A 137,602-nucleotide genomic window follows, 5' to 3' on the forward strand; every position below is an offset into this window, starting at 1 on the left:
ACTGGTAAAACTTTGGCCCCAGGCCTCCAGAATTGTTCCACCAAAATTCCTTCTTCCTGTTTGAGAGGCAAGATGCCAGTAGGGGCGTGAAGACAGGGATCTGCCCCCTCCCTTTTAGGCTAGGTGCAAAGCAGGCAAGTGACAGGACACCCTCTTCAGACTTCCAAAGGGAAAAAGGCGAGCTTAGGTGACGAGGACTATTTATTTTCTCTGGTCCCCTTCCTCCATGGCAAGGCCAGCAACACCGGGCCAAGGTTTCACATCCTTGTGGGTGCAAAAGGTTCCCTATGGGAAACTGTTAAAATGCATATTCCTGGACCAGGCCGCTGAAATTCTGCTTCACAAAGTTTAGGGAGATCCCACATATTTAAATTTTTTTGAATTTAAAATACTGGAGTGATTGTTATGCTGATGGCCTTGAACCATGCTAGGGAGCTCGAAGACCTTGAAGGAAATAATCTTTTGCCCCTTCCCACTAATCTGCCTTCACTTTTGGGGTGAAAAGGGACGGCACAGACTACTGTGGTTGGGTTGCCTCCCCTCAATATATAATGGGGATGCGGTTATGTGGGCTGTGATAAGCCTTAGTCACAGTCTGGAATGGCAGCGGTGAAAAGGACTGGCAAGAGTCTGGGGTCAGCGGAAGGCTGTCGGCGAGGGACCAACGAGGGACCTGGAGGGGATACATTTAGGTGGAGGGGAAGGGGAGGGCTCAGAGACGCCGGCCCCGGAAATCGATCCCTCTAGGACCCAGAGGTGCCAGTTCCCCAGCGGCGGTGGCGAGAAGGGCAGCCGCTCGGTCTTGGGCAGCCGCCGCTCGGGCAGAGCCAGAGAAAGACGGAGGCTCGGGGCACGGGGGGAGGGAGGGAGGGAGGGTGGAGCGGCGGCGGGACAGCCGAGCAACCATGGGCACCGGGGTGCCGGGCCCCCCGAGAGCCAAGGTCTCTGGCCGGGGTGGGGGGCGCCCGGGCTGCCAGCCCTGCTGACACCGCCTTGGACGATGTGAGCCGGCGCCTTCGCCGCTGCTTCGCGGGCAGGGCGCGCGGTTCCACCGGCCCCGCCGCTGCTTTTCTAATTTGGTTGGGGGCGATTGCACCAGGCCGCTGGGGCTTTGGAAGAGGGGCTGTCTGTCTTTGGCAGCTTGACTGGGGGAGGCGACCCACACAGGGCGCTCAGAGATTCCCCCCCCCTTTTTTTTTAAGCGGCCTTAACTGTTTTTGGCAGCTTGCTTTTGGGGGTGCCTATAAAAGGCCTTTCGGGGTTTCTTTTTTCGGGGGGAGGGGGCGGTGGTTCCGACTTGGCCAGCCGCCTGTTGGAGGGGGGGAGCGGGAAGCAGGGGCATGCAAACCCGGCTCCCCCCACCATGATGAAGACGGAGCCGCGGGGGCCCGGGGGTCCCCTCCGGAGTGCCTCGCCACACCGCAGCGCCTATGAAGCGGGCATCCAGGCGCTGAAACCGCCCGACGCGCCCGGGCCCGACGATGCATCCAAGGCAACCCACCACAAGAAATATGGCTCCAACGTCCACCGCATCAAAAGTATGTTCCTGCAGATGGGCACCACGGCGGGGCCGCCGGGCGAAGCGGGCGGTGGCGCGGGCCCCACAGAGGCCCCGCGGGCGTCGGAGCGCGGCGTGCGCCTGTCGCTACCCAGGGCCAGCAGTCTGAACGAGAACGTGGACCACAGCGCCCTGCTCAAGCTGGGCACAAGCGTGTCCGAGCGTGTGAGCCGCTTCGACTCCAAGCCCGCGCCCTCCGCGCAGCCCGCGCCGCCGCCGCACCCGCCGTCCCGGCTGCAGGAGACGCGGAAGCTCTTCGAACGGAGTGTCCCGGCGGCCGCGGGCGGCGACAAGGAGGTGGTGGCGCGGCGGCTGCTGAGGCAGGAGCGCGCGGGCCTGCAGGACCGGAAGCTGGACGTCGTGGTGCGCTTTAACGGCAGCACCGAGGCTCTGGACAAGCTGGACGCCGACGCCGTGTCGCCAACAGTGAGCCAACTCAGCGCCGTCTTTGAGAAGGCCGACTCGAGACCGGGTATCCATCGCGGACCCGGGCTCCCCAGGGCCGTGGCCGCCGGGGCTCCTCAGGTCAACTCGAAGCTGGTCACTAAGCGGTCCCGGGTGTTCCAGCCGCCGCCTCCACCGCCCGCCCCGTCGGGGGATGCCTCAGCCGAGAAAGAGCGCGGCCCCGGAGGGCAGCAGCCCCCCCAGCACCGTGTGGCTCCCACCCGGCCGCCCCCCAAGCCCCGGGAGGTGCGCAAGATTAAGCCGGTGGAGGTGGAGGAGAGCGGGGAGTCGGAGGCCGAGGCGGCGCCCGGGGAGGTGATCCAGGCGGAGGTGACAGTCCACGCGGCCCTGGAGAATGGCAGCACCTTGGCAACCACAGCCAGCTCCGAACCCGAAGAGCAGAAGGCCCAAGCAGCCCCTGAGAAAGAGGCGGCGAGCGTGGTGGCGCCTGAGAGAGGGGTGGGCAATGGCCGGGCCCCGGATGTGGCCCCGGAGGAGGCAGATGAGTCCAAGAGGGAGGACTTCTCAGAGGCAGACTTGGTGGACGTGAGCGCCTACAGTGGACTAGGGGAGGACTCTGGGGGCAGTGCCCTGGAGGAGGATGATGACGACGACGAGGAGGATGGGGAGCCTCCCTATGAGCCCGAGTCGGGGTGCATGGAGATCCCGGGACTGTCGGAGGAAGAGGACCCGGCCCCAAGCCGGAAGATCCATTTCAGCACAGCGCCGATCCAAGTAAGTGAAACCCCCTCCCCGCCCCCGCGCCACCCCTACCAAGCGCACGCTGTCACCCCCCACCTCGCCAGTGCCGGCGGGGTTTGGCAGGCTGAGTCAGCCCTGCCACTCAGCCCCTTTCCCAGAAGTCACCACCCTGAGGGGGCGTGGGGGAGTTCCAGCTGTTTGTCAGAAGGGAATAATTTTCAGGGCTGAGTGGGGGGTGGCCTGCCCCGACCTGCCCTCAGGTTCCTCTGCCTGCTGCCCCGCCCAGCGCTCACACAGCACAAGCCCTGCCCCCCAAGGGTCCTGAGGCACCTGCTTTCCCTTTCCCAGACATTCTTCCTCCAGAGGTGCCAGAGGCAAAGGCTTGGGTGGTGGGAAGGTGGGTGTGTGTGCGTGCGCACACGCGTGCGTGTCCTCAGGAGAGCCTCCCCACATTGGTCTACCCCACTCTGGGCAGGAGGGCTCCCAATCACTCCCTGCGCTTCCCTACAGAGGAGTTGTATGTAGGATGCTGGAGGGAGGAGCCAGGTACACCTCCCAAAGCTAGGGTACAGAGGACCTTAGCCCTTCCTCCATCCTGTCGGTAGCCTCCACCTCAACTTTGCAGAAGTGAAAAAGGGAAGCAGTTCTTTGAGGATGAGCTGGCCTGGGGCCATGTGATTGGGGGGTGGGGAGAAGGCCAGACCCCTGTTTCTTGGGGTCTGTGTGGGCCAGGGGGAAGTGTTCGGTTCTTCAGAGAGTTAGGTGCTTTGTGTGGCCCTGGGGGGTGGGGATGCTAAGCCTTCGGTGGCCAGTCAGGGAGGAGAGGGTGGGACTGGGAAACCCCCAGGGGACCTGGCAGCAGCCTGCATGCCTTTGCTCTTGACTGCTCAGCAGGACAGACTCCCAATGCCCTGGCAGGCTCCAAGTGCTCTTCTCACATTCTCTGGAAGAGGGATGGAGGCCCCTTTTTTGGGGTCTCAGTTCGCCCCCTCCCATCCCCGCCACCACTCTTGGTTTGTGGATCATGCCGGTGCCCTGAGTTCCTCAGAACAGTGCTGGTGGGGGCAGGAGAGTGGAGGAGGCATCCCCTGGGAAGACCCAGGCCGCACCCCCACTTCCTTCCACCCTCCACTTTTGACTGGCACATTCAGCTTGTATGGCCCTTTCTCACACCCCTGGTTCAGTGGCCAGGTCTGCTGTGTGGGAGTGCCAGGCCCCCGGACTTTCCTTGGCCTGAATCCTGCCTCTACCCCTCCCTTAGTGAAACCCTCATCTGTTTGTGCTCAGAGTTGCCATAACTACTACTGGACACTGAAGCTGCCCCAGCTTCCTCTCGCCAGCCTGTCCCTCCCACCAAGAGTCCCAAAAGGCACTACTCCCACCAGGCCAGCCCCTTCCCCAATACAGCCTTACAAGTCCTTTCCCAACCCCTCTCTCCTGAAGCAGAGGGGTCCCAGAGAGAACTGAGGATTGAGGTGTCTCTTGCGATGCTAAGCAAGGGGGTAGGGATCACTGAAGAAGTCAGGACCCCACCACCAGCTCTCTGAGCCGCCTGCTCCCCTCAGAGGTGGAATTTGGTCTTTCAGTCCTGGGCCTCTGACTGTCTATATTTGACACCTTACCCTGATTTTTGGGTAAAAAATAGCGCATGATTTGGAGCAGTGCTCCTGACTCCCTGGTGACGGCTGCTGGCCTGAGTGTGGGAGCCAGTGGCATGTGGTGCTGCCTTGTTGTGTCTGACTTCTGACCTTGCTGGGGATTTCTTCCTCTCCACCCTAGGCAGCAGTCCCCATTTGTCCCTCTCCCTGTCCCAACCCTGCATTGATACTAAGTCCAGGGCCTTGTGTCCCTCTGATGACCCAGTTATTGCCTTTATGGAGCCTTCTGCTGAGGACAGCAAGCCCAATTCCAGATTGTTACCTGGGGCAGGGGACTGGGTCCAAGGCCCTCTGATAGGCTGGGCACATCATGGTAGGCAATGTGAAGGGCAGTCTGGAGCCTCTAAGCCTGAGGCCTGGGTTTCCTGCAGAGGGGCAGGATATAAGAGAATGAGAAAAGAGGGTGAGGGCAAAACCCAGGACAGGCTGTGAGGGTGTTTTAGAGGTCACTCTGTGTGTGTGTGTTAGTGTGTGCACGTGTGCATGGCGGGAGGGGTTTGGTGACCCAGGCCACCACAAAGACTGAGGGATGAAGGGACTCTGACTCAGATGCAAAAGTGGTTCAAAGCCAGTTTGCTGGGTCCAGGCTCACACCAGCTCCTGTCCTAGGGCCTGGGGCATGTGTGCAGTGGGGACAAAGTCACAGTGACCCATCCCCCAGGGCCCAGCTAGGCACAGTCTCATCCTGCCTACCACTGGGTAACACAGGACAGTGGCCCTAGCATTTTGCACCACGTGCGGACCAGCTGGCCCTCCCTCCGGGGCACTTGCAGGCTGCTGACCAGGTGTCATGAGGGCAGTGCACAGCCAATGATGAGCTGTAAGGGCCTGAGTGTGAGTTTCTCTGATGCTGTGAAATTGAGTACAGTGAATTAAGTGACCGTGTAACCCGCGCCCCCTCCCGTGCTTCTGGTCCAATGAACCCCACCCTGGGAGTGAGCCTCTGGGGTGGGGGGAGAGGACACAGAGGAGTCCTCACTGAAGCTGGGACACAGGAGTACTGCTGCCTGCCAGGTGCCTCAGGGAAGACAGTGCCCACTCCAGCTCCTCAGGCCTCAGGTCCAGCCACCTGACAGAGCTGCTCCCACTCTTCCTCGCCCCCACTTAGCCAGCCTGTCGCTATAGGCAGTGAAGCATGAACAAGTCATGGTACCCCAAATGCTGCTCATTAACCTCCCGCTGGGGGCTCCCCTGCTTGGGCCCAGAGTCAGGCACTCTCACAGAGCCCCTGCCCTATCTTCTCAATTCTTTGGAGGAGGGTTGGGCTGGGGCATCCCCTTTTTGCTGAGAGACATGTGAAGTGGGCAACAGCGGAGGGGCATGGAGAACAAGGCAGAGCTGGCCTTGGGGCCACCACAAAGGCTGCGTTCACTGTGGACAGTGTCAGAGAGGCTGCCACCTCCCCCATATCCTTGCCTCCCAGGGCCGAGTGCACTGGGGATAGGGGCCAATCTCAGGGAGCCACGGTCCTAGAGGAAGGCTGAGGCCTGGCCATGCAGACAAGACCATGGGGTTCTCTCCTGCTCATGCCACCTGAGGGGTCCCTCAAGTGCAAGGCCTGCTGCTCTTCCCCGTGAGGGTAGAGGTGGTCCTTCAGCTGCCTTCTTCCCCCACCCCGGCCTCAACTTCAGGTTCATGTCAGCTGGGTCCTGGGTGCCCCTCTGCTTCTCCATCCCTGTCTCCTGCTCCCCACCCCCTCCCTGTCTCACACCCGCTCCCTCCTCTCTCCCCATCTGGCATCCTCAGCATCTCCATTCTTTCTGCCCTCCTCCTCTCTCCCTCTTCTCCTGCTCAGCCTGCTCCTTCCACTATTCTGCCGTCTGTGTCCGTCTATGTCTTTGTCCACCCTCGCCTCGGTCTGGCTCTCCCTCATCTCTCACTTTCTATTCGCGCCTGTCTGTCCGTCTTTCTCTGACCTGGGGACCTGGCTGGGCTCCTGAGTGACAATTTCTCCAGCACTGCCCTTCCTTTCCTTTTACAGCGGGCCATGCTTACACTGCGTGGGTTGCAGAAGAGAACAACTGTGGATCAGACAAGGCTGCATCCCTTTCTCTCATGCCCCATGGTCGCCAGAACTAGAAGGATCTTCCCTCCAAGCTGGGGTTATCGTGGGGCTGGGGGAGGCCTTATTGCAACCAGTCTCGGGGTGAAGGAGGCCTGTGGTAGGAGGGGAGCATAGGGGGGGTGGCGCAACCAACTCTCTTGGCCTCCCCTTGGTTCTTCCCTTGCCCTCTGACAAGTGCCCTCCCCCCGCCATAGGTGTTCAGCACCTACTCCAACGAGGACTACGACCGTCGAAACGAAGATGTGGATCCCATGGCAGCCTCTGCGGAGTATGAACTGGAGAAGCGGGTGGAGAGGTTGGAGCTGTTCCCTGTGGAGCTGGAGAAGGGTGAGAGGCCAGGGCCGGGCTGCGCGGGCTTCTCTCTGGTTCCAGCTTCTGCCCAGGGCCCCTGTTAGCACCCCACAGCCACAGGGACTCCAGTCCAATCCTCAGTTCCCACCACCAGTCCTGGGTGCTCCTTAGTTGCCAAGTTCTCGAGGGTACTGTGTACTGGCCAAACATGACAGGAGACCTATGGGGGTGGCAAATGTGGATGGAACAGTCATGTGCAACTCTGCCCTTATGCACTGTAATAAGTGCTGGGAGGTACAGGGCAGGGGCTGAAATAACAGACTCAGGGTGGGGGCTTCCCAAGGAAGCAATGCTTGAGTTGAGCTCTGAAGACCAGGCATGCAGGCGAGTGTGCAGGAAAGAGAGAGGATGGGCCAGGCTGGATTTGGATAGTGAGGGGAAGCAGGAGTGAAGGACACTCTTTTCTAAGATGCACTGGAAGCCTTTGCCAGGTATGGGAAAGGCAGTCTAGAAAGACCACTCCAGGCTCTGATGTGGGGAGGAAGGTTCTAAGCACTGTGGTGTGGACGAGATGATGGCCATGCGGGAAGTGGGTGGACTCGTGAGGTCCTGGAGAGGTAGAATCAGCAGGGTCTAGGGCTTGTTTGGCTTGGGCAAAGGCTGTGACGGGGAGGGAGGGATCCAGGTGACTCCCAGGCCCCATGAGGGAGTGGCAGACAGGAAGAGCCTGTTTGTGGGGGATGACCATGAGTTTGGAGGTCAGAGGCCCATGGGAACCAAGGTCGGAGGCAGCTGTGGAGAGGGACGCGGGCCTCAGGAGAGGAGAGCGGAAGCCTTTGCTCACTGAGGCTGTGAGTATGGTTGAGGCTGCTTAGAGGAGACCGAGCCCATTGCTGCCGCCCCTACTTCACCCCCATCCCTCCACGTCCTCTCACCTGCACACACAGCCATCTCTGGCCCTCCCGTGCCGCTCCCCGACAGCAGGCCCTGCTGCCCATCAGTTCTTTGGGTGGACTAAGGGCAGGGAGTGGCCCAAGAGTGTCCTAGTTGACTTTGGGGGGGATGACAAAACCCCATCCCTTCTTCAGTTGTGGGACACTCCTAAGCATGGGGGACTGTTTCTGAGCTTAGGGCCATGCCCCAGAATGAGGGTTGGGGATGGGGGGGCATGTCTCTCACTCCGTCTCCTGTAAGCCCTGAGCTGGAGTTCTCGTCCCTTCCTTCTCCGTGCCCCCACACTATGTCCTCACTACCCTGTGCTCCACAGACTCTGAGGGCCTGGGCATCAGCATCATCGGCATGGGGGCCGGGGCAGACATGGGCCTGGAGAAGCTGGGCATCTTCGTGAAGACTGTGACTGAGGGCGGCGCAGCCCATCGGGATGGCAGGTACCGCCTCTCCCTTCTGCACCAGCAGTCATCTGTAGGGTAGGCCACTGAGCGGTGATGAGCCACTACCTGTGTGGGGCTTAGGTATTCATGGAGCAGTGCTGTGCCAGGTGCTGGTTGAGGCCTGAGGCCGCAGCAGTGAACAGGACAGGTGGAAGCCCCATTCTTGTGGCTCTTGAATTCTCGGGGGGCTGGTTTTGGGGTGTGTGTTGGGCCATGGTAGGGAGAGCACGAGTGAGGAGGCTATGTGCCTGGTGGAATACATTTGAGCGTTCTTTTCTTCATTTAGCAAACATCCAGTCCCTGACTCTGTACGAGGGCTGGTGCCAGGCCCTGGGGAGTCAGTGATGAGGACCTTGCCCTTGCAGAGTGTGTCGTGTGGTGACAGACATTCAAGTGGACACACAGAAAATGGTGAAACGGAGGAAAAATACAGGATGCCGTGAAGGCATAAAAAGGAGGGCTTGACTTCCCTGGGTATCAGGGAAGGCTTCTTGGAGGAAGTGACCTAGGAGCTGAGACCTGAAGGATGAACAGAAGTTAGCTAGCCTGAAGGAGTATTGTGTGCAGGAGGTTCCAGGCAGGGGACCAAAAGCAGGCAGTTATGGCTGGAGCCTGGAGAGCAAGGGGGTCCAAGTGTCTGGTGTGGCTAGAGAGACTGGTGGGCGTGTGCCCAGTGAGGAAACTACTGCCTGCATGTGTGCATGTGTCCCTGTGTTTTCGCATATGAGGCTGGAGCAGGTGTCTGGGTCATAAGGTTCTGGGAGGGCCTCCTGGAGTCCGGGAAGCCCAGAGGCCCCTCTGTGGTCTGCCCCACTGTTTGTATTGTAGCAGGGAAGTGGGAAGGGCTTTAGGGCACCCTAGGGTTGTAAGTTGGAGGTTGATATCGGGTTGCCTTGTGGTGGTACCTCCAAACACAGACCTCTTCCACGTGACAGCGGTGAGTGGGTATCCCTGAGGGCTGCATGACTTCGGAGTCATGTCGCTAGAGATGGGGTTGCCTCATTCAGGGGAGCTTCTGCCTGCTGCAGCCGAGGTGGCAAGGGGCATGGACAAGGGACAGTGAAAAGGAAAGGTGATAGTCTCTGCTCTTTCACCTACCCCCCTCATTTGGACTTTCCAGAACCTTTCCCATGGTCACCTGGTTGGCGGTTTGGGGCATGAGTGTGCAAGCAGAGAGTGTGTCCATGAACTCATGCTCACATGTGTGGCATGTGGAGGTGAAGTGTTTACAATAGGCCATTTTCCTCCATTTCCGCATGGGAGCCCTGAGAAAAGGCCTGGCACTCTGTGGGAGGTGGGAGTGGAGAAAGGAGGGGATCAAGGGTCCCCTCACTCCTTCATCCCCTTCAGCAGGCCAGGCTGGACCACAACCATCTCTTTCTTGTGTGGAGAACAAGGGCCTCCAGCACCACAGCTGGAATGTATTGGGGGCTGTGCACCTGTATTAGGGTGAGATGACCGTGTGGGACAGAATGTGAACACAAGTGTGTTATGCAGGTCTTAAACAGTTGGGAGGAAATCTTTAGACTCGGGTCTGTGCAGACATGTATGTGTAAGAGAGCTGTGGGCTCTTGCAGGTGTGTGTGCTGGTGGTGACCTCTGACTCACACTGCTCTATCAGGTGTGATGGAGGAGGGGACAAGAGTGTGATTGTCTTGGGAAGGGAGCTTGCCACTACTTCTGGTCCTGGACACTTAAGTGTGCTTTGCTTGCTCAGGTCTCACTGCCCACAGGTGAGTCTGGCTGATACCTGATCCTCAGGCCTCATACATTTTATGCAGGTAGACAAAGTACTAGGTCCCTGTGGGGACTGAGCCTTGAGTTTCTGATGGGGAGGGGGTCCCCTCCACTGAAATTCCCCCCTGACCCCCCCTAACCAGTGTCACCTCCCCTAGGATCCAGGTGAACGATCTCCTGGTGGAGGTGGATGGAACCAGTCTGGTGGGCGTGACCCAGAGCTTTGCAGCTTCTGTGCTTCGGAACACCAAGGGCCGAGTGCGGTGAGGCCCGGGAGGGTGGGGTGGGTGCGGAGTGGGAGCAGGCAGGAGATTCAGCCCTCATTCGATCACTCTGCCCACTTGCCCAACACACACAATTAAGGTACTAGGTGGCCCAATTTACAGAGGAAGGCCCCTGCCTCCCTGCCCAAAGGAATTGCTTTGCCCATGTCCCTTGCCTCAAGCCTGCCTTCCCATCCTGAGCCCTTGACCCCTGCTGGCCACCAGCTCTTGGGCTTATTCTCTCCTCCCTGTCCTGACTCAGTTGTTGCAGAACCCAGATGTACAGGGAGAATGACATGCAAATTGGGGTCCCTCCACAGGGTATTTCGTCCCTTCCTCCTCACCTGCCCTGTGTAATCCTGGGAGCACTTTCCTCCCAGGGCCTGTCAATTAAGGGGGTTGTGTTAGAAGCTCCCTGTGTCCCTCTCTGGCAAAACATTTAGGGACCACTTCCTGCCCCCTCCAAGAGGGGCACTGCCACCAGGAAAGGGTGGTGGAGAGAAACAGGATGTGGGTGGCCACGGAGAGGAGGGGCTGGTGCCTGGAAGTTCCACTATTTCCTCTCCATCCTAATCTCCAGTCACCATCATCCCGCCCCTTCCTGAAGCTCAGAGCCTTGGAGCATATACAAGACACCCCTCCACAGCCCCTGCCCTACCTACTGGGGTAGGTCGGCTTCATCACCCCTGGTCTCGTTTCCTCCCACATGGTGGGGTTACAACCCCTACAATGGCAGCTCCCGAATTCATATCCCCTGCAGCCCAGCCTGAATTTTGGCTGATATCACCCCTCCCCCAAAACTGGCCAGGAGGGCTCATGAGCCTTTGCCTCTCCTGGGAAGGAAACCCAATAAGGGCCCCTAGCTCCCCCATTTATTATTAACATTCTGCAGCCTCTGGACTCAGCCCTCTCATTTCACCTCCCCTGGGAGGGACTGGGTGGGGAGAAAGGAGCACCAGCAGGGAGGATGGTGACTACCCAGCTGAGGACTGAGGCAAAGGAAGGGGGTGACACTGCTGCCCCTGCAGGTTTATGATTGGCCGGGAGCGGCCCGGTGAACAGAGTGAGGTGGCTCAGCTAATACAGCAGACCCTGGAACAGGAGCGATGGCAGCGGGAGATGATGGAGCAGAGATACGCCCAGTACGGGGAGGATGATGAGGAGGTAGGGACTCCCGCCTGGCTGCCAGCCTCAGCGCCCCCTGGAGGCTGGATGGAGGTTTACAGCCATCTGCGTCGACCCCAGAGTGCCATTCCCTATCCTAGGGGGGGCCCCAGTATGAGGTTGGTGGTGCAGACCCTTCCCTCCAGGAACCTCGAATCTGATGGAAGAGTCACGCCTTTTTTCTTCAAAGAGGCTTCCCTCTAAGGGGAAGGAATAGCCCCTAGCCTGAGGGGATATAATCTGAGGAAGGACACTGCTCTGGACCTCAGGGGACCCATAGTGAAGGGGAAAGCACAGACTGTTTCTTTAGTGGTCTCAGTCTTATGAGAAAATTACCCATGCCTTGAGGGAAGACATGAACCGTGTCCCAGTCTGATGGGGGAGGCATGAACCAAAGCCCCTAAGTAGCTCCCAGCCTCACGGGGGCAGACTGTTGCCATCTAAGCCCTGGCTGTCAGGCTGAGGGAGGCTTGGGTGGACAAGGTGCACAGCCTCCTATCTCCTTCACAGACAGGAGAGTATGCCACTGACGAGGACGAGGAGCTGAGCCCCACGTTCCCAGGTGGCGAGATGGCCATCGAGGTGTTTGAGTTGGCAGAGAATGAGGACGCCTTGTCCCCTGTTGACATGGAGCCTGAGAAGCTGGTGCACAAGTTCAAAGAGGTGGGAGGAGGGGTTCCTTGGGGTGGTGGAGGGTAAAGGCAGGCCAGCACCCCCTCCTGCAGCATTGCCTACCCCAGCCAGCGCTGAGCACCTGCCCGTCTCCCCCACAGCTCCAGATCAAGCATGCTGTAACTGAGGCAGAGATCCAGCAGCTGAAAAGAAAGGTGAGGGGGAGTGCAGAGTGGGGAGGAGCAGGGTCTGAGGGCTGGAGGGGTGATCCCCCGCCCTCACACCTGCACACACTGACACCTGTCCACCCCCCACCACCCACGAACACTATGGGGCAAGCCATTCTGAAGCAAGGGAGGGTAGCAACAAGAGCTTGAGCCCTGGACCATCTGCTCCACCACTCACACACTGCTCTGCCTCAGTGTCCCCACCTGTAAAATGGGGTAATCACAGTGCCAACACCATAGGATCATTGTGATGAGTCAGTGAGATAGTACATGGACAGTCAGTGCAGTGTCTTGACACATCACAGGTGCTTGATAAAAGGTTGCGCGATTTGCTACGGTGTTATGCTGAAGCACACTAACTTACACTCTAGATGTCTTCATGTTCTTGTTGCCCCACAGCATACAGGGCCCTCTACATACAGGGCCAGTGATAAATGCAAACTGCTCAGAGATACACACAGACACACACCAGCCTGGACCCAGGCACATAGTACCCACAGAGCCATTCATCCAGGCACCCACTGTATGCAGACAGAGCACGGGCATGCTGGACCCTTGCTTCATCTGACATTACACCCGGGTGCCTTGGCCTGGGTATGTAGACGTGTTGCACTGCTCTGATGTAAGACTCACAGGCATGGCCATCATGCAGGACGATTGTCACAGGATGTGTGCCTTCTCACAGAGATGCTGATGCTCCCAGATGGTGGCACATACAGGACATACACAGTCATGCATATGTCCATACACCCGCACAAGCACATTGGATGCTAACGCTCGCTGGCGTGGAGGTGCACAGACTTCATATTAAAAATCTGTACTGGGCCCCTGCTGGGCCTGGACATTAGGAGACCCAGCTCCTGTGGGGCTTCCAGTGTGGGGAGAGGCAGGGATACACGGAGCCATGTGAACACAGTATCCCCGGGTACACGTATGTGTGCACGCCCACATGTGGGTTTACACCCACTGTGCATGGAGAGAGGAGAATATGAAGCTGAGCCTTGGGGGAAGGGCAGGGTTGAGATGGCTGAGGCAGAGGAAAGGCATCGCTGGCAGGAGACAAGCCCGAGCTTGGAGACTGGCTTTGGGAGGACGCCCGTGGGCTGGAGCAGCCGTTCCCATGGGGAGAGGTAGAAGCAGAACTGGATTGCGAGGGTGGGCTGTAGCTGCAGTGTCCTCACTTCCTCCTGAGGACTCTAGCCTTGGACCTGTGGCCATCTGGAGGCCATAAGGGAGAAGGTCACTGCCTCTGAAGTGAGAGGACACTTGGTGAGAAGGACTTGGAGGCCAGGAAACTTAGAGGCATGTGTGGGCCAGGGCTGTCCAGACTAAGGCAGAGGGTATGGAAGGGAAGGGTGGGTTGGAGCTTCATTTTTGAGGTCAAGATGACAGGCCACGTTCCTGGGTGGATGCAGAGCCTGAAGGGAGGGGGAAGTAAAAAATATGTTCATGTTTTCAATCAGTAAACATCTCTTGGGTGCCTTCTTGGTGCCCAGCACTACTCCAGTCCCTGTGGTGGGCAAACACAGATCCTTGCCCTCGTGCAGCTTAGTCTGCACACCAAGGGCTGTACCATTACAGACTGTTGTGGATGGGGCTTCATAGGAGAGGACAGGGTTACTGAGCTCCTAGAGCAGCAAGCCCTGGTCCGGGGTGGGGGGCAGGGGGCGGGGAACTGTGCTATTGGAGATAGGCACAGGAGACTTCTCTGGCAGGTTACACTCTGAGCAGACAGCCCAAGGGTGAATTAGTGGGAAATGATGAGGCAAGGAGGAGGGGAGATGGGAGCCTCCAGGCAGAGGGAAGAGCACAGGCAAACGCTCTGTGCCAGCAGGGAGCCTGGCAAGCCTGAGGACTTGGAGGAAGGCCTGTGTGGCTGGAGCGAAGAGAGCGAGTGGCAGGCAGGGGCTTGAGGCTGAGTGCTAGGGTGGCAGTGAGATGATGGCACCTCTGAACAGAGGCGGGCCAGCCAGGAAAGGAGGGATAGGTGTTTGTGGGCAGGGTTGGATTTGGGGTATGTTGCCTCCAAGGAGTTCGAAGTGATGTCGTCCTGGAGCTCAGGACTCAGGACTCTGGGTACAGACATGGGGTGTGGGAGGCGAGAGAGAGAACAGAGCCTCCAGGACTGAGCTATTGGGGCTGCACCGGGGTAGCCTAGAAGCCAGGAGAGGAGCCAGGATTATTGACAATACAGAAGCACAGATTGGTCAGGGACAGAGATGTAGAGAGGGGACAGAGGGCAGCTCTTTTCATGCCTCCCATCTCACTGTAGCCCTTGTGAGTGTGGCAAGGCAGGAATCACTGCTATTTTGCAGATTGGAGGACTGAGACATAAAACAGAAGTTGCCTTGCCCCAAGTCACAGAGCTGGTCAGCAACTAACTCAGGCCTCCTGCTTTCTAGGAGTGTGGTACAGTGTCAGGGACTCTGGCTGGGAGCTCTAAGGCTGAGGTCCCACCTCTTCCCTCTCCGGTTTCAGGTCTCAGGCTTGGCCAAGTAACAGTAGTTAGGGAGCAGTGGGCTCCGTATCTGCTGGAATCATACAGAGGTTTTGGTGCCAGCGCAGGATGGGGGTGCACCTCGGCTCCCTCTGGCTCCCATCAACCCAGTGCCACTCCTTCCTCTCTCAGCTGCAGAACCTGGAGCAGGAGAAGGGGCGGTGGCGGGTGGAGAAGGCCCAGCTGGAACAGAGTGTGGAGGAGAACAAGGAACGCATGGAGAAGCTGGAGGGCTACTGGGGCGAAGCCCAGAGCCTGTGCCAGGCTGTGGATGAGCACCTGCGGGAGACCCAGGCCCAGTACCAGGCCCTGGAGCGCAAGTACAGCAAGGCCAAGCGCCTCATCAAGGACTACCAGCAGAAGTATGTGGCCAGGGGGTTGAGGGCTGGGGGTCCTGGACCCAGGGAGGACTGAGGGGCCTTCGGTGGCAGTCCCTCCCCATCCCCAGCTGAGTAGGGAGGTGAAAACACAGAAGTTGGAAAGCCTCATAGTGGTGGTACCTGGGCCCAGAATGACCAGGCACCAGAGCCAGCACAACCAGACCCCAGAGGTGTTGGGGACACCTGGCCACCCCTGACCTGAGAACAGGGAGAGGGCAGAGCTGTCCAGTTGGAGCTGAGAACAGGGTTGAGGATCCTGATACTTCTGGATGGAGGCCAGGTCACACCCTTACCCACCATCTGTCCCCCACTGATCACCAGGGAGATTGAGTTCCTGAAAAAGGAGACGGCACAGCGCCGGGTACTGGAGGAGTCGGAGCTGGCTAGGAAGGAGGAGATGGACAAGCTCCTGGACAAGGTAGGCCCAGGGATGCCCTGAGGGCAGGGCCTCATGGAAGCAGCAGCACCCACTCTGGAAATTGGAGGGTAGAAGGGAAGTCATGCTGCTGGCCGAGAGCTCAAAGCCATATCCCCACCAGCGGGACAGAAGGTGCAAGGCCCATGCCTGCTGCCCAGGCCTGACCTCTTCTCCCCTTTGTTTTCTAGATCTCAGAACTGGAAGGAAACCTGCAAACACTGAGGAATTCCAATTCTACTTAACAGGAATCTTTCCTTGACCAGACAATAATTAATCCCCTCCCACTGTCCTTCCTCCCCTGTCCTCAATATTCCACTCTACCCCCTACCAGCCTGGGGACAGGTGCCCCGACTCCCACACCCCTCTGCCCCACCTCCCCCAGCTTCAGGGACCAGAGGGCCCATATCACAGGCCCCATTATGGTGACCCCAAGCAGACAGGTGGCTGGAAGGATGGCCTCCTTACCCCATGGGGCTGAGGCACAGAGGTCTAGGGTGCTGAGGGCTGGCCTGGGTGGTGGATGGACAGACACAAGGACCTGCAGACCAAACTGCCAGACTTTACAACCTCCAGCCTTTGTCTCTGGACTGGAATGGGGCTGGGGGGGCTCCCAGCATTTCACCACGTGGAGGCTGCTCCCTGCCCACAGGGCTCCTTGATTTGAGATTCTACCTTCCTGGCCCTTCCTGCTCCCCCATCATTGTGCTGTCTCTGTTTCATTCTGATCCTCCTGCTGGGAGGGGTTGCCTCCATACCTCCTCCCATCCCTGTCTCCCCTCCCAGGAGGGATAAGAGTCCACCCCAGAGCCTGGAGGCTGGGCCTGCCCTGCACTGATTTCTCACGTATCCTTCGGGAAAAGGGGAGTAAAAGTAGAAAAAGAGGGACAGCAGCCCTCAATTTCTCTTTGTGCCGCCCCTTGCCCTTCCCTGGTGCCAAATAGCCATAACCTCTTCCTGGAACTGTTCTGTGGCTTCTCTGGGCTCCAGGTTCCTGGCCAAGCCTGGGAATGCCAGGGAGGAGAGGAGGTCAGCTTAGGGGGCCTGGCTTAGGCAAAAGAACATTTCTTACTGAGAGCCAGGGCCTGCCCTGCCCACGGCCACATATGAAAGCCTTGTACTAACACCACAGAGATTCAGCCTCACCCCACCCACAACCACACCCTTCCAATATTTTGACTGGAGGGCAAAATTTTACTACTAAACTTTTTGGAGACCAAGGCTGCCCTGCTGACAGCCTGCTTTCTAAGTGGAATTGACTCGTTTCCTCACTTTAACCCCAAACTGGGGCTTGGACCAAGGGAGGTGAGACCCCCACCCAGGTCCCCTCCCCTTTCAGAATCCATCTCTTAATTTTGCCCCTTCCTGATGCCCCTGCCCCAGCTTGGGTTTTTGTTCTTTTTTTTAAACAGACAACCCCGGTCCCATTCGTTTGGCTTCGCCTCGTCCCCTATAAATAGACCATGCCATCGATCAGTATTTCTTCCCTCCCCCACCCTCTTCCTGTCCCCATCGGTTTCCCTGCTCCCTGAAAGAGCTGGCTGTCTTCAGTGCCCTGGCCTGTGCACTTCTACGTCCCGGCAGATGGAGGGGGCGGGGCCAGGTGGGTGGGGCCGAGGGCGCTTCCGGTTTCTTGGCTGGTTGGCTGTCCCTGTCCCGCCCTCCGCAGGACTGCGTCTCTGTATATAATATATATATGTATGTATTGTTCCTGGTTTTGTACGGACCATGCCCTCTGTCAGGTCGTCCCCATAAAAGCAGCCCCCGGAGCCTCGCTGCCTGGTTTCTTGATTCGCGGGAGGGGGATGGAGGGAGGGACAGGTGCCAGTCTGTGCCCAGTGGTTCCTTTCCACCGCCAGTGATTCCCAAATTTCTGTTCCTGGTTCCCGCACACTTCCTCTGCTACCATTGATTCCATCCCAACTGGGCAAAGCTGGGGTTTCTTGCGTGTTGCTTAGGACCACTGCCTGCCTCTTTACAAGACCTCTGGTGGAATTGCAGAATGGGTGAGCTATGGTAAGGTGAACCCTAAGTCCTTCCCTGGAGAAATCCTTTAACCTGATGGGGGTACCCAGCCCCTACTCTTGTAAGACACCCTGAAGAATCTAAGATTTCTAGGAGGTAGCAACCACGGTGAAAGTCCCAAAGGTGAGAGCATGGGCAAGTGAGCCAAAGGCATATGGCCATTTCCAGCCCGAGCCTCTGCTTTTGGTTGCTGATGGACAAGGCACTTGTATTCAGTGGCTTGGTCCCCAGGGAGATTCTCATGTTCCCCTTTGCCCTAATGAATGGAAGCCCCAACATCAGAACCTTTGAAGGTCACCTTGGTGTCCCTGACAACACCTGAGATGAGGCCTCCATCATAACTCCCAGTGGCAGTCAGCTCCTGAAGCACCCTTGTGGATGGCTCTGTTACACAAATCTCATATCAAGCGAAATTCTGGTGTCCCATAGCTTCCTCTCAAACATCTGAGTTCTACACCTCAGGGCTACATAGCACCCATTCAGTCCTACCACCCACTGGAGGGCCCCTGGAATCCTGAGGTTGATGACCATGCCTCTCAAGCATCTTCTCCAAGTGGATCATCTTTGGAACACTTCTGGGAAGACAGATCCAGGTGACTGAATCCCAAGATGAGAGGCCACCAAATCACAAGGTCACAGGTGTTGGCTCCAAAGATAGAGGTCACTGAGGCCCTGCTCAGGAAACCAAGCCAAGAAGTCCCAGGACCTGAAATGACTGGACCTCCCTTGGTTGGGGGGGGGGGCAGATGCGGGGTTGTGTGAGGCCTTCTCCTGTTGCATTCTAAAAAGTGGGCCAGGTAGGCCTCCCCTCGATATCTAAGCCTAAGTGTGGTGTGGCTGAGGGTGCTGTGTGTGATTGCCAAGTTTCTCAGGCCTGAGATGTGACCTCCTTATGAGATATGTCCATGTTTGGGGCTGTGTGTCATGTGGCTATGGGCACTGTCATCTGCCTGCCCAGTTCCTAGGAGGTAGGGCAGGTTTGTCACAACTCCAGTACTTGCCATAGGGGAGGGAAATCAGATTTTCTTAACTCCCAGAAGCTTAGGCCATTACTAGAAATAAGGGGTCCTCCCAGGTCACATGCCCTGGCAGAACCCCTCCCACAGAACCTGCCCCCACCCCCAGTACTGACATTACATACTTATTATCTCCCCACTCCCCACAGGGGCAGTATAATCAATCTTCCCACTCCAGCCTACCACCCAGATCCGAACAGATGCCTACAAGCCTGATAGGCTGTCATCAGTCACCACCCCATCCCCAGATCTCCACAATCTAACTAGCACCTCATGGCTGCCAGCAGATTCTGAAGACCCCCAGATACACCGCCCTCCCCCCCAGCTCCCAGAGATCTCCTTAGATACCTTCAGCCCCTAAATTTGTTAATTGTGTCCTTATAGTCCCAAGACCCTCCTGGTTCAACATGCTGTCTCTCACAGCCCCTCGGGGACACGAGACTGGCCATTGTGGAACTCTTTTTACAGACCACATCCTTCTCCCAAGCTGTGGACCCCAATCCAACCTCAGCGCTTGCTCTTTAATAAACCACTTTCATTCTTCTAGGTCTCTGTTTTCCCCTCTTCAAATGGGGGTAATAGGAACACCTGTCTCATTTTTAATCTGAGAAGAGTGCTGAGCACAGTGCCCAGCACCTCCCAAGCCATCATAATGTGGTAGTTAGTTGTTGATTTTTACATTATCTCTCCTGGCTGGCCTGCGTCCACCTGCAGCTCACCAGGTCCAAGTCTGATCTCATCCCTCCCCATCCCCTCATCCTTGTCAGCTCCACCTCCAGGGCCAAGCCCTGCAGTCGTCCTAGACCCCTCCTTCTCCCTCAGTGGCCAGCCAGTCCCCAAATGCTGTCACTCTCTTCACTTCTCCATCCTGAATGGCACTGCTATCATCTCTCAGCAGCCTCCTGAGGGATGTGCCTGCCTTCAGGCTGCCCTCTCTGGTCCAGTCTCCGCAGAGTAGCCAAGGGTTCCTTCTAAAATGCAAGTCTGGGTCCCTCCCTCCTCTGTTACTTTTTTCCCTAAGGCTGAGGATAAAGTGCAAGCCCTGTGTCCACCCCTTCACGCCCATCTCTGCACTCTCACTCGCCGTCTCTCCCCGCCTCCCCCGACCCCCCACTAGCACTTCTGCCCTGGCCTGGCCTGCAGGAGTAGCCACCACATCACCTCCTCCAGGAATCCTTCCGGATCACCTCCACCCTCTCCCCCGCCCTCTAGTCAGGCCCAGAGACCTCCTCTACCCCCACCCCACCCAACCCCTGCGCTCTCCCAGAGCTGAGGCATCCTCGGCGAACTAGGCCTCGTTGCGCCGGGGCTTGTGGGGACCTCCCCACTCGTCTTTCCCCGTAACTACGCCGCGAGACCCGATGGCCGGGACCGGCTGCGTTCTGCTCCCCGCTGTCCCCTCGGGCCTCCGCGCAAACGACCACTCGGTGAATGTCTGTTGAGTAGTTGAATCAGGAGCCTTCACGGACCTGGCAGAGGAGGTGAAAGCCCCATGGGTCCTAAGGAGGGGCCGCTCCCCGCCCCCCGCCCAAACTCCCGCAGGCTGAGAAGTAGCGGCAACTCGGAATCCCCTTGCCCGGCCGCGACGCGGGCCGCTTCCGCCCCTCCGCGAGCTCTGCCTCCGCCCCTCCCTCCCCTACCCCCGCCTCCCGCTCTTTGTCTCCCGGGCTCTCGGCCTCCCCGCCACGCGCCCCCCGCATCGCCCCTTCGGGGGGACCCCGGAGGACCGCGGCCGACGCGACGCGACGCGAGGCGTATCGGCCTGCAAGGCGGGGACCCGCGTCCTGGGGGGCCTGGGGGGCGGGGCGGGAAGGTGGCGCGCTCGCTGTCTCTGTCTCTCTCTCACACGCGCACACACACACACGCACACGCACACAACACTCGCGCACACGCACGGAGCATCCTCCCGTCAGGTCTTCTGGTCCAGCCCCGCCCGCGCCTCCGGCTTCCTGCAAACCTTCTCCATCTCTCCCACACGCCCCCCCCTCACCCCGCCTTCCCTCCGGCTCCAGGACCCTCCTCGCCAACCCTCACCCCACTTTCGGGATGGAACGGATCGAGCCAGCCCGGAGCCCCCCGCGGCCGGGGTGAAGGCCCCCGCCCCTCTCCTGCCCGGCCCCCGCCCGGAGCACCATGGGCCCGAGGGTTTCCTTAGGGGCCGGACGCTGAAGATGACTGATGCTGGAGGTGAGGGGCCGGGACCTCAAGGACCTCGAGGTGGACGGGGAAACAACCGGGAGGGGGCTCGGGCTCGCGGTGGGACCCCGAGTAAGGCTGGATACAGTGGAGCGATCAGGGCCTTTCTTCCCCTATCCCTAAGGGGGCTGCGGGGAGCTAGGGTGCGGGCTGTCAGGGGAGGGGGCGGAGACGGGATTTGTGTCCCTAATCCTCTCCCTCCCGCCCGCCGCAGGATAAATTAATTTAAAAAACTGGTGTGGGAGGAGGGGGAGAGGGCTTAACTCTTTCTTGCCCGGCGCGGAGTTGGACTGATGGATTGGAAAGAAACTAGCCAAGAGGCTCTCTGATGGGGGTGGGGTACTCAGGGTCCCTGGGAGTACAGTGGGTGCCTTGCCCGCCACCCCCACGCCAACTCCAGCGGAGCGGGGCAGGGGCGCGGGGTGGGGGAACCGGCGCGTGCCGGAAGCCCCGACTGAGCCTGGGCCTGTGCGAGAGGGGCTCGGCTTTCTCTGGCTGCACAGCTGCGGTCCCCTAGCCCTCGCCTCCTCTCCCCGCCATTCTTTCCCAGCCTTTCCCAGCGGCACTTCTCCTTTTCTGCTCTTTCGGGGCTCCTTGCCTCTAGTCCGCCTCACTGGGGGCCGCCCCTCTCCAGGCAGCAGATTCTCCTCCTCTCTTCGCACCCCTGCCTTGGGCCTCGAGGCTGGTGGCCCTCTCCACTCCTGCTTTCCCTGGCCCCACTCTCTGTCCCGTCTCTTTCGTGCTCTTCCTTCCTTCTCTCTGCGGCTCTGTGAATTGACACCCCCACCCCCACCACCTACCTGTCTGTCTCTGTTTCTACTACCCATTCTCTCTCCAGGGCTGTGCCCCTTTCTCTCTTTCTCCTCCCCCCCCCCCCCCCCCCCCCCCCGGGTTCCAAGAAGCTTTGAGCTCACCTGTCTTCCTTTCTTCCAGAGGAGGGTCAAAGATCATTGGTGCTCCTCCTCTGGAAACTGGAAGGAGTGGCCGGGTAAAATGGGAGCCCAGACTTCCTGCAGAAGGACAGGTTCATTTCCACCCTGTGGCAGTTACCCGGTTGAATGTGTGTGTGTGTGCGTGTGCATGTGCGTGTGTGCAGGACAGTGATGGCTCAGTTTTGGAATGAGGGGATTGGGTGGAAAGGACCTGGTGACCTCCTGGATGTCCTGTTTCCTAGAGTAAGTAAGTGTCCCCCCTGCAGACTCCAGGGAGGTAGTTGTTGAAGGGAGGGAAAGAAAGCAGTTTGTGTTGAATCAGGATGGACTGGGTACAGGTGTGCGCTGGATACCCCAGCCCTCCCCAGAGGGTACCTGAAAGAGGACTCCTTTCACAAGAGGGTCTCCACCCTGCACTGGGAACTTGAATGAAGAACACAGAGGATTTCCATGTCAGATAGTCTAAGAGCAGGCACCATAGCTGCCCTCAGGGAGCCTCCATTCTTATCTTCAGAGAGTCCCCAGGCTGGTGGGGAACACTGCCTCCCCTCCTCAGGGCTGTCCCATCTGATGTGGGGGAGATATAGTCCAGTTAGGGAACTGATGAGGTATGAAAAATTCCTCCTTTCCCAGTGATTGGGGGTGGGTGGATTTAGAAATTATGAAGACAAATGAGGGAGGGAGGGCTATCTAGGACAGCTTTCGGGAGGAGGTGACAATTCTGTCCTGGTCAGATAAAGCTTTATGATTGAATGAGGAAATTTGGTTTATTCTTTTTTTCAAGATTTTATTTATTTATTTTTAGAGAGAGGGGAAAGGGAGGATGACAGAGAGGGAGAGAAACATCAATGTGTGAGAGATACACGGATCAGTTGCCTCTCGCATGTCCCCAACTAGAGACCCAGCCCACAACCCAGGCATGTGCCCTGACTGAGAATTGAACCAGTGACCCTCTGGTTCTCAAGCCAGTGCTCAATCCACTGAGCTACACCAGCCAGGGCGAAATTTGGTTTATTCTTAAGGGCAGTCTCCTTTCCCATCTGGCCCTTCAGGACAGGAAGAGAAATCTTAAAACTTCTTTGCTACTAACACCCAGAGTTCAAAAATGACAGGAGGGTTCTTGAAGGGCCCATGTCCCTGGCCTCTTCTGGTATCTCGTTTTCTATTTTCAACACCAAGCATCCATGGAGTCTGCTTCTCCCAGGTCTAGCCAGTATGAACCAGCTCCCCTCCCCCTGCCTTTCTCCCCTCAGTGTCATTTCCTCATGAGCACCACCCAAAAATGCAGATCATCATCCAGGATAAGGCTGAGGGGCAGGAGACCGGGGTCAAGGTTGAGTTCTGCCAATTATCTCCTGCATCTCAGTTTTCCCTTCTGTAAAGTGGGGATACAAAGAATCCCACGCCTGGCTGGCTCTCAGTGAGATGATGTCTGTGTAATAACAGGGGAGTTGGAAAAGACCTCAGCAGGCACGTGGCCTAGCTTTCCTACCCCTGCTGGCTAAGTGTATGGTCCAGCCCAGTGCCCTGCCCTTCTCATGCAGACCTGAATGTTAGAACTAACTAAGAATCATGTCCCAGCAATGCAGTGGGTCCCTGCCCCTGAGCTTCCTTGCTCTCCCTTCATCGGGTATTCCCCTGCCCCTCTGACACCCAGGCCTTGGTTTTGGCTGCGTAATCCTGTATTTTCTAGGAAGCCTGTCCCAATGGTTGCAGCGGCATATATCCTGCTTCCCCACCTGCCGTCCTTGCTTCCCACCAAAAATACAAAGCCAACCCTCCCACCCATCTACACTTCTTCCCAGAACATACTTGATGCATCATAGAGATTTGGCTGTCCGCTGTTGTGCTGTGAGTATACCTCATACCCCCCAGCATCTGTGAGTTTGACTAGGACTGCGAGTTTGTCAGGAACAGTGGCTCGTTGCTGATGGTGCCAGCTTCCGGAACAGCCTGGTGTTCAGAAAGCAAGTGGTGAGCGCACCCACAGTGGGGGAGGGGGGAGCATGACTGGGTGATGGACCAAAAGATGGATGGATGGATGGTATGAACAAATGGATGCATGGATGGATAATGGATAGATGAATGTGCAATAGATGGAATGTATAAGTAGTGAAGTAGGTGGATGCGTGTAAGAACCTGAGTCCTGGTCCTGATATTGCCATTAACTTGTTATGTGATCTTAGGCCAGTCATTCTCACGTTTCTTTATTTGAAAATTAGAGGATAGGATTTACTAATCTCCAAGATTTCTCCCAGATCTTCTGTGGGACAATTTATGATGATTGAAAGTTTTTTGGGAATAGAAAGGCCCAGGAGAGTGAAGGGGAACAGTTCAGTGACCCATGTGGAGGCACACAGCAAATCAGATGGGACCATGACTTCAGGACTCAGCCTGTGTCTACACCCTGGACCTGCTTCTGCCCCTGCCCCAGCCACCGTGATCTGGGCTACAGTTCACCTAACTTCCCTCCTAGCATCTGGAGGAAAAGTTCTGAGGGAAGGTGAGGGGTCAGAGGTCAGGACCCGCTCCCTGGCCTCCACCAACCTGAACCTCTTACCCACTCTCTTATTCTCTCTCTCTCCCTCCTTGTCCTTCCCAGCTCTTTTGAGTCATGGCTTCTTCAAAGCTCCGAGAACCCGCTGATGAGGTTTTTGGTAAGTTCTGTTTGGCTCTATCTCTAGTCAAGGCTACTAGATACTTGGCAGTGGCTGGGGGGTGGGGAGGCCGGAATCCCTTGGGGACTTCAGTGTGTGTGTTGGGTGGGGTCTTACACTCTGATTCTTTGTCACTACTCTCTGAGTGACACGACAATTACCACAATAGCAATATTTATAAGGATCCCCATTTATCAAGTGCTTGTCTCATGCCAGGTGCTAGGCTAGCACCCCCATCTCACATGCACGATCTCATTGAATGCAGTAATGCTAACAAGTGTGCCCGTTTTACAGACAAGGAGCCTAGGGCACAGAGTGCTGAAGTGACTTGCTTTAAAGATCACATGGCAGGTGAGTGGCAGGGCTGGGACTCCAGACTGCCTAACTCCCTGCTCTCAGTCATTGTGCGGTACACCTGTGTCCCCCAGCACAGGTGACAACTACTTTTAAGTTGCATAAATAAGGGACCTTACTCTGCATGGATGTGCATGGAAACCAAATACATAACACACACTCAGCCTCAATACACACTGAGGTGCAGGCACACACCTGCCTGCACCGTCACTTTACCCCCTGCAGTCTTTGTAGTGTGGGGATTGGAGAAGAACGACGAGGCAGGGCATAGTTCCCAGCATGCAATGGGATAGCAAGGCTGTTCACAACTGGATTTGGTGGAGGAGTCAGTGAGCAAAGGAACATGGAGGAACTTGAAGGAGACAGAAAGAAGCACCTGAAGCCTGTAATGTGTGTATGTGTGCACGTGTAACGTGTGTGCAACATTTGTGTGCATGACTTTGAGGGGCTCCTGGGTGTGGAAAGCCGCAGAGCCTCCTAGCTTCTCCTCCCTTGCCTTCCCCTCATCTCCACCTTTCTTCCCCTTTCATCCTCCCCCTCCGCTGCTCACCTCATTCTCCCCTGGCACTGCCACATGCCCTGGCAATGCCAGGAACTGCTGCCTCCTGCTCCTAGGGATCGCCGCTTTCCAGTTGCCCTCTCTGGGGCCTGTGGAGTGGAGGGTTTGCCTCTGGGACTCCCCAGTCTTGAACTGCTGCTGGGCCTCAGACTCAGCCGCTCCATCTGCACCCAGGCCTGGCCTGGCCTCTGGCCTCACAGAGATGAGCTCCCCTTTCTGGGGCTCTTCGGCCTCCACTCCCCCTCCTCCTACTCCAACCCTTCCTGTTTTCCTTCTCCCTGACCTGCTGAGGTAGCAGCCAGCTCTGCCTGCTTCCTGATGTGAAAGGCAATTAAATATTCAAGATTTCCCACTGCTCTGGGACGGAGGAACTCCCTGTGGGAGTGGGGAGGAGGGGTCTGGAGGGAAGGGTGGAAGTAGGTGAGGGGGGCCTGGTAGACCAAGGGACTGGCCCCACCTTGCTCCCTAAATCCTCCAATGTAAGATGACCAGGGTTCTAATGTGGCCCAGAGTCAGGAGCAAAGGACCCTTCTCCCTGACCCTCCTCTTTCTCCCGATACGTATGCATATATGTGAGTCTGTGTAACACAGACACATAGAAACAATATTTTATTGTGGGAAATTAAAAGTAGGGAGAATAACATCATGTAATTCAGGGTGGCTGGGCACCAGCTGAGTCCTAGCACTGGCTTATGACCTCTGCACCCTGCGTCAAACCTTTCCTCTCCCAGCCTCAGTTTCTCCACCTGTAAAATGAGGATCTGGACTCAGAGGTCCCTCCCCTCTGGGCCTCAGAGGAGGTATAGGGGCTTGGTAGTTGCAAACTGACCCTCTGTAGCCGGGCTGCCTGCAACCCCAGCCTGCTATGCACTAGCCATGTTAAGGCTGCCTGGGAATTCCTGGAGTCTCTTCCTCGTAGTGTTGTGGGAGGTTTAAGTGAGCTAGCAACTGTGAAGCACTTAGACAGGTGCCCAGCACAGTCAGAACTCAGTGACTATTAGCCATGATCTGTCGTCAGTCCTCAGTCCTCACTCCTCGATGCTTCCAGGCAGTGCCTGGAGATTCTGTGTCAGGGGACGGAGGCTCCTTCCCCGGCTCGCCTGGAAACACCAGAAGTGAAGCAGTGGGTTTAAGGGACCAGAGCAGTGGTGTCAAACCTGGAGTCCAAGATAGCAGTTCGTTGACAGAACCTCTCCCCTCTCCATGCCACTACCAGCTGGCCCTGGACAACTGCCTGTCTGGCCACCCTTCCCCTTCAGCCAGGTCAGTCCTCTCTCCTTGCAGGCCACACTGGCCCCTGCTGATCCCCAGACACCTCAAGCCTATGACCACACCATCCCCTCTTGTTCTTTCTACAACCTTGGCTCTTTATTGTCACCTAGACCTCGGCCTGGCTCTCTCATCTAAAATAGTAGGCCCCCCAGTCACTCCCTGTCTTCTTCATCCATTCGACAAAAATTGGAGCTTCTAATGTGTGCCAGGCTCTGTTCTAGGCCCTGGGGAAACAGCACCGAACAAGCCAGGCAAAGCCACTGCCTTCATGGAGCTGGAATTCTAGCACAGGGGCAAGCAGGGGGGCCAATAATAAAGCACACGTGGCTAAACAAGGAAAATGTTAGATGGGAGGAGTGCTGTGCAGAGGACAAAAATGCTAAAATGGGGGACAGGATGGAACATGGGCATGTCCTTGTCGGTGGGTGACCCTCATCAGGCGCTTACATGAATCAGGAGCCCATGTCTAACTAGCTCTGCACAGTCCATGGAAGTGGGATTTGCTTCAAGTTGTCAAACACCTACTGAGCACCTACCCTCTGCCAGACTTCACACCAGGCTCTCAGTGTACATGGTGGACAGTCAGCGGTGTCACCCTCTGCTCTGTAGACTGGCACGGGACACTCATTCCCAACCAGATCATAGCGGCAAGCCTGAGGTGGTGTGGCTGTCCAGAGTCAGGGGAGGTGACGAGGTGACGTGTTGGAGTTGAGGGCCAGATGAGAGGTGGAGCTGATGGAGCAGAGAGCAGCAGAAACACAAGGATGGAGGTGGAAAATGAAGGTAGAGGCCGGTACCCAGGTATCATACTGTTCCCACTCTCACTACCAGCAGCCAGAGCCTACAAGCACTTACCAAGTCATAGGCATTATGGCGAAGCACTTTATATGGATTATCTTATTTAATAATTACAACAACCCCATAGGGAAGATACTGCTATTATGACCCCACTTTACAGATAAGAAAGCTGTTAGCTAAATGTAAGTAACTTGTTCAGGGCCACCCAGCCACTAATTGGCAGAACTGGATTGAGCCTAGGCCATCTGGCTCCAGGGCTTCTGCTCTTAACCCAGGTGTGCATATGAGCACATACTGTGCAGAGGAGGGAATGTGGGCAACACGTGAGAGTGTGGGCAGGGCCCTCAGGACTTGAATGGAGGGCTGAGGGGTATGGACTTGATGTTGGGACGACCATTCCCCACCCCTGACCCCAGACCCTCTGCCCAAGGTTTTAAAAACAAGAGAGTATGGGACACAGTCAGAAATGTGCTTTAGGAAGTTGCTTCTAGCTTGTAGAAAGTGGGTAGGGAGGCAGAACAGAGGCTGGCCCACATTAGGATCAGGAAACTAAGAATGGCCCAATGCTGAGGCCATGCTCTGGGATGATGGGGGTGGGGGTGGGGTGGTGCAGGGTGAGGTGGGAGGTGAGTAACTGGTGAAGGCCTGAGCTAAGGCAATTCAGTCCTATGGGAGAGAAGAGGTCAGCTTCCAGGGATGTGAGGAAGCAAATCTGTTCTTGCATTAAAATAATATTTACTAACCACTATGTACCAGGCACTACTCGATGCCTGTGTTAGAACAGTGAACAAAATAGAAGCATCTGCCCTAGTGGAGCTGACATTCTAAAGGGTGGAGAGAGATGATAAACTAAATAAGTAAAATACATAATATGCTAAGGAATGATAAGTGATATAGGAAAAAATAGGTGTGGAGGTTCTGGGGTATTATAAATTGGGTGGTCAGGGAAGTCCTCAATGAAAGTATTTAAGCCAAGACCTGAAGGAGGTGAGGGAAGAACCATGCTAGTGCCTTGCAGGACAGGAGGAGGAAGTGCAAAGGCCCTGAGGTGTAGGTTAGGCTCTCATGATGAAGAACCAGGAGGCCAGGATGGCTGGAGTGGAGTGGGGTAGAGGAAGAGAAGCAGGAGCTCAGAAGGCAGCCCAGACTCAGTCTGAAAGGCCCCTGGGAGACTTTGGGTCTCACTCTGAGTGAGATGGAGGTCACTGAGGGTTCTGAACATAGGGGAGACATGGACTGACATGTTTTATCAGGATCACTCTGGCGGCTGTGTTGAAAATAGACTGTAAATGGGAAAAGGAGGAGGGAATACCAGCTGGGAGGCAAGAGGCGAGGTGACCTAGACAGGCCGTGGGGAGTTCTTTCTCCCCTCCCTTCCTCTCCTCTCTCCTCCTTGCCTTTCTTCTTCTCTCCTCTCTCCCTTCTCCCCTACTCTTCTATACACTCTCCTCTTTTCTCCCCATACATCTACATGCATGAGTGTGTGTAACACAGACACATACAAACAGTATTATTGTGGACAATCAAAAACGGAGAGAGCACTGTCCCCTCCATCGCACACAGGTACTCGTCACTCAGCCTCAACCATCGTCAGCTCATGGGTAGACTCGTTCCATCTATGCCCCTTGCATGCTCACTCCTCTTCCCCTGGACTATTTTGAACCTAATCCAAAACATCTTGTCGTTTCACCATAAATATTTCAGTGTGTCTAGATATATTTCAGAAGTAGAGCTAACAGGAACTGTGGATGGATCGGTCTGTAGGGTGGGAGGGAGAAAGAGGAGTCAGGGATGACTCTGGGGGTTTGGTCTGAGCAGCTGGAAGGATGAAGCTGCCATTTGCTGAGCTGGGCAGACTGGGAGAGCAGCTTGAGGGTGGGGAGTCCAGTTTTGACACGCATATTGAAGATGCCCATTGGACATTAAGTGGAGACATCAAGTAGGCAGCTGGACACATGAATGACCAACTGGGTCTGGTGCTAAGGGGGCAGGGCAGCTTGGGGCTTTCTGAATGGGGTGACTGGGTGGAGAATGGGGCCTTTCACTGAGCCAGGAACAGAGGGGAAGCCAGTTTGAGGCAAGGTCAAGCGTTTGTTTTGATGGGTTGAGTTTTAGGTACCTGGTGTCTTGATATGACAAGTTCTCTAGCAGGTGCTGAGGTGCCCCAGCTTGGAATTCAGGGGAGGGGTCAATGCTGGAAATAGATATAGGTGGTAGTTAAGCCAGGAGAGCCACTGGGGTGGATTAGGGGGTATCTGCAGACAAGAGGAGAAGCAGGCAGCACAGAATGGGCATGGGTGATGGGATAGGGGTCCCTGGATCATTGGGGATGGAGTGGGGGAGAAAGGTCTTAAACCATCCCGAAATCTGGGAAGAACCTTTTCTGCTTGGGTACCCCCATGCACAGTAAAAGCTTATGAAACTAGGAGCAATAGGGTTTATGCATGATCCATTGGGTTTACCTACTCTTCCTCCATGTCCTCATCCAGGATCTAGCCCTGGGCATGGACCCCAAGACAGGAGAGACAAGCTTCAGGGGATTGGGGATTTTCCTTCCTGCCACTGCCACTGGGAGAGGGAATCCCTCTGCCTCAGTTCAACTGAGAGCCCTCAATAGTGCTGCCTCTGAGTGTGACCCTGAGCATATGAGCATGGCACAGCAAGCCAGTGTCCCCAGAATGGCCAGTCTGTGGAGCCAGACTAGCTAGGCTCAAATCCCAGACCATTGGTAGCTGGCAGCTTCAGTCACGAGACTTAATCTCTCTGAGCCTCAGTTTGCTCAGCTCTAAAATCTGCATAACTGTCCCTAGTCTGCTGGGTTTGAGTAGATGAGGTGATATATATATGTGTGTGTATATATATATGTATATATATGTGTACATATTATATATATATATATATATATATATATATATATATATATTGTCTGACGCATAGTAGGCACTTCTTGAGTGGTAGCCGTTAGTACTGTGATCTCTCCAGCCTCATCCCCCAGCCCTTCCCTCTCCCTCCACAAACCTCCCCTCCAATTGCCCTGGACGTGTCCCCTTTGCCCCTCTTCCCTATTTCCCAGCATTGCATATACCAGTCTTGCTAACCTCCTCTCTCATAAACTCCCACCCAGACCTTAAGACCCAATTTTGGTGTGTCCTCCTCTGACTCATCAAAAGGGGGTGGTCCTGTCCTCTCTGTGCCTGTGAGAGGTCCCGTCACACTGCTGTATCTATGTGCTGACATTTCTGGTTCCCCCAGAGACTGAGGGACCCTGTTTCCCATCTCATCTGCACTCCCAGGGCCTGGCACTCAGAAACATTCATTGAATGTCTGGGGTGTGAGTGCACGCGGCCACTTGAGGCCGGCCTCTGGGCTTGCTGTCTTCATGTGTCTGTCCTCTGCCCCCTTCACCCGGTTCGCAGACCTGGACTTGGCTGTGCCAGAGACTGTTAGACTGGACAGCAGTTTACACAAAGCCCGGGCTCAACTGCTGGCCAAGGGCCGGAGACATCGGCCTTCCCGCTCCAGGCTTCGGGATAGTGCCAGCTCTGCAGAGGATGGCGAAGGTTCCGATGGGCCCGGAGGCAAGGTTGGGGCAACCCACCCAATCACCCATACCCACCCACTCTTCTTGCCCCTGGATAGTCCCTCCAACCGCTCTTCCAGGGAAACTACACCCCCAGGCTTCTGACATGATAATCATCGACTTTAGCTGCGTTGCCTTCTGGCTTATTTCATCCTTTCAAGGAAGGGATTATCACCCCCATTTTACAGATGAGAAAACTGAGCCTTAGAGGTTCCATAAACAAAGCCCACGCTATGTGACTGAAAGCTCCCGTTTCCCACCTTTCACTGCCCAGACGCCCCTCTGCCCAGCATGGGGAAACCCTCCTTTCGGTTCCCAGAAAGCCCCAGGAGTCCTGGCTCCACGCCTCGGAGGCTCCCTTGCAGCTTGTTGGGTGAACCTGGCTCCCAGCCCCATCCGAGAAGCGAGGAAGGGGGATAACAGTGAGTGGCTGCCCCTCCCGCAGGTGACCGACGGCTGCGGGAGCCCCCTGCACCGGCTGCGCTCGCCTTTGCACTCGGGTCCGGGGTCTCCGGCTGTGGGCTCGTTCTGCCTGGAGCCTCCGGGGTTGCGGCGCAGCCTGGATGAAGACGAGCCGCCACCCTCGCCGCTCACCCGCTACCGGCCCCTGCACAACGCCGCCTCGCACGAGGGCCTGGCCGCAGCCTCCAGCTCGCCGCCTCGCTCGGCTCCCTCCTCGGACAGCTCTCCCAGCTTTGTGCGCCGCCACCTGCGCGCAGAGCCACACAGTGAAGGTGAGCGCGGCCCCCGCGGAGCCCCCTGCTGGTGCGTGCGGGAATCGCAGTGGCACCGAACCACAGATCCGGACCAAGTGGGACCGGGTGGCTTGGAGGAAGTTAATACCACACTTCATTCATTCATCTACTGAGCGCCTACGATGTGCCAGACACTGCTGGGCACTCGGCACATAAGCGAGAAAACAGATGCAGTTCTCTTTCTCAGGGGGCTTGTAGTTTCCAGAAGAAACAATAATTCTTTATAAAGTGGGGGGGGGGGGGGGGGAGCAATCAAATCATCCCTTAATTAAATGTATAGTTACAAACTGTAATAAGTGCTATGTGAGATCAATGCACCATGGTGGGAGAGCATATATAAGGGTGAAAGGGCCTGGTTGGGAGCATCCTGGAAAGCTTCTCTGAGGAAGTGACAAGTGATGCAAGATTGGAAGGCTGGTTAGAAGGTGGACAAGATAAAATGCACACTAAATAGTAGTGGTCCCTACCTTTTCCGTGGTTTACGGTTTAAGGCTTTCATCAACATCCCATTAGGTTCCATGAAATAGGCAGGTGTTATTATCCCTGTCTTTGAGATGAATGAAGTTCAGAGAGTTAAAGTGACTTGCCCTAGGTCACACAGCTAGTGAAGGGCACCAGAGCCAGGTCGCATGATTCTAAGTCAAGAGAATTTCTCCCACCTCACACTGGCAGCTGAAGGAGGCAGGCAGGCCACAACACAGGCTATTTCCTTCCCTGTTCCCCAAAAGATGACAGCCGGGATGCCAGCCCACCTGAGCCCGCCAGCCCCACCATTGGCCTGGATAAGAAGACTCGTCGGAAGTTCCTGGACCTGGGGTGAGTGGAGGAGGGGCCAGAACCAAAGGCTTGGAGCTGTCAGGGGTACAGGGTAGCATAGTGGGCAGCACTTCGCACTCCCCCATTTGTCCCCACAGGGTCACCTTACGCCGAGCATCCACTAGCAAGAGCCGGAAGGAGAAGGGCAGCAACCGCCTGTCCATGGGCAGCAGGTAAGAGGTACACACAGTGTCTCAGCCACAGCTTCTGCCCATAAGTCCCCATGGCCCCCGGCCTTCCCCTCAGGGCCCACACCCATGCAGGGTGCTCTCTCCACAGGGAATCGGTGGAGGGGTCCAGCAGGTCAGGGGGCTCCCCATTCCTGCCCTTTTCCTGGTTCACGGACAGTGGCAAGGGCTCGGCATCCTCTGGCAGCACCACCTCCCCTGCCTGCTCACCTAAACATGAGAGCTTCAGCCCTAAGAAGTCAGCTTCTCAGGTAAGTCCATGGCTTTCTTGCCCCCATACTGGCCCTTAGGCTCAGGGGACATGAACTCATACTCCAGCCTGGCTCGGACTGTGATCCAGGCACTCTGAGAGCCCGTAATTCATTCATTTATCCATCTCCGATCCTGTGCATTCACTTGTTCCTTCATCCATATTCTGAGTAGTTAATTTGTTGATTCATTCATTGCTTCATCCATTGAACACATGTCACTGAACACTATGATTCCTCTAGCATATACCAAGCCTGAGGTCTCCTTCATTCGCACTAACTTTTCTGCCTGGCTCAGTTCTAGCCCCGTGTCCTCCCCGAGGCCTCAGATCCCAAAGCCTCACACCAATCACCATGTCATATGTGGCTGCCCAGCTCCTGGCTCACGCACAGGGTGCACTGAGCAACACCTGGTGCCTAATCCAGGACTTCATCTCCGTCCAGATGTGGGTGGGTGGATTGGGGGTACTCCCTTGGGCTGGGGGCAAGCTCTCTCCTCAGCAGCATGTACTCGCTCCTGTCTAGGAATCCACCCTGAGTGATGACTCCACACCCCCCAGCAGCAGCCCCAAGATCCCAAGTGGTCCCCGGCAGGAGGCCAAGTGTTCCTACCCCTACCACACGCTGTCCCAGTCTTCGGATGAGGTGAGCAAGCTCTGGCCTCCGACTGCCAGGTGTGCAGGCCACAGGTCACATCACCCTCCCTCACTGTCTTTGGTCTCCACCCCAGTTCCTGGATGAGCCTTTCCCCGCTATCCACCACTGGACCAGTCAGCAGGTGGGCCAGTGGCTGCACAGCCTCAACCTAGAGCAGTACGCCGCTGAGTTTGCCGCGCGGCAGGTGGACGGGCCGCAGCTACTGCAGCTGGACGGAAGCAAACTGAAGGTGGGTCAGTGTTATAGGGCCCCAGCCCAGCCAGAGCCTGAGGCAACCTTCACAGAATGGGATCCCCTCACTCTGACCTTGTTACTCCTCTGAGGCCACTGCCTCTAACCTCTGACCTCCAGGGAAGGTCCTTGGCCTAATCTTTGTGCTCTAGCATGGGTCTTCAGTCTGACTTGAAACTCAAGCCCAGTTCTTCAGTCTGACCTTCAAGCTCCAGACTTTGACCTCTAGGACTTCCTATCATCTCACTCTTCCTTGACTCTGATGAGTCTTCTGGTATCATGGGAAGCAGGCCTCTCCCCTGATCACCTTATCTGATTCTCAGTCTTGGAGGCAGGTGGCAGTTGGGGGAGATCAGGAGGGGATTCTGCTCTCTGCTGGGAGGGTTTGGGCCAGTTTCCACCCTCCACTGGGTTGCTTGGGGAAGGAGTAGAAAGGAGAGTCCCCCAAGAAGTCTCTGGACTGGGAAGGGGCCTCACCAACTGACCAGCTGTGTGACCTTGGGCAAGTTGCTCCCCATATCTGGGCATAAGGAGGTTGGGCAGGGTATGCCCAACTTGAGATCCTAGCAGAGCAATGGGAGCCAAGGATTATGGGAAGCAGGGGATGGTGGGGTGGGCAGGTAGTAAAGGGCCTGGTACTCTCCACCCTCATCTCTCCCAACTACTCCCATTCCAATTCTTGATCTGAGGCTTCTGACCCATTGGCAAGTCTGGGAGGTAGAGGAAAGACTTCAGAGAAGACAAGTGGAACTCCAGGGAGGGGTACAGCTAGGACCAGGGGTGGCTCTGGGGTGCTTTCCCTCACCCGCAGATTCCTCCCTCAGAGCCTGGGGCTCAGCAGCTCGCATGACCGGGCACTGGTGAAGCGGAAGGTAAAGGAGCTGGCAGCAGCTGCTGAGAAGGAGCGCAAGGCCCAGGAGAAGGCGGCGCGGCAGCGCGAGAAGCTCCGGCGCAGGGAGCAGGAGGCCAAGAAGAGCTAGAGGAGAGTGAGGCGAGCATGGCACCCAGGCACGGGCAGCCGCCGGGCTCGGTGGGCACAGGCCTCCCCAGGGAAGCAGGGCCTGGGCGCCAAGCTTGGGCTGGCCTGGCCCCACGCTCTCAGGGGGTACATGCCCTCTCTCACCTTGTCACTCTGGACCAAGATCCCCCAGAAAGGGAGACTCCAGGGAGAGGGCCCAGTAATAAATAAATTTCAAGGACTCATTTGGCATAGTTCCTGGGGGAGGTAGCAGACTGCGGGAAGAGGGCAGAGAGGCTAGGGCTGAAGCCAGTCTGGGAGCCCAGTGGCACCTGGGTTAGTCTGAGACTCTGTCCTAGGGTCACAGTGGTGCAGGGGCGGACACTGAGCTGGGGTGCCTGCCCGTCTGCCTTCAGAGGCCCTGACATGGGGCCAGGGTACCAGGGCTCAGAAAGGTGGCTGAGCATCCCAGCAGGAGCAGGCAGATGGAGTTCTGCTCTCCAAGGTAGTTGTGTGTCGGGGCAGAGCTCTGTTCTGGAGGCTGGTGGGCACTGCAGCAAGCTGCACTCAGGGTAGACTCCCAGTCTGCCTCCTTAACAGGAGAGCGGAGGAAGCAGCGTGGTTTTCCCACACGGTCTTTGCAGGACTTCAGAAGGGAGGGTGAAATCGTCCTCCTTTTCCCCTTCCCTGTCCTGTGGTCCCAATGGTGAGATAGCATCCCTACAGGTCTGCCCCTCCTGGGGCCCAGTCAGGCCTATGCTTTCACCTGCTCTCTAAGGCAGGCCCTCTTCTCCTGCTGCCCTCAGAAGGTAGCTGAGCCCTCCCTGGGGACAGAACACACCAAGGACACCCCCTACGAATGCACCGATGCCTATGTGGGACTGAACCAGTGAATCCTCGCTCTAGCCGGACAGAGGCAAATGCAGGAAGGTTTTGTCAGCCCTCCCCCACCTGTTCTGGACCCAGCAGGGTCTCAGTGAGCTACAGACTGGAAGACAGTGCAAGCTCTGACTACAAGGAGGGGTGGAGCCAGCCCCGACCCCCGTGGGCATGGAGTGTGTCCCAGCAGCCCATGGGTGGCATCTGTCCTTGTAGGGAGGGAGCATCAGGTAGGGTGCTGGCCAGCAGCTAGCCCAGCTTCTGGAGCACTGCACAGTTACCAATGGGGCCGTGGGGCCTCTGATGAGAAGCCCCCTCCCCCTCCTCCCACCTGCCCAGAGCGGTGGACAGGACCCAGTGCATGCCGACTCCCCTCGTTCCTGCCCAGGGCCTGTGGCTTGAGGGCCACCCCTGTCCCTGAGACCCAGCCCTTTCCTCTTTGGTATCTGGGCTGGGAGAGAGGCTTGAGAGGAAACTGAGATATGGGGGCACTGGCACCCCCTGGGCCTGGTGGGGGGGCTGGTGGAAGGTTGGAAGGCACCCAGGTCCCTGAAACTATCAGGAGCTCTGTGGGTGCCCACGTGCATGTGAAGGGGGGAGGCAGTACTCGGTTTGTTTCAATAAACACTTATGATGTGCCAGTCATCTTTCTGTCTGTCCGAGTTAGGGGGGCCTGGGTCAGGGGGCTGGCTGTGCTGTGAGGTGTTCTGAATGGCTGGCTGTGCCGCCGTTGTACTCACGGGACACTCTGAGTCACGCCCTGAGCTGGTCTGGGTGTCCAGAGCGCGTCAGATGCTGGTCACAGGGACTGCAGTCTGCATACATCTGTCTTTTGTTTGTACCTTGGTACGTGTGGCTGTCCCTCCCCCCAGGAAGGCAGCCAGGCCACATTCTCATTGGGTATCCTCTTTACTGTGGATGTCACTGTCACCATCACAGCCACTAGGAGGAGCACACAGCTTTAACCTGCTGTGTGCTATGGGGAAGGTGGGGGCATTCAGGGCTATAAAACTAGCTATGTACACGAGCATTCTAGGGAGTAAGCTGCCCCACGCACGCGCGTGTCCAGGCACAGTGGCAGCTGGGGTCTGGAGCTCAGGTGGATGGTGTGGACGAGGTGGGCAGGTGTGCGTCTGCACGTTATGACGCTCGCGGAAGGGCCTGGGAGGCCGCAGAAACACTGATGGGGCCACCTGCTGGACTTCGAGCAGCCTGGCTGGGCGTGTACCTCACGGTCCTCCTGGGTTCCTCCACTTTAGGGGTGAGGTCCTTAGTAAGAACTCCCTCTCTCCCAATCCTTCCCTGAAGCCCAGAGTGGAGGGAAAGGCTGCTAGACGCGGTCCCTGCCCTGGGGTCCAAGGCTGCAATGCCTTTCCCCAGCCACTGAGCGCCTTCCTAACACTGACACAGGGCACACTCAGGACGGAAGGCAAGTAGGGGCATCTGTCTGGAAGGCCAGGCTGCGGAGGGCAGTGAGGGTGAGTCAGGGCCCCTGGCAGAAAAGTGGCAGCGCTGGTCTCAGAGAGGGGGACTACCATGGAAACGTATCTCTGGGGTACCCCAGCAGGATGGAGACATCCCCCAGTCCTCAGGGCTTGCTCACAGAGATTGGACACTGTGGAGCCCACCTAAGGATCTCCACAGAGACACAGATTGGCACTTAGGGGCCACCACAGAATGGTCACCGCAGTGATTTCCACAGGAACAGAAGCTGCTCACCAGGTGGGGCAGGGAGGGTAGCTGTGGTGGCTGGTCCCAGAGACAGTGAGCAGTCCCATCCTCTCAGGTGTAGAAGCATGGAGTGACCCCTAACTGACACGGTACGTGGACGTGTTCTTCGGCTCTGTGCTGGGTACACACCAGTCGCCGGCCTCCTGGATCGTCTGGTAGTGGCGCCAGGCTGACTTGTTGTAGACGGGCAGGCGCTCCACCGAGTCCGTGGACAGGGCCTGGGGAGCATCAGGATCAGGATCAGCCTCCCACTGCCCTGTGCTTTGCCCCCTCCTTTGCACACCACCCTGGCCCCATGGTGGGCTGTGGTCACCACTCGCTGTGGCACGTATGTCAGCCAAGTGCCTGCCAGACATTGGCTGTGACAGCCAACCTGGCCCAGGAAGACCCTCAAAAGGGTCTGTCCCTCTGAGTCTTGCTCCTGCCTATTCAAGGAGGCAGCTCACTCAAAGGGTCAGGCGGGGAGAGTGAGGAGGCTGAGCTGTGTGGGCTTGAAGGTCACCATCTCAAGGCCTCCTTCTCTTCCGGAGCTGAGTAACAAATTCTCTACGTTCCCCCCACTTCCTTCTGGGTCCCCAGAACAGGGGTCTTAGTCATGGACCATGGACTCCTTGAAACTGCCTCCAACTTGGGAGTATCTGGGGGTCAGGGAACTATAGCTTTGCTCTGAGTCTCGGTCTGGAACTGGGAAAGGACTGGGGCTTGGAAAAGCAATCTAACAGCAGGCTGATCCGGCCTGATGCCTGACCGGGCGGGCTCCGCAGGCAGGGCCCCTCACCTTGAGATAGATGACAGCGTCGGTCCCAAAGCCCTCCATGGAGAAGAGCTGCAGGTCCCCCTGGAAGTACTTGGCATAGAGGCGGGAAATGGGGAGCCCGTAACCGAAGCCAGCCTGCGAGAGGACAGGAGAGGGGTGTGAGGAGGAGGCTGGCCCTGCAGTGACCGATAGGCTGAATGGAGTGCTGAGCGGAGGTCATGCAGGGGCATTCCCAGAACTGGGGCCAGAGGGGACACAAAAAAGGGAAGGCTCTGAGGCAAGACAGGAGCTGTGGGATGAGGGAGGTCAGTCTGGGGGCGGGAGGAAAGCTGAAGAGGCACAGTGCGGGTGGGGGGAGTTAGCAGGGCAGGGAGAGGAGTGAGGCCCTGACAGCCAGGGTGTCTAGTAGTCAGGGCATCCGGGCAGGTCACGGGCTCCTCTGAGTCTCAATTTCCCAGACCCTCCTCCACTGGGAATGGACAGAGAGATGTTAATGAACGAAGATTAGTAACTTCATGGGGAGGTAGAGGGGAGTGGGAGAAATGAGGAAAGGTCACAGACAGATACCCACAGATAGGTAGGGAGGGGCAGGCTGGGCAGAGAGAGGAGCAGCAGGGAGCCCCAGCCCAGGGGAGGGGACTGATATCACACAGCCTCCTGAGAATGGAGAGACCAGGGAGACAAGGGGGAGATAAGGAGGCAGGAGGGGAGTTGGAATGAAGCCATCTCACCAGTGGGGTTCCGCCGGTGCCAGGCTGGGGGGTGGGTGCTGTGGAGTACATGTAGCTGAAGAGTTGTTCAATCTTCCTCAAGGGGACACCCCCGCCTCGGTCACTCATCTAGGGGAGGTGAGACACATCAGGGGCTCTCCAGACCCGCTTCCCGCATAACCCTACCCACCCCTCAACACCCTTGGTCTTCCCCTGGGTTTCCTTACCCGAAGGGTCTTCCCAAGTACATTTCCTGGCTCAAGAGAAACCCCCTCACCCCCCGTACTGCTCTGTGGCCCCGAAAGTCAAGGGTCACATACTTTGATGGACAGGTCTTCCTCGCCCAAGGCCACCATGACCTTGATAGGTGGGAGAACGAGGCTGGATTCGTGGCTTTCCACAGTTGCTCGCATGGCATTCTGTGGGGGAAAGAGGTAGGAGGTGAGTGAAGCCGCCCTCCCACAAAGAACACCCCCTAAGCTCCCCTCCTACAAAGAACAACCCCGCATTCCCAGCCTCCTCACCTTGAAGAGTTCAAAAAGCATGTGGTAGAGGTGAGAGGGAACATAAACCATGTGAATTGGCTGTTTGGAGTTGGATCCTGCCAGGGAAGTCAAGACCAATGATCAGGAAATTGTCAAGAGGCCACGAGTCAGCATTCACTCACTCGGCACCCAGCACCCAGCACTCAGCCACCCTGTCCATCTGCTCACCCATTCACCCAGCATTCGTCCATCCATTTATCCGTTCATTCAGTCCATTCAACCACCTACCCATATGCTATCCACCCATCATACAATGTCCATCTGTCCATCCATCTGTCTGGCCATCCATCCATCCGTGTCCATTCAACATCCATTAACTCATCTATCTACCCATCCAGTGTCCATTCAGCCATCCAATGGCCCTTCAATCTAAGCATGTGTTCAAACATCTGTCCTCACCATCTATCTATTCATTCACAGAGTACATATCCATCCTTCCATTCACCCACTGCTTATCCATCTAGTCACCATTTATACCTTCAAATGGTATCCATCTATACTGTATCCAGCCTGCTAGCATTCATCTGGACCCTAGAATCCCCTGGAGAGCTTTCTCACCCTGCGGGGAGAGGGCTGGGGTCCTTCCCAGGAGATTCTGACCCCAGCCTCCTGCTTCACAAGAATCACTCCAGCCTGGAGTGTCTTCATGTTAGAGACAAAGTGGTTTTTCCTGGCGTCTGGCACAGAGCTTTGTAGGAAGCAGGAGCTCAATAAATGTGCAATGGATCAATGAATGAAGGAATCTCAAGCCCTGTGCTGGGCAGTGGGGACATAAAGATAAATAAAATTCAGCCCTACCCTCTTAAAAATTCAAGTCTAGACAGAGAAACACACAGCTGACTTTCACATCAGATGTGGTACCCAGAGCTGTGTGCCAAGCCCTGGGCTTGACCCTGGTCGGCAGCCATCCGTCTCGAGAGACGATGGTGTAGCTTCTTAAGAGTCTATCTGCACCGCTTCAGCTAGACCCTGGGGATACTAAAGTAAAGTGGCCTATCTCTGCCCTTCAGTTCTGGCCCCCAAGTAATTCAAACAGTACAATACAAAACTACACCTGGGACAGGTGGGTGTCTGTCTTCTCTGGGAGGTCTGGGAAGGCTTTTGAGAGGAGCTGGACTTGAACTGGGCCTTAAGGGAACATTAGGATATGGGCAGGGTGACTTCCAGGTACAGGACATGAAACACAAGTTTCTGGCACACAGGTGGGACATGACTGAGGAGCAGGTGGGGACTGGGGGTAGAGGTAACTTCCAGGTCCCCGAACCTCCTTTCTCCTGAGACCCCTGGCTCATCAGCCGGCCCAGACACCTCTATCGCCAAGATATCCATCAAATCCACCCCCTTCCGTTCACCTCTGATGCCTTCCCCTCCCCTTGCCTGGATGCCTGCAGTGACCTCCCAGCTGGTCTTCTGGTGGCCTCTCCTGCCTCCTCCAGCCTCTGAATACTTCTTGAGTGTAAGTTGTCTGATCCTGTCATCACCAGAAGTTCAAACCCTCCAATGGCCCCTACTCCGCTCAGAATCCTAGCTCCTGTCCGTGGCCCACGGCTCCGCTCGCCTCAGCCTTTCTCTCCAGCCCACCACCCCTGCAATCCCCCAGCACCTTCACACGGGTCCTTCTGGTCCTTGACTATCCCATCCCAAGTAGGACCCCTATCACTGTCCTCTTGGACCCTTTCTGTCTTTCATAAACAGATACCCCTCCCCCAAAGTTTTACCTGGCACATGGCTGCTCAGCTAGAGACTAAATTCTGCCTGCCTTGCAGGTGGGCTAGCCAGGTGACTTAGAGAAGTGATGTGCTCAACTCCCGGGCCCTGCCTTTCACATCCACTTCCCCTTCTCCCACCTGGAGAGAGGGATTCCTCTCTCATAATGAAGCTGCTGTTACTTGGATTCTGGGAAGGCAGCCAAACTAATAGCCCACCTAACCCACCACACTTCCCCATCACTGTCATGTAATCCCATTGTATTTCCTTCCTGTCACTTCTCATGATATGGAAATACCTTGTTTATTGCTTGGTGTTGGTCAAAGGCCTCATTCCTCAACTTCCCAGCACGAGAATGTAAGCTCCACGAGAATAGGGACCTTGCCTGTTAAGTTTACTGCTTAGTAGATATTTACCAAATAACTAATAAAACAATAATAGCTCTGCTTCTCCCCTATCCAGATTACAGTTCATTTCCTAACTCACCAACTCACCTTGCTCTCCCACGACCCCAGCCCTTAGACACAGACAGACTGAGACACACACACACACATGCACACGCACAGAGCCTTGCTCACTCACCACTGATCTCCTGGATCTCCAGGTCAGGTGAGGCCATGTAATACTTGTCACACAGGAGCTTGGCCATGTCATAGGCATCTAAGAGAAGAGAGAGGCCATTGAGGGAACAGGCTGGCACCAACACCAGGTATCACTAACATTAAATCCATGGGGACGAGGGCCCCACCCACTGAAGAATGGGTCATCTTCTGGCCAGGGAAACTTGGAGGGCTCAGGGGGCACCTCTGGGTATCAGGCACTACCGAGACGGCTTACCTTTCACCACCTCAGAGATGTTGCAGTTGGGGTCAATGCTGCCAATGTGCTTGGGGTGGGCTGGGTTGGTGCTGCCGTCAAAGATCAGGGCTGCGGCGGGAAGGAGGTGCTGCTGGGGGGGTGCGGAGCCTGCCCCACACCTCCTCTTCCCCAGGGCTCTCCACTCTCTGCCTCTATTTCTAATGCCTCTGGCCCTAAAGCTGCACCCCTCCCCCCTCCTCCTCTCTCCTCTGACCCCTCCAATGAGGTGGCATCATTTTGCATTCTGTAAACAGTTAAAACGGTGAATTTCATGACTGCCCGCCCTGCTCACTGTGCTGGTTGATGAGCATGCGGATGGAGATGCGGCTGAGGTAGAAGCGGTCCAGGAAGTACTGGATGTTCTGGTTGGACACAGGGTCGTCGCCATAGGCATCCTTGTACTCAAGCACGCCCTGCGCCATGGTGGGCACCACGTCATTGTGGCGGTTCCGGATGGTGACCAGGGTCTCAGTGAACCTGCAGGGGAGGGGAGATGTTGGCCCCTACACAGGCCCAGCCCTGGAGACACCCCTCAAACTCTCCCCCACTTCTGACCTCCTCTGCACAGTGTCTTCATCCACTGAACCCTCCCCAAGCCGATGATGATCACACAGCACCCACCCCATTCCTCCCGAAGCCCACCCTGACTCTCCCACTGCCTGCCTGACAGCGTGGGGGCTCCCCAGGGGCAAGGCCTGGACCCCCATCAGATTCAGGGCCCACTGAGGACAGGAGTCATCTCTTTCATTGTACTGACACTTGTCCCTGGGACTCAGCTACACCAGCCCTCCCACCCCCAACCAGGGCCCTCACTCACTGGTTCAGGGTATGATGGTCCTCTGGGTCCTTGTCCAGGAACTCCATGATGTCCAGGAGACTCTGGACATACCTGGGGGCAGGGAGAGACATCGCTTCAGCTCTGGGCGGCCCCCCTTCCCACCTGACTCAGCTGCCCTCACTCTGGCTGTGCCCCTCCTGTGGGCACCGCCCACAGCTGCGCCGGCTGACACGCTGCATCACACGTCCTCTCACTCCGTGTCCTCAGTATGTGAGTCTCCCTGACAACACAGCGAGTTCGGCAAGAACACCTCCAGTGCGTTCATCCCCTCAGAGTGCCCTTGCTTTGGAATCCCGGAACAGGCATCTTAGAAGGGCCTTGCAGCCCTCCCCATCCACGCAGTCTCAGGGACCAGGAGACAGGTCCAGACGGGACAGGGGACACTTGGCGGAGGGCTGGCAGTGAGAGAAGGCGAAGGCAAGTCACTCTACCTCCCTGCGCCCCATCATGGAGACAGATCTTACTCTCTGTCCCATACAGGCTGAAGCACGCCATGGGCACAGCTGGCAGAGCGGCCAGCCCGGGGCTCCCCCAGAGCGGAGGTCAGGGAGGAGGAGGACAGCCCATACCCCTGACTCCAGACTGGCTGGGTTTAGGCTGGGCCCCAGGAGCTGTGCAATCTGCCTCCAGCACTGGATTAAATGGTAGGTAGGAAGAACCTGGGGGTGGGGTGGGCAGGCCCGCTCTGACAAGCCTGAGAGCCTGGACCCAGCAGGAACAGGCCTGTCCCCGTGCGCCTCAATCCCTCTATCAGTAGGCCTGGTCCAGAGGCCAGTTTCCCCAGGGTCCAGAAAAGAGCTGGGTCACCAAAGGGAGTGCTGGGAAGCCCTGACTCAGGGACAGCAGGGGGCTAGCTTCTGCAAGGGAGTCAGGCCTACTCATGGCAGCAGGTGGTACCAACCTGGAGCCACTGTCCCCTGCCCCCCCCCACCCCCCGCGAGCCAGAACACCCACAGTTTCCCCGCTAACATGCCCAGCTTGCAGCTTGTTCTACTGGGGAAGGCCAGAGAGCTGTGCCTCTCCTGCGGGCAGAAACAGTTCCAGACAATAGGAAGGAGTGGCTGCCCACAGCCCTGAGAAAGGAAGGCCCCTGGGGCCTACCAGTCTCTCTAGAAAAGGCCCTACCCTCTCTTGCTTAAGACAGGGGAAAAAGTGGTGAGAGAGCCAGTTTTGGAGCTGGCTCTGCTGGATCCCAGTCCTGGCTTTTCCAACTTGAGCTGTGCGGCCCTGGCTAAGTCATGGAACCTCTCTGGGCCTGCATTTCCTCATCAGGAAAAGGGAGGGTTTTATACTTACTGCTATCATTGCTTTTTGATGAGGATTAAATGTTATCATCAGCACAGTGCCTAGTACATAGTGAGTACTCTCTAAATGTTGGTTCTTGTTATGAATGGTGCTTCCAACATTGTCAATAGTCGAGTGCATCCTCTGAGTCTCCAGACAGCACATGACACCCTACTCCTGGATGTACTGGGCACAGGCTCTGAATCACACCATGTTTTACTTTTTAAATATATTCTATTGACTATGCTATTACAGTTACCCCAATTTTTCCCCCTTTGCCCCCCCTCCACCCAGTACCACCCTCCCCTCCAGCAATTCCCCCCTTAGTTCATGTCCATGGGTCGTGCATATAAGTTCTTTGGCTTCTCCATTTCCTTTACTATTCTTAACTTCCCCTGTCTATTTTGTATCTACCAATTATGTTTCTTGATCCCTGCACCTTTTCCCCCTTTTGTCCCCTTCCCCTTCCAGCTGATAACCCCCCAAATAATCTCCATACCTATGATTCTGTTCCTGTCCTGCTTGTTTGCTTAGTTTGTTTTTTTAGATTCAGTTGTTGATAGTTGTGAATTTGTTGCCATTTTAAGGTTCATAGTTTTGATCTTCTTTTACTAAAATAAGTCCCTTTAACATTCATATAATAATGGTTCGGTGATGATGAACTCCTTTAGTTTTACCTTGCCTGGGAAGCACTTTATCTGCCCTTCCATTCTAAATGATAGCTTTGCAGGTTAGAGTAATCTAGATTGTATATTCTTGCTTTTCATCACTTGGAATACTTCTTGCCAGTCCCTTCTTGCCTGCAAAGTTTCTGTTGAGAAATCAGCTGACAGTCTTATGGGAACTCCTTTGTAGGTAACTCTCTGCTTTCTCTTGCTGCTTTTAAGAGTCTCTTTATTTTTAACCTTTGGCATTTTAATTATGATATCTCTTGGTGTGGTCCTCTTTGGGTCCAACTTGTTTGGGACTCTCTGTGCTTCCTGGACTTGTATGTATATTTCCTTCACCAAATTAGGGAAGTTTTCTTTCATTATTTTTTCAACTAAGTTTCCAATTTCTTGCTTTTCTTCTTCTCCTTCTGGTACCTGTATGATCTGGATGTTGGTACATTTGGAGATGTCCCAGAGGGTCTTCATACTATCCTTGTTTTTTTGAATTCTTTTTTCTTCTTGCTGTCTGGTTGATTATTTCTTCCTTATGTTTCAAATCATTGATTTGAATCCTGACTTCCTCCCCTCCACTGCTAGTTCTCTGTAGCTTTTTCTTTATTTCACTCATTGTAACTTTCATTTCTTCCTTTATGTTGTTGCCATACTCAGTGAGTTCTTTGTGCATCCTGATCACTGGTGTTTTGAACTCTGCATCTGATAGGTTGGTTATCTCCATTTGGTTTAGTCCTTTTTCTGGTGTTTTGTCCTGTTCTTTCATCTGGGCCATATTTCTTTGTCTCCACAATTTGGCAGCCTTCCTGTGTTTGTTTGTGTGTATAAGGTAGAGCTGATTTGACTCTGTCTTAGTAGATGGCCTATTATAGGAAAGGCACCTGTAGATTGTGTGGAGTAGAGTCTTAGGTAATCGCCAGGACCAGGCAACCTGCTTCACCACTTTGTGGCTCTGTGTGGGAGGAGGACTTGGAGAAGGGGACAATGCCACTGTTTGGCTTCTGGAGGTTTGCCTGGTACTCGCCCTGTTTCTAGTCACTTCACCCACTTCCCGTATGCGACTGCCACCTTTCCAGCTGTTGCCCTTGTGGTGAATCCCAGAGTGGGTGGGTTTTCACACGTTCTAAGTCTGTGTGGACCCTTTAAGCTGAGTCTCCTGAAAATTCAGCAGTTTCTTCCACTGCCCCAACCTCCACTGGTTTTTACAGCCAGAAGTTACGGGGATTTATCTTCCTGGTGCTGGAACCCTGGGCTGTGCGGTCTGGCCTGGAGCTGGGATCACTCCTGATTGTCATCCACCATGAATGTGGGATTAACTGTCACACCACCACCACCCCTCCATGCCATACCATGTCTCCGTGACTCTGTCCCTCCTACCCATCTGGATGAACGTGCCTTCTTTAAATCCTTGGTTGTCAGACTTCCACATATCTCAATTTTCTGATGATTCTGGGTGTTATTTGTTTCAAGATCTAGTTGTAATCTTTCTATTGTTGTGCAAGGAAGAGAAGTGTGTCCACCTATGCCTCCATCTCGACTGGTGAATCACACCATGTTTTAATCCATCATGCTCCGGATAGCCATCGATGTCAGGAATGGGGCTGTCCCAGTCCTGGTGCTCCCTGCACTTGGCAGCACGGTCACTGATGGGGGAAGCCCAGAGAGCAGACGAGATCAGCTTCCCCTCGGCACCCCTCACCATCCCTGAAGCCCCAGCATAAGAGTGGCATCCCTAGAGCCTCACTTATGTCCCTGGAGAGTAACAGCTGACCTTACATCGTGTCCGTTAGTGACCCCCTGTTCTCAGAACCTACACTGGGTCGCTCATCTCCCAGTAGTCTTGATGAGCATACAGTACAGTAAGTCCTCACTTAACATCGTCATATGTTCTGTGCCTTGATGCAAAACATGTATAGCAAAACCAATTTTACCACAGGCCACTTGGTATCAACAAGAGTTAAATTTCTACCACATCTCATCAATGTTATAATGAAATGCCATAGAATGGAGCAATGGTTTTCGAGGACCTGCAGGATGTCCCCCTTTTTGCAGACAAGGAAACCGGCTCAGAGAGGGCAGGTGATATGCCCCAGGCCACACTATAAGCAGCTGTGCTAGAATTCAAACCCAGGTGTGTCTGATGTCAAGTCTACACATGGCCAACTGTTCACCATCTGCACTGGTCCTAACAGTGATGCTGATGTCGATGGTCCTGGCAGACAGCACTTACTGGGCCCCGGCCTTGCACCAGGGCTCTGCTCCATGCTTAGCTGCTCCCCTACTTCAGCCTCCACCACTGCCCTGTAAGGTGGGTGCTACCGCTAGGCCCATTTTACAGATGAGGAAGTTACTCTGTAAAGTGAGGATTCTCTCTCTCAGGCATGTGTGACTCCTATCCCTGGTTCCCAAATCATGCTCAGGATAAAGCTTGTGAGCACATGATTCTTGGAGGGAGAGGGATTTGGGGAAAGGACCTGCAAGTGTGTGCAATGCTGGGGACAGACAGAGAAAGAAAGGGGAGCTGGAGAGTGGTAGGCCCTGGAACCCCTTCCCAAGACCCAGAGGGCAGGCAGAGAGGGGGTGGTGGGAGCTAGGAGACCCTGACCAGGTTGGTGATGCTAGGCCAGGAGCAGGGAGCAGGGCGGGGTCAGAGTCCTAGCACCTAAGGGTAGGGTAATTGCTCTAGCTGCTAGCACTGCCCCTCCACACCTGCCTAATGAACCCGAGAGTACAGAAATGGGGCCTGGTCACATGGCCAGTGAAGTGTAGCAGTGAAGGGCACCAGGATGGCTTGGCAATGGGCAGTGCCTACCAGTGCAAGTCTGGGGTAGCTGCCAGCCTCAGGCCTCAGTCTCTTGGACTGTGAAACAGGGTTTAGGATCCTTGCCTCCCTCCCTCATGGGGTCATTCCTGCAGGGGAGTAGTTCTGGGTGTACTCTTGGAAGGGGAGGTGGAGGATGAGAAGGATTTTCCCAGGGGGCCCCAGTCCTGGCCTGGCACACCCAAGGTAAGGGCCAGATCTTGGTCCTAAGGGGAGAGACTCTGGGGCTGGAGCCATGCTGACTGGGCTGCATAGCCCACTGAGGAGGCCCGAAAGCAGTGCTGCAATGACATATGAGTCACTTCCGGTTCGCTCAGCCTCAGCAGGCAGAGCAGGCAGTGGGTCCTCACACTGCCGAGGACACAGTGCCTAGGGGAGGCCTGGACTGCCAACCTCAGCAGTGAACAAGGTCTCCCAAGACTCCCGTTGTGAGTCTAGAGCTTCCTCCCACTCCACCTGTAAACCCTGCCTTTTGAGGCTTTCCAGCCAGTCCCACGCCCTGGGTCAGGGGGGCAGGAGGGGTGGAATTCCGGGGAGGAGGAGGAGGAGGAGGAGGGAGCATGGGCGTATGTGTGCGGCGCGTGTGTAGGATTGTTGGAATTGCAGGAGGAGGGGTGCAGAGGCTTGTATAAAAGCAGGAGGGAGTGCTGAGTGGGGGAGTGTGTGTAAATCTGTGTGCCCGTGAAATATATGTGAGTGTGTGTGCACCATGCACTAGTATCCACGGCGACCGGGACAAGAATGTGAGAATGTGGACAAGGCGATGGCCGTGTGAGAAGGGGAGAGGTGACAGATATGTCCTGTATCTGGAAGCCACTCTGTAGAAGGGTGGCAGGTGGACACTCTGAGCCAGGTAGACTCGAGTCCCATGGCTGGTTGTGGCCTAAAGAGGCCACTGAGCCATTCAGGTCCCCATCCGTAAAATGGGGTTCACAGCAGTCAGCACTCAGAGATGATGCACGTTGCTAGTCTCCACTCTAGTTATGTAAGGAGTGGCCAAGGCAGCCAATGGGAGGATTTGGCTAAAGCCCCAGCTCCGTGCCTGGCAGAGCAGGCTCTGGATGCTGGGAGCCTGTGTGGTGACGGTGGTTATTCTTTTTAAGGGCAAGGACCTATTACTGCAGGATGGGGTGGGGGTGCTCCCTAGGTGGGGTGCAGGGTCTGTACACCTTGCTGACAGACAAGGAAGGTTCCCACCCTCTCCCTACAACCCCTGCAAGGACTCATTAGTAACAGGACTGACTCGAGTCGCTGTCATTGGGTTCTACTCTGCAACTCTCCTGTAACCAGCCATTTCTAGAAGCACATCCCCACCAAATCCTCCTGGTTACCCCTTTCATGCTCCAGCAACACTAGCCATCAAACAAAATTCTGTAATGTGAGTCCTACTTTTCCACTGACTTGTGATGTGTAACCTCCAACTCCAGGCCACTGCCTGGCCCTTCAAGAACGCAGCCTCCAGCTCCCACTGGCTGTCCGAGTGATCTCAGATAAGGTTCTTAATCTCGCTGAACCTCGGTTCCTCATCAATAAAACAGGGAGAATAACAAGACCTGCTTCATAAGGCTGTTGCGAAGGTTAACTAGTTAATACGTGGACACACTTAGGACAGTTTCTGATGCACAGGAGGCCCTCCAGGTATGTTTGCTTTTGCCATCATCATCGTTATTATTGCTACACCGTCTAAGAGAATTTCTGCCACAATCCCATCATCTTTGGCCTGGAGGTGCTTCAGCCCAGAAATGATGTGTCCATAGACTTCCTGACGCTCACACCTAGCAGTTGCATTTGGCCCTTGGAAACAGCCTTGGTCCCCATTTTACGGATAAGGAAAGCAAGGCTCAGAGAGGCCACGTCATTTGCCAAGGATTGTGTCCAGCAGACAGCAAAGCCAAGCCTCAAAGTCAAACATGCTGATGCCTCACCCAGGGCTTTCCACCACCTTCCAGTCACCTCTAAAACACGGTCCCCTACACCAGGTTTGTTCAGTTGAAATAACTTAGCAGGTTTATTTGGAACCAGAAATTCACTTGCTTGCAGTGTGGTTCCTGCCTAAGCACCTCTCCCCAGCTGAGCCTCTCCCCATTAGTTATTATCCAATATTGACTATTAACTACTACTACTAGCACTTGTATGGGACTTTCCCATTTTCCACAGGGGAGGTTTTGTTCCTTATTCATGAGACTCTGAGGCTAGCGGCCCTCTTGCCAGATTCCCTAGTAGGTCATCCCCCTTCTCGCATGCAAACTCTGCCCACCTCCACTGCCTCCATCACCCAAGCTGGCAGGGGATTCTCCTGGAGAAGGAGGTCTGCACTCTCTCAAGGCAGCCACCTTGTCCCTGTCAGGAAGTCCTTCCTTCCCTCCAACCTCAGTCTCTCTGGCTACAGCCGATGCTCATTCTGAAAACAATTTCAGCAGGCTATCTCTTCAGTAAGTCAGACACTCCAGCAATCTCTTCGCCTGTTCTCCTCTCAATCTCCCACTGGGAAGTGTTCTCTCTTGTCTAACTTCACTCCCTCCTGCTGCCTGTTGACATTACTAAGAGAGGAATAAGTTAGGCCAAGCTCCCACATGTGTAACATTTCCAGAAAGGGACTTTGTGGGGGCTGGGGAACATCATGGGTAGTTCAGCAGCTCCCTGCCCCACCCTCCCCTGGTTCTGCCAGGAACACAGTGTCCACAGAGGAGCCTGAGAAGCCATGTCCTGGAGTTAGGGACCAGCTGGAGAGGCAGCCATGTCAATCAGCCAGACAAAGCTGGAGGAGGGGTAGGGAGAACAGATGGTACCTTCTGTCTCTTTCCCACGACTTCCACACTGCCCCATGGTGGGAAATGCTGATTAGCAGCAGAGGTCTTGCACCTGTGAGGGACAGGGCTCAGCAAGGGGTGACCTGGTTGGGCCACATGAAAATCATCTCTGTCCCCATACCCTACCCTCACAGCTTTCACTTATAGCACTATATCCACAAAGTAAGTTCTCCGATGCCCTAGCTGGGTGCTTTCCTGCCTTCATACCTTTGCACAAGCAGTTCCCTTGGTCTGGAATACCTTTCCCTTCTTCCTAGGTCTAGGCTCACCAAGGCACCCTGTCAGGCCCAGTGACACATCGCTTCTGCTACGCATTTCAAATCCATTCCAGCTTCCCCACAACTTTCTGCTTCAACTAATGTTCACTGTGCACTGACTGTGTGCCTGGCTTTGTGCACAAAACACTTTCCTATATCTCAGTGAATTAGCATGTCATGCATATACAGATCCATGCATAGAAAAAACGCTGGAAGGGCACCAACAAGACTTTATGAAGCCATAACAGTGTTTGGTTATGGGGTGGAGAGTAGTGGTTGGCATTCACTTCTATCTACTTCACTGTTTTCCAAATGTCGGACTGAACATGTGACACTTCCTCAAGGAGGAGGAAAACCCCAATCAATTTTACTTTTAAATAATACTTTTACCCTTAATTTAAATAACTCTTCAGCAGCTCACTGCTCCTACCACTGTCCACGTAGCACTTAATTCGCCCTCTTATACTCCCCCAGAGTTCGCGGGCTCCCCTAGTTTGACCTTGGGCTCAAAGTTGGTGTGGTGTTCCTGAATTCAAAAGGAAACCACAGCCAGACCACACCCACTACAGCCAGAACTAGGAAAAGATTTCCGCACAGGAGCCACTAAAGACTAACTACGATTACCCACTAATATGCTCAGTTACAGAGTAAAGGTGTTTGTTTTTCATGTGACTCGCACGGGCTAATGTCATCCAGTTACTTAACCCTGGACAGAGTTCTTAAGGGAGCTTTACGAAGAATTTTCCTCTGGTACCACTGCTTTGTGCTACAAACTTTTGACGTTTGCCCTCAGAAACCCTTTGGGTATAGGTCCTGTGTCTATCTGAGTGTTTTTCCAACATCCAAAACAATCTGACTTGTAGCTGGGATTATAACATTTGAAGACTTGCTTCTTCCTCTTTCTCTATTTCCCACAAAGTTGTCTCAGGTAACGATTACCCCTCAGGAGCTGGGTTTTCAAGACCAGTGCTGGGGGCAAATATGCTGACATTAGCCTGGTTTGGGGTTTTGGCTGCGAAGAAGATTTTCTATGTGGATCTAGGATTTCCAGAGAAAGGAGGGTGTGAGTATGGGGCTGTTCCACAGACACAAGGCTAAGAGCCTGGTCATAGTTCCTGCTCTGGCCTAGTGTTTTGCTTGACTTTGAGTAATTCCCCAGCCTCCCAAAGTCCTGGGCCTCCCCTCTCCCTCCCTCCATCAGGGCTGCTGGGAGCACAGAGACTCCGTCTTTGAGCCCAGAGTATCTGACGATGGATTGGAAGGTGTGGGGACCTAGCCAGGGGTCTCACCAGCTCTGTACCAGATGCACCGAGGGTGTGCTCAGCACCCGGTCAGGAAGCAGGTTGATCTCTTTCATGATGTTGGCCAGGCGCACAGGCAGCTCTTGCCGGAGGAAGGTGAATGAGGTTTTCTCACAGGCATTACTGGACCCTGGTGGGGAAGAGAAGGGGTGAGCTGCAAACCATCAAACCAGAGGACATCACAGGGGTCAGGCTGATTAAATCCTTCATTTCCTGAGGGTTCAGAGAAGAAGTGATCCCCGGGGACACAGAGCAGGCAGCTATTGCAATGCCCTGACCTCCCCGTCACCCAGGCTAACCCTTTGGGGAGTTACATGCCCTCCTTACTCCCAGCTGAACCCTGCTTTCCTCCAATCCTAGGGGGCAGGGCCACCCCCAGGCCTAAGTTACCTCACTTCTCCTCTTTGTTTCCCACCTAGCAGACAATCACTCTGGGGGAGTTGATGCAGGTGGGCAGAGCAGCCTGGGAAATCCATGCCTTCCCAGGGCTGGGCCCTGGCTGAAGGGAGCTATTCCCTGGGTCACGGCAGCTGCAGGCTCTCAGCATCATCTCTGGTCCAGCCCATCTTCACTCAGGCTGATCTTGATGACCACTGTGGAGCTGCCCGCCCTGCATTAATACCCACCCACCTGTGAGGCAGGCAGGGCCAAAGGATGGTAATCCATATACCTTGGTCCTTGGCCTGGCTTCAAGATGAAGAGGGTGAAGAATTGAATGAGGCCACAGGCTAGAGTCAGGAGACCTAGGTTCTAGTCCAGGTTCTGCTTCCAACTCTGTCACCCAGGACACGTCACTATCCTTCTAAAGGTCTCAGTTTCCCCCACTGTACTACAAGTGGACCAAGCTCTACTGTGAGCCCCTCCAAGCTGTGACATTTCTGTAACTGGTGTCCATCCAATCTGTACTAATCAGCTGCTGGGGGCTGGGAGTGGGCACAGGAGGCTTTCCTATATGGGGGCAGCTCAAACAGGGCAGAGGGCAGGCGGCCAAGTCCAGGGAAACAGGTGCTCCGTGTCCTGGCTGCCCCCTCCTTACCCCCTCCCATCAATGACGCAGCTGTAACCTGAGCCAGTCCTGGGCACCCCCTCCTAATCCCCAGGTGGCACTATGGAAACACCATGTGGACAGACAGGGCCCACACAGTGTCTGTCTCAGTCACCACACTGGTACAGCCTTGCTCCTGCTCCAGAGCCACCACCAGGATGCTGATTGTGGGTGATCCTGGCCTAGCAACCCAGGGACAGCCAAGGGTGGGTACAAGCTGCCTGACTCCATCTCATGATGCCCTGGGCCCCTGCCCAGTTGAGGACAGGCAGTCAGAACTGAGGGAATTTGATATTCAGATGTCCTTGTCCACTGTGACAGCTGGGGGCTGGCTCCTTCAGTGAGTGGAGGTATCCTGGTCAGAGCCTCTCTTCTGTGGGCATCTTCCCCACTGACCCCTCCGGGCCCAGCCCAGGTCTCCTTCCAGATGGCTGCACCTCCAGGGCTACCTTGCTACTCCCACCAGCATTCCCCCTACTTCCTCTGTCTCCCACTTTTAGAGTCAACAGGACCCTTTATGCCTGGGTACACCCTACTGCCTTCCCGCCCTTAATATCACCACTTCGCTGCCCCTTACTCTCTAAGACCCCTCACAAAGCCCAGGAAGACACCTCGGACTCCCTTCCTGCCCCTCACTTCCCATTAATAGTCCAGTAGAGGCTCTACAGCCGGGGTACCCAAAAACATTTCAGGCCCGGTGGTCCCTGCCTACCCGTTAACCCTTTCCTGCCTGTTCCCCTCCAAGCAACCCTTCTTTGTCACTCAGGGTCGCCCTCCTCCGCGTTCACCCTTCTTGGCTGAGATCCCTACATTCGCCCCACCCACGCCCCTGCGGACCTGGCGGCTAGCCACCCCCTGCCCACTCCGTACCGAAGTCCAGAAACTGCTTTATAGACAGCGGGGACGGGGAGAACTTGCTGAAGTGCTCGACGTACTTGGGCGCCCCTGCCAGGGACGCATTCTTCAACAGCGCGCGGATCCAGCGCATCGCGGCGGAACCGAAGTTCGAGTTCGTGATCGGGTCCCCGCGCAGGTGGCTCTCGCGCAAGGTTCGTCTCGGTCCGGCCTCGCCCGGCCTAGCGGTTTCACCGCGGCCCTGGCCGTCCTCCAAGACCCGGCCAATCGGCTGGAGGCGGCTCCCTGACGCCGCCAATGGCTGATCACAAACAGCTCGGCGACAGCCTATAGCCTCCCGCTCCGGCACGTGGCTTCCCCCTGACCCGCCCCCTTAACCCGGGTTGGCTCGGAGAGGCCTGTTGTTTTCTTGAGGCCTCGCGGAGAGCCCCGCCCCCCTCGGCTCACTGCGCCTCCCGCCCCTCTCCCCTTGGTTCCACCCGGGTTAACCCCTCCCTTGCAGAAGGCTATTATTATTCCTCCTTTTCCACTTCTTCCTTTCCTCGCCCCTCCCCGAGCCTCCATCACTTGCCTTTCCTTAAATTGTCCGGGTAGCTTTCAGAGAATCCCTGTGCTCCCAGAGGGTCCTGTGTCACCTGTCCTGGTCCCTACCTGCTCTCCTTCAGTGGTTTCCCAATTCAGATGACAGTGATTCTGAATGTTCGCAAACTTCGGGTTCAGGATGCAAGCCCATGCACTCTCATATAGACGCTCAGCCCAGTCACTCCACAAGATCCACCCACAAACGGAGGTTTGGAGAGAGCCTCTACCGTCAGTGCTACGAGTGTAGTTTTCAAAACACGTATTATTCTCTAGCTCACTTGATCTGAGAAAACAAGCTTATCCGCACTGGGCTTCCTTGGAGAAAGGAAGGTGATTTGTACTGGAGGACCGGGAGCCCCTTTTCCCCAGCAGCAACTGCTCTCTGGTAGGAACGTAGTGCGCCCTCTTGCGGTCAGACGTGATATGTCTTGTCCTCTGATTCGCTCTTTTGCAGTTTCTGCTATTTCACTGGGTGTGCACTTGCCAAGTGCCTAATACCGTGCTAGGCTTTGTGCTGGGAACAGGAAACGCGGGCAGGATTAAGACACGGTCTTTTCCCTCGATCCTGTCATTTCTCAGTTTTGGAAATACGTAGTTGCATAAGTAAATAATTAGATGAATAGTTACAACAGAATGTAATTATTAGACAACACTGAGCTATGTTCAAGGCTTCACATGGAAGGGACTCTTAACTGAATGAATAATAATCTATTTGCCAGGCACTGGTGCATTTTCTCATTTAATTCTCCAGACAGCTGTATTGTGCTATTAGAATCTCTACTTTATAGATGAGGAAACTGAGGCTCAGTCAACAGCAAATCTAAACTTGTTGACTTCTCTTGCTCACAACATTTCACTCTCTCTCTCTATTGACTCCACTTTTTACTGGGTCCTTTCGCGTTCTCACATCATCTTCTTTGGCTTAACTCTCCAGCCTCATTTCTCCACATTCACCTGCTCAACTCCAAGCTATACTTCTCTACTGCCTTGAGTCAGCCTCCAATCTCCAAGCCATTGCAAAATGCTGTCTCTTCTGCCTGGATCATTCTTTTTTCTCAGCTTCAGCTTCCGATTCTTCAGGTCCTTGACCCTACTGGGCTGGATTATGGGTTTCCTCCAAGGGTTCCTTAGACCTTTTGATCTTAGCACCATTTTAGCTCACATCACACTGAGTTATAATCAGCTGCCTACTCATCTGTCTACCCTACTGGACTTTAAGCTCCAGGAGGGCAAGGTTGTGTCTGTCTTATTCACTGCTCTGTCTCCAGCATCAGGCACAGCACCTATCACATAGAAAGGCAAAGAAGAGGAAAAGAAAAAGTTTCGGTCACCAGGGAGACATGCCACAGAGGTATCAAGAAGGACCACCAAATATCCATCCAGCTAGGAATTAGGTCATTGATGATGTTGATGAGTGTAGTCTTGAAGTTGCCCAGAAGAGTATATATGGGATACTATATATAAAAAGCCTAGCCTTGTGCCTGTCTCATAGTAAACAATCAATAAATGGCAGTTATTACCATTATTGTCAAAATTAAAGTAAAAAGGAAAAGGCAATAGTCTCTGAGGCTAGGTGTAGGAGAGGGAAAGAGATTTCCCATGATCGTCTTAGAGCTGGACTTCCGTGATGTGGGCACTGTGTTTGGATTACAATTCCTTCCATAGAGACTGCTGCATGGTGGTAATGGAAGTGGCATGGTGTAGTGGATCAGTTAGCAAGGTTGGGGGATGCTGAGATACCCAACCCTCCCCAAACCCCAAATTCCTTACTAAATGTACAACATGGGTTGGGACTCAGACTGACAGAAGCTTTATCTCAACACAGGCTTCCACAGCAGCAGAGGCAGAGAAAGCAGAACTGGGAGAGTCTCACCCAGCAATTCACTACCTCAACCTGGAATTGATCCTCTTACCCTCTGCTCATTGGCCACAATCAGTCACATGGTCTTATACAATCGGAAGGGTCCAGGAAGTAAAACCTTGCCATGTGCACAGAGAGGGAGAATCATCTTATGGGTCCTTTTAGTGATGCAAGAGCCAAGACCCTCTTCTGGAATAGCTGGGAGGTGCTGCAGCCCCAAGGAGCTCAAGAAGCCTGGCATTACAGAGGGCCCTTTTGTAGAAAGTGGGCATTGTTGCGTCTCTGCCATTATGTTTTTTGCATAAAAGCATAGCTGCACCAATCCTGAAAATGACTTATTCTCACAAGTGTGTGTGTGTGACAGACTGCGTGTTTTCATCCAAACAGCTGCTTACAGGAGACTTGGGCTGAACCTCTGAAGCTGGCCAGAGGGATACATATAGATCCCTCCTTTTTCTTAAGAGAAGGTGGCTGCAAAGAACTGGACTGAGCTGGCTCAACTGGAGCTGGACTTTGATAACTGACATGTGGTATTATTGCTGACCTAGTGAATAACACAGATTCTGGAAAACAAACTGAGGCCTCCTATGACTGGTTTTGAGAGCTCTGGGTTGGGGCTGAGGTTTTTCTTTCCTAAAGGAGCTGGACATTCCACTGTCAACCAACCCAGGAAGGAGCAAATCCCAGCACAGAGAGGGGAGTGGGGCGCTGGGCCCACGACTCTGTGAGGTGGGCTCTTACAGAGGGGGCAGAGGGCAGGCAGCTACTGCATTGAGGCAGGCTGGGAGATATCCGAGCAGACATCAGGAACAGCTCCCGGGAGGCTGGCCTGGGTCTGTGGGCTCTCAGAGGGGCTTAATTGAAGACCTGCTTCTAGATGTCTCTGGGTAATAAAATCTAGCCTCTGTGAGTCTTGTCAAAGGTCACAGCCTTGGGGGACATTAACAGAAGGACCTGTGCCACAATTTAGGATGAAGTCATGGGAATAGCAGCCTTGCTCCATTCCCTAGGCCTGGAGGGGACAACCTTGGCACAAAGGAGGAAGTGGAGGGCTTGATCCAATGCTGTATGGGGACTATGTCAGCTCAGGACTGAAGCACCCCTGGGGGAGTTTCCACGGAACTAGGGCTCCAGGCACTCCAGGGAGCTGAGGATTGGAACTATGACCTTTCAGTTCTTCCAGCCTTGGGTCACTGGTTCACCTTCTGATTATCTACTCATCATGATACCTATAGGTGGTGGGGGGAAAATTGAGGCAGAAAAGTGGTTCCCACCTGAATTCAGCTACCAGACTGGGACTCTTGGCTCCCTACCCTCACACCCAGTCTTCCTCCACCATTATCCAGGACTACCTGTTTCTACAGCAAGTAGCTTCCTCCCTCTTCCAGACCCTGCATATCACCCTCTCACCTCCTCCTTCCCCAGATCCAGCTCATTGGCTACCAAGAAGCCACTTTTGATTCCATCCAATCTACTCAGGTCGCTTCCTTCATCTTATGTTCTGCATTTCAGTTCCCTGTCTATGATCAGCCCTTGGACTGGGGCATCCCTGAAGGCAGGGGCAGGTATCTCCTCCATAGATCTTCACCCTCCCAACCTCTAAGACCCCTGCGTCAGGCTTTGTTCCCTCCCATTCCCACCTGGCGGTCAGCTAGATGTTATCATCCATCAGAATGAATGAGGTTGGTGAGGGCTGGAGGGGTAGAGACAGATGCAGTGTGTACAAACTGGGAGCTGTTTATTGGTTGATGTGAGAAGCCTATATACAAAGAAGGCACAAGGAGGGGGAGGGAGCTCCCCTGCTACAGTACCGTGGAAGGGGGTAGGAGGCCCGCCAGCAGGCAGCAGGCAGGAGAGGGTTTCTGGAACCAGCTTCAGCTTCTAGAACAGGCCTCAGGACTCTGCCCATTGGGGAGAAGGCAGAGCCAATTGGCGATGAAAGCCAAAGACAGCCAAGAACCCCACTTCTAGGCTCCCAACCCATGGTCGGCGGGCAAAGAGTGGAGTGTGGCCAACAGGGCAGGGACAGGGCTCCCTCCCTGTCCTACATTCAAGTGTCGCTCCCTCTGTGATCTCGTGGGGGTCTCTCCAGGCCCTTCAGAGGCCAGGATGATAGTGGTGGGTGAGAAGTGGTATTTCCTCTGTACCCTTCCAATGTCTCCTGGCCCAGGAGCAGCGCCCTCCTCTGCTGAGAATTCCACTGTGCTCGAAGGGCAGTCCCAGCACAGCGTGTCCAGGCTGTCCGGCGGTTTGTTCGTCTTTGTTCCTTCAGGCTGCATTCCCCACTAGTGCATGTTGTGGCTGAGGAAAGAGGCTTCACAGCGATCATGAAACAAAGCCATCCCGGGGACCTTCTTCCTAGTTCAGCCTGCTCTCGAGTCTGAGCATGCCAGGTCCTGCAAATGCCTCCTTGGACAAACTCAGGCAGACTCCTGCTCTGTTCTCTGGCATTGGTGCCAGAAGCTACAGCTGGAGGCCTGGTGGGCTCTTCCCTGTCAGTAGTTTTAATCTCAAGAGCAAAGTCCACCCAGGGACTATGGCTCAGGATGGGTCCAGTGTAAATGGGGGAGGTGTCACCTCTTTGGAGGCCTTTTCCTCCTGGCTCTGGCAGAAGCCCCTTTGGCTTGATTTTGGCATAGGCAAAGGCTGGGACACACATGTCCGTATACCATCTGTGGTGCACAAGCACAGTCCACAAAGAGCGGGACCCACATTTGTCCACATGTGTCCAGGGCACAGGGCTGCGGTGTGCTCGGCATAGCAAGGTCCAGGGCCCCAGCCCTCCTGCAGGGAGAAGCCCAGGGCCAGATGGCATATGCATGCACTTGAAGAAGTGTGTATGCTGGGACCTACCGGTACCAGCCAAAGGCAGTGGCCCCTGTGGATGTCGGGGCATAACTTATGATAAACAGAAAAAGGGGACACTGGGGACACAGGGGTGGGATCTGGGAGGACATCAGTAGTATAGATCCTGTGACTGCCAGCTGGTCACCCAGTGCTTCTTGGTGGGCAGGGTGCCCCCTGGAGGTGGGTAGCGTTCCTCCTCCCGGATCCGCACCGCGTGGTACTTGGGCATGATCTGGTAATAGCGGGTCCGTTTAAAGAAGTCACACTGGAGTTGGGGGGAGAAGAGGAAAAACATCAGCATTGGGCTCTGGAGCCAGTGGGAAGATGTGCCCAGCCCCTTCCCTTGAGGACTCAGAGGTCCTCAAAGCCAGGACCCCCTGATCCAGACACATGCCTGAGACAGGGAGGATGAGGGTCCGCACTCCAGTCCCCAGAGGAAGGAGGAGTTGAGGAAGGCTGAGAGGGGAGGGAGAGGCAGATGGAGGTAGGGGGCAGCCACCGAGGTTGCTGATGGGATGGCTAGGAAGGGTGGTGATCTACCCTGACCAGTGTGAGGAGGGGTCAGTTTCACCCTGGTGGGGGTTCCCAGGAGGAAAAGGGCTGGTTCCCAGGAGGAAGGACGTTACTAGTCCCCTCCTTCTCTGGAGGTGGGAATGAGGGTGCAGAAGCACTTCGGAAATTTGCCTTCTGAACTACAGAGATGGGGCCTAGCCTTGGTCTTGACCTTTTTCCAATCTCCAGAAAGCATGGGGAGGGTTTTATGGCTACCTCTTAGAGTCCCAAGTCCCTGAGGAGCTCAGTGGGGAGACTGGTGAGAGAAGACACCCCGAGCTCTCTTAGGGCATGGAGGGGGAGCAGGCAGAGTGGCCTGCTCTTTGGGGTGGTACTGGGGACAGAGTGAGGTCCAGAGAAGTACCATAAAGGAGGAGGAGCAGATAGGACAGAGTCAGAGGCCCCAGCCAGCTGGGGGGCTCAGGGAAGAGGGCCCGGAGGCCAAGTTACCCAGGTGGGGTGGGGGCAGGGACTGCCCCCTCAGTAGTCTTCAGTCAGCCTCTCTGTCTCTGACGGCTGGCTCTTCATCTCCGCCTTCTGCCTCTTAGCTTCATACAGGGCGCGAGTGCGGGCTCGCTTGAAGAAGCCGCACTACGGAGGGGAGGAGGTGGGGAGGGGCCATCAGGGAGAGCTGGGGAGGGCGGTCCTTGCCAGCAACACTCATGGATGGGGCTTAGGGCTGGGGAGCCTCGAAGCCTGGGTTCTGGCCCCAGCTGGGTGGTGCGGCCAGGAGCCAGAGTTCCTGGATTCCCCTTTCCAGCTTGCAGGTCCCCCCATCAACCCACGTGGAAGCATCCCAGTGGGTGACGTGAAGATAGATGGGTAGGGGGCGAGGCTGAAAGCTGGGGAGAAGGTGGGAGGACATGGGAGAAGGGTGGCGGTGAGATGGATGTGAGGAATGGGATGAAGGGAGAGTTGCTGAGGGTCTGCTGGCAGGAGGTCCCAGAGTAGGAGTCCAGGTGGGGTCCTGACCTTCCACAGCAGGATGATGATGAACCCCAGCAGCAGCAGACCGGCCCCCACAGACACGAGCACCAGCCATAGCTCGATCTCAGCCGGCAGCTCCTCCACCAGCTCAGAGTCAATGTCCACCGAGAACTGGAGGGGGTGAGAAGGGGCTCAGTCCTGTGTCTGCCCCCTTAGACCCCACGCTCATCCTTCCTGTCCCAGCTTGCTCCCCGACTCTGCTGTCTGACCTCCTGCCAGTAGGGGGTACTCAGGGACTTGAAAAAGACCCTGCCTGCCCACTGACAGCAGCAGATTCATCCATCCTCTCATTTCTCCAAAGGAGCAGCTTGAGATGTGGGATGCATCCTGGAGCCTGGCTTTGTGACCCATACATCCAAGCTTGGGTACCAGCTCCATCCCTGATGAGCTGTGTGACCTTGAACAAGTAATTTCATCTCTCTGAATCTCCATTTCATGGTCTCTGATAAAGGGATCATAACACCCGCTTCATAATATATAGGTGGGTGGCCAAAAGCATGTGTTCTGGAGCCAGACTATCTGGGTTCAAGTCCCAGCTGTGCTATTCACTAGCTGTGTGACCTTGTGTAAGTTGCTTAACCTCTCTGTTCATCTGTAAAATGGGGCTTAGGATAATACCTACCTAATACCTTGCTGGAAGTATTAAATGCATTTAATGAGTAGACTGCTTTGAGCAGTACCTGATACACAGCTAGCAGTCCATAAATATTTACAAAAATATCAAAGAATGCATAGCATATAGTATCACTTTTTCTCTTCCTCTACAATGGAGATATATATGAAATATGTTTATATATTACATACATTATGATATAGTTTACATATAAATAGAAATTTTTTCCTGACTATTCACGATTAATTCTTTAAAAATTATTTTGACTTACCTTTTTTTTTTTACTAATCTTTAAATACAGAAGCTTTAAAGAAAATCAAAGATTCCTAGTAATTGTACTCCTGAGAAATAATTATCCTCAATATTTTAGTGAATCTCTTTCCATATTTTTAATGCATTTGTTAAATATATACTTTTTACTTCCACATAAATGGAATCTATGTGTACCACACACATTCTTCTGCGACCTGCTTCCCTTTTCACTTAATATCATTACTTTTTGATGCCAATTAATAAAAATCAACCTAATCTCTTCTGATAACTGTATAGTTATTGTAGATATGTACCATAATTTATTGAACCAATCCACTGAAAGACACTTAAATTGTTTCCAAGTTTATCCCATTATGAACAGTGCCTTAAAATATCCCCATATACATGCTGGCTGGTGTGGCTCAATGGATTGAGCATTGGTCTGTGAACCAAAAGGTCACCGGTTTGATTCCCGGCCAGGGCACATGCCTGGGGTGCAGGCAGGTCTCTGGTTGGGGGCGTGCAAGAGGCAACCAACTCGCACATTGGTTTCTTTCCTTTTCTTTCTCTCTCCCTTCCCCTCTTTCTGAAAATAAATAAAATCTTTTAAAAAAATAAAAAAGAAAATATCCCCATATTTTTATGTTCACATACTTGTGCTGTTAGCGCCTTAAGATATATTGTCATGTGCTGGTCAAAGGACATGGCATTTGAAATTTTAGTAGCTATTGATAAATTCAACTTCAAAAAGAAACCATCAATTTATACTCCAATCAAAAGCATTTCCTAGACTTCAGGCCAAGATGGAAGCATAAACAGACACACTGCATCTCCCTCCACAACTAAGAAGGAATACAACTACCTCAAAACTAGAAACAACCAGAAGTTCCTGAAAATCAAACTACATGGAAGTCCAGCAAACAAAGATATAAAGAAGAAATACTCATCCAGACAGGTAGGAGGGGCAGAGCCGGGGCAGAGAGGATGCACTGGGGTGGCAGCAGTGGTGGCAGCAGGAAACCAGGAAACCAGGGTTCAAATCAATGATTTGGAACATAAGGAAGAAAAAAACAGTCAACCAGTGTAGAATGAGGAAGCAAGAATTGGAAAAAGTGAGGAAAACTTCCCAAATTTTGTGAAGGAGATGGACATACAGGTCCAGGAAGCACGGAGGGTCCCGGGCGAGCTGGACCCAGAGGGGACCACACCAGAATGCATCATGACTGAGAAGCCAAAGGCGACAAATAAAGACAGAATCCTGGGGGCAGCAAGAGAGAAGCGGAGAGTTGCCTACAGGGGGGTGCCTATAGGACTATCAGCTGATTTCTCCGAGGACACTTTGCAGGCAGGAAGGGACTGGCAAACAGTATTCAATGTGATGAAAGGCAACCTGCAACCAGGATTACTCTATCCAGCAAAGCTATCATTTGGAATGGAAGGGCAGATGAAGTGCTTCCCAGACAAGATGAAGCTAAAGGAGCTCATCATCACCAAGCCATTGTTATATGAAATATCAAAGGGACATACTTAAGAAAAAGAAGATCAAAAGTATGAACACTAAAATGACAACCAACTCACAATCATCAACAACTGAATCTAAAAAATGAAAACAAAATCCAACTAAGCAAACCAGAATAGGAACAGAATCAGAGGTATGGGGATCATTTGGAGGGTTATCAGCTGGGAGAGGGGAGGGAGAGAAATGGGGAAATGGTGCAGGGACTAAGAAGCATAATTGGTTGGTATGAAATAGACAGGGGGATGTTAAGAATAATATAGGGAAGGGTGAAGCCAAAGAACTTATATGCAGGACCCATGGACATGAACTAAGAGGGGTGGGATTGATGGAGGAAAGGGGGTTACTGGGCAGAGGGGAGCAAAGGGGAAAAAAATTGGAACTACTGTAACAACATAATCAATAAAAATATACTTTAAAAAAAAAAAAGCATTTCCTTCTACCTCATCAGCACCAGACAGCATTACTCTTTCTCATATTTTCCAACCTCATAGGATAAAAGTCTTGCTGTTATTTTAATTCCTTTGCTATTGAGTTAAACATTTGTACTTTACAATATGCACAATGCCTGTTTATTTTTATGTTGCCCTTTATGTGTTAAATATATACCAATTATTTGTCACATGTGCTGTAGATTTTTTAGAAAGCAATATATCACTTGCCCTTTTAGTTTCCTTACCACCTCTGTGCTGTATAGGCATACCGTTTGATTGTGCTTCATTTTATTGTACTTTGCAGATACTGCAATTTAAAAAATTGAGGTTTGTGGCAACCCTGCCTCAAGCATGTCTATCAGCACCATTTTTTCCAACAGGCCCAGAAGATGGTTAGCATTTTTAGCAATAAAGTATTTTTTAATTAAATGTGTACATTGTGTTTTTAGGTATAACGCTATTGCACTCTTAAGTGATTATAGTATAGTGTAAACGTAACTTTTATATGTACTGGGAAGCCAAAATATTCATGTGACTTATTTTATTGTGGTATTTGCTTTATTGAGGTGGTCTGGAACCAAACCTGAAATATCTCCAAAGTATGTCTATATATAGCTTTAAATTTTCAAATGGTCTAGTTTTTCAAATTTTTCCTTTAGGACTTCTGGGTTTCATGAAAGAACTCCCTTTCCACATAGTTAAAGAGTATCATTAAACAGTTTTCTGAATTTTCTTCTGGGATATTAGGTTTTATTTCCTATTTTAAATATTTTATCTAACTTAAATGTATTTTTGCTTATGGTGTGAGGCAGGGGTTTGTCTTTACCTTCCAAATGTGTTCTAACACTACTTAATAATCTACCTTTCTCTACTGATTAAAAATGCTATCTGTATAATAAAACACATTTCTATGCTGTTCTACTGATCTTTCTGGCTCTTCCTCCAGTACCTGAATTTATTTTAGGAAATGTATCATAACATATTTAAACAACCTTCCATTCCTCTTCTACATGTATTTCCTACAGATCTACATTTATATCCTTTTCACAATAAATTATGAGCAACTTTGTAATATTTATTTTTCCAGCTGTAACTCAGAATCAAGTTCGGGAACTTTTTTTTCAAGTTGCCTTGGAAATAGACATCTTCGTGAAGATGTTGTGTGGATCAAATAAGCTCAAGCAGAGGTTCTCAACCATGGCTGCCCATTAGAATCGGAGTAAGAGAGGCTTTAAAACAAGCCAATACTGGATCCCACCTCCACAGACTCAGATTTCATTGCTTAGGGTTGTGGTCCACACATCAGGAGTCTTCCAGAGAATTCCAATATGCTTCCAGAATTGGGAACCACATAGCTAAAATGTGTGAAAGGACTCTGAAAAGATGCCCAGTGCTCCCTTGTCCCAACCAGTTAACACACTCACTCACCAGCACGGTCTTGTTCTCCATGTCGATGGTGGGGACACTGGTTCGGAGGAATAGCGTAGCCTGACTGGTTACCCTGACTCGGTCAAAGTCTCTGTAATCCTGGAGGGAAAACGGGTGGGTCAAAAGAAGCAGCTGAATCTCCTCCTGACCAACTGAGCTACTTGGCCAGGGTCCACCTGCTTTTGAAAATGAAGTATTTTGGGCACACAGCCACGCCCAATCATTGGCTCTGGTCTATGGCAGCTTTGTGCTACAATGGCAGAACCGCGCAGTTGCAACAGAAACTGTAATGCCCACAAAGCTGAAAAGATTTATAATCTAGGAGGAGAGATCATTTTCAGCTAGAAAAGACTCACTGGTGGTGAAGCAGGGACCTTTAAAGCCGAATAGGAGTTTACATGTAGAGATAACAGAGAGGAATTTGGCATTCTAGGGGGAAGGAGCAGCATATCAAAGGCATGGTGGTGGGAAAGTCGTGGACACATTCAGAACACATGAGAGAAGGTCATTTTGGCTGGAGACAAACATGTCATGTCCACACACAGGCACATAAACTAACACAGCACGAGTGACAGGTGTACAACCTGTCATGCATAAAACACAATGCTGTCCCTCACACACACACACACACACACACACACACACACACACACACACACTTGCATGAGACCTTGCTGTGACCCTGGCCTCATCCTCTCCACCAAGGTGGAGAGGATGCCTCCAGACCAGGCACTGACCTCAATGAAGGTGCTGTTCCACACTCGAGCCTGCACTGTCACGTTGGTGATGACAGGGGCATCGGGAATGGGGCACTCCAGCCACACACAGCGGGTGTGGACACTGCCACAGCTCTGAGGTAGACAGGGGACACAGGACATGAGACAGGCTGCATCTCTAGATTCTCCATGCTTCGCCACTAACCTTTGGTTGTTCCTCCCCTGGCTCTGTCTTACCCATGGCTGACCCAAAGGAGCCTGACCTCATCCCTTCCACTCAGGCACATGCTGTCACCCCATACTTGTACATTTAAGGCACATTCTTTGGACCAAGTACATATAGATGCCAGGGACATGGATAACATGAAATCTGATCCCTGCTCATGGAAATGGGGCCCAATCTGCAACCTCCCTTCCCAGCTCCCTCCCACACTGAGCCTTTGTTCATGTCAGCTTCCTCCACCTAGGACACCGCCTGACTCCTACCTCTACCTAGATAAGCCTCAACTTACTTCCCTGGCCTCTTCCTCTCTCTCTTTGTCCTGCCCTTCCCCATTCCCTGGCCCTAATGCGCAAGGCTTTGAACAGCTATATCACCCCAACAGGTTGGGGCTCCTGGGAACAGAGCCAGTGTCTCTTCCTTTGGGCCATTGCATTGGCTGCTCCCCAAGGGCAAGGGCAGTGAGGTGTCCTCTGAGGGGAGAATATGAGTCTGCCCACTCTGACTGGGGGCTCCTGAGGGCAGGGGGCACAACATCTCCTCAGATTGGGGTCTTGTAGTGAGTAGCCCCTAACCCCCTTGTTTCATGTGCCCCCTGAGTGTGTGACCACAATCCTCTCAAACCCTGGCCACTCACCAATAGGGTCTCAGACTTGGCTTTTTTGGCAGCAGCCAGAGTAGCAGGTGGGGGGCCCTGGGATCCCCCTGGGTCCAGCTGTCGCCGCCTGCGCTGGGGAGATGGTCGTCTGTCCCCAGGGACCTGAAGAGGGAAGAGGAGCTTTGCTGGGAGGAAGGAATGAGAGCAGAGGTGAGGAGAGAAAGAAAGGGCAGGGGAGAGGCAGGCTCCCTGAGGGTGTGAGGGGAGGGATGGAAGACTCTGGCTTTTCTGCCCTGCAGCATGCAAATGAGATGCCATGCAAATGAGATGCAAATAGAAGATCCCTGTGGTTTCCTTACTGAGAGAGTGAGGTTGAGAGGGTTAATAAGGTCTCCTGGTGGTTGGCAGGGCCAGGACCCATTGCCTTGGATGATGATCTCTGTTGGGTACAGCAGCCACTTGCCATTGGTGACTTCATAGGGCCACTCCAGCCCTAGGACCAGGGTCCCCAGAGATGCCAGCCCTTCTCCCATTGGGCCCACCTGTGGGCACAAGGGGTGTTAAGGCCACTGTCTCATAGAAAACCACCTGCATCTCACCAACCCCCAACCCTCACAACCTGAAACACCAGACCCAGAAAGAATGTCCCATCACCCTTCCCAGGAGTCTCCAACCCAGGGTTCCAGAGGTCCCCTTACCTGGAATTCATACTTGAGAGGGCTTCCCACATCCTCCACAGTTTTCATGCCAGACTCGCCCATCACTGTCCCCCCAAAATAGCTTTGTAGCCGGTGATTCACCCTAACAGTAAAAAAGATGCTGGAGTCATAGAAAACAGGAGGGGCTCTGGCAGAGGGAATGGGCACCAAAGTTAGTGAACTACCTCTGACATCAGGCAGACCTGAGATATATCCCAGCTCTGCCATAGTTGTGTGGCCCCAAGCAAGTTATTTATCCTTTCTGAGCCTCAGTTTCCTCTCTGTAAAATGGAGTTAATAATCATTGCTATATAATGGGTTATTGCAAAAAGTCAATGAGATGAAGTACATAAAATCCTTAGCACAATGAGCTGTCAAGAGAGAGTAGGGCCACACTAACACCTTATTCCCCAGAGTTGCCGATTCCTCCACTGCTGCCAGCTTTGCAGGGGGAACAATAATAACAACAATAATGAGAGTGATTGTTGTTGTTCAGGGGAGGGCTGATCCAGGGGAAGTGGAGGCCTAAGGATACCAGGCCAAGAGAGGTGTGTCAGAGAAGCTTGGGAGACACCTTGAGGTCAGGGAGGCCCTAACTCAGGGACAGGAGACAGGGAGGTGGTACCCACATGCTGAGTGAGGCCTGGAGCGTGTAGTCCACCAGCAGAGTCAGGGTTATGGGCCACAGGTCGTCCTGGTGACTTGACCTGGGAAGGAAGTACAGGCAGTAAGTAAGGCAATGTGTCAGTTGAGGCTGGGGCTGGGGGAGGCCCCAGGATGCCTTAACCCCAACATAGACGGGCTTTGCAAAGTCACTTACGTGGAGAGCTGCAGCTGCGCCTGGAGTTCCCTTGTGTGCAGGGTCACCCCAATAACCTCAAAAGTGATGAGCAGCTCCATCTGCCGTGAGGGACAGTGAGGTCAAGAGGGGTGTTTGGCACCAGGCACGGGTGATGCCATGGAGAGGGGTGACTGAATACTACGCTAGAGAATTGGTTCTCTGGCCTCCAACTCCCCCCATTCTGGGTGAGGGGGCTCCACGTTTTACCTTCCCAGTCTCATCTTTGCTTCCCTTTTCGCCTTCTCTGTCAATAAATCCCTGCTACTTTTGAACTACATGGTCTTAAGCAAGTTATTAAAACTTTCTAAGCCTATGTTTCCTTTCTGAAAAACAGCATCCACCACATGGAAGGTTGTGAGAATTATATCATATAAAAGAAGCAAGGTGGTGGGCTTGGGTTGGGGTGTGGCACATAAGAGGTGCTCAGCAAAATCTGTTTCTTCGCCTACACCTCCTCTCACTTGCTTTGTGGCTCCATTTTTGTCAGTTTCTGGATCTCTCCCCACCCCTTACTTTACCTCCTCCTCCCCCATTCTGACTCTTGGCTTCAAGGAAGGCCAGGAAGCAGGCAGGCAGAAGCAAGAAGAATAAGGAGTAGTCTGGGCGGGTGTAGCCAGGGCTTACCCTCTGGTTCTGTTTGAAGGGATTCCCCAGATCACAAAGGATGGTCTCATTGGCCTGGCAGGCTCCAGGCTGAGGAAAGAAGATAATCAGGTCAGGGTGGTCAGAGTAGGGTTTGTCGTGGCCCTTGCCTTTGGCACAGGGTCTGTCCGAAACCCAACAGACTTGAGAACAGGGTTCCCTTAGCAACAGAGATACTGTAGGTACCTGAAAAGGCCCAGCCCAGAGAAGAGGGGACACATGACAAATGACAACACGTGTAAATGACATGCATATAAGGATGCAAATACGTGGTGGAGCCTGGGTCGGGCACTCACGGGGCGCACTGAGGACAGCAGCAGGGCGGGAGGAACTGCCAGGGTGAGCTGCGCCTCGTGGGCATCTTCCCCAGCCCGCTCCCTGCTTGGGATGTTAGTCACGTTGATGCTCAGGAGCAGTTTCCTGAGGTCTTTGCTGTAGTGGAGCCTGAAAAGACAGGAGCCATGGACTGAGCCCAAAGCCCCGCCCAGACCCTCCCGGATCAATTAGGCCCCGCCCCTCGGGCCTACTAGATCAGGTAAGCCCCTTCTGGGGACAGCCAGGCCTTGCCCTCTAGTCTCACCTGGTGAATAAAAGCCCGTTTTCTAATCAGTGAAGGTCAAGCCTTGCACACCCTACCTGGCCAATTAAAGTCCAATCCATCAGACTTGCCTCTCTGAGGCCCCGCCCCTGGACAGTGAGGCCCCACCCCTCAGTTCCCATTAGCCAATGAAGGCCGCCCCACCCTTGGCCAATCGGTGCGGCCCAGAGTGCACCTGCTCATCTGCTGCCCCTGCTCCGACATGAAGGCTGCCTGCATCTGCAAGTTGCTGTCGCACTTGTTGTCCTGCCCGCACTCCTTCTGGAACTGGATCTGGGGTGACCAGAGGTGTGAGGAGCACACCGCCCACCGCACCTTCTCATCCCACAGCCCTTCCGGCCCCGCCCTGCTGGCCCCGGCCTCACCCACCTCAGTGTGGTTCTCCCGAACCTGTGCCTGGTTGAGGACTGGGTAGGCATCCAGGGACCGCAGCCCCAGCCGGGGGCGCTCCGGCAAACGCAAAGGTAAAGAGTAGTTCATGGAGATAACGATGGGATGCAGTTTGTTGCGGATGGTGTCCTGGGAAAGACGGCAAGCTGAGCCCTCCCTGCCCTGTTGAATCCTCACACCAACCTGAGCCGCCAGGAAGGAGCTTAGGCCTCCCTCCACCTTGAAAGCCCCCTCAGTGCGGATGAACCTCCTCCTGTCGTATTACCAAACTGACCCCTTTCCTACCATCTTGACTGACAAGTGAGGAGATGGGGCTCATCCTCCCCAGAGATCTTTCTGGGGAGGTGTGAGTCTCCCTTCATCCCAGGGATCCCCGGGTTGAGCTCTCCCTTTCCGCTCTGATGTCCCAGAGAGTGGCTCAGCTTGCCTCCCACTTATGGATCCTTTTCCCCCAGAGCTGAGTTGAGTCTCACAACCTTCGCTTCTCTCAGACTCTCCCCCATCTCTGTCTCTGGGAAGACTCCAGTCCCTCACCCTTGACTTGGGGGGATGCTGGCTATGTCTTTGAGGGATTGCCCCCTCACCGACAGGCGCAGCTTTAGCTGCTGGCAGTGCATCTCAGGCATGGAGAAGAAGCCATGGAACACAGCTGACTGGCTCTGCTCAAACTGAAGCCGGGGTGGGCGGCGGTCCCGGTCGGCCTCCAGAGTATAAGCCAGGGCTGCAGGTGGAGGATGGGGTGGTCAGCAGGGGCCAGGAGAGCATGCCCCCCCTCCTACACCCCAGCACTCACTGATGTTTCGCCTGTAGTTGGGGTTCCCGGCACTCTGGTTGTAAGCAAAGCACAGCTCCACCTGCACACTTTGGAGGGGGGCAGTGGGGGCATAAAGGATGACCTGGTCACAGTGGGACACAGATATCCAGGCCCTAGCTCTTATTCCCTTTACTGGGCTAGAGGAAACAGGGCCGTTCGGGGAAAAGGCAAAGGCAAATCAGGGGAGTCCACAGGACTGGTCTGGGTGTCTCACTAATGAGGAAACTAAGACCCTGAGAGCAGAGCAGTTGCCTGCAGTTGTGGTCCAACCAGGACCTCCAGTCCAGATTTCCTTTTACGGCCCTGCTCCTCTGCTCCATCTCTCTCTGCCTTCTAATCCAATATCTTCATTCACACTAAGACTTTGAGTCACCATCTTAGCAACTAACATATTTTGAGCTAAATTAGGTGTACATGGTGCTATGTAAGGGCTTTTTGTACATTATTTCATTTAATTATCAAAACAATCGTTCGAACTGGATATTATTACATTTGTTTTATAGGCAAAGAATCTGAGACTCAGAAAGATTAATCACTTGCTAGAAGTGGCTCTCTCCTTCCCTACATCCTTCTAAGTGTCTCCCTTGTTCCTCCTCCCCTGGGATCTCACTCCCCAGAGCCCATCTGTACCACAACAGTGGGCATTGCTGTAACTTGAAGCAGGCGGTCCAGAGCTCCCATTCCTAACCACCATGCCCTACTGCCCGCCCCCCGCTCCGCCCCATTCATCTGTTACCTCCTGCAAGGAATTTTGCTTTTTTAATGAGGTTGGGTAGGCTGGACAATGCTTACCCCAAGAATCAACCCCCTAAGTGGTGGAATATCAGGAGTTGCCAGGGGAGAGGTTTGGGAGCCAGGGTCCCTCCTGGCTTGTCCATACATAAGGAGGAATGGGTGGGAAGAGCAGGGACTGAGAGTCTCACCAGGTGTCTATGCAGAGCGCAGGGTCCAGCACAGATGGCCTGGCCACTAAGGTCCTGTGAAGGATGTTGATGACAGGCCTGGCCCTGCATAGAAAACACACACACATCAGCATCTCCCACCTGCCCCAGGCCCGGCCAGGTTGGGTTCAAGATTGCGTGGACCTGGTGAAGAAGGTGAGCAGAGATGGGGCTCCGTGCAGGCAGGGCTGGGAGAGAGAACGGCCCCTATCCACCCTCTCCTTGGCTCACCGCAGCAGCACGATGCGGTCTGATAGGCTCCCCACTAGCAGGTCTGGGTAGAAATTCTCATCCACATCCATCTTTCCACTCAAGGAGTAGCCAAACGAGGCCAAGCCAGGTAGTCCCAGCTTCTCTCCATGGATTACCTGGGGATAGGGGGAAGCACTGAAGACAGGCTGTAGGGTAGGCTCTGGGGAGTACAGCCCATGGGGAATAAGGAGAGGGTGGGTGAACCAAAAGAGGGAAGGGCCCCAGTCCCTGTCCCCTCATACCTGCTGGGGCTGTTGGAGGAGACCCCTGGAGCTGCCGTGGTAGATGTACACTGTGCCTAAGCCCTCAAAGGGAGCTCCCACAGCAATGTCTGGGGAAGAGAGGCAGAATGGGGTCCCCTGGGGACTGTGGGCCCCGTGTCTCCCCAACCCTGTGCTCCAGCCATAGAGCCCCGCCTGGCCTTGCCAGGCAATACTCAGACCAACAGGGAACAGAGCTCTGTGGCTCGGGATTAAAACTAGGACCACCGGGCACCCAATTGCCTCCTTTTATATGTTGGAAAGTAGGTTCAAGAGAAGGAAGTGACTTACCCAGTCACACAACAGGTTAGTGTCTCAGGCGGCCTACACTCCAGATTCCTGACCACTGGCTGGTGTTTATTTTCCCTTGTTATAGCGCTTTCCATCTCCCCCCCACCCCCAGCCTCCCCTCCAGACACCTGCTTCTTCTAATGTCGTATTAGCAGGGTCACAAAAGCGGGTGTTCCCCATTGGTGACTTTGCCAAGTAGTTATTAAGTACTCATCTCGTTTTATCCTCACAAGAGTGCTGGCTGTAGGTACTACTGTCCCCACTTTATAGATGATGGAATAAACTCAGAAACCCCAAGGTCACACAGCTAATGAGTAGAGGAGGATATCGAAGCCTCTATCTAATACGGGGGCTGGGATTTTAATCAAAACACTATAGTGAACTTTACTTGTTAAAATGTCCAGACTTCTAAAATTCCAACCATTATTTCCACACATAAATCCAAAATGTTTTAGCTTCTTAAACTTTACTCAACTCTTCATTTGCTGTTTTTGATCTGATAAGGCCTAAGTAACCAGAATGCCAAGCTTGTTAGAAAAGTATGTACAGGAAGAATAAGTACATCCTAAGAGGAAACTGGACGACTCCTGCGTCAGTAAGTGCTTTCGGCTTCATTGACTGAACTTTCTGTCACCTGCTGTGACTCTTTAGAGGCTCCTTTGCCTTCCTTCTGGTTTTCAGCTATGTTCTGGGAAATTGAGGATGCCCGAGAAGTGACTTCCAGTCAAGCCAGGTGCTCACATGGCAACCAGGCTCAACCCCTTTATCTGTCCCTCTCTCTGACACCCAGGTCTGACTGGTCCCTAAGTGCTGCAGAGGTTTGATGACATCCCCTACACCCAGGGCTCCCTCCTTGTCCCAGCTCTTAACATCCCCCACGTGATACACTACATTCTTGATTTTAACACCCCAGACTCGCTCCCCGCATCCATTCCACACCTCCTTCCAGAATGATCTTTCAAGGTATCAAGGCACCCTGCCCCCAAACCTTCTCTGGATATCCCTCTACCACTGCCCAAATACAAAGTCCCAGTTCCCCTGCCTGGCTTTCAAACACATCCACCCCACCCCCATACTACCTTTCTAGCCCCATATCTGAAGTGAACACCCCACACCTGCTAGATCTGGGCACACCAGGCAAATATCCCACCCTCTATACATCCTCTCTCTAGTACTGCTGTAAGCTCCTGGGCCCCATCCCTTCCCCTCTTCGGGCCCTGTCAAGCCTGGTATGCAGCTGGCACTCAGTCAGCAGGGGTGCTGGGGAGGGAGTGCTAGCTCATACCCTGGAATCCATCCTGGTTGATGTCACCAATGCTGGCCACGGAGAAGCCAAAGGCGGAGCGACTGGGGCCGTGAAGAAGGAGGGAGGGGTGGGCAGGGAAGGAGGTGCCTGCCTGGTTCATGAAGACATAGATGGCACCCCCTACTTCCTCCTTCCGCTCAAAGTAGTAGGGAGCACCCACCAGGAGGTCCTGCCACCTGCAGGAGAAGGAGGGGGAAATGGGAGGGCGAGGTGAGTCTGTGCTATGCAGCATAAAGTCTCGTTTAGCAGGCACAATTGTGCCCAGGCACATGACTGTACAGACGGCACCTCGGCCATAGGTCTTGGGAAAGCCATGGAAATGCCAACATGACTCTTCGAAAAGAAAACACAGGTGGGGAAGCCATGCAGGCACAGATCACACGCAAACAGCCCACATCTACTAGAGCCACAGAAATGACAGGCATAGACATGCAAATACCCAGAATTCCATAAAGTCTGATTGCAAATCAACAGGCACAACTGATTTGCAAATCCCTGCAATAGCATGCAGACAAATGCACAAATGCAAGCCTCCATATCCCTGCCTTGGCAAGCCTGCCCCCCTCACCATTCTCCCTGGCCCCAGAGCATGTGCCAGGATTCTCACCCATCATTGTTCAGGTCTGCCAGGGCAATGGCGCTGCCAAAATAGGCGCCCACCTGTGTGCCCTCCAACACCTGCCTCCTCCTCAGGCTTCCGCCTACCTCCTGGCTCAGCAAGAAGACAGCACCTGTATGTCGGTGCCGCGGGGCACCCGTCACAATGGTGATGCCTGTGGGGTGCAGGATGGCGCTTCCCACCTGCACTGTGTACCCTGGGATGGGGGGGAAAGGAGTCAATCAAGGCCCTAGTAAACTGTCACCTGCTACTCTGGACCCACCCCACCCCTTATCTTCTACTCCTCTCTTCTAAGTTGGGCAAAGACATGGCTTCCGGATGCCCGTCCCCAGTCCTCTCTGCACACTGATTGTGAGCTCCACGAGGGTAGGGACTTTGCATCTCAGTGCTCATTGGACTAAATGCCACTATTCACCCTTGCACCCTGACCTCCCTATTCCACCAGGCACCAAAGGTGAGAGGGCCAGTGTGCCAGGGACTGAGCGCCCCCTCCCCTGACACCCATTGGGCCACCACAACTGGACTCACCAATATAGAGATTTCCTTGGTCCTCTGGGTCCTTGTAACTGTATTCTGATAAATCCCAGTCCTTCCGCTGAATCATGTAGCTGTTTCCTTCACAAGGATTTGGGGAGAGTGTGTATAAGTCACCACCCCTTTCCTCCACCATGTCCAGGCCCCCACCCCAGAGAAGGATATTAATAACTTTTTAAATATTTGTGAGCACTTTGTCATGTACGTATCACTTCCTCTTTACTTTAACAATTCTGTGGGGTAAAATGATGACCCCTGTTTTGCAGATGTGAGAAGCGAGGCTCAGGGACGGGGAGCTAGTTGTAGAGACATGGCTGCAATCTGGTCATCCAGGCTCCTGGGTACTAGATGACACTTCTCCCACTGAGGCCAGACTTCAGGCCATTATGTCCTCCTGGTCCTGCCCCTAGACTCGGGCTGCCTACTTGGCCCCTGCTCCCTGGGGCTAATGCTGTAGAGTACCTGCCACTCTGCCAAGGTTCTAAAGGACCAGGGGGTGGGAGGCAGGACACAGGCATGAGCAGGAGCTTCAGCCTCAAGTGAGCCCAGAGCTGTGACTACACCTGGGTCAAGAGGGCAAGGTTCTGGGCTCCCTCTACTTGATTTTACAACAGGGTTAAGTGAGGGGTTGCTGTTGCTAACAACCTGTGTGGTGGAGAGAGGCAGAGATGAGGGGGTGGGTGCTGTGATTGTTACAAGCATGGGTCTTTTTAAAAAAGACTTTATTTCTTTTTTTAGAGAGAGGGGAAGGGAGGGAGAAAGAGAAGAGGAGAAACATCGATTGGTTGCCTCTTGCATGTCCCCAACTGGGGACCCAGGCACAACCCAGCCATGTGCCCGGATTAGGAACCTTTCAGTTTGCAGGCCAGCACTCACTCCACTGAGCCACACCAGCCAGGGCACAAGCATGGGTCTTGATACAAGGAAATACTTTGCAGCTCCCAAAAGATTGCCCAATAAACACTAACATGAAAAAAAAATGCCCATGGTCTATTGAAAAGTGAAAAGAGGAAGTAGAACAGCCATGTGTAGTGTGATTCTCTTTGTGTGTGTTTTAAAAGTAAACTAAAATAATTCTGGATAACCCACAAGATATAACATACAGTGGGAAATGGGACGAGTAAGATGCGTGGGAGATGGCAGGGATGAGAGGAGGGGCACTTTTACTCTTCATTTTACCAAATCCTACTTTACCGTTTAGTAGCTGTACCAGGAGCAGGCTTTACTTTCTACATCAGTTTTTAATGGTTAAACTGGAGTCAGATGGGCCTGCGTTCTGATTCAGGTTTCATAACTTACTGTTGGCTTGAGCAATTCACTTCACTTCTCTGAGGCTCGGTAAAATGGGTGTAAGAATACCCGCCTCCTAGAGTAGTTTAAGATTAATAAGATAATATGTATGAAGTCTCTGGCACATCTTAAGTGCTTTAAAGTAGTAGGGGTCATGGTGGTTGCTGATATTGGCGAAGGGGTCCTGCCTCTTCTGCCCTCTAGTGTGGAGGGTCCCTGCCAGCTGTTCCAGTGGCTAACGGGGGTAGGCAGTCTCTGCTCCTCCTCTCCCCCCATGGCCCTCACCTTTCCAGTTGTAGGCACCAGGAGCACCAAAGTACACAGTGTTCTGGGTGAAGCCGCCACTGGTGCCCAGCTGGCACATGCCAGTCTCCAGGTAGTCCGTGTTGCTGTTGCACATCTCATTGTGGTAGGTCTGCCAGTCATCGGTGGGGTCCAGCTCGAGGTTGTTGCCCCGCACATAGCACTTGCCCACCATGCGCCGCTGGTCCTCCAACCCCGACCACAGCACCTGAGTGTAGCGGTGGGCACAGACCTGGGGACCCCACCCCAACACACAGCCTGAGCCCGCAGCAGGCACCCAGGGCCAGCTGTCTCCTTGGCCCTGTGCACCCCTGGCTTTGCAGGAGAGGAGTTAAAAGGGGCTTCCTAGCTTTTCTTTCTTCACACAGTGGTGCCTGGACCTGCATCTCCTTTCCAGAATTTAGAAATCTGCTCTGAAAGTTGGACACACTTTTTGGAAGGACAGAAGTTACTGGATTTGACAGTGGATCAGAGATCTTGGCGAAACAAAAGGGGACAGGATGAGGGAGTGCGGGTTCAGGCTCTCTGGCTAAAAGGACCACGAACAACAGCAACAGCAACAACAAAAACAGCAGCTAACACGGAATGCTCACTATATGCCAGGCACAGTTCTAAGCTCTTCACATGTTAACCCTTTTAAGCCTCCTATGGAATAAGGACAATTACTTTCTGGATTTTAGACAGGGAAACTGAGGCACAGAGAATAAGTCTCTGCCTACGATCTCACATCTAGAGAGAGGCAGAGAATGTTCAAACCAAGGCTGTCCGGCTCTGAAGCCTAAGCTGTTAAGCACTAGGCTGTGCTGCCTGTCTCGTGGCTTTTCTCGGCACACTGGAGGTGCTCAATAAGTAGCTATGGGGCAAATCAATCAGAATAGCATGCTTGTAAAAGAGCCGAGGGCCAGGCAAAAATCCAGAGCCAGGCCTAGCTCTTGTGTGCCTTCCATCTGTGAGCTTCACGCCCACCAGCCAAGCCTGACCTGTCACCACTAAGTTCCAAGTGCTGCCACAGTGCACGGCACACATTACGTGCTCAATAAAAACTTGTTGAAGGAATAGATAGATGAGTGAGCTGACAATGCTGAGGGACCCAGGGTCTACAACTGCCTTCAATGGGTCCCAGGTGCACACCATCCGTAACAAGGGTCTGAAAAAGCTATTTGAGTGAATTGATGCAAACCTGGAACTTAAAAGTGTACAAATGTGACAGAGCACAGCAGTGATGACTATGGGGGCACACTTTCTAGAGTGATGTCAATATGCTATTTCTTTAATCAATGTTGGTTGCACAGGCATATACTTTTCAAAACTCATTGAAACTTGAAATCTGTACAATTTGCTCTATGTAAATTTTTATCTGGGATTCAGAAATTGAGACCCCCAGGGCCAGCACTGAAGAATGAGGACAGGAGGTGACAACTGATAACAGGAAGTGGCCCTCAAACTCAATCCAAGTGAGCTGGGGTCAGCTGGATTGTGCCTTCTTGGCCAGCCAGCCTCCCAGGAAGGGGTGAGATCAGGCCACACCGCCTGAGGCCCCATCTGCCCTTTTCTCTTGCAGTTCCAGCAGCTCAGCTCAGCTCCTTCCCAGGAAGGGTGAGCAACTCAGGGGTTGGCAGGGGTGGGGCAGGGAGGAAGTGTGATTCAGACAGGACCCAGGCCATGCTGGGTCTTGGGAGAGTGCCAGACCCCCCTCCCCACAAAAAAGGTAGGATTGAGGGATACAGATAGCCACAGAAATGGAATGGACATTTGCAACCCCCCAGCTCATGTACCAAGGACCCCCTCTGTCCTCTGCTCTCCCCCCACCCCAACTCCATAGAGATGAAGGACAGGGCTGGAGGGGGCAGGGAGCTGACCTGAGTGCTCACTTACCAGGACTCTGCCTGCAGGGCCCTGGCTGGCCACAGTCACCCCAAGCCACATATCCTCAATTATGTGATGGTCAGGATCACCTGTGGGAGGGATCATAAGCCCGGGCACCCCATCCTCCCAGTGCCTAGAGCCTCCAGAGGGCCAAGGTTGGTCCCTCTTGGGTCCTCTAATCCAGCAGTGCAGCAGTCCCTACTCCCCTTCTCCAGTCCCTCATAGTCTGAGCTCCACAGATCCCATATGAAATCCCATAGGGTCCCAGTCTCCTCTAGGACTACTCTTCCCATTCATTTCAGAGGTGACTAAAAACTGCCCAGCTGAGCCTTTTATCTCTTCCAGGTCACTTCTCTCTTGGATACCCCTCCACCAGGCTCCTGATCGGACACTGATCTGCAGCCCCTTCCCTCACTTTTTTCTGTGATGTCCATCCTCTCACAGTCGTCCTTCTGGGCAGTGAGTGGGCACAGGTACACAGCACCGGTCCGGTTGGTATAGCCATCAGGCACAGCGAGGTCCCGGGGGGCACCAACCAGGAGCCTGGGGGGGCAAGGAGGTAAGAGGCCTGCGATCAGACTCCCCAAAGCCCACTTCAAACAACTTGCTGTCTAACATGCATTTACTGAGCCTCTGCTCTGCCAGGCTTTGTGCCAGGCTCTGGGGCTGGGAGATAAATGGATCCCAGCCCCGGCCCTCCAGGAGCACCTGTGCAGGAGAAGGCAGGCAAGGAAGCACACCTCCGCAGTCAGTGCCTCACGACAGGAAAGCAGAGAGCAAACCAGCCCAGATTCCGCGTGAGGAGCAGTCAGGAAGGAGGGAACCTGGTCTGAGTCTGATGACCTGGGTTCACCAGGAGAAGGGGAGGAAGGGCACTTCAGGCACATGTATGGCATGTACAAGGGCCAGAAAGCATGAGCAAGCAGGGTGGCTTAGGAATCTGCAGGGCCCTGATACAGCTGGAATCCAGGAACATGGGGAGGGAGGGACAAGAGGGCCGGGTGGGAAGGGCTGTTGGGGGGGCCTTGGAGGGATATTAAGCTAGGGCATGTCATAGTCAGATCTGAGTTTTAGAAGGAATGCTCTAGCCTCTGAGATGAAAGTAGATCAAAAGAGAGCAAGACTGGAGGAGCCTCGCACAGCATTCAACTTCCAGAGGACCCAACGGGAGAAAGCATGGGGAGTGGGGTGGGGTCTATTCTTGGGAACCTGGGTCCTTCCACTCTAAGCCATCTGAGGACTTTGAGCTAGGAGACATGGATCCCTAAGTGACCTGGGTGATGTTTACCCCCCTCCCACTGCCACATTAAGACAGGCACACAGGTATTGGGTGGGACTGGGTACCTGACATTGTGGACAATGTGGCCCCCAGGCAGTGCTCTTGGAAGGTGGGCATGAGAGTAGGGATGGGCGAGGACTATCACTTTGCCCCCAGCCTGCTCATCTTTAGGGACATTGACTACAAGTTCCTACAAGGGTACTTAGGGTCCTGGCAACCCATCCCGCACCAGAGAGGTGACTAGAGGACAGAACGGGGATCAGCCTTGGAATAATATCTCTATAGTCCTTAGACCACCAGTATCAGAAATCTCTGGGATACGTGTTTATAAGGTAAATTCCTCAGCTCATCAGAGACCATCTGAATCGAGTATGGGTGGAGCTCTGGAACCTGCATTTTTAGCGTGTACACCCAGTTTGAGAACCCAGCTCTCCTTGCTCTCCCAGCATCATGTCATCTCTCTGCAGCCTCTGGACCTTCTGCCAGGATGCCCTCCTTGATTCTGATGGACCCAGCCTCCTGGGTGGTAGGCACCACCTAAGAACCCCTCCATCTGGCCCCAGCAATGCTATCACCATGAGGATCTGAGTTCAGAACTCAGACTCCGGCTGCCTGCCAAAGTCTGGAAGTGCCGAGCCATACCCTGCCTGCAGCTCCTGCCTGGGACCTGTGAGTGAAGGTTGCAGGGAGTGGGCAGGGCAGGGGCCTAGGCATGCCAGGGGCCTAGGCATGCCAGGGCCTGGGTGCCTCCGCCCACTGGGTGTCAGGAATGCACTGCCTGGGGGTGCTGGGAAGGGGCGGGGCCTCAACCTGTACCTTAAACATCAGCTCAGACCTCACTCTAGCCTAGGGAAGTGCTAGGCATTGCTAGGCAGAAAGGCTTGCCGGGGGCCAGTGTGGCAGCCAGGCCCAGTTAGTCACCCTCTTCGAGGCTCAGGAGAGTGCCTGGTGAGTGGTTGCTTGACCACCCATTGACAGCCACCCCTGGGGAGCCTGACAGGTGAGAGAGGGAAGACCTAGGAAAAAAACATTTCAGCCTGAGAGCCTAAGGGCCTGGTTGTAAGGTTTGTACTGCCTAAAGGGGAACTTTCCTTTCTCTCTCCAAGCTCTGAGCTCCTCATCTGTAAAATGGGGGTAGCAGCTGTCCCTACAATCTCCAGGGTTGTTGGGGGAACAAATGAGTTCTTTCCCTGAAAGGGCTTTCTGACAATGAAGCCATGGTCAACAGGAGCACTGTCATTCTGATTCTTGAGACACCAGGACTGGCCCTAAGCACATCCATAGGTCTCCCTCCAGGCACCCAGGAATTTCTACTCCACCAGGTTAGGAAGCCTGAGCAGAGGGCAAGCAGCAGACTAGTCCAGTCATTTAGAAGGAGCAGAGGAGGGGACACAGCAGCACTCCCAATGCCTAAGGAGAGGAGACTGGGCAGTCACTAAGGTGGGCGGGCGTGGGGCCCTGGCATTGAGAGTCATTCTAGGGTGGGAGCTCAGAGTTGGCTGGAAGGAGAGGCTAAAAGCTTGCTATGATGGCCTAGAAGGGGTGGGTCCAGGCCTCAGTGGGCAAGAGGAGCCCAGGCTGCTTCCCAGGGCGTGCAATGAAATGGAAGTGTTGTTGCTCCCACTGCAGCCTGCCCAAGATGTCCGAGGGTGTGGGCTGAGGGCCCCCCCCTCTTAGCCTCCTGGGGAACTGAGTAGGCAGAGCTGGGCACAAATGGCAACTGGATTGAAATAAATCCCCTTACCATCTATACCCTCCCTGCCCCTGCATCAATCAGCCTTGTGCTTACTGATGGGCAGTAGGGCAGGGCCAATGCCCTAATCCCACCCGGGCCCACATCCTAAGCCCTTCCCTCCCCAGAGATTCCATAGGGAGCCCCCACCTCCACCCCCCCTGGTGTATTTTTAGCTCCAACTTGGCCTGCTCAGAGGCCCTTTAAGGCCCTCTGGCTCCCAGCCCGGGATCCAATGGGTCTACAGCCAGAGGACTGCAAGTGGATGGGGGAAGGAGGGTGTGCAGAGGGTCAGGTCCAGCTCCCTCCTGCCACAGTCAGGTGTGGGAGAACCCAGAGGGTGGAGAGATCATACTGATATGCAAATTAATATGTAAATGAGCACTCTACTGCCTGCTGTCAGATCTGGTCCAGATCAGAGAATCCAAAAGCTGATCTCTTCTAGACCACCACTGAGCCCACCTTCCCAGCAGCAGTCAGAAGGAAGGAGGCTAGGTGGGAGGCTTTGCCTAGCTCTTGGAGCAAGGAAGAAAGATCAGACCAAAACTCCTGGAGTCAGGCTGAGCTAGGGAGGTGGGGCAGGGAGCACCTTTAGGAGGTAGGTGGATGGGTAAAATGACCTCTTAAGGGCTTTCAAACAGCTGCCTCTTCACCCTCTCCTTTGGGTCCAGCAAGATAGCTCCTCCTGGGCTCTGGGGAGATCCCTGAGCTCCAAGTTCTGGAAATGCACTTCCTTACCCTGCCCCATCACTCTTCAGCAGCTCAAGGCCAATGGAACAGCCAAGTAGGAAGCAGTAGAATGGGAAGGGACTGGGGTACGAGGCCCAGAGGGGTCAGGACACAGGGCTGGTTCACCCCAAAGAGAAGAAGGCACCCTGGGGGCACGGGGGTGGGATGATGCTCAGAGAAAGGCTATAAGAGTCAACTTCCCAGACTCCTAACCTCGGGGGAACGCTGGCGTGCCAGTGGAAAGATTGCAGTTAACCTGGAGAGGACCAGAGGGTCCAGCACTCAGGCCAATGGGCCCACATGCCTTAGTCTTCAGGGTTCCCTTCCACCTCAGGATGAGAAGCAGGTTGGGGAAGGGGCTTCCCCAGCTCAGAGCCCGGCAGTGGGATGGTGTCACTTCTCAGAAGCCTGGATCCCAGCTCTGTGCCAGCCCTGCTGCCCAAATTAGCCACCTCCCCAGAGGCTGCTCCTGCAGTAGCTGAAACTGCAGCCCTGTCTGTCCTCCCCCTACTTCTTATGCTGCCCAGCCAGCCCCCTCTCCCCTCTGGTGACTCAGCCCTAGAACCAGAGCAACAAGCTGGAGGAAGCGATAGAATGAGAGAGAACAGGAGAAAGAAGCCTTGGCCCAAGCCTTGGATAAAAAAGAACAAAACTGTTTTTCTCATTCGTTCTCCCTCTCCATTGCTCCTTAGTATTTTTTCCATGTTTGATCCCATAGGGCATTCTTCATGTCATCTAACCTCAATTCCTCTTGCTGCAATGAACACCCTCTTTCTCTTTTGTTTAGCTCTGACCAAGTCCCTTTCTTTTTCTACAGGATCAGGCTTCCCCTGCCTCCCGCCCAATTTAAAGCTCCTTGGCCTGGACTGGTCACTGGAGCGTGTCAGAGGAGAAGGGCACTATGAATGCAGGCCTTCTGCCTGCAGCCACAGCTGCTATGCCCGTTTCCTCTGGCACGAGCCTTGGAGGCTGCCAGGTGGCTACTCCGCCTGCCCGGGGAAACATGCTGTAGGAGAGCACAGCAGGTAACACTGGTCCCTTCCTCCCTCAGGTATGACCTCATCTTCCAGGAGTTCCAGCCACCCCCGCTCCAAACTTCCCAGAAACCCTCATTGCCAGGAAAAGGTGAAAGGCAGAGAAGGCCCCAGAGGGATCTCCCACAGTCCACAAGGTCAGGCAGACCAGAACACCTGGATTCCCAGGAGGGAATAAAGAGCAGGTACTGGGGGCGAGGCAGCCAGTAGCATCTCCCTGAAGAACAGTCCCTCTGCTTCCCCAGGGGTCCTCATGCATCTCACGAAGGAGCCCAGGCACCTTGGTCCTCTGCCTGCTCTTTATCCCTCATGTCGAGAGACTGAGAAATTGTGTCCTGGGTTGGGGTAAGCCTCTGATGTTGCAGGCAGGGAACCCCCATCCAGAGATGGAGGTGAGGAGGAACAAAGAGGGTCCATACCTGGGCATTTAACCATTTCTGGAATAAGGCCTCCTTTGCAAATATGAGGAAAGCTATGCTCGCCCCCGCTCCCACCCCCGGAACAATGCACAAAGACACAGGATTTTACATATACTTTCAGGGGTCCTTCCCTGCACCTCCAGAAAATCTCCTCTGAACCCCAGGCCAAGAGTTTGTTCAGGACAATGAACCCTCGCCCCTTTCCAAAGGGCCTTTGAGGCTAACAGAATATAAGACTGCGAATTGAGTTGCTGGTTCCTCTGAGCTGTGTACTCAGGCAGCTGTTCACATCTGGCTACACAGCTGGCTGCAGCCAAGCCCAGCTGGGCCGGTTGGCTCTCCCAAAGGGCCAAGGAGCAGAATTCAGTGAGATGAGATGAGCCAAGATCTAGAACCACCCCTGGGAAAGACTGAGAGCAACCCAGAAGTCTATCTAGGACTACCTACCTCTCTGAGGTTTGTCAGTTTTAGAACCTCTGGGCTCTTGTCAGGCCTAATGCCATCTCCAGCTGCCCAGGAAGAAGAGTAGAACTTCCCTGCTCGGCCGTCCTGGGTGAAGCCCAAGGGTAGTGAGTGTACCTCAGGTCCTGGCTTTGGTACAAGAGCCCTCAGCTGTACCTCAGCATATGCAGAGCATCTTACACACATTCTCTCATTGAAGCCCCACTATCACCCCATGAAGGTATGTTGTTTCCCTTCCCCTGGCATGTGAGAAAATTAAAGCTCAGGTATTAGTGACAGATCCAAGACAGGAAGTTGGCAATGGAACTCTGAAGCTTCTCTCTCCACAATGCCAAGTTGCCTCTGACAGGTCAATAGAGGCAGGAAGGAGCATATAAATCCAGGTCCAACCCCTCTTTGGGGAAAACTGACCCAGAGAAGAAAAATATCTTGTTCAAGGTCACATAGTAAAACCAACAACCCCCTTTCCTATTGCTTTTCTGATCTTCTCTTTACACTCTATTGCATTAGCATGGAAAATCTTTTTCTGGAATGGGGCAGAAAGAACACCAACATAGAAATTCGTGTTGACGGTCACTTAGAGCCTCCAGAAGGTGGAAGATTGGCCCAGGTCAGACCGACGCTCCTGGGGTCAGGCTGAGAAGGGTGTGGTGGCCCTAGTCTCTGCAGAAGCTAGATGGAATTGAGGCCAAGTTCAGGTAGGTCGACTGGGCAGGGCTCGGCCAGCAGGACAGGAGCCAGGTTTGAACTTTGGGCATTCCAACCTTACTCAAGTTTCTGCAGGCTCCAGCCAGAGTTGTAAGGGGCTCCATCACACCATTTTTCTGACCACATCCTCTCGCTCATCGGTGGTCAGACACCAGTTAGAGGCAGATATCTGGCAGGTCACAGAGCTCAAAGTGACGGGGCCTGCCTGACCTCTCCTAACCACCTTCCCTTGAGGGGCAGCCTCACCTCCCCCAGCTGTCCTTTTCCCAAACTGCTGACCTCATGAGTCTATGGCACAGAAGCATCTGAAACCTGCACATGACCCTGTTGGCTTAAGTGTGTGTGATGGCAGTGGGGGGAAGGGTCCACAGGAGGCTGGATGCAGTCACCTTCCCCTCTCTCCCCTGTGCCTAGCTCTTCTCCTCCTTTTTGCAGCTGTCGGAGAAGGAGAACAGAAGAGAAAAACACCACTTCCCTCTTCAAACCAAACAAACACACTCAGGGTTGAAGCTTCAACATGAATCTATGGAATGCAGGAAAGATATCTGGTGGGAGGGTGTCACTGCTGGGTTGGAGGGGCAGGAGACCAAGCAGGATTTGGGACAACCCCTCCTCTCTTTTCTATTCCCCCACTCTCAAAGGGTCAGAGGGAGCCCCGGGACAGCTCCAAACACCCAGGCTCATCACCTCACCCTCCAACCACCAAGAGGCTGAGAACCCCTCCAGTCTGGCTCTGCAAAGGGTGTGGCTGATGGGGGTCGCAGACTAAATGCACTAAATGCGAGGTGTAAAGGGAGGGGGCTTAAATGCATGTGCCCATAGGTTCTTCCCAGGAAACGGGGAAGGGGGATCCACTATGTGTTTATCTTGCAGTTTTCCCCAGCTCCCATCCCTGGAGAGAAGAGGTACTCAATTCAGAGAATGGAAGGGGGCTCAGGAAAGCGGGACCTCAATGCTGCTCTCCAGAGGCGCTGCGTCTAGACAGGTTCTGGCTGGGTCAGCACTTGCCAATGATTACTGCCCGCCTCCCTCCCGTGCCTAATCCGTCCACTTCCCGCCAAACCTCCGCAACAGGAGGACTGCCCAGGTCCCCGCCCCCTTAATCCCAGCTCACAGTAGCCGGCGGCCCGCAACTCAGCTCCGGATCCGCACTCAGCACACATACACTCTCACCCCACCCCCTCCAGCCTCACTCACAGGTGGCGCGGCTGCCGCTCCGTCTGCCGATGGAGGGCGACCGAGTAGCCGAAGAGACTGCCCGGGTTCCCAGCTTCCTTCACCACCAAGAATCGGGTGTCCAGGTTGAAGGCGGAGGCGACGCGACCGCCTGTGGCCACCATCAAGGCGAGCGCGCAGAGCATCGAGCGCAGGACGTGGATGGTGCGGCGGGGTCTGGGGCCCATAGCTGCGAGCGGGAGCGGACCGGAGAGAGAGCGCGTGGGGCTGGGAGTGAGGACCTGTTCACCTGCTCTCTGCACCACTGGAAAACACCCTGGCCCGCCGCGTCGTTAAGCCCCGTAACGCCAATCAGTTTCTGGCCCCTAGCCCTAGTCGGTTTCACGTCCGCTCAAGGTCTGCGCTCTCAGACCTTGGATTCCTCTCCGGGATCCGCGGATCTATTCTCCCGCCAGCCCTGCGTCGGGTCACCGCGCCCCCGCCCCGGACACCCTGCCCCACAGCTCGTCCGCGCCGCGCCCCCTCGGCCGCACTGTCTCCTTCGATTCTGGCTGGGTGGCGGATCTGGGCAGGCAGACCGGCAGACCGCAAGGAGAGTGGGAGGGCGGGGTGCCTCCGCTTGCGCCCCGCCTTCCCACGCCCAGCGCCGCACCTCCCCACCTTGCGCGCCAGCCGCGGCTCCGCTCTCCTTCCGGGGAAAGAGAAAAGGTCCCGGCTCCGCCACCGCCTCTTAAAGGGGCAGCACCGCCCCGCCCTCCTCATCCTCCCCAAAACGGCTCCGCCTTCTCTCCCAAACACCTGTCGAGAGCCCCCAAAGGCTAGGATTTCCCGTCCCCGCCCCTTGCTTTTGCCGAGAAGCGTCGCCTTTTTGAGCAAGATGGATTGGACGGGCAAGGCCCGGGGTGGGATTTGTCCAGATGGTTTGCTGCTGCAGCTACCGCTGCTGCAAAGGCCGTTCCAGGCGTGGCCACTTCTGCCTGCCCGGCTGGAGAGCCCCGCGAATTGAGCTCCGCGCACCGCTGCCTGCAATGTCTGACTCGCCTGTGCGTTGCTATGAGCCCCTAAGAGGCGGCTGGTGGTTTCTGGGCGTTCCTCTTGGCACGCAGCCCTTTCTCTGTCCTCGTCGAGATTTTTTTCTCTTGCCCACCCGCCCCCAACCACCCTGATTCCAGCTGGGAATGGTCCTTCAGCAAAGACAGACTGATAGCAATAGTAAATAACTAACCATTCTTAGTATTAGCAACAAGACGACGTCTCTCCCAAGGGACTGCGCCTTCTGGTATCCCTTGTAAGCCTAAGGGTGTGGAAATGAATCCCTTCTCCTAAGAGTACCCTTCATGCCCAGGGAGCTGGACCCAGACTGCAGCCATTTCTCAACCACCTCTGCCTCCAGGGACTATCCCAGCAGAATCCCAAAGCTCCCCTTCTCCCACCCAGGCTCAGACTGAGGGTTTGAGACTAGGCGGAGATGCCAGCCCAGACAGGTGTGCCGTGGGTGGTGCCAGTTGCAATTAGGTGGGCGGAGCCTAAAGGTTGTTCGTAGAAGAATCAACTGAAAGGGAACTTCAAGTGGTCACTATTCGGTCTAACTCAGATTTCCCTTATTGTAGCACAAAGACTCATTTCCAGAGAGCATTCTTTTAAGTAAGCTAAAGGAACTTTCTTATTTTGGTCCAGGAATTCAGCCCTCAGCCCTCACTCCCTTCAAATTCGGTTTAGTACTCCTACCTCTGAGAGTTTATAATAATAAGAAAACTACCGCCCTGGCTGGTGTGGCTCAGTGAATTGAGCGCTGGCCTGCAAACTGAAGGGTCGCTGGTTCAATTCCCTGTCAGGAGAAATGCCTGGGTTGTGGGACAGGTTTCCAGTTGGGGGTGTTGGAGAGGCAACTGATTGATGTTTCTCTCGCATATCTGTGTTCCTCTCCCTCTCTTTCTCCCCCCTTCCCCTCTCTCTGAAAATAAATAAATAAAATCTTTTAAAAAATATTTTAAAAATTAAAAAAAGAAAAACTACCATGTGGTATTCATTATGTAGCCAGAACTATGCTAACTGCTTTACAAGTATTATTAAATTAAATCCTCACAACAACTGACTAGGTGTTATCTCTGTTTTAGGATGAGAAAACTGAGGTTCAGGGAGGTTAAGCAACTTGGTGAAGGCCACACAGCTCAGATTTTAATCCTGTGTTATTTGACCCCAAAGCTTTTCTTGACCACTTAAGCTAATAATTAACATTTTTATATAATACTCGGGGCTTGTACAATTTAGAGCCCTCTTTAAAGAAAAGAATCAAGAATTAGGAGTACAGAATTAGATTCAGGGCTTGGGAAGGGATAGAGCCAAACTTTACAGCTGATGACTCATTTCACACACAGGCTCTCATTTCATCCTCCCGGCCTCCCTGTGAAGTCAGGATTATCATCCTCATGTGATTTACAAGGGAACCTGGATGTCCAAGATCATGAGGCTCGTGGGAGGCAATTAGGACTGGAAGCCACTTACCACAGCTGTGTCTTTAAGAGGCAAACTCCAGGCAGATGTTGATCAGAGAGCCAGATATGCCTAAACAAAAGCAGCTGCGGTAACAATGTTCTCTGTGGTTTTGAGGTCCTTGTCTGCCCTTAGAAGAGCTTTTATTCCCAAACTGTGGCTCTCAGAGCCACCCGGACTTTCTCCATGGCCCACCTGTGGCGGAGCCTCCAGGAGTTAGGAGATATAAAGGGTCAAGGAACAGGAAGCTGACTCGGCTGGAAGTTGAACAATTATCTTGCTCTCCTTCTGGCTGGCTGCTGGATCCTCCACCTTGTCCCAGGAAAAGGGGAGTCAGCCAGGGCCAGCAGCTCAGGGGCCAGGGTGGACACTCAGTATAGCAGGGGTCCTGCCTGAAATAGCTTTGAGAGTCCTGTGATGACCCAGAAGGGCTCCATGCCAAGCGTTATCTCTTTGGCCATACCCAACAGGAATGGCCAGCATGTCCGATCCCAGGGCTGGGAGCAGGAAAGGGATGAGGGATGGTTTTTCCACTCCAGGGGAGTGTCCAGAGGGAATGTGGGAGCGGGAGCTCGGGCGCCTGGTAGAGGGAGGGCCAAGGCTAAGGAATGTGGGGGAGTGTCGGACAGATCTGGGGGAGATGAGATGGTGGAGGGAGACCTGGCAACTGGAAGGGCCTCTGGGCTGGAGAGTTCATGCCGAACACCCAAAATGCTCTGGTTTCAGTGACATCATCCACAACCTCATCTCCTCCTTCAGTTGACTTCATCCTGTCAAATCTGCCTCATGGAGAAGGGACTCACCTAGAAATGTAGACACACACACACACACACACACACACACACACACACACACAGAAATGAAGGCATATGAATAAAATGTGTAATGAGGACTGTGAGTCCAGTTTTTGATGTTTGACTGCTGACAGCTTTCAAGCCATCACCTCTCTCTTTTCCCCTTGTGCCCCCACTCCTGGAAAAGCTGATGAGAAAGCCTGGTGCTGTGTTTCCTCCTTTGGCGTCCATGGGAGGTATGAACCATGCAGGTCTTTCCCTCACAAATGCTCACCCAACCTCATTCCCTAACCACAATAAAAATCCTGGGCCAATCTCCTTTCTTGGCTCTCTCAAGCCATTTCAGACCTGCTTGAGAGGCCAGCCCTGCTCCCACAGAGACCTCAATTATGTAAATAAAAATTGTCATATATTCTTAGTATGTATGTGGTGTCATCAGTCTTTACATTGAACCAACTCTTGGATGGGGTCCACCTACCTCTGCAGGTGACCATGACAACATGCAACTGTGGATTCTCCTGTAGGACCAGGGAGGCTTCCTGGAGGAGGAGGATCTGGACCAGGAAGAAGGAAAGGACTAGCAAGAGGGAGCCATGGGAAAGAAGAAAACAGGAAAGTTGGGGCCTTGTTTGGGGTGAAGTTTTCCCAGTTGCAACAACAATGTCAAAATTTGATCAAGACACCTTTGTTCATTCGGGGTTTGCTGCATACACACCGGCCTTCCTCTGCTGCGTCCCCCATACAGTCTTGCTCTCCCAGAACCCAGGCCACACTGCCTGCTCACTCACTTCTCAAAGGAAGGTCAGGGTGTGGCTGTGATGTCCACAGGCAGTTAGTGGACAGGCAGTGATGGAGTGGGATGGTGGTGCCACTGGGGTTGAATGCAGGCCACCTTCTGCCCTCTTGCCTTGGGCACGTCACTCTCCTCCTCTAGACCTCCATTTTTCCACCTGTGAAAGGAAAGGGCTAGAGAAATGTTTTCATTATTTCTCTACAGGTACCCTTTGTGTCCCAAGGCCCTTAAGTATTTGCTGAACTAAGTGGACCAAATAACTTCTATTGAACTAAGACTCGGGTCTCTATCTCTGACTTGAATTGAAAATGCAAATAACTGAGGAGAGAGGGAGGAGCTGTAAAGCTTGAATGGATCTATCAGATTTCCTTTCTCCAGTGACCCAGATACAGGCCTGGGGTGGGTGGGGTAGATGCCTAGTCCTGGCAACTTCGCTGGCTCAGAATCTGTCAGTTTCAAACACTCTTTGACAACCTACTGTGTACCAGCACAGAGCTGGGAACCCCCAGGGATGTCAGAGAAGAACTAGAGCATGTTCCAGAGGCTGGGATGTCATCCTGGCCTCACATTCTTAATGCTCGCAAATTTAAACAGGGCTAGACCCATATCACACTGTATTTTAAGACTGGTACTTGTGGGGCCGTGGACAGTGTTAGAAAGAACATTTTGGCTACAGCATGGAGTTGGCTTTTCTAAGAAAGACTGAGCCAGCAGGAAGGGGCTGCTTGTAATAATCTGGGCATGGGGTAAGGGCAGAAGAGGGAGAGAGTGTACATGAGAAGGCCCCAGGTCAGAGATTTGACTTGGACTTCAAGCACACTTATGGTAGGGAATGCTGGGGGTGGGAGAGGGAGAGAGAAGAGGTGTTCTGAGAACAAATAGGCAGTGACCCCATAGGGACCTGGCGTGCAGGCCCCAAACATCAGCAAACTTCCCTGCCAGCCAATAGCTGAGTTGTTCCAATTATCCATGCATTCATTGGTTGATTCTTGTATGTGTTCTGACCAGGGATCAAACCCACAACCTTGGCATATCCGGATGATGCTCTAACCAACTGACCTACCCTACCAGGGCCAGGTTCCAGCCTTGATGTTCAGCTCTCACCAGCCACTTGGCTGGCCACCCACAGGCTCCTCAGATTCTGAGTGTCTAGAACGGGCTCAGCATCTCCTCCTTGTCCCCACAGGCTACTCTCCTGTAACAAACAGCCTGTCACAGCACCTTGTCTCCAGCAGGATTCCATGAACACACAGGGGCCAGTCATGTCACGTGATTTTTGCACATGCTGGTCCCTCTGCCTGAAGTGCCCTTTACCCCCTTGTCTACTTGGAAAATATCCACTTGTTCTTCAAAAACTTTCATGAGTTCTCATATTCTTCCCTCACTCCTGGCCCCTATATCACCCACACTACCCCTCCCCCACCCCTTGCATGTAGTGCCTCTTGAATATTCCAGGCCTTGCACTGACTTGTAGCCTGGGCTTTTGATGTGATTATACACTGGCAGGGCTGCGACCTTGAACAAGTCCCTTCACCTCTCTTAGCCTCATTTTCCTCACCGTAAATTGGACATAAAGGTACTAGACTCACAGGTTTGCTGAAAAAGAGAACTGGGACCCCGTAGTTATGCTCATTTTGATTACACCTCTATTTCTAGCACCCATGACATCCCCTCACTCACAGTAGGTCTTCAACCATGGTGTGCCGAATTCAGCTGGCCACATACTCTTTATGGTCCTAAAAAAGGGAACCCAGTAGAGGTGAGTGGGAGGCCAGCTCTGTCCTGTAAATAGCTTCTTGCTCCCCTCCCCTCCCCCACCGTGGGATCCTGTCGGGACAAATGTCTTGGCTCAGTGGCTTGAAAAGGAAAGTCAGAATTCTGAGGCATGAATCGCTGTGCCCACTGACTCACTTCCTCCCCTCCCCCTGCCCGCTCAGGATGGAAGGACGGACGGGCCAGGGCCCTGAGTAACACAGGTTGTAGCTTCCTCTCTGCCCTCACCCCTCATCCTGGCACCCCTAGCCCTTGGCTGCAGACATCAACTCTGAGTGACCAGCAGCAGGAGGGGAGTAAAGCCAGTTCCATCTATTTGAAACCTGCTTGTGAGCTGAGGAGTAGATGACAGGGCAGATGAGGAGGTACCCCCCATCCACCCTCTGGTGGGCAAACAGGGAGCCCTTCTGGAATTTGATCTTGGGGGGACAGCAGAAGTTACGCCTTCCTTTCCTCATGGTTGGCCAGCCCTCCAAAGTTTAAGGCTTCCTCTCCAGAATGTTCCTATTAAAATGCAGGCAGCCCTACCTGGCAGGGGCGGGGGGGACTATTGCAGCATCACCCACAGAAACCATGGCCTTGGGGTATAAATGACTCAGACAGATGAGAAGCTGAGGGCAGAGAAGAAAAGGGTGTTGAAGGAAGGGCTGGACAGAGAATGAGTTAGTGGAGGTGGGTGGGGTTGGCTGGGGTTCCAAACAGGCCTCTACCCCGCCGTCTCCAGCTGTTAGCGTGACTGATGCCGTAACAAAGGATATTTCACTTTTCTGCAAAGCAAACCCCCAGGGTCTTTACTTTTTCCCTCTGGAGGTCCCCTTCCCCCACCTTGTCCTATACGTCAGGAGTTCTTCTAAGGGAAGGAGTCAGATGGGTTTTGGAGGTTGTCAGGCCATCCTTCAGTGGCAGACCTGCTCTGGGCAGCCCAGGACAGGCATGGCAGTGAGGCAGAGTGAGGGTGCAGCCACCTTCCCTGCTGAGAAGGGAACTCCGGGGAGAGAGGGGACAGCCAGATACATGGAGGGCACAAGGGGGCAGTGAGAGGCAAGGGCAGCAGGGCAGCAGTTGCGGCTGGAGGGAACTGCCCAGGGAAGCAGGAGGGCCAGGTTAGGGCTTCAGCTTGCTGGCTCTGGAACTGAGGGGACTGATGGGTTCACACCCAAGAATAAGCTTGTGGGTTCAAAAATTTTCTCTGGTTGGAGTCAAGGTGACCCACATGGGGACTGATCCCAGGACAGAAATGAGAAGGAGGGCAGGTCTGCCTTGTTGTAGAGATATAGATGGACTTGAGAGATATGTGGGTGAGGGGTGGGGGCAGGAGCTGGTGGCTGTGGGATTCAGGGGACAGGTCAGCATCAAGGACAGCCAGTGAGTCTTGGGACCTCTAGAGCTTCCAAGGTGGAGGTGCATGTCTGGCTGGTAACTGCCTGAGGCCCCAGGACAAGGATGGAGACAGATAAGGAGGCCAGAGCCCAAGAGGGACCCTAAGGTGGTACACACCAAACTCGCCAGCAGGAGCGCCAGCCTTGGCTTTGATGTCAAGTAGGACACACCAGCCTGGCTCCAGATCAGGCTGGGCACACAGCAGGCTCACCCAACTCCCCACCCCAACTCCCACAGGCCCACCCCAACTCCCATGGGCCGCTCACCACCTGAACCTAGGTCCAGCCCCTCAGCTCTGCCCTTTCTCCCTCTCTCCTTCCCTCCCCCTTCCTTCCTTCCTTCCTTCTTTCCTTCCCTCCTTCTTTCTTTCCTTCCCTCCTTCCTTCCAGCACCATTGTTGCCCTAGCTTTTCTGGTGATCCGGGTATAACCCCAGGGGCCCCACTTCATCCACACCATGCCTGTCCTCCTCTCTGCAGCCACAGAGGCACTGAGAGGACCCCACAGCCCTGTACACCCACCTTCGATGCCAGTGTTCAAACAAGGCTTGGGCCTTGACCCCACTCCAGACAGTGGGGTCCTCCCACCTCCACGCCTCTAACTCACATCTGGTCAGATCTGAGCCTCAGTTTTTTTATTTGTAAGGCAGTGATGATGGTGCCCAACTCTGAGAACTGTTGGAAGGTTAACTGAGATTATACAAGGAAGCATCAGGCATCAGGCTCCACACTGTGCCCTTTCCTCTCTCCCCTTAGACAATCCTCACCTGGCCCCGGGAGGCCTTCCTGCTTCCCTTGATCTGACTCCACACAAAACCCAACCTTGGATGCCTCAGCCAACTCTTTAGTGCAGGGCTTGAGGTCCTCAGTGACTGTCTGCATACCTTCAGCCCTTGCCCTCCACACCCCCTCCCTCCCCCCACAGCCACTGGGTGGGCCATCATCCCCCAAGTGTTTGCAGGCCCCTTTCGAGAGGCCTTTGCCTGTAAGCAATGCTGCAGCTTCCTCCTGTCCATTGACAGCTCCCCTTCCTTCAAAGCCCACTGACCAGCACCTTCCCAGGTCCCTGGGTCTCAAAAGATGCTTTTTGCTCCAGCATAACCCTGTGTCTGCCTCTGACAGAGCATTCGTCACATTTGGCCAGATGTCACTTATTAGTTCTTGCAAAGTTGCTTAAGCTCTGGGGGCCTCAGTTTCTCTATCTGTAAAATCGAGTTAAAAATTGTACCCTCGCCCTGGCCGGGTGGCACACTTGGTTGGAGCATCGTCCTGTACACCAAAAAGATCATGGGTGTGATTCCTGGTCAGGGCACCTACCTAGGTGGTGGGTTCAATCCCCAATCAGGGCACATATGCGAGGAAACCGATGAACATTTCTCTCTCATGTCAATGTTTCATTCTCTCTTTCTCTCTCCCCATTCCTGTCTCTCTAGAATCAATGAACATATCCTTGGATAAGGATTAAATTTTTTTCATGGTACCCTAATCAGAGTCATTGTGGAGAGTAAATGAGAAGTTGCACAGCATCTGCCACATAGCAATAGCTCAATAAACGTTATTTTTTATCAGAATGAGGGTAGGAGTAGCAGTTGCTATAGAAACAGCCTACACAGCCCTGTTCTCCAGGAAAAGCAGGCTCAGACCCCCTCTCTCCACTCTGCCAATAGCTCCCACTAAAGTGCTCTACTTGGAGTGGAGGTCAGCGTTATGCACCAACTTGAATCTGGTCCATTGAAAAACTGATGAGGCTCCCTTGGCCCTATTCTCCGTGGGACATGGACATATCTATGTCAAGGAAATGAACACCCAAAGCTAGGGGAAGTATCAACACCTGGGGAATCCCATCATATCACCCCCATCACAAGCTTCCCCTAGGGCTCACAAGGGGACCCAACACAGGAATGGGGAAACAGGAAAGTGGGCATCCTGAAAGACTTCCTGAAGGAGGAAAATGGGGGAGAGCTAGGCTGAGAAAAGGGATAAGTTTATATTGGGAGTCTCATTGTGCCAAGCCTTTTATGTAAATTATGTCCTTTTTACTTCATGACAAGCTGTGAGGTCAGTCTATTATCCGTTTTTCCAAAGAAGAAGCAAAGGCCCAGACCAGCAAAGTGACATTCCCCAGGTCACACAGCTGCTGGGGGGAGCAGGATTCTCATCCAGGTCTGCTGGACTCCAGGGAGAGGTCCCAGCTGAGCAACAGCTAAAACTTAGGATGGTGGGGAATTCCAGTCCTCGGCCAGCTGCCCACTCAGCCAGGGAGGCTGTGGGCGGGGCGGAAACAGCCACCAGAAGCCAGGGGCACGCGGCAAACAAGGGTGCCAGGAAATGAACCCTACCCAGAGCCCTTCCTCCGGGCCCGCCCTGTGCCCCTGGCTGGCTGCTGGTTGCCTCCCATTCCCAGGGCTCCTTCTAAGGGAACAGAGACGTCCCTGGAACCCAGAGGATGGCTCTGCATGGGGGAGGAACTAGGAGGGTCTTAAAGGCTGAGAGGACCCTGCCAGGCCTAAGCCTGCTGTCCCTGAGGAGAGCCAGGGCAGGGTTCCAGGGTTCTGGCTCTGCCTGCCTCAGAAGGAGCTCACATTGGGGCCTGGCTCAGAGAAGGTACTTAACAAATGTGAACTGAATGGCGATGCAGCTGGCATGGTGTCAAAACTACCAGGCAGGAGAGACCTGGTCCTGACTGGTCTCTGCACCACAGTGCGACCCTGGAGAAGCCACAGAGCCTCCCCATCCACCAGACAGAGGTGTTATCATGGAATGTACTACTGCTTGGGTCCCTTCCAGCTCCAACAATGCAGTTCTATTAATTCTTTTACTCACTTGCTAACTTGTTATTTCAGTGAAATACATGATAGAGCTCAGTAAATATCTTCTGGTACCAACGAAGCGGTGAGCAGAGTGGTGGTGAAAAGCAAAGGTTGACAGGAGGGCAGTGATTTGTTAAGAGCAGGGACTCTGGCATGAGGTGGCCTCAGTTCAAAGGCTCTTTCCATTACTAGCTAACTATGTAACCTTGGGCAAATTACTTAACCATGTTGAACTTCAACTCCCTCATCTGTAAAATGGGGGTAATAGGAGTATATGCCACATGGGTTAGTATAAGAATTGAATGAGACAATACAAATACATTTATGAAAATGTTTGGCACATAGAAAGCTGTTATTATTCCTTAGAGGATAGTGGATTTCATTAGGCAGAGATAGTGGTGGGGGTGGGGTGGGGTAGGGAGCGTTGGAACAGGGCAAGTCTAAGGCACAGCAAGAGGTCAGTCCAGATAAATTTGGAAAAGGCAAGTTGGGGGCAGATCCTGAGAGGCCTTAGCCATGCTAAAAGCTTGGGCCTGATCTCGTTGGTTGGTATTTCGCAATTGGTGTTCCATGAGATGCTACTGGATGGTCTGCAAACATACAAGCGGAGGTGGGGGGAGGACTGACTATCCACATGCAGAAGAATAAACTTGGCTCTCTACCTCAGATGATATTAAAAAAAATAACTCAAAATGAATTTAAATATAAGAGCTAAAACTATAAAATTCTTAGAAGAAAACATAGGGCTAAATCTTGTTTAAATTATTTTTAGCTATTGATTTGAGAAAGAGAGAGGAAGGGAGTGAAAGAGAAACATTGATTTGTTGTTCCACTTATTTATGCATTGATTGGTTGATTCTTGTATGTGCCCTAACTGGGGATCAAACTTTCAACCTTGGCATGTCGGGTTGATGATTTAACTAACTGAGCTACCCAACCAGGGATAGGGCTTAATCTTTGTGGTCTTGGATTTGGCAATGGATTCTTAGATATAACACCAAAAGCATACACAACAAAAGAAAAAATAGATAAACTGAATGTTATGGCTTTAATGTTTGTGTCCCCTCCAGATTCACATGTAGAAGTCCTTATCCCTGAGGTAACGATTTTAAGAGATGGGGCCTTTGGCAGGTTATTCGATCATGAGGGCAAGGCCCTCAGGATGGAGGTTAGTGCTGTGGAATCTAATGAATAAAATAAACTGATGAACAAAATAGAAACAGAGGCATGAATATGTGGGACAAACTGACAGCTGTCACAGAAGAGGGAGGTTGGGGGACTGGATGAAAGGTGAAGGGATTAAGCAAAAAAAAATAAATAAATATGCATATATATATAGACTCAGACAACAGTGTGGTGATAGCCAGAGGGAAAGGGGAGTGAGGAGCAGGTGGAGGTAGGCAAAGGGGAGAAAATGGGGACAGAAAGAGACTTTGCTTGGAGTGATGGGTGCACAATGCAGTGTGCAGATAATGTTTTATTGATTGTACAGTTGAAACCAGTATGGTTTTGCAAACCCATGTCATCCCCAATACATTTTATTTTTAAAAAAGAGGCTCCATAGAACGCCTTAGCCCCTTCATCACATTAGGATAAAACAAGAAGTCTGAGGCCCAAAAGAAGTCTCTCACCTAACCATTCCAGCACCCTGAATTTGCACTTCCTGCCTCCAGATCTGTGAGATTTAAATTTCTGTTGTTTATAAGCTATAATTTTTACAGCAACCTGCATGAATTAAGACACTGAACTTCATCAAAATTCAAAACGTTTGTGCTTAAAAACTTTTGTGCTTCAAAGGACATTTTCAAAAAAGTTCAAAGGTAACCCATAGAAAGAAATGGAATACTTATAGATCATACCTCTGATAAGGGATTTGTATCTAAATACATAAAGAACACTTATAACTCAATAATAAAAAGACAACCCTGTTTTAAAATGGGCAAAGGACCTGAATAGACATTTCTCTAAAGAAGACATACAAATGGCCAATAAGCACATAAAAAATGCTCCATGTCAGTAACCATTAGGGACATGCAAATCCAAACCACAGTGAGATACCCCTTCACACTCACAAGAGTGGCTAGAACCAAAAAGTCAGATACATGTTGGTGACAACAGGGAGAACCTGAAGCCCTCATTCACTGTTAGTGGGAACATAAAATGACACAATTGCTTCAAAAAATAGTCTGGAATTTCCTCAACTACCTAAACACAGAGGTACCGTTTGACCCAGCAATTCCACTCCCAGGTATATACCCAAAAGAACGAAAACATATGTCCACACAGAAACTTGTACATGCATATTTATAGCAGCATTACTCATAATAGCCCAAAAGTAAAATCAACCCAAATGTCCACCAACCGATGAATGGATGAACAAAATGTAGTTGGTTCACACAATGGACTATTGTTTGGCTATAAAAAAAAGGAATGAAGCACTGGTACACATTACAATATGGACAAACTGTGAAAACCTTTTGCTGAGTGAAAGAAGCCATTCCCAAAAGGCTGCATATAGTATGATTCCATTTCTATGAAATGTCCAGGACAGGCCAATACAAACAGAAAATAGACTAGTAGTTGCCTAGGGTTGAAAGAGAGAAATGAGGGGGCACAGGTTGGAAGTGGTAGCTAAAGCGTATGAAGTTTGGGGGAGATGCTGAAAATGTTCTAAAACTGATTGTACTGATGGTTGCATAGCTCCAAATATACTCAAGACCATTGGATTGTACACTGTAAATGAGTGAACTGTTGATATGTGAATTATATCTCCGCGAAGCTGTGAAAAAGAAAATACAAGGGAAGGGGTGTGAATTTATCATCAAATTCACTTGGGAAATGCTGGGATATAGAGGGGATTTTTTGGGAGGGACTTCTCTGGACCAACATGCATTGACAAACTCCTTCAGTGGATTAGAATAGGCAGTATTTCCCAAAACTTTGCCCATCGTATGACCATGGAACCATCTCCAGAGGAACCTCTCACAAAACCTTGTCCACGGAGCATAATTTGGCAAGTTTGGCTGTGAGCCATGGGGAGCCATTGAAGGTTTAAGCAGAGGAAGGGTCTGGCTAGAGCTGCGCTCAGAGGGAAGACAGGCTGCAGTGGGGAGTGGCCTGATTCCAGCAAGGTGGTTAAAAAGCATTGGAATAGATATTTCTCTAAAGAAGATATATAAATGGCCAAAAAGCACTTAAAAAGATGATCAACATCATTAGTCACCAGGGAAACGCAAATCAAAACCGCAGTGTCATCACTTCATACCCACTTAGTATGCAGGAAGGAATGGCAGGGGTCTGCACATAGACTTTGGGGTTACTACCCTGCCCCTCTCTCCATGGCTCCTAGAAGGGTGCTTCCCCTCCTCCTCACGCCTGGGCTCAGTGACCTAAGACCCAGGAACTCCCAGCCTCTCTCCCTGACCCAGACAGGAGTCCTGACCACCCTGGTGTTTCCGGAGAGGATGTTGGGGGCTTTTGTCCATCTGAGCTGTGCACGCTGTGTTTATGTCCCTCTTCCTGTAAGTGGGATGGGCAGCAGCCTGGCCATGCTGGAGGAAGGGGGGATGGCCCCAGACATGGGGGCCCATGAGAACCCAGTGGGGAGGGTAACAGAGGGATGGGAGCAGGTTGGCCTGATCAGGGCCCAAAGTACATTATTTCCCACACATCCTTCCTTCCCCCAGCCCATGAGAAACACATGAGTTCAGGGCTGAGAGAATCAGGAAAACTCGACCTTGAAGTCTTAAAAGTCTTTGTCATAAGGGTTTAACATTTATTGAGTACTTGCTCTCTACTTGATCCCATGCTAAGTGCCGTGCATGTGTTGTCTCAGCCGATCCTTAAAACAATCCTGTGAAGTAGGCACCATTATTATTCCCACTTTACAGATGAGGAAACTGAGCCCCAGAGGATTGCAATCACTTACCCTGATATTACACAGCAAGCCATGGGGACTCTCATGAAATGAGATTGGATATCCGGTTGCCGACCAGGGAGCGGGGTTAGAAAAGTAGGCAGGACTGCTTTCTTCCCAGCCCCAACCCTAGCTTCCCCGCTCCACGGCCTCTCCCAAGGCCCTAGAAGCAGGAAGCAGGAGGCTACTTCGTCCACCCCCTTGCAGCAGGTGACTGGCGGTTCCCTCAGATTCCCAGCTTCCCAGCTTCCCAGTGTGGGGGCTGTCCGGACCTCCTTAAAGACTCCCTTGTTGTCTCAATCTGAGGCTACAGGAGAGTGGAAACATCAGGAAAGGTTCAGGGTAGTGTGTATCCCTCCAGGGTCCTGATGGGGCAGGGAAGTGAACCCAAGGACTTTGAGGACATCCACCCAGAGCTGAGCCCTTTCAGACCGGGGGTGGGGGTGGGGGGACAGCCATGGACAGCGCTCCAGGGAAGGGCACAGAAGAGCAGGATGAGGGCTACCATTAACTTTCCAAAAGCTGGACAGGGTTTGTTTCCATCCCAATACCGCATAAGGCGTCCCGGAAGGACAGGAGCTACATTGCAGAAAGAACTTCCCTCAGGGAGGGTTCTATACCCAAAAGACAGGCGTAGGGTCCCCGGGCTACAGCTGACAGTAGAGGCGGGGGACCGCTGCGGCGGTGCTGCCCTGGTAAGGAAGAAATGGTGTTCGGCCTGATCCCAGCTCGGAAGCAAAGGGATGGACGTCATGACCTCCTTCCCCACTCCACCCCCTGCAAGCCTTCTGTGGCTGCAGGAAAGAGTCGGCTGTGTGCGGAGGGGTGGGCACCGTTCACTCCCCAAATATTTACGGACTGTGTTCCTAGCGCTGGGCCTAGAGCCAAGGCCCGCGGGTCAGGCCCTGGCTGCGTCCATTACTCTTGTCTCACTCAGGCAAGCAGGCCCTGGACACGGGGAGGGGAGGCGGGAGGAGGCGGGAGCCTGGCTCACCCTGCGTGGGGGATGGGCGATGCAGAACAGTAGCCACTGCCTGCCGATCCCTCCCACAGCCCACCCGCCTGGCAGGAATCTGGCTGCATCCCAGAGGCTCAAGCCTGCTGGGGAGGAGAGGTTGGGAAACTGGAGGCAGGGAGGAGCCCTCCCCGGCTCCTAGGATGGGGGTGGGAGCAGTCGCTGGTCCTTCCTCCCCTGGTTCAGATTATCCAGCCCCCCAAGAGCTGGACTGCCCCAGGTCTAGGCTGGGTCAGACATGCTGTGGCCTGCCTTACATCCTGGGCGGGAAGCAGCCCTTGGAGGCAGAGCCGACAGGAAGAAATAATCAAGGAGCTTGACAGGGGTGGGGGTTCTGCCCTGGGCCTGTCACTCCCTCGCCTGACAAGCAGCCACCTCCCAGAGCACACCGTCACGTTACACACACAGCAGCCCTGAGTCTACACACCCAGAACTACCCGCGGGTACACAGAGTTAAGATGCCGTCTGGGCAACGGACAGCGGCCATTCTGTGTTGCTCCCTCCCTCTGGACCAGGAGCCTGCCCCACTCCCACGGCCCTTCTAGAACTTCCTCCCTTGCCCGCTCCTCTGGTCCATCACCCCACTCCTGCCCCCTTGTCCTGTCTCCCTCTGTCTCTCTGTCCTCTCTCTCCTTATCTTCCATCTCTGCACAGACAGGCTGGGACAGGAAGGAATCCAGGTGCTGCCCACCTAGAAAAGGTTTGGTGGGAGGAGGGGTCTAGGCCAGGAGAAGGGGTTGTGGTCCTCCTAGGGTATTGAGAGCCCAGACCATCAGCCTTCACTGTCCCTTCCAGGCCCCACCTGTGCCCTGAGAGCTTTGGGGCAGCGACAGAGGAACAAACCGCATTTCTCCCCCTCTTGGTATGGTTGAAGTAGCTCAGCTCAAACTTCAGCCAAGCCTCTCCCAACCAGGTAAACATCTGCTCCCCTCTCCTCCAAGGCCACACTTACCCCACAAATGCCCCCGAGGACTGTGGGGGAAGCTGCCCCACCTGTCTCCTGCAGAGATTCCTTTCTGCTCACAGCCAGTGTGAGGAGGAGCTATGGGCCTGAGAGACTCCAGCTTCCAGTAAAGTCATGGCCTCTCCTCTCCCAGACCCGGGCTTCCCTGGCTGGAACAGGTCAGGGGAGTAGGCTGGTCCTTCCATATCTGTTGGGGGTTCACAGCCAAGGTAGCAAGGGGAGGCCCACCCTAGAAACAGGGTGTGTGGTGGGAAACAGGACTATTGTAGGAGAGCGGAGCACTTCCCAGCACTCCACCTCCGCTTTTATTTTTTTCTCAATTTAAAAAAAAATGTTTTTATATTTTTATTCTCACCCGCGGACCTGCTTATTGATTTGAAAGAGAGGAGAAGGAAAGGAGAGAGAGAGGGAAACATCAATCATTTGCCTCTTGCAGGTGCCCCGACCAGCCAGTGACTGAACCTGCAACCTAGGCATGTGCCCTGACAGGGAATCGAACCTGAGGCCTTTCAGTTTACTGGACAGCGATGCTCAACCAACTGAGCCACACTGGCCTGGGCTAAGTCCCCTTTCCTCCTTTCTTTTCCCCCAAAATCTGGAAAATCCTTCCACCTTTCTTGAACTCAGAGGCTCCCCCCTCCCTCAGGAAGTCTTCCAGGAGGAGCTGACCCCACCCTGGTTGACTCACAAGGTGCTGGTGAGAACCTACCCTGTGCCAAGCCCACGTCGGGCACTTTGAGGGAAACCCAGAGGCGCCCCCACCTCTGTAGCTCATATGTCAGTCAGTATTAAGAGGGGAAACAGGCAAAACTCAAGGTGGGGGCTGGCATGGTCTGTGATCTGAGAGGTTGGGGAGGTGGGGATGAAGAGGGGTACAGCCTCTCTGATGAAGGCATCTGGGATGGCTTGCTGGAGGAGGTGACATTTGGAGATGGGCCTTGATGAAGAGGGACTTCTCTCTCTTGGCATCTGTGTCCACCCTTGGCGGCCCCTCACCCCCACAATGACCCGAAGTCTCCTTAACAACTGGGGCAAAGCATGCTCCACACCCTCCTGCCAGCTCACCCAGGGCGCTGCCTCTCCTCCGCAGGCCCCATCACCTCCGCCATGCTTCCCAGCTGTGCACCTGGACTATGTGAGGGAACCCCTCGGAGCCTCATCTGTGCCACAGCGAGGAAAGCACCGCCTCTCACGGTTTTCCCACCGATGGGCTGCGCTCTGCTGCTCCAGCTCCGTGAGAGGTGAGGCCCTGCTTAATGTACACACTGGCCCACAGGGAAGCAGCAAAGACAGCAGAGGGCTGGGAATTCCAGTTTGTGAGCGAAAAATGAGATATTGCAGGTAAATGTCCTTCTCCGCCACTGGCCCTAGGGGAGCTGAAGACCCCTGGCCTTTGTCTCAGCTGCCCCCAAGGTCAAGGTCACTGTTCCCAGCTCCTCAGGGCTGACTCTCTCCTGCAACTTGCATTTAACCCCTTGTTTCTTTGGGGATCTGAGTCCTTCCCCCTAAGGACAGGCCTGGAAAGAGGGTTGGGAAGGTGGTCTTTCCTTCCAGCATTTGGATATCAGTGAGCTGAATTTCCACGGCCTCCTCCAGCGATACAGGCCTTTGGCCACATGTCTGTGTCTGTTGGCCGAGGGGGGCTGTGGAACCTCAGCCCGCACCAGTGTCAGGAGGGGCTTGAGGGAAGTTCACTGACAGGAACTGGCCCTTCTTGTGTCTAATCTCCCCTGCTCACTTTACATGCAACCCAAGGGTCGGTCACCCAGAACCTTCCAGGCTTCCGTTTCCCCTCTCATATTGAAACCATACTGAGGTTTTAAGCTTGAGCCGCCCACCCCAAGGGTCCTGGGTGCTCCCTTCTCCCTCTGATTTCAACTTTTGCCAAATTCTCCGAGTCTCTGCCTCTCACCTGTGGGCTGTTGGCTCTGTGCTTTGTCAGCCCAGGTGTGGAATGCAGCCCCCCCCCTCTAATTCCTCCCTAAATACTATCCACCCAAGGCAGTGAGGCTGGCAGGTCATTCCTGAGGGGTGGGAGTGATGGAGGAGGGAGAAGGCCTACTGAGCATAACACGCCACTGACCCTCAAGCACCACAGCGGTTCTGTCCTCTGACGCCCACCATCCTGTCAGCTGATTGGTTCTCAGACACACTCTCTCTGTGCGTCTCTTCTCCCCACCCCATGCCCTGTCCCACATCTTCCTTCAAGAACTCTCCCCTAAAACCCATAGAGCTCCCAGACTATTAGCTGGAGCCACGCTTCTCTTCATTTCATACCCAGAGAGAGCCCAGTAAAGTATTTTCCCAGGCTGAGCTGGCTCCCTCCCTCGGGGGGATTCTGCTGCCCGCTCTTACAATAGCAAATGTGATTTTTTTTTTTTCTTCCCAACTACTGAGATGGGAAAACTGAGTCCCCAAAGAGAAACTGACTGGCCAAGGGCCTCGCAGAGTGAGGAACAAAGCAGGAATAAGAAGCTAGGACTTACAACTGCCCATCTTAGGACTGTGTTGGATTCTAGGCAAGTTAATGAGTCTCTCTGGACCATTATTTTATTTTATTGTGCTGTGGATGTTTTAGTGAAGTGCCGCATACAGACAGAAAAGTGGGTGGGTTTTCACCAAACAAACATAGTTGTGTAACCAGATCCAGATTGAAAAATAGAATATTTCCAGTGTCCCCAAACCGCCTTGGGCCTCCTCCCAATTTCTACTTTCCCCGAAGGTAACTACCATTCCGACTTCCACCACTGTAGAGTAGTTTTGTCTGGTTTTGATCTTTCTATCAACAGAGTGTTTTTTTGTACGTTCAGTGTTAAGTTTGTGAGATTCATCTGAGTTGCTCCTGTAACTGCCATCTGCCCCTTCCCATTGCTGCAGAGTGTACCAGCATACGACTGGACTCTCGTTTATTTATCTGTCCTACTGCTGATGGACATCTGATTGTTTTCAGTTTAGGGCTGCTGACCAGAACGCCGTGGTGAATATTCTCATGTGTGTCTTTGAAGCACAATGGCTGCTTTCCTGTTGGATACATGCCCAGATGTAGAGTTGCTTTAGTTGATGTTGTCATAAAGTTTTCCCAAGTAAATTATGCCAACTTACACTCCCACCAGCTGGGTATAAGAGTGCTACAAGTTTCACATCCCTGCCAATATTTTGCAGTGTCAGTCTTTTTCATTTTAGCTCATGCGGGTTTTGCATTTCCTCGGTGACTGGTGACATCCCATATCTTCCCATATGTTTGCAGGTTGTTTGAAAAGCCTTATTTGTGAAGGGTCTATTCAAGTGTCTCCCCTGTTTCTAATGGGTTGTACACCTTGTTCCTATTGATCTGTAAGAGTTATTTATACATTCTGGTTACAAGCCCTTTGTACTGCAAATATCTTCAACTCTTTTACTTCCTTTCTTTTTAAATATTCATTTATTTATTAGAGAGAGAGAGAGGAAGAGAGGGAAGAAGAGAGGGAGAGAAACATCCATCAGTTGCCTCTTGTCCCCTAACCAGCAACTTAGGTATGTGCCCTGACTGGGAATTGAACTGGCAGCCTTTCATTTTGCGGGGATGACACCCAACCAACTAAGCCACACCAGTCAGGGCACATTTTACTTTCTTTTTTTAAAAGACTTATTTATTTATTTTTAGAGAGAGGGGAAGGGAGGGAGAAAGAGAGGGAGAGAAACATCAATCATTTGCCTCTCACATACCCCCAACTGGGGACAGAGACTGCAACCCAGGTATGTGCCTTGACTGGGAATGAAACCAGCAGCCTTTTGGTTTGCAGGCTGGTGCTTAATCCCCTGAGCCACACCAGCCAAGGCACATTTTACTTTCTTACTGGTGACTTTTGAAAAGCAGAAGTTCTTAATTTTAATGAAGAATAATTCATCACTTTTTTTCTTTATGGTTAGTACTTTTTGTGTTCTAAGAAATCTTTGCTACCTCAAAGCCATAAAGATATCTTGTGTTTTCTTCTAGTTGTTTTATCATTTATATTTAGATCTAAAATGATCTGAAATTTATTTTTGGTATGGTATGAAGTAAGGATCAAAATAACTTTTTTCCATATGAATATCCAATTGACCCAGCACCATTTATTGAAAAGAACATTCTTTTCCCAGTTTAGTATGGCATATCATCTGTGTCAGAAATCAAGTGACCATATTTGTGTGGATCTGTTTTGGGGCTTTTTATATTGTTCTACTGGTCTATCCCTGTACTAATACTACATTGTCTTAATACCTAATGATAGAAATGCTCCAGCCTTGCTCTTCAAGAGTGCCTTGACTATTCTTGGTCTTTTGCATTTCCATATCAATTTTAGAATTTGTAAATCGCCACTACAAATTTTGACAAATTTGTCAAAATTTAGAATTTGTCAATTTGTCATACACACACACGTGCATGTACACACAAGCATATTCCTGCTAGGGTTTTGACTGGGATTGCATTGAATCTATAGATTGATTTGGGGAAGATTAAAATGTTTACAATATTGAGTCTTTTAATCCATGAATGTGGTATAATTCCTTTATTAGTTAGGTATTTTAAATGATCTCTTAATAATGTTTTGTAGTTTTCTGTGCTCTTACACTTTTTTTGGTTAAGTAGGTATTTGATTTTTTATGTTGTATAAATGGTGGTGTCTTTTTAATTCCTTTCCCTAATTGTGCATCAGTAGTATATTGAAGAGCATTTTATTTCTTTAAAAAAAAAAAATTTCGAGAAAGGGGAAGGGAAGGAGAAAGAGAGGGGGAGAAACATGGATCGGTTGACTTGTGTACATGCCCTGGGGGACTGAACCTGCAACTCAGGCATGTGCCCTGACAGGGAATGGGGGAATCTAACCTGGCGACCTTTTGGTTCAAGGGACAAAGGATGACGCCCAACCAACTGAGTCACACTGACTGAGGTTGCTTTCTTATACTGATCTTGTATCCCTGTATCTGGTGACCTTACTAAGTTTACTTATTTATTCATTATTTTTAAGATTTTGATATTTGTGGGCAGCGCAGAGGAGAGCAATGGGGGAAAAAATGGGACAACTGTAATAAAACAATGAAAAATGGAAAAAAAGAATCTTGACATTTTAATTTCTTTTGAACGTAAGTCACTTTTTGCAAGCTAGGAAACAGAATCAAAGTAAAGCAGTCTGGTTTCCTAGGGATCCAGGGCAAATCTTGAGATCTTCAGCAAAATGACATCATAATACAAAGTACTAACAACAGGGTTGTAAATTCTAAATAACAACCACTTATCTACATTTTTCCTTAGAAAACAGCCAAAAGTCCAGGCCTTAAAGATGTGATATACAGAATACCTTAATCTATAATGAATAGAATTACCCAAATCATATGGTGAACCAGATTAGAGCTGGCCAAGGAATGATGAACACAGAAAGTGTTTACATTTTGAAAACTTGCTCTGAGGTTTTAAAAGTCCTGATTGTTCTTAATAAGAAAGCAAGTAAAAAATATTACCGATGCATCCACACAAATATTTGATTTTACCAAGGTCTTCCGCTAGAACATGAAGTTAGAGCATAAGGGATAAGATACTTAGATATTTTCTAAATAAATTACTCAGTAATAAAAAATTTGATATTCTGCATTCTTCCATTGGCCACAAGAACAAACTGAAAATAAAGAGTATTTAAAAGGAATGCTCAGCTCTAAAGAGAGTGGTGGCAGCAACACTTCCCACTACAGAATAACCTCTGCTTTTCCATACAATTAACATCAGTATTTTCCTATGATACAGGTTCATGTGGAAAAACTTGTCAGCTTTTTGTCAGGGCCAGGAGATGTAAAATAGAGCATGCCCTACTCAGCTAATTGTAAGCTCAGTTAGCATCTTCAGGATGGACCGATAAAACCTGGCCATTGTTTTAAACATCTGCACACCACAGAATTCCTTAGCCCTTAGCCATAGTTTCTGCTCAATATCTTAAAGCTCAGCTCAGCCTCTGCTCTTCAGGGCTAAAGTGGGTGCTGGTCATCAAAGTCTGGAATGTGATCGTAGAAGTAAGTAGGAGTAACCCCAGAGGCCTTTGGATGCATAGTAACCGATGCATGCACAGGTGGTAAAATCCTGGCACGAACACTAGAGTGCCAATCATCAGTATGGGAATGCTGGTCTGCCCTCCACCCTTTTGCTAATATAGCCTGCCAGCAGGAGGGAATCTATTATAATGAGAAAGGCCCTGTGCCAAGCACATGTCTTATATGGGATCTTAGGAGAGGAGCTTTTCTTAAATTAAAGGTTAATGTAGCCATTATCTGTGCTAGAGAGCCTTGAATATTTCACTTTACTACTGGGGATTCCATTAGCCAGGTTGATAGGAGACGGCATCATAACAGGCTGACCCAGCCACAGCCCGAGCACCATGTCAAATTGCCTGCGAGCCAACAGCTCGCTTGGTAGTTGGAAACAGAGACATTCCTGACATACCTCACCTAACTGCCACTGCCCCACCCCACCCAGACCAGCTCAGGCCAGAAATCCTCTTATTTATTCTAATAGTTTTTATATTTTTTTGATTTTCTCTGTATACTGTTATGCCATCTAAATATTGACACTTTTATTTCTTCCGTTACAATCCTCTTAACTTTTTTTTTTCTTGTCTTATTGCTCTTTCTGGGACTTTTCATTGTAGTGCTGCACAGGTGTGATAGTGAGATCCTTGTCTGGTTCCTGATCTCAGCAGAAAAACTTTCCATATTTCACCATCACCAACAACTGGTGTTGACTCTGTGTGTGTGATGTTTGGAGATACTTTTCATAGTACTACATTTTTGGACACACTTTTCTAAGAGAGTGGTCTGAGGACCATGGGTTGGCAGGTGAAGGAACTCCTGTGAGTGGCCTGCTCCTTACTCAGAAGACAACATAGACTTGCCTCCAAAGGGAGAATAACTCCATGATGATTCTGCTCCACATCCTCCATCAAAACCTGGTCAAAACTTCAGTCTAGTGTAGGGGATCGCTGAGTGTGTCCCTTTGGCTCTGGAACATGAGACCAGCAGTCTATTTCCATCATTTCTCAGGGAAATGGAAACTTAGATCAGGGTAATGACTAACCTCAGGTCACACAGCAAGTTAGTGACAGAGTCGGAATTAGAACTCAAGATTCCTGGATCCCAGCCCCTCTTCAACAACTGCTCTATGGTCAGGATTTGGGAGATGGCCAGAGGGCAAATAATGTGCACATAAGTGTTCTAGGAACAGGGCAACTTTGTCCAAGTACTGAGCACAAGACCCATAGTTTCTGTGTAAAGAAGGTGGGCAGATAGCCCCTCCTTCAACCACAGAGGAAGGGCTCATGAAGGTGGAGGCAGGTGGAGAAGCTGGCCCTCACTTCTAGTCCTGTGCTATTTAAAAGAAGGCTTTGGGGAACTTTCTTCAGGTAGGACTCAGACCATAAGCCTGTGTGGGCTTTAGAGGTCAAGGACCTGGACCCCAGGACCTCAGGGCTCCATTGGGTGGAAGGAGCCCATGGCCAGAGAGGGCAAGTCCTGGACCAAAGGCACACAGGGTGGTGGTGTGGAACTGGGGGCAGACCAAACCCAGGGTTCTTGCTGCTTAGAATAGAAACAAAGTCCTGACAGAGAACCCTGGCCTGGTCCCCCCACTTCCTACCACAAACTAAAGTGACTGCGAGGAGAGGGCTCAGAAGGGAAAGAGAAAATGAAGGGAAAGAAAAACAGACCAGAAAAAGAGTGATTTAGACATGAGTCCAAAGTGCAAGGGCTTGGGAGGTCCATGGAGTGAACTGAGCCTGTGGCCTGGGTCAGGGTTGGGGAGAAACAAGCAAATTGATACACAGGATATCCAAGTCAAGCAACATTCTCCTCTCTGGCCGCCCCTCCCCCACCCGTGGGGAATGTTTGGAATGTGATGAGCTGATAAGATTGGGACTCCCACTCCACCTGGCACGGAGCATGTGGGTGGGATGCTTTGCCACCCCCACTTTTGGGGGGAAATTTGGGGGGGAAATTTGGGGGAAGTGAAGAAGTTTCCCATGGCTATACCCTAAAGGAGGAGTTCATGGAAGGTCTGAGGGCGTGGTGCTCCTCTTGCAGGGCAATTGGGCCCGCTGCCAGGGCCATGGGCATGGCCAGATGCTTTGCAGCTGAGCTGCACTGTGAGTCAGAAGGCACAGGGCCGGGGCTGAGGGTAGGGGCTCCTGATTGCCAGGGCCGCTGGGGCAGGAGGAGAGGGGAGAAGGGAGGAAGGCAGAGCAATGGCTGGCACTCTTCCAGAGGACAGGGCTCCATGGCTGCTGGCCAAAGAAACCATCTGGGGGCCCTGTCCAAAGAGTGACCCCAGTGGGTGCTGCCCAACCCCTGCCGGGTCTGGAGTTCCAATGCACAAGAAGCAGAGTAGAGCTCCTGTTGTCTTTATTATGGTGAGTCCAGGAAGTCCTCCAGTTCAATCCAAGGCAGTTACTTGGGCTCATGGACCCTCTCAGCTGTGTCCTTAGCATCCAAGCTTACCCCTGCCCACCCCGCCTTCCTGTGGCTCTGTGGCTTGCCTAACCTCCATTGAGAATTTCAGCCCATGCTTGTTGAGACCTACTACCTACCAGGCACTGTGCCAGGTCCTGGGGCTTTGGTGGTGAACAAGGCGCTGTTCCTGCCCTCCTGGGGCTATACCTCAGGGGACAGAGTAAACAGCCAAGGCATGGATGCTTCCAGCACAGGCTCTGGCAGGAAACACCTGCCCTGGGAACCCAGAGGAAGGGGGGAGGGGTAGGAACAGGCTTGAGGAAGGCAGAAGGGGTACAGCAGCCTCAAGGCCCCTAGGACCGGGGTCTGTGCCAGGTACCCACTTTCCGCTTCCTGGAGGGACATTTCTGAGACAGGTTGCCAGAGCAGAGCAAAGGGAAAGGAGTATGAAGGGCTGGTGGTTTGAGGTTGGGCCCGGTTAGAGAAGGAACAGAGGTAGAGAAAACCTCAGCTCCAGGGATCACTATGTGCTACACCTGTGACCTGCTGTGGGTGACCAGTCACCCTGAGACCGGGTGGGAAGAGATCCAAACCTTGCTCAGGGCCCACTGCCCGCTGGCTCTCACTCCAGAACAGTGGGCAAGGGGCACCATCCGCTAGTTACAGTGGGAACAGGGCCAGACGGCAGGCCTGCCCCACAGACGCCAGTCAGCCTTTACGGACCCTGGCTGGCCTGGGCACATGACCAGCTGCTGAGAGAGAGGAATTGTGCTAAGGGCCTAGAACAGAGACCTCATATTGACCACTTTTGTTTCCTCCTCACACCCAGCACAGTGCCTGCTGGCGCACACAAGGAGTCCAAAGCGCTTGGGGAATAAAAACCGTGAATGAATAAATGATGGATGAATAAACAAATTCATCAGTCAATCTGAGTTCCCAGCAGCCAGAGTTCCCATCTGTTAGAAATGGGAAGGTCTGCCACCTGGTGGCGATTGAGATAACTGCAGACCATGGTCAGGGCCAAACATCGCCCTTCTCCCAAAGGCTAACCCCCTGGATTGTAACCGTTAACTCAGACCCAAATATATATGTTTGATGGAGAGAGAGGTACATATATATAATGAGCTGTTACTTGGCCATAAAAAAGAACAAAATATTACTCTCTGTGACAGCATGGATGGACCTGGAGCATTATGCTAAGTGAATAGGCCAGTCAGAGAAAGACAAATACCATATGATTTCACTCATATGTGGAATCTTATGAACAAAATGAACTAACAAGCCAAATACTGACAGACTTATAGATAGAGAGCAGACTGATAGTTGTCAGTGCGGGGGGGCTGTGTTGGGGAGGGAATGAACAAAAAATAAAAGCGGGGGTGGGGCAAACCCTGGACAAGGCCAACAGTGTGGTGATTGCAGGGTGGGGGGAGTGAGTGATAAAGGCAGATTGAGGAGGGTATGGCGGATAAATGGTGATGGATGGAGACTTGACTTGGGGTGGTGAACACATGATACAGTGTACAGATGATGTGTTGTAGAACTCTGTACCTGAAGCCGGTATAATTTTGTTCACCAGTGTCACCTCAATAACTATAACAAAAAGAAAAAAATCTTACCATTTATGACAGCATGGATGAACCTAGAGAGTATTATGCTAAGTGACAGAGAAAGACAAATACCATATGACTTCACTTATATGTGGAATCTAAAGAACAAAATAACCAAACAAACAAAACAGAAACAGACTCATGGATACAGAGAGCAGACTGATGGTTGCCAGAGGGCAGGGGTGTTAGGGGGCTGGGTGAAGGGAGTAAGAAGTACAAATTGGCAATTACAGAATAGTCATGGGGATATATGGTACAGCCTAGGAAACATAGTCAATAATATTGTAACGACTGTGTGTGGTGCCAGGTAGGTACTTGAAATATTGGTGGAATCACTTGGCAAAGTATATAATTGTCTAACAACTAGGTTGTACATCTGAAACTAATACGAAATAATATCAAATGTTTAAAAAAAAGAAGAAAAGGCTGGTGCAGGGACCGCCTTGTCTCCAGGCCATATGAGCACGCTCAGACGGTTTTCTTTAATTTTTTAAAACCTCCAAGGAAGGAGATTCCTCCCTCACCTGTGCTCCTTGTTAAATCCGGCCTGTGGTCTCACCTTTATGTTTTCCTCCTATTCTTTCTTGTCCTTGAGGCAGAGAGAGAATGACAGGGCTCCCCTCTGCTCACTCTGACATGAAGGTCAGCCTGAGGAGGGGCCAGACCCTGGCCTGGCAGGAATTCTGTCTGTCTGTCTGTCTGCCTGCCTGCCTCTTGCCCCACTTATGAATATATTAAGTTGGTTGGTTTGTGCCAGGATGGGTCATTCACGTCTGCTTCTCAATTAATGAGAGGAAACTTGACCTCTTTCTCCTGAGAGGAAGGAGGGCAGATTCCAGGCTGTTTTGATGGGCCTGCACAGCCCCAGTGGGCATAAGGGGCCCAGAGCCACACTCTGCCATTCACCACACAGGGCAGGTCACTGTGGGGACACACAAGAGCCTGCAGGGAGCTCAGCGGCTCTAAAACAAGGACATGAGCTGCTGGAGAGGGATGCCGAGGCCAGGGCAGAGTAGGGCAGCCAAGTGGGGAAGGAAAGAGGATTGAGAGGTATCTGGGAGGCGGGATCAGTAACACTTGGGAATTGACTGGTTGTGGCTGATGAGAGAGTGGTAAATTGAGGAACTGATGGTGCTGTTGCTAAGAAGGGGAGCAGTGGAAGGGAATATTTAGGGATGAAGGTGGCAAGTTCAGTTTCCAACAGAGGGTGTGTCAACTGCCTGTGGGACGTCCAAGTTAGAACATCCAGAAAGCACTAGGATTGCCAGCCCTGGACTCAGGGGAAGGTCTGTGCTGGAGCTACACATTTAAAGGCCATAAGAGGGGAGGGAATGCATGAACTGAGAGCAAGAACAAGGCCCTAGGGCATCCTGGCTTGCCCTGGCCGAGACCAAGCGCTGGATAAGGGACAGAACTCAGACAGAGCCCCTGTCCTAGAGAAACTCACAGTTCAACCAATAAGAAAGACATGTTAATAGATCATCTCATATAATATGGGAAGTGATAAAATGGATACATGTTTGTTTGGCTCCAGGGATCTGGCCAAAAACAATTTAGCAGAAAGCACTTCGGCTCCCCGCCAACGGGATAATGCACAGTTGAGAATGCTTTTGCCTGCACAACATCTATTCCCTCTTCTGGTAAAAGCCCCTCTTTAGGGAGCCGCTTTTCCACTCTCTCAACTTCTGTTTGAGGGAGCTGGCTCCCTCCAGCCTCCCTTGCATTCTGGGGTGAGCATAGAACCCAGGCTTGGTCATTCCCTTTAGACACAGCAAGTAGTTCAAGGACAGGCATGTGACCCAAGGGCACCGGCTGATACTCACACCCAGGCCTAGATCTGGGGAAGTGCTTTCCTGGCTAAGACTGCTGGGTGAGGGTTCTGTCAGCTCAGGCTGGGAGAGGGGAACCACAGAAAACCGACAGGCAGAGTGGGCCTGGTGACATCATTTGAATTCTGTGAAGCGAGTCCAGGGCCCTGGTTTTCTTTAAGCAGCGAACCCCCTCACCCACTGTGATGAACTTTTTAGAGGGCCAGTCTGGGACAGAGCCATACCAGACACACACACACACACACATACAGTATATATAACATATAGCTGTTTTATGGCGTTAACATAAAAATATGAAAACAGGTACTTATTTGAAGTTATATGCTATTCTCTGCTGCTTTTCTGGTCCATAAATGCTGCTACTTAAACAAAAGAGCAATAACATTAGTTAAAAGAAGGAATTAGTACTAATGGGTAATAGGACTAATACAAAACATATGTGTGAGAAAAATATAACAATATCTTTGTGACAGCTTTTTGTCCTCTGATATGATTTTATGAATTTATTTTAACTTTCTTTTAGTTTATTTTTAATTAGAGTTGACATACAGTATTATATTAGTTTCAGGTGTACTTCATAGTGATTCAACATAGTTTAACTCCTTAAAATTATTTATTGGCTATTTAAATTCTGTTGGCTATATTATTTTGTATTCTTAAGATACATAAATATAAGACCATTAAAAAAGAGAACATAAAGCCCTGGGCCGGTTCAATTCCGGTCAGGACACATACAAGAAGCAACCAAAGAATGAATAAATAAATGGAATAATAAATCGATGTCTTTCTCTCTCTCTCTCGCTCTCTTCTCCATTTGTGTCTCTCTAAATAAATCAATTTTAAAAAATTTTTAAAGAGCACATAAATATAATAGGACAAATCAAACAGATATTACCCATATTGAATTTTTAAAAAGAGCAAGGACATGTTTCTTTCTGTCCCACACCGTGGTAGAATAGTTTGATTCTCTCTGTTTCCTATCCCAGTAATACTCTCTGAACGGCCCGCAGCCTTTACTTAGGACAGCCTTCTTCTCTTCCATGCAGACAGTCGAACTTAACATTCATTTTGACCTATAGCTCTGCTTTTATCAAGCCCACATGATACTGACTCCTTGTGTCAGTCCAGTGCGATGACATCAAACTAAATAGCTTCTCCACAAAAACAGCCGAGCACGGAATACTTCGGAGTTTACTTACGACAACAGCAGGTCTTCACACTTGCGGACGTCACGGCTCTTCGGAAACATTTGGCCACTTCGTAGCTACAGACCAGCTGCTCATCTGCCAGGTCCTCTACACCTAGAAATTCATCATGTAGACCGTCAATATCTAAAACGTCCATCATCTTTTAAACACTGGGATGTCATCAGAAATTTAACTTCTTTCTGAGGGAAAATGGTTTTAAAGCACAGAGGTAGTTTGAACCGGTGAAATGGAAGTTGGAATCTTCAATGGTTAATTTTATGTGTCAGCTGGATTAGGTCAGGGGGTGCCCAGTAAAGTAGTTAAACTTTATTCTGGGTGTGTCTGTGCGGATGTTTCTGAATGAGATTAACAGTTGACTCAGTAGAGGAAGGTGGGAGGCTCATCCAGTCTTTTAAAGGCCTGAGCATCAGACTTGAACTGGAATTTATACTATCTGCTCTCCTGGGTCTCAGACTGGAATTATATCACCAACTCTCTTGGGTCTTCAGCTTGCTGACTACAGATGTTGAGACTTCTCAACCTCTGTAACCACATGAGCCAATTTCTTATAGTAAATATATGTATATATCTCCATTTATTCATTCTATTTCTCTGGAAAACCCAGACTAACATAGATTTCAAATAAGGTACAGTGTTAGTAAAAAAAATAAGAAAGTTTTATTTAACTTGGTGATCCTTTTCTGGCAACATTAAAAAAAAAATTCTACAGCAATCTTATTTCCAAAATATGTTTGTTTGTTTGTTTTCCTGCATGAGTTTTTGTCACAGGCTACCCAGGACATTGAACAAATCAGAGGCATTCAGTTCACCCTTTTCTAGGCTCCTTATGGCCTCTCTGAAGATCATCAAAGAGTTTTGGAAAAATAGCATATAAACCTCTATTTTATTATAGTCCCTTTCTCCATGCTCATCTTTAATGTAATTCCAAATTAGAGAAGGGCATTCTTTTTATCTCAGCCTTTAAAAATATGTCTTTACAGCGGGTCAACATTTTGCATCTCTGCCCCGTACAGCAACACTGAGCCATCTTGTAGACACATGGCTAAGAAGGGTCTCCTTCCATTTATAGAAAGTCAGTAATCTCATCAAGTGTTTCTGCACATGTTGAGGAAACTGAAAAGTGACTAAAAACGTTAATTACAAAAGCCTCGGGCGTCTCAGATAAGTAAGGCGTACTCCACTTAGCAGCACTGTGCACAGGATGTGCAGGCCAGTTAGCAGATAAGATCTTTTCTATTTTTGGTAAGAAGTTTATTGACTGGATGGGATTTGTAACATTTTCATTCAGCCTATCTGCTGAATATGCATGGTAGGTGAACATGATTAGTTTGTATTTGGATAAGATATCAACAACCTGTGTTTTGTGTTTTCTGTGGATTTGTTAAAATCTTCATTGAAACGGAGAGGAACATTTGAAACTCCATTTTTCAAATCAAGGCACCTAAGAGCGAGGGGGAAACATGTTTTTGCTGCTACGATTTGGACTCGATGTACTGTAAGTAACACGATTGTTGGTGAGAGATGACAAAATCAGCTCTCTGCTGTGTTATCAAAACTTCCCACTTCGTACTCCCACAGGACATTTTCGCTGCTACTTGTGAATCAAACAATGTAAGTTCACTCAGTTTCATAGAGCAATCAAGGGAATAATCTGATGATGGGTGCTCCTTTCTGCCCAGGCTAATTCAGCAGACACTATATTTGACTGAGGGTCGATGTCTTTTGGGGTGATGAAAAACTTTGATTAATTTAGAAGTGCTTTTCTGCCTCATCCTGAATCCGTGAGATTCCACACATGCAAATCTCCATATACACTTCAGAGCCCCATCCTCACGGTGCCCAAGCCCAAATTCTTTCCTGCATCCCGCGCAGTCCTCCATTTGGGTTACTTACCTCCCCAATGCAGTGTCATATGTCCTTTCATCTGTCATTAAAATAAGTCATTTTGCCCTTTTGTCCTTGTGATATCATTGGAATTGCATTATATATTGTAATGATTCTCACTTTTATGATCTGAATTCTTAGAAAACATGCTTACAATGTTCACATTAAAAATTAGACTACCACTATCTCAATTCACAGGCTGGGTCAAAGACAACAGTTAAAGCTCAAATCACAATCACTGAAGATGCACACTTTGGGGCTGTCACTCCGAGTGATGCAGTAACAATGATCCCCATATCACAGTTGAAAACATTAGCGGCCCTGTACATGCTTGGTTAGGTTTACATCTATGTATTCTCTCTCTCTTTTCTTTTCTTTTTTTATTAGAAATTGTAAATAGTATTGTATTTTTTTTATTTGTTTTCACATGTTCATTGCTAGTATATAGAAGTACAATTGATTTTTAACAATTTTTTCAGTTATAGTTCACGGACAATATTATATTAGTTTCAGGTGTATGACACAGTGATTAGACATTTGTGTAAGTTACAAACTGATCACCTTGATAAATCCAGTACCCACCTGACACCACAGACAGTTACTGCAATATTACTGTTTCCTATGCTGTGCCTTACAGCCTGTGACTGTTTTATAACTGCAATTTGAACTTCCTAAATCCCTTCCCTTTTTCCATCCATCCCCCAAATCCTTTCCCATCTGTCAACCATTAGAACGCTTTCTGTATCTATGAGTTTGTTACAGTTTTGTTTGTTTATTTTGCTTTTTTAGATTCCACATGTACGTGAGATTGTATGGTATTTGTCTTTCTACTTCTAACTTTCTTTAAAGATAAGAATTACGTTTTTTATTTTTTAATGATTTTTAATTGTAATTTTCCATTACCATTTAGTCCCCTTATACCTTCCCTCCCCCCACCCCCAGCGATCACCACCCTGCTGTCCGTGTCCATGAATCCTTTTTCCTTTTTGCTCAGTCCCTCCACCCCTACCCTCCTCTCCTCCTTAGCTAACATCCTGCTCTCTATTTATGAGTCTCTCTTTATTTTGCTTGTTAGTTCAGATTGTTCATTAGATTCCACGTATGAGTGAAATTATATGGTATTTGTCTTTCTCTGACTGGCTTGTTTCACTTAGCACAATACTCTCCACGGCCATCCCTGCTGTCCCAAAGGGTAAGACTTCTTTTTTACAACTGAGTAGAATTCCACTGTGTAAATAAATGTCCCATAATTGTTTTATCCACTCACCTACTGATGCTTCCACATCTTGGCGATTGTAAATAATGCCGCAATGAACATAGGGGTGTTTATGTTCTTTCGAATTAGTATTTTGGATTCCTTTGGATATATTCCCAGAAGTGAGATCGCTGGGTCAAAGCACAGATCCACTTTTAATTTTTTGAGACATCTCCATGCTGCTTTCCACAGTGGCTGCACCAAACTGCATTCCCACCAACAGTGCAAAAGGGTTCTCCCTTTTTTATTTTTTAAATTATATTTTATTGATTATGCTATTACAGTTGTTCCAATATTTCCCCCTTTGCCCTCCTCCACCCAGCACCCCCCCACACACACACACTCCCTCAGGCAATCCGCACACCACTGTTCCTGTCCATGGGTCATGCACACAAGTTATTTGGCTACTCCATTTCCTATACTGTACTTTACATCTCTGTGGCTATTCTGTAACTTCCTATTTATACTTCTCAATCCCCTCTCCTCTTCACCCATTTCCCCATGCCCGGCTCCCATCTGGCAGCCATCAAAATGCTCTCTGTATCCGTGATTCTGTCTCTGTTCTTCTTACTTGCTTAGTTTTTTTTTTTGTTGTTGTTTTTTTACTTATTTATTTTTAGAGAGAGGGGAAGGGAGGGTGAAAGAGAAGGAGAGAAACATCAGTGTGGGAGACAAACACCAATTTGTTCCCTCTCACAAGCCCCAAACTGGGGACCTGGCCTACAACCGAGGCTTGTGCCCTGACTGGGAAACAAACCAGCAACCTTTCAGTTCTCAGGCTAGCACTCAATCCACTGAGCCACACCAGCCAGGGCTGCTTAGTTTGTTTTTTTAGATTCAATCAGTGATAGATATGTATTTATTGCCATTTTATTGTTCATAGTTTTGATCTTCTTTTTCTTAAATAAATCCCTTTAACATTTCATATAATAATGGTTTGGTGATGACAAACTCCTTTAGTTTTTCCTTGTCTTCGAAGCTCTTTATCTGCCCTTTGAGTCTAAACGATATCTTTGCTGGGTAAAGCAATCTTAGCTGTTAGTCCCTGCTTTTCGTGACTTTGAATATTTCTTGCCAATCCCTTCTAACCTGCAAAGTTTCTTTTGAGAAATCAGCTGACAGTTTTATGGGAACTCCCTTATAGGTAACTAACTTTTTCTCTTGCTGCTTTTAATATTTTATCTTCAACCTCTGACATTTTAACCATGATATGTCTTGGAGTAGGCCTCTTTGCATTCATCTTGTTTGGGACTTTCTGTGCTTCCTGGACTTGCATGTGTATTTCCTTCACCAAACTAGGGAAGTTTTCTTTCATTATTTTTTCAAATAAGTTGCAGATTTCTTGCTCTTTCTCTTCTCTTTCTGGCACCCCTATGATGCAAATGTTGGATGGCTTGAAGTTGTCCCAAGGCTGCTTACACTGTCCTTGGTTTTTTTTTGATTCTTGCTTCTTGTTGTTGTTCATATTGGCTGTTTTTTGCTTCCTCGTGTTCCAAATAATTGATTTGTCCATTCTCTGCTTTATCCACTCTACTGTTATTTCCCTGTAAATTATTCTTTATTTCAATTAGTGTATCCTTTGTTTCTGACTAGACGTTTTTTTATGCCATTGAGGCCCTCACTAAGTTCCTTGAGCATTCATAACCAGTGTTTTAAACTCTACATCTGATAGATTGCTTATCTCCATTTTATTTAGTTCTTTTTCTGGAGTTTTGATCTGTTCTTTCATTTGGTCCATGTTTCTTTGTCTCATTTTAGCAGCCTCCGTGAGTTTGTTTATTAATTAGAGCTGCTATGACTCCCTGTCTTGTTAGCATGACCTAATGTAGTAGGTATCGTGTAGGGTCCAGTGACACAGCCTCCCCTATCACCCAAGCTGGGTACTCAAGGTGCGCCCTTTGTGTGGGCTTAGTATACCCCCTCCTTGTAGTTGAGCCTTCGTTGCTGTTGGCAGGTCAATGGAGGTAATTACACAGGCTAGTCAGCTGCAAGGATTGGCTGTGATGACTGACCATCAACCCTTGCCCTCCATGGAGAATCAGCTGTGCAGGGGCAGGGTGGTGGTGCTCCCTCATTGTCTGTACTGCCCACTGGGTGCACAGGCTCTAGGTTTTCCTGGGTGGTGCAGGCCAAAGTCAGCCCCCACCTGTGTTTTGCCTGGGGCCACCCTGCCTGAGCTATAAACAATCTTGACTTGGAGATTCCCAGGTGAAGCTTAGCAGTGAATCTAGGCTGGCTGCTGTTAGTGCTGGGCCTGGGGCCACACAGCAAGAGGTATGGGGGCTGGGGGCTCATTAAGGCCAGCTGTTGCTTGTTTGAGAGGCTCTAGGAAGTTGTGCAGCATGAACCAAGACCAGCTATTCATATAGAAAAATCACAGTTAACAGTTTGGGTGGGCCTGTAAGTTGGGTGGGATGGAATCTCAGGGGATCTCCAGGGTGGGGCAAACAGTATTAGCCAGTGGAGTCTGATATGGCACCAGCCTGCCGACTCAGTGGCTCTGTGGAGAAAGGGCTCAGAAAAGGGACAATGGCCTCTCCCTGCCTTTCTCTCTAGAACAAAGCTTCCCCCAGCTCCCGCCTTGTTGCCAGGCACTTCAGTTCCTCCCTGTATGCCACATACAGTTCCTTCCTGTATGCCTTTCAGGCTGCTACCCCAGTGCTGACGCTCAGAGGGAGTGAGTCTAAGCCACGTGTGGGTTCTTTAACGGGAACTGCTTGGGACTCCAGCAGTTCCTTCCACTGGCTCAATCCCCAGTGGGTTTTTGCAGCCAGAAGTTATGGGAACTTCCTGGCACTGGAACCCTGGGCTCGGGGCCTGGTGTGGGCTTGGGACTCCTCACTCCTGAGATATCCCTCCAGAAGTTTTATCCACCATGCATGGATGTGGGACCAGCCCATTCCACATCTCTGCTCCACCTACCAGTCTGGATGGATGTGGTTTCTTTAATTCCGTAGTTGTCAGACTTCCAGTCAACTCAATTTCTGATGGTTCTGAGTGATGGTTGTTCTATATTTTAGCTGTAATCTTGACCAGAAGTCCCCCCATTCTTCTTAAACCTCTGGTCCCACCACCTCCACTCTCCTCAGCTATTAACTTCACACCTACTTTGCATACACACCCATACAGGAACCCCCAAACATCCTGAACAATTCTGTTTACTCTGGAATGTTTCAAATACCCAGAAACTACAGAGAGGGCATAGCAAACACCCATGTGTCCAGTACCCAACTCAATCAAATTATCTCCTGACCCCAAATCTGCCCACTCCATAGAGGGTAACAGATGGCTTGGGTTCAAATCTCAAATCTACCACTTACTTATTTTCTCTGTGCCTCAGTTTTTCCTTTCATCAAAAGACAGAAATAAGCGTACCCCCCCTTATAGGGTGGTGCTGGGACTGAATGAACACACATGTGCAGAGTGTCTGGAGCAGCGCCTGGCCCATAGTGAGCGCTCAATGAAAGCCAGCATTTACTGTTTCATCTTCTTTCCTGACTCAATGGAAGAGAGAATCCGCTGGAAGTCTAACCCCTTGGGCAGGATTCCAGATCCTTCCCCTTGCACCTCCTCCGGGATGGCACTCTTGGTTAACCTCTCTCTCCTGGCTGCTGTCATTGATATTTCAACAGGCTTGCTCCCATTTAAAACACTCACACACACCTCTCTCCATCCGCCAAATGCCCTCCAGCTACCACCCTCTCTGCCCCCTCCTGCCTTGCCCGCACTTGCTCTCTCCATTCCCTCCCCTCCCACTCACCCCTCCGCCATGTAAACAGCCTTCCAGCTTCCCCTCCGCCACACTGGCTCTTCCTCATATCACCAAATGCCTCCCTGAGACGCCATCCAGTGAGCATATCTCGGTTTCATTCTGTCCGGACCACAGGTCCACAACAGGGGCTGAGCCTGCTTACTACCCTCTCCTTGAAATACTCCCCAGCTCCCTTTCCAATGCAGAGCCACCTCTGGCGCTGCCTCACACCTCTCTGGTCAGTCCTGCAGGTGCTGCCCTGGGAGCCTCCCTGGGCCACTGTTTTCTCCCTCCCCTCCTGGGCCACCTCACCCATGCCTATGGCTTCACTTTTCCCCAGATGTTAATGATGCCCAAGTTATATCTCCAGTCCCAGCTTCTTTATTGATTTTGCAGATCCATGTAGCCAGCTTCTGCTGGACAGCTCCCCCTAGTTGTTTCAAAGACACACAAACTCAAACATGATCAAAATGGAGCTCATCGCGCAACCACTTCAGAGAGTTATTTGGCAGTATCTTCTAAAGCTGAACCCACTCACACCCCATGCCCCACAATCACACCCTTAGAGGCCCAACGACAGTGTGTATATATGTGCATCAAAGACACGTACAAGGATGCTCACAGCAACACTAGTCATGATAGCCCCAAACAAGAAAGGACCCAAATGCCCATCAATAGGACAGAAAAATAAGTGGTGAGAGATTCACATGATAGCAGACCCACCTCTGGTACCGAAAATGAAGGATCTACAAATATATCCAGCTAGTTCCAGAGCTGTGGTTGGCTTCTGCAAATTCACTGATTTTGATTTCTGCACTTTTCTGCATGTATGTCATATTCAAATGAAAGGTTAAAAAAAAAAAAAAGGATACATCTTCTTCCCCATCAGGCATGCCCACACCCTGGCGTTCTCTCTTAGATAAGGTCCCTCCCAACTTTCCATTCAGTAGCCCAAGTCAGAAGTTGGGGTTATTCCCAGCTGTTTCCCTCTCCTTATGACTAACATCCAGGTGCCATCACTAGGCCGCCTTCTGTCCCTCAAATCTATCCACTTCTCTCCACCTCCACTGTCTCTTCCTTAACCCAGACCCAATCCCCCTCCTGCTTGGCCTTCTCTGCAGGAGCCTCTGAGCCTTCATTCTTGTCCCCTCTGATTCATCCCCACACAGCAGCTGGAGGGACCCTTCTAGAAGGAAAAACCAGTCCTGTCTCTCCCCTGGTTGAGGTCTGTCAGCACTTCCCCACACCCTCTAGATAAAGCCCATTCTCCTGCTCATGGGTCTCATGGGTTCTAGGTCTACGCCAGCTTTACCCCTGGGCACCCTCTCTCGATGCTCCATCCCTGGCTGTCCCAGGAGCCTGTGCACAGGCTTTTTCTGTGGCTGGGAACCCTCTCCTCCCCCTCATCCCTGCTTTTCCTGAGTTCCACACATTCTACAGGTCTCAGCTGAGATAGCCTCCCGCCTCCATGAAGGGCAGTTACAGCAGGGTGTACTCACCCCATCTCAGCACATATCCCACTGGACCTGAAGCTCCATGGAGGGAGACATCGTGTCTGTCTTGGTTGTCACTCCATCCTCAGCACCTAGCATAGTAGAGGCTCAGAAAATATTTGTTGAATAAATTAAGGAGGTCCAGGCTGCAAAGTGCTGGAGGGCTGGGGTGTACCTCCATGGGAGTTGGTGAGAAGACATTATCCCTGAGGGACAAAAGTCCTAGAGTTTAGAATCATAGAACCGCCAGTCTTGAAGGGACCTCAGAGGACACTTGTTGATTTACAAATGAAAAGCCTAAGGGAAGGAGCCACTGGCTGGACAAGGATGAGTGGGAGAAGGGAGAGGTGGCAGCCGCAGAGCAAGGCAAGGTAATGATGAAAAGTAAATATTTAGTGCTGACAAGGCTCCTGAAATAAAAATAATATTCCTTCTGGGTATGATGGTGAGGCCCCTGCAAGCACTGCCCAGGTCTACCCAGTGGAGCTGGACTCTGGCCTCCTTGAATTGACCACTAGATGGCGCCAGATCCCCAGGAAACGGAGAGAGCAAGGGCTGGTCGGCTCAACCTCCCTGAGTTTCTCCCCTTAGACCTGGCGCTCTGTGAACCCAGTTACCATAGCCGCGCCCAGGTGGCATGGTACTTGGACTCCAGGAACCAGCTCACGTCAACAATGTACCATTTCTCGTGCCAGGTAGAAAGGGGGTAATGGACCCTTACCTGGGCATTGACCAACACTGCCCCTTCTGCCCCTTCTCCCTCCTGCCAGCCTCCCAGAGGCCCTTGACAGACTGCCCTGCATCACCCCACCACCAGGGGCAGACTCTGGTCAGGCTGACACCTGTTCATCTTGTTGGCCCAGGCAAGGTTCAGTGGGTGGCACTGGTCCCATTGCATCCTCCAGCAACCTCGGCCACCCTGAGCCAGCAGGTGCCCGCCCAGCAGCTGGCTGGTGCTCCAGTACTGCTGGCCTGACAGGCCCCTTTCAGGCCACGGTGGCCTCATCTGGGAATGTGTTCCTGCTTGTACTCTGGAGTGGGGCAGTTGGATGGCAGTGACTGCTCCATGCCTCCCCTTTTGCTAACCCAGCTGAGATGATTCACGGCTCTTCAGTATTAGGGAGTTTCACTTATTCATTCATCAAACATCTATTAGCACTGAGGTTGTGTGTGCCAGGGCCTGCCCTAGGTATCTGGAAGGTAGCAGTGAATTGGACAGATAAAGTCCTTGGTGTCACAGAGCAGATATTAACCTCACACTACTGATTGCTCACTTAAGTCACGAATGCTTCAGTTTTAGCCCATTACTAGAACTCTTAGACGTTCAGAGCAAAACGAAGCATAGAAATTATTCTAACGTAACCCATCACCAACATTATGACTTTTTCATGATTCCTAGACTCCCAGTCCAGTGCTCATTCATTTACTTTACTCGAGAGCTACAGGTATGTGTGGGATGAGGAGGGAAGAGAAGTAAGGCGTTGGTGAGGACCTCAGAAATAGACCCCCTGCCATCTCTGAATCACCTGGCCCTCTTCGTGTAGGCTGCTGAAAGAATGAAGGAATAAGCGCCAGAGAAGGGGCTTGTTCGACGCTGTCCCTTCTCTGTGAGGAGCTGGGGCTCCAAAATAGGCCCTACCCACCTCCCCCGCTCCCATCCTGGGAGGGGAACCGGCCTGCCCAGTGCCCTTCCTGCCCCCGACGCCGCAGGCTCTCCTGGCGCCCTCTTGGCAACAGAACAGAGGGCATCCAGAGCGGGTGGCAACTCGCCCCGCCAAGGGCTCGGAGCGGCGGACGATAGGCGCTGGGGGGACGCGGAGATAGACAGACAGATAGCGCTCCTTTCGCCTGGCCCCCGCCCCCACCTTTCCCATGCCGAGGCCTCCCCGGAGCCGCGCAGACCTGAAGAGCACTCCTGCCCCTCGGCACACGGACTCTGACCCTCAGTCTCCACCAACTGCAGTTCTCAAACCCCTTGGAACCCCTGGCAGCCTGCCCGGGGAGTCTGACTTTGGCGAGGTGCACAGAGCCTGCCTGACTGTCTACTGGGGAGACCCCCTCTCCCGGGCTTGAAGAGGCCTGGGAGGCTGCAGATCCCATGGATGACCACAAGGTGGCGAGCTATCACTGTTTGTCCTGGGATAGGTCAAGCAGAGAAAGGGGACACTGCAGCCTTGTGTAAAGGTTGCATGCGGCGAGGAACTGAGATTTGGGGGAGCTCCTTCTCCTACCAAAGAAAGGCGGGAACAGGATTGGGGTGCAATGGAGAAATGGGCTAGGTGCTGCAAACAACTTGGATGACCTAAAGGCCTAGGCTTGTGGGCCAAACAAAACTAGCATCTAGGGGGTCCCCAGCAAGGGGAACCTCTTCTTTAGGGCCTTCTGGGTGTGAGGACAGGGTTCAATAGAGCATGATGGTGCCCAGGTACTGGGCCTTGGGAAGGAACTGAGAGTTTTATACATCTCTGCATACAAACACACATACAACCACACAGACGCACCCTCCCAGGGCCCTCCACTCGAGCTGCTTACACACCCCACACATGCATTCTCTCACTTTCTCACACACACATCCCTGCACTCACATACACCCAGAATGCTGCAGAACACAGGAGATCTCACATCACACACCCCAAGTACACACGTCCCATACACCTGATGCCAGTGCTGCCCCAGGTGCACGGAACCTGCCCTCAAATTTATTGAAACACACAGAGCACGAGCCTGTGTCCCCCACAACTTCATGCGGATTCCAGGTCCCCAGCTCCTGAGTAATCTCTGAAACGGCACACACGTATTTTCAGAGATAGCTCTAAGATCACTACAGACTGTGTACCCCCACCCTCTCCATAAGCCCCTAAATCCACATACAACAGCCCCCCCCCCCAGGTCCTCTCTAAGGGGCCCTCTCTGGGCTGAACTGTGACTTTTGTAAGCCCAAGGCACAATTGCCTCATTGACTCCTTCCTCTCTTTAAAAAAAAAGTCTTAAAAAAAAAAGTCTTAAAATTACATTTTATTACTGCATTGCTGTAAGGACAACATATTAATATCATATATTCAAACATTTTCTTCAACCTAAACTTTTTTCCCCCTTTCTTTTGATTTTAAAAGAAGTTAAAATATTTTCATGGGCCCTGGATCTTTCCCATTTGGGCACGTTTGTCATTTGCACTGGGCGCGTGTACACTCATCTACACACATCTCTTTGTGACCCCCCTCCCTCCACAAACACCTAATGGGCAAATTCCGCTCCTTCCTCACTGCACCTGAGCCCACCTTCTACCCTCAAGCCAAGGAGGCAGGTAGATTGACAGATCCTGTAGGCTCTGCACAGACACCTTCCCCCAACTCCTTCCTTCAGAGACAGGGTTTATCGGGGCTGGGGGAAGAACCACAAGAGAAGGAGCGAGGGGTGTGTGCGCGTGTGTGTGTGTGTGTGTGTGTGTGTGTGTGCGCGCGCGCGCGCGTGTGTGTTTTGGTTACAACAAAGAATGGAGGAGAGGAGAGCGAGCGAACGAACGAAAGAGCGCAGGAGCGTGTTTTGCCTCGAAGGCAAGACTTGCAGCCAATCAGAGCTCTGGAGCCTCCCTCCGCGACTCCTCTGAGTCTATAACCGGCTGGCCGGGCGGAGCTGGCAGCATTTGACTGTGGCTTGGGACGCGAGGAGAAGCGTGCAGCGACCGTCCAAAGGCTGGGGCTTGTCTAAGCGCCCCTCGGCCTCCCCTCCCCCGAAAGGCTGCCAGACCCTCCTCCCGCCCTGCGGACACACAGACACCTCTCTCGGCTCCTCCGCCTCCTCCGCGCTCCAGCACGCGGCCGAGGCCAGCCCGGTGGCGGCGCGGCTCCCGCCAGGATGAGTGGCTCCTTCGATCGCAAGCTCAGCAGCATCCTCACCGATATCTCCAGCTCGCTTAGCTGCCATGCGGGCTCCAAGGACTCACCCACCCTGCCGGAGTCTTCCGTCACTGACCTGGGCTACTACAGCGCTCCCCAGCACGACTACTACTCGGGCCAGCCCTACGGCCAGACGGTGAACCCCTACACCTACCACCACCAGTTCAATCTCAACGGGCTTGCGGGCACTGGTGCTTACTCGCCCAAGTCGGAATATACCTATGGAACCTCCTACCGTCAGTACGGAGCCTACCGGGAGCAGCCGCTGCCCGCCCAGGACCCAGGTGAGGACCACGGAGTCACGGGAGAGTGGGAGACACGGGGAGGTTCCCTTGGGAGACAAAGGCGGGGAGTTGAAACAGAAATCTAGAGAAGCGTCGAGGATCAGACACGTACTGTCTGGAGTTAGAGAAGGTGGACTAGATGACCCCAAGAGGGAAAAGACTACCGTCCAGTCCTGCGACTAGAGCGCGTCTGGGGCGCGTTGCTCGCTCTGCGCCGCGGTCTCGGGTGAGGATCGGGGGAGAGTTCCGGGAGCACGGCAAGGGCTGTGGATTGTCAGGGAGCCTCCTAATAGAGGTGCTTTCGTGAGGAACCTCAGCAGGCGGTCCTCCATCGGGCTGCAGAGGGCTTGTGGATAGGCGTCAGGGACTGGAAACTGGGACCCTCTGGATTTGAGCTGGGGAGAGGGAAAGTGGTAGGGAGGACAGAGAGATACCCCAGAATTACAGGGAAACAGGGGAATGGCGACTGAGAAGTGGGGAGCTGAAAAAGAGAAAGGTGGAGGCTAAATGAGAGAAAGGACAGAAGAAAGGAACGGAGGAAAGGACGGAAAAAAGCAGTAAGGAAGGAATGTAGGAAGGAAGGAGGGAGTCTGTACTATGCTTGCAACCTTAACAAAAATCGAAAATTATCCTAAATTAAAGTTTTTTTTTTAAAAGAAGGAAGAGGGGACAGGACAGAGGGAAGAAATGACAGCAAGATGAGGAGCGAAGGGTCTGGCCAGCAGGCGGGTGGCGAGGGGCTGCGAGCTGGGAGGCAAGCCGGGAAGGCGCTCTGAGCGAAGCCAGGGCCGGCCGGGCCCGGGCGGTGCTGGCGCCGGGGACTGCGCTCCCGGGCCGGGCGCAGAGCTGCGAGCTGGGAGCGCCACGTCGTGGGCGGCCGCCGGTCGGCTCTGTGGCCGCCGCTCCCTCCCGGGGCTGCGGCGGCGGCGGCGGGGCGCGCAGCCGGGAAGTCCTGGGGGAGCTGACGGGCAGGAGGGTGGGGAGTCCTGCAGGGCCCTGCAGGACGCCGGGGTCTCTTTCTGAGACTGAGCCGCCCCCCGCCGGGTGTGTTGCTCGCAGTTTCGGTGAAGGAGGAGCCGGAAGCCGAGGTGCGCATGGTGAACGGGAAGCCCAAGAAGGTCCGAAAGCCGCGCACCATCTACTCCAGCTACCAGCTGGCCGCCCTGCAGCGCCGCTTCCAGAAGGCCCAGTACCTGGCACTGCCCGAGCGCGCCGAGCTGGCTGCGCAGCTGGGCCTCACGCAAACACAGGTCAGTTCGGGGTGATCGAGGGTTGAGAGACTTCGGTGGGGCCGCGCGGGACTCCAGGACTCGCCAGGCACTATCCAGCCTAAATGGCTTTTTTAATTCCCAGCGGGCCCTGCCTGTGGGTAGAGAGGCCCCCAAATCTCATCTTCTGTCGGAAGTTTCTGCACTAGCATGTGTATAGGCATGCATATTTGTGAACCCGTGCAATTGTGTGTCTGTCACTAGGTGAGGTGTCTTCCTCCCCCTAACCCAGAAACCCCAGCTTCCACAGTGTCCTTGACAGTACTGGTCACTCACATGTGTCTTTCGCTCAGGCCAGGTATGTGTGTGTAGAGGTGTACATACACATGCATGCACATGTACAATATTTGCACACATGCTAATGTATCGGTGTACCCATGAGAATGCTCACATAAGGGGTGTGACCTTTCAGGGGTTCTTGTGTTTGTGGATAGAGGGGCATATGGACATGACTGTGCACTGGTGACTGCATGTACAAAAATGTGTACTTGCTTCAAAACACGGCCTTGCTGCTCAGCAGCTAAATACTCCACCCCTTCCTCTGTCCTGAGCAGACAAGAGAGATTCCCAAAGGGGGATAGGGACTCAGAGGTGGGAGCCCCAACCCCACCCTCAGCCTGTCCCTTAAGCCCCCAGCAGCCTGTCACTGCTCAGGGGAGGAGCGGCGGCTGCCTGGCTCCTTGCAGGTGTTGACAGGCGGGCCTGGGTTGCGGCTGCGTGGGGCCCGGTCCGCCGGGAATCTGGGTCACCCGGTGAGAAGCTGATTCATTGTTTGTACCAGTCATGGGGTGGGGAGCAGCAGGGGGTGGGGGAGATACCCCAGGGAAACTTTGGAAAATCATGGCTCGCGTGCTCCCGAGTCCCCAGGTCACCCCTATTAGACAGTCCCGGAGGTCTCCTTCATGCTTGAGTGTGTGAACATGGGTGCTCATGTTTGTGGGTGTTTATCTGGGAGTAGTATTTGCGTGTGTGTATCTGTACAGTCTGGTGTCTGTGTGTGAAGCAGTGAGTGGGTACGTTCTGCACATGGAGATGCTTGTGTGGGTGTGTGTTTGTCTCTGTGTATCTGTGTGCCTCTGGGTTTCTAATGTGAACCAAGGGCCTCAAACTGCCCATCGCCCACCTGGGCTGCCTTTTATTGGGTGCTTACGATATACCTGGCTGCTCTCTGTTCTTTATCTGCCAACTCTTTGGGCATCATAATGACCCCATGAGGTAAGTAATAGTGCTGTGACCATCCCATCTTGCAGATGAGGAAGGCAAGAACCAGAGAGGTTAAGTAACTTGCCCAAGGTCGCACACTTAGGAAGTGGCAGAGTGGAATTTGGACCCAGGCAGTTGAAGGTTACTTGCAACCGTTCATCCCAGATAGAAGAAAAGATGTTGGCCTGGGAGTCAGGAGGGTGAGATTTTGTCTGGGTCCTCTTAACATTGGGAGCTGGCCTTGCCCTCTCTTGACTGCATTCCCCACAGGGTTTTCACTCAGCATGCCGAGAGGTTAACTAGCTCCCCCTTTCTTCTCGGGTGCAGGTGAAAATCTGGTTTCAGAACCGCCGCTCCAAATTCAAGAAGCTCTACAAGAACGGGGAAGTGCCCCTGGAGCACAGCCCCAACAACAGTGATTCCATGGCCTGCAACTCACCACCGTCACCCGCCCTCTGGGACACCTCTTCCCACTCCACTCCGGCCCCTGCACGCAGTCAGCTGCCCCCGCCGCTCCCATACAGTGCCTCTCCCAGCTATCTGGACGACCCCACCAACTCCTGGTACCATGCACAGAACCTGAGTGGACCCCACTTACAGCAGCAGCCGCCTCAGCCGGCCACCCTGCACCATGCCTCCCCGGGGCCCCCGCCCAACCCTGGGGCTGTGTACTGAGTGCCCACCTGGCCTGAACCTCCCATGAAGGATCCCCAGGGCCAGACAGAAGGCGTCTCTGTCCTAGCCGACACTCAGGAATCATTGAAGAGCAAAGGGGAAAAGGAACCCCCCTTTCCCCTTCCCTTGTCCCTTCCTCCAGGGACCCAAGAGCTCCAGGTGAAACTTGCATGGACCAAGGATGTCCCTGCACCCCTCTCCCACTGCCTAGACACTGGGGTATCCTTCCAGATGTTGGGGCACTCCACTCCAGCTGGGACAGCTGTTCCCCTTCTGTTCCAGGAGCCTGGGTTGGCTTTACATGGCTCATCACCTTCCAGCCTCTAAAACTGAGTACTTGCTTCCCAGACTGGAGATCTTGGGGGCTGGGGGACTGTGGAGCGTTTGCAGGCCAGGCCTGGTCTGGAACACCAGGCACTGGGATGCAGAGGCCTGCCAGGCCTGGTTCTTCCTAAGCCACCTGGGGTTCCCTCTTTCTGAGCATCCCCTCTGCCAAAAAGACATTGGACATCGTGACTGGAACTCATGGTGGGGACTTGACCAGCCCCTGCCCCGCACTTTTAGCCCTCATTTAAGATTTGAGGGTTAAACCAAAGAAAGTGGGGGAATCTTCTAATATCTGTGGCAAACTCAAGGGGGCATCTCTATCCTCTTCTGCTGTGGTCGGAGAGGTGGCTGGGTCTCAGATGCCTTTCTTAAGGACCCCGTCTTCTTCCATGTACAGGACTTTGCACAACCTTGGTTTTGAAAGCTGTTGAAAAATAGGAAAACAAAGGGCATTGTTAACAGATAGGATCAATCTCCCCTATGTGGGCACCTCTGCTCTGCCCCACCCCCCACCCCACCTCTTCCTCTCCTCCAGTAAGTAAGCTGGCAGTTTTGGCACCAAACCCAAAATCTCCAAGAAGACATACCAGGCAAAACAAAACCCCAAACACCCCCTTTGTGGTGGCCTTGGAAACCAATTGCATGGGGTGAGGTGTACAGGGAGAGAGGGGAGGGTTGTAGTTGGGTGCCTTTAGGGGTGAGGAGGTGGCTAGACATCCCCCCAGAGCTAACTTTCCTCCACCCGTGAAGTGGTCAAACATTGAAGAAAAGGAGAGGTAGAAGACTGTAGCTATATATATATATATAGTCTGTATTTTTTTAAGAGCAACAGAAAGAAGCAGCCTCCTCCCTGTGTGGTTTCCTATTTATGTGGCCCTTTCCTCCTGGATGTACCTGCCTGTGCGTCGTGAGCTGAGAGAAACAGGGATGTGGGCTCTGGCTGGATTGGGGTTCGGTGGGAGGTGCAGAAGTGAGAAGAGACATGGTGAGTCTCCAGGAGTCCCAACCAGGGGGACAGGAACTGAGCCAGCTCATACTCCCTCCCAGCCTTCTCATTTCTGCTTTCTTACTGGACCCATCTTTATATATAACGTTAATAAAAAAAAGAAGAAAATAACACTGAGCTCTTTGAATGGGAGACTGGCGGCAGATGGGGCTCTCGGAGGAGGCCTGGAAGTTGGGGAAAGTGTTTGGTGGGGAGAGCTCTGAGCCTTCAGGGCTCTGCTGGAGCTCTGGAGTCAAGGACTGGGCTGGGCCTGACCCCAGGGAGCAGGTGCTCCCGACCCTGTGGCTGCCCCAACGTGGGCAGGTCTGGGTGGGTGGGAGGGAGGATCCCAGTGCCATGGCCTCCCTGACTCCACTCTGCTTGGTGGCTTGGCGTTCCCTGCCAGCCAGATGCCCGCCGCCACTGCCGCCACTAGGTCACCTCAGGGCTGCTCTTTGATCTTGGGCTCACACGCAGACATGCTTACACACGCGTGTACACCCCCTGCCTCCACGCCCAGGCACTCCCCAGCCCCTCACCCTCCTGTCTATCCTTTTCAGCTTGGGGTGAGGTTGAGGCCTCAGGCAAGGAGAATACCACTGCTCCAACAGCTGGCAGGGACCCCAGGCCAGCGGATCTGGGCTGGATGATGAAAGCAAACAGACCAGGGGTTCTGTGTTTACTCCCCAGGAAGAGCTCAGGCCCTGACTCAGTGCCTTCCTGCTGCTGCCACACTCCTCTTCTAGCTGCCCAATTCCAAGCCTTTGGAGATAGAGTTGGAGGTGGTGGAATGAATGGAGGTGTGAGCGACCAGTCTTGGAGCAGATGGGAGACAGCGTGAATGCACACACACACTTGTGAAGCTACCTCTCTCTCATACATACAAGTACCAAGGTACACGATGACATCTCCGCATCATCACACATGCATGACTCCCACTTAAGGCAAACGTGTCATCTGCAGGCGCATAGGCAGCCACAAACACACACCTGAGATCGCTCAGCATCACACACATGCACAAAGCCAAAGCCATAACCCTCCAAGAGGTAGAGACCTCCCAGATGCACCACCACTCACTGCCCAACTCACACACCACCCCCCACCCCCACCACCGTCCTGCACACACACACAGGGTGACCGTGGCAGCTCCTTATACAGGAGAAAAGTCTTGGATGGACAATCAGCAACACCACCCAGCAGCCAAGGCGACACAGATCAGCCTGTCAGACCCTCAGTTTCCTCATCTGTCAAATGGGGACGACAGTCCCCACCCTGTTGGCTTCTGGGGCTGCTGTGAAAAAAGTTTGAGAAGTCAGAAGGAGTGGGTCTCACAGAAGGACCTTGTTAGACAGCAGTCACAGGCACGTTGCTGCGGGGTTCTTGGGCAGGGGCTCTAGAACAGCGGGGAGCCCCAGCCCACCACTTCACCCTTCTTCCTCTCCGAAAGCAGGCTTTCCCCTCCCCACATGCCCAAGGGAGACGGAAGGGAGGAGGGCCTTCAGCCTAGGGACGCCAGCCGGGTTGGCAAGGGTTAAGTGGCAGCTGCCAGGCGGGGCTGAGCTGAGCAGTTTGGTTTGAGGGCTGCGTGCAGGCAGGAGCAGCGAGGCGGCAGCCGGGCAGACTTGCTGGAGACACTGCATTTTATTAGGGCTGGGCTGCCAGCAAAGGGAGGGAGAGGGAAAAAAAAGGGCAGAAAGAGAGAGGAAGGAAGGAGGGAGGCTAGGCGGGCAGGCTGGCGGGCGGCTGCTTCGGGATGAAAGGATGTTGCAAGCTCCCTAATTCCACCCTGCTCATCCCTACTCCGTCAGGCTGGATTAACTGCCCGGGTGACCTCCCTCGGGGTCAGCCCCACCCCTGACCTCTCCTTCCTCCTCTCCTCACCTCCAGGCTGGTCAGGTCACCCTCTTCACCAACATCAGTGGGACACAAGGACAGGGGCTTGGGTGGGGACCTGGCAGAGTGCCTGCGTGGGGCTACCCAGCTCACCTTCTGCCAGGTGCTTCTTGACTACCCACGTCACCTTGTGAAAACCTTCAGTGAGGGCTAGAGACCCCAGGCTGCCCTGAGGGCCATTGCGCTCCAAACCTTAGTAACAGCTGGCATCTGCTAAACTCCTGCTCTGTGCCAGGCACTTTGCCTGTGATCCCCACAACAACCTGGGGTAGTACCCATTTTTCAGATTAGGAAACTGAGGTTCAGAGATTCAGTCAAGGTCATATAACTAATATGTGGCAATGCTGGGTTTGAACCCAGGTCTGTCTGAAAAATGGATTGAACCCAGGTCTGCCTGAAAAATGGATTCTCTAAATGGCTTTAATTATTATTATTATTATTATTTTATTAATTTGAGAGAGAGAAAGGTGCCGGGGAGAGAGAGGGAGAGAGAGAGGGAAGAATCGACCTGTTGTTCCACTTATTTGTGCATTCATTGGTTGTTTCTTGTATGTGCCCTGACTGGAGAATGAACCCACAACCTTGGGGTATCAGGAGGATGCTCTAACCAACTGAGCTACCCAGCCAGGGCTTCTTAATGGGCTATTCTGCCGCTGGGTTTACTAAAATAAGCCCCAGGGCAGAGGGCGGGAGAGCTGGAGCCACCAAAGCTCCGCCCACCCCAGCCACCAGCCCTTCTTCCAGGGAAGAGCCCTGGGAGAAGTGGAGGGGGAGGGGCTGGGCTTTCTTCCCCAGGGCTGGTCCTAGGAAAAGCTTAACGCTGTGGTCAGGAATGTTCACGCTAGAGTCAGCTGACCTGGACTGAATTCTGCCTCCACCACTTGCAATGACTGTGTGATCTTGGGCAAGTAACTTAACCTTGCTAAGCCTCAGTTTCCTCATCTGTAACATAGGGATAATGCTACCTACCTAGCAGCGCTGTTGAGAGGATTAAACAGGATAATGTGAGTAAAATGCTTAACAAGTTGCCCAGCACGTGGTGAGTACAGCTCAGCTAATGAAAGTTGCCAGTGACAGTGGTGACAAGGGAGATGGGGCTTAACCCTCATCTCACCTCTTGCCCTAACCCCCCACGCCTCCTGTACCCCTTGATTCAGACCCTGGGCCCTGGTTGCACTTGCCACATTGGTTGACTCATCCATCTCTAGGAGAATTCCAAAAAAGAGTAAGTCAACGATCAACGAATATTTATTGAGCACCTGCTGTGTGCCAGGCGGTTCTAGGAGCCCATACAATGAATGGATGACTGAAGCCTGGGATAGGAAGGCACAGACCTGTGCTAGGTGCTCCAGGGCCCGAGGCAGGGGCCACCATGGAGAGACTCCCAGTTGGGCCAACCCAACACAGTCAGGGAGGGCAGCACGGGCAGGGGCAGGGGCAGTTGGTGGTGAATGTGAAGGAAACTTGGAAAGCCTTTATGGCAGAGGTGGTATTTGAATTATGCCCTGAAAGAAGATGGTAGCTGTGACAGGCAGAACTGAAGGTCCGGGAACATGTTTCCTGGGGACTCTACATGCAGAATGACTCCTCTTCCAGGAATCAGGGGGTAGAGAGGCAGGAGACTTGGGGGAGAACCTGAGAGTGCAGCCTTGTGGACCCTCGTGGAGGGAAGGTATGGATCCAGAGAGTCCCTAAATCCTTCCTTGAATGCTGGGCTCAGAGAAGGGCCAGGGACTGGAAGTTTGTTTGCCCCGCTTCTGGGAGGAGACAGCCTCCGCCTCTCTTACTCAGGAAAGGGGACGAGAAGGGTGAGCTCTACGTCTGTCTCTGAGACCCCTCCCTTTAAGGCACCAGGAGATCTTAGAGACCTCACCCCAGTTCAGCCTCCACACACACCTGCCTCAGCGAATGCCATCACCACCACTTACTCCTCAGTCCAGCGTGGCCCCCATACCTTCATGGGGAAGAGGGTTTTCCGGGCAGCTGAGACAGGACCTCTGATGCCAAACCTCCCAGCCTCCCCAGGCGAGAGCTCTGGTTGGTTAAGTCAGGCTGAATTGCGTCAACCAATCCTGGAGGAGATAAAAGAGGAGGGGAGGGGGAAGAAAAGAACAGAGGGGGAAGAGAAGGGAGAGCCTTCAGCCAGCACCCTGGCCTCTGTTTTTTCAGCTTTAATTGCAGTGTTAATCAACTTAATAAGCTGTTTACCAACCACCGGGCAGCCTGAGACTGGGAGACTGAGAAGCCAAAATGTGCTTGGAGATGAGTTTCCTCAGCAGCCCCGGGGAAGGGGCTGACAGTGTGGATGGGGGTTCAGGTGCGGCGTAGGGCAGAGGGCAAGTCAGGAAGGCCAGCCTCCAGTTCTCAGAGGACCTCCAGCCAGGATCCCCAGTGCACCCCTCCCCAATCTTTCTTGTTGACCACTTGCCCTGCTGGTCACTTCTAACTAGGTGACTCTTTCCAGGCCCCCTGTCCCAGCAATGTGAAGGCAGAGCCTGGGTCTCACCTTCTTCATCATGTTATCCCTGTTCATAACACTGGGCACGGACCACTGAAGTATTTTTGTTCACCCCAGAAAGGATTGCTGGGCTGGAAGGCAAGGGGCCTAAAAAGTCTTTATACCAAGGTCTCTGGAGAGAGAGCTGGGGAGGACCTGAACTGGGGGGTACGAGGGATGAGGGCAGGGACTTGGGCGTGTTTGAGGATCACCTTCCCACCCACCATGCCTAACACAGGCTGGAGCAGCAGGATGCTCAGTGAACACTGAATGGCTGAATGAATGAAAGAAGGGACAGAGAGTTCTTTGGGACCCCTCACACAGCTCCTCTCAGCATCAGCTCCCACTCCCATCAGATAAGGGGCTGTGAGGCTGTGAGAGATGGGTGCTCCCTCTCTCTGCTGCTGGTGGTTAAATGAGAGGACAAGAGGAACAGTGAGCACTCAGTTGCTGCTCCTGAGCAATGGCAGGAACTAACAGTAACTGTACCCTCATTGGGCATTATCTCATCTAAGCATTGGGAAGCAGCACCAGAGAGACTGTGTGACTTGCCCAAGGTCACACAGCAAACAAGAGCCAGTGCTCTTCTGCCCACACCAGGTTATGTCTGGACAGGCTCTACCTACTGAGTGGGCTCCCAAACCCTGGCCTCTGGACTACAGAACCAGGATTGACCTCTGGAAGACAAGCAGGTCGGACCTAATGATCTGAGGCCCCCCACACGGCCATTCTTCAATTGGCTCAGCCCACTGGCTGGTGAATTTAGGAGGTTTGGGGGGATGGAGTATGGAATTGGCCTATTGAGCCCCAAAATGGGCTGTCTGAGAGAAGGAAGGGCTTAGGGGCCCAAGATAGGCAAACCTGGGGATGGGGCTGACAGGGGCGGGGCCTCGAGGCCCAAATTCCTGGGTTGTCTCCTGGGGCAAATGGAGCAGGATTGGAAATGTCTGCTGAGTAAGCCAGGAAGAGAGACTCCACACCCTGGAGGATTAGCTGGGGTGGGGGAGGGGACGTTCCCCCTCCTCAGGCAGTTCACCTTGCACCTGGCAAACCTGAGGCAGCAGAGCGGTGGCAGCAGCCTTGGTGGCGGCAGCAGTGTGCCCTTCCCTGCGTACTGAAGATGCCTGGCCACGTCATGCAATGCGTGTGGCACTGTCCCACGCCCACCCCTGGAGCCAGTAAGGCCTGCCCAGAGCTCAGAAATCACCAATGGGAAAGAGGGGATGATGTGCTCTGGTTAAGGGAAGGCAGGGGGGAAGCTGAGGCCAGAGGGAGCAGGAGGCCAGCTGGTAAGGAAGGGAAGCAGGAGAAAATTGCTCCCAAGCTCAGACTCATATCCTCCCAGGATCTGGGCAGGGAGGGTGCTAACTAAAGGGGTGGAGGCCCCCATTCGGGCAAACTCTACACAATAAGGGAGGACAGAACAGGCTCTCAGACGACAGGGCACTAACCTACTGTGTGCCAAGCCCTGTGCCAGGAGCTTCACACGCATTCTTGCTCAGTCCTCCCAATTGCCCAGCAAGGTCAGTGCTAACCAGCTGAAGAGCTGCTTTGCACATCTAATACTTACAGTATTTCATTATTCATTATTTTGTGTTTCCATTATAATAGGAATATTTTTTTCTTATTTACTGCTAGATTAAAGAATAGCCGCTGTCTTATACTTA

At 52.6% G+C, this 137,602-nt stretch overlaps 5 protein-coding genes, 1 long non-coding RNA gene and 1 pseudogene across 9 annotated transcripts; 4 read left to right on the forward strand and 3 right to left on the reverse strand.

Annotated features, from left to right (window-relative positions):
• The first annotated feature begins 881 nt into the window (after positions 1-881).
• Positions 882-16,297, forward strand: PPP1R9B (protein phosphatase 1 regulatory subunit 9B). Its single transcript, XM_090292815.1, has 10 exons — positions 882-2,737; positions 6,622-6,754; positions 7,986-8,106; positions 10,005-10,109; positions 11,138-11,273; positions 11,784-11,936; positions 12,047-12,100; positions 14,742-14,971; positions 15,311-15,407; positions 15,596-16,297. The coding sequence occupies exons 1-10, from the start codon at positions 1,364-1,366 to the stop codon at positions 15,647-15,649; spliced, it is 2,457 nt and encodes an 818-aa protein (XP_090148941.1). The 5' UTR covers positions 882-1,363; the 3' UTR covers positions 15,650-16,297.
• Positions 16,298-20,311: 4,014 nt separating this feature from the next.
• On the forward strand, positions 20,312-36,170 carry SAMD14 (sterile alpha motif domain containing 14). Of its 2 annotated transcripts, XM_090292816.1 has the most exons (11): positions 20,312-20,632; positions 24,176-24,230; positions 24,525-24,581; positions 30,630-30,796; positions 31,239-31,527; positions 32,277-32,364; positions 32,463-32,537; positions 32,644-32,803; positions 33,326-33,445; positions 33,531-33,686; positions 34,513-36,170. In XM_090292816.1, exons 2-11 carry the CDS (start codon positions 24,188-24,190, stop codon positions 34,666-34,668), a joined length of 1,311 nt encoding a protein of 436 aa, XP_090148942.1. In that variant the 5' UTR covers positions 20,312-20,632; positions 24,176-24,187; the 3' UTR covers positions 34,669-36,170. The 2 variants fall into 2 exon arrangements, with proteins under 2 accessions (XP_090148942.1, XP_090148943.1); XM_090292817.1 differs by lacking the exon at positions 24,525-24,581 and having other exon boundaries at positions 20,313-20,632.
• A 1,076-nt stretch (positions 36,171-37,246) lies between these two features.
• Positions 37,247-53,994, reverse strand: PDK2 (pyruvate dehydrogenase kinase 2). Its single transcript, XM_090290821.1, has 11 exons — positions 53,722-53,994; positions 51,795-51,936; positions 42,651-42,722; positions 42,126-42,310; positions 41,813-41,902; positions 41,558-41,635; positions 39,248-39,324; positions 39,044-39,142; positions 38,745-38,852; positions 38,035-38,148; positions 37,247-37,474 (listed from the first exon to the last, which is right to left on the reverse strand). The coding sequence occupies exons 1-11, from the start codon at positions 53,837-53,839 to the stop codon at positions 37,334-37,336; spliced, it is 1,224 nt and encodes a 407-aa protein (XP_090146947.1). The 5' UTR covers positions 53,840-53,994; the 3' UTR covers positions 37,247-37,333.
• On the forward strand, positions 53,579-56,724 carry LOC149998264 (uncharacterized). The gene is made up of 2 exons (XR_016513945.1): positions 53,579-53,900; positions 56,114-56,724. It is a non-coding gene; the product is annotated as an uncharacterized LOC149998264 (long non-coding RNA).
• A 1,146-nt stretch (positions 56,725-57,870) lies between these two features.
• Positions 57,871-86,759, reverse strand: ITGA3 (integrin subunit alpha 3). 3 transcript variants are annotated; one of them, XM_090257393.1, is made up of 27 exons: positions 86,722-86,759; positions 85,518-85,725; positions 78,373-78,500; positions 77,967-78,046; positions 76,074-76,323; positions 74,493-74,579; positions 73,953-74,160; positions 73,325-73,521; positions 71,731-71,819; positions 71,468-71,604; positions 71,219-71,302; positions 70,275-70,342; positions 70,066-70,202; positions 69,461-69,610; positions 69,267-69,364; positions 68,790-68,937; positions 68,476-68,544; positions 67,831-67,910; positions 67,640-67,717; positions 67,011-67,113; positions 66,672-66,854; positions 66,352-66,474; positions 65,516-65,629; positions 64,779-64,877; positions 60,521-60,646; positions 59,999-60,139; positions 59,197-59,261 (listed from the first exon to the last, which is right to left on the reverse strand). In XM_090257393.1, exons 2-26 carry the CDS (start codon positions 85,721-85,723, stop codon positions 60,029-60,031), a joined length of 3,153 nt encoding a protein of 1,050 aa, XP_090113519.1. In that variant the 5' UTR covers positions 85,724-85,725; positions 86,722-86,759; the 3' UTR covers positions 59,197-59,261; positions 59,999-60,028. The 3 variants fall into 3 exon arrangements, with proteins under 3 accessions (XP_090113520.1, XP_090113519.1, XP_090113518.1); XM_090257392.1 differs by lacking the exon at positions 86,722-86,759 and adding an exon at positions 86,157-86,198; XM_090257394.1 differs by lacking the exons at positions 59,999-60,139; positions 86,722-86,759 and having other exon boundaries at positions 57,871-59,261; positions 85,518-86,127.
• Positions 86,760-107,408: 20,649 nt separating this feature from the next.
• Positions 107,409-107,784, reverse strand: LOC149998266 (transmembrane protein 230 pseudogene; annotated as a pseudogene).
• An 18,699-nt stretch (positions 107,785-126,483) lies between these two features.
• On the forward strand, positions 126,484-130,853 carry DLX3 (distal-less homeobox 3). Its single transcript, XM_090292597.1, has 3 exons — positions 126,484-127,087; positions 128,147-128,337; positions 129,886-130,853. The coding sequence occupies exons 1-3, from the start codon at positions 126,763-126,765 to the stop codon at positions 130,231-130,233; spliced, it is 864 nt and encodes a 287-aa protein (XP_090148723.1). The 5' UTR covers positions 126,484-126,762; the 3' UTR covers positions 130,234-130,853.
• Positions 130,854-137,602: the final 6,749 nt, after the last annotated feature.

The sequence above is a fragment of the Furipterus horrens genome, unplaced genomic scaffold (genome assembly GCF_987537825.1).
Source record: "Furipterus horrens unplaced genomic scaffold, mFurHor1.1.pri manual_scaffold_11, whole genome shotgun sequence".
In the NCBI taxonomy this organism is placed as follows: Eukaryota; Metazoa; Chordata; class Mammalia; order Chiroptera; family Furipteridae; genus Furipterus; species Furipterus horrens.

Bases quoted from the DNA above. Each gene is read 5' to 3' on its own strand.
- PPP1R9B (XM_090292815.1), top strand. From the start codon at position 1,364: ATGATGAAGACGGAGCCGCGGGGGCCCGGGGGTCCCCTCCGGAGTGCC. The intron at 8,107-10,004 runs GTACCGCCTCTC...CACCTCCCCTAG, and splicing joins GCAGCCCATCGGGATGGCAG to GATCCAGGTGAACGATCTCC. The intron at 11,274-11,783 runs GTAGGGACTCCC...TCTCCTTCACAG, and splicing joins ACGGGGAGGATGATGAGGAG to ACAGGAGAGTATGCCACTGA.
- SAMD14 (XM_090292816.1), top strand. From the start codon at position 24,188: ATGGCTTCTTCAAAGCTCCGAGAACCCGCTGATGAGGTTTTTG. The intron at 24,231-24,524 runs GTAAGTTCTGTT...CCCGTTTTACAG, and splicing joins ACCCGCTGATGAGGTTTTTG to ACAAGGAGCCTAGGGCACAG. The intron at 30,797-31,238 runs GTTGGGGCAACC...CCCCTCCCGCAG, and splicing joins CCGATGGGCCCGGAGGCAAG to GTGACCGACGGCTGCGGGAG.
- PDK2 (XM_090290821.1), bottom strand. From the start codon at position 53,839: ATGCGCTGGATCCGCGCGCTGTTGAAGAATGCGTCCCTGGCAGGGGCG. The intron at 39,143-39,247 runs GTGAGGAGGCTG...TTTCCCCCACAG, and splicing joins TGCTTTTTGAACTCTTCAAG to AATGCCATGCGAGCAACTGT. The intron at 38,149-38,744 runs GTGAGATGGCTT...GTCCTCTCGCAG, and splicing joins GCACCGGCGGAACCCCACTG to GCTGGCTTCGGTTACGGGCT.
- ITGA3 (XM_090257394.1), bottom strand. From the start codon at position 85,723: ATGGGCCCCAGACCCCGCCGCACCATCCACGTCCTGCGCTCGATGCTC. The intron at 70,203-70,274 runs GTGAGTGCTGGG...CTCCACCTGCAG, and splicing joins CAACTACAGGCGAAACATCA to CCCTGGCTTATACTCTGGAG. The intron at 66,475-66,671 runs GTAAGGAAACCA...TTCCCTCTTCAG, and splicing joins CTCTCAACCTCACTCTCTCA to GTCCCTGGGGACAGACGACC.
- DLX3 (XM_090292597.1), top strand. From the start codon at position 126,763: ATGAGTGGCTCCTTCGATCGCAAGCTCAGCAGCATCCTCACCGATATC. The intron at 127,088-128,146 runs GTGAGGACCACG...TGTTGCTCGCAG, and splicing joins GCTGCCCGCCCAGGACCCAG to TTTCGGTGAAGGAGGAGCCG. The intron at 128,338-129,885 runs GTCAGTTCGGGG...TCTCGGGTGCAG, and splicing joins TGGGCCTCACGCAAACACAG to GTGAAAATCTGGTTTCAGAA.